Below are 133,348 nucleotides of genomic sequence, written 5' to 3' on the forward strand. Positions count from 1 at the left end.
CTGAATACCTGGAAAAACTAATGAGCATTTCCCCCAGCCCAGTTCTAATTTGTGTTGTCACAGACGGTGCAGCATGCCAAGCGTTCACCTGGGAGAGGTATTTATTGCCACAACAACCGTTGCTCTTTTCACCGTGATAGCTGCTCGTAGTTTAATATTTACATGTATGCAGGTGACAGTTCATGAGGGTGGCCAGGTATCTTCTGCTCTGTTTGGTTTCTGTATCTTCTAGAAGGCAAGAAAATGCGAGAATGTTTCTGTGTCAGTTAGTAGACTTTTTCTAGCTTTACATTATGAACTCCACACCATCACCCTTCTCTCTTTACTCTCCTACATCTTCTCTTCCTTTCAAATGTCTGTCTCAGGTGGGTCTTTGTGCTGGTGGGACCAGACCAGTATCCGTTACCCTTCAACACAGCACTCTGTTCTTTCTTCCTTTCCCCCCTGCCCTCCCTCTGTGTACTCCTCTTTCATCACTCGGCTGTCTCACCTCCCTTCACCACAGTACTCCTTTATCCTCACCTCATCCTTTCCAGGTAAGCCTCCTGTCACTCTCATCTCTGAATGCTGGAGTCAGTTCAGTCTTCACTGCTGCTATCAATATACTGTAACTATCCAGCGCTCTACATGAAGAACTCTGTGATGTGCTCTGTGAAATAAACTCTGACCCTTCAGAGGGTAACGGATGCAGCCGTTTACAGTTTGGTGTTGGTGAACATGTGAAAAAATAGCTGCATTCAGTTGAAACAGGAATGATTCATTCATTGAAAACTAACAACCACATTAGTCCTGATGTTGATCATGACTCTTGACTTACCTGGACTGCGAAAACAACCACAACACGGCTGGACCTTGACGTTTGGTCCACCGTCCTCTCAGTACAGCGGCCACTTCTCACATTCCGAATGAGGTTAGTTACTCGTGACAAGCAATACTTCTTTAATGTCCAGAGGTGTTTAGAAAAATGTTTCTGCAACATTTTAAGAACCAGCAGCAACTCAGGTTTCCGGATGTCTTAGGGTTATCTTTGCACAGGCAAAGGGAAGTCTGGTTACAACACTGGGAAATGGGTTTCCAAAAAAAAGACGCTATTTGAGAAAAATTTCAGGATGTCTACCACTTCTTCGCCTTTCATTGGACCTGTTTTTTCGTGGGTTTTTTTTTTTGCCTATTGAAAGCCTCCCCACATTACAGAAGTACAAGATTGTACTGTTAACTGCTACCATGCACGCTAGTGCCGCAGAGTGTGTAGGTTTGAGATAAAGTTACTGATGCCACAACAGGGTCAAAGTAGATCATTTACTTGCATGGCAGAGGCTGTGTTGTCCCCTGTCCCTGACATTATGATGTGTTACCAGGCTAACTGAGCATAGACTATGAGAAGCGATAACGAACGAATGCTACATAAAACACTCCCTGATGTGTTTTGTACAAATAAACACAATGCTTAATATCACGACCCCTTCTGAACTCTGGCCCTTTCTTTAGTCTCACTCTATTTTTTACCCTTTCCTCATCATCTCTAGCTCTGAAGTTTCTGCCGCACTAAATCTGTCTCCCTTACACATCTACTGTCTATAGGTCTAGTCCCAGATTCGTACAATGAAACCGCGTTTTTTTCAGGCTGATCCATTTACACTGTGGTTTCAGCGGACCCAAATCCTCGAGGGGACCAGCATGCCTACTCCCATTAAAAGTCTGTCCCTTGAGAGGAAAATGTGCCTGAACATGCACTAAAAAATCAGCCGGAACATGTGTTTTGTTGCGCATTTGAGGCAAAATTGTGGACACATTTTAGTACGATCAAGGTTTTTATATTAAACATGGAATTCAATGACTCATATAACAGTCAAATGGTGTAGTACTTAATGATGAACACACGAGATTACTCACCCAATCTGCAATTTCATTCAGCTTCTGAAGAGCATTTTAGCCTCCTTCAGCTTGTTGTTTTGGTTTTTACAGCCGCCAAATGTGCTGTTTTGTAATGATGTTAAGAGCAATACATTTTTCATAAAGTTATCCGCAGCTACGGCCAGCTACTCTAATGTACTATATGCTAACAACTAAGCATGATGTCACCATGGATGTCGGGGCAACCCTTTGAATTGGCTTATGGTCTCGCTATTTTGTGTTTTTCGGAGCCAGACAGTGCATATCTGGACAAGAGTGTGGCGCTGGTGGCTGACGTCCTGCGGAGTTGAACTGCACTTGATTGTTTTCAGTTTCACGCAGGAAAAAATGTCATCTGCCTGGTCAAAAATGTTCTTATATTCTAGATTAAACCAGACTAACTAACTCTCCTTGTGAACACATTTGAGGAAAGAACTGGTCAATGCAGTAACTGAATTTGATTCCAGATTGATCATCACTGACAGTTTGATCAGTTGACATCTGCGTTTGTGAGCCTGGTGTGTTGAGCTAGATGGACACTCACAAAACGCAGCGACAACCCTAAGCATACTTGCTTTATGGTTTCTTTTACTTAAATAGGCAGCATCAATTTAACAAAACTAGAAAATTTCTAAAGCAAATTTTGAGTGTGCCTGACTATGCCCCGTCGTCCCCATGCTTATTACTGACACTGCTCAGCAAATTTCAGTTTAGCAGTTAGCATGTTAACATTAGCATGTTAACATTAGCATGTTAGCATTGATTGTTATCATTAGCATGTTAACATTAGCATGTACGCTGATGGGCCTACACAGTTAAACATTCGCATGTTCACATTAGCATTGTTAGCCATTAGCCATGTTAGCATTAGCATGTTACATTAGCATGTTAACCAAGCATGTTAGCGTGATGGGCTACAGTTAACATTAGCATGTTAACATTAGCATGTTAGCATTAGCATTTAGCGCTGATGTGCTAACAGTAGCATTAGCATGTTACCATTAGCATGTTAGCGCTGATGTGCTGATAGCTTAACAGTTACATTAGGCATGTTAACTTAACAGTTAGCATTGCATTGTTACTTACGATGTTAGCATAGCATGTTAACATTGCATGTTAACATTAGCGTTAGCGCTGATGCGCTAACGTTAACATTAGCATGTAACATTACATGTTACATTCGCATGTTAACGCTATGTGCTAACAGTTAGCTTTGGCATGTTACCATTCGCATGTTAGCATCTGATGGGCTAACAGTTAACATAGATTTAGCATTGATGTTAACATTAGCATGTTAACATTGCATGGTGGGCATTAGCATGTTAGCGCTGATGCGCTGCATGTTATCATTACTTATTTAGCACTTAGCATGTTAACATTAGCATGTTAGCATTTGCATTTTAACGGTGATGCTAGCAATTCCATTAGCTGATAACATTTAAACTGTAACATTAGCATGTTACGCTGATGCACTAGCAATTACATTACCATGTTGGCATTACCATGTTAATATTAGCATGTATTTAATTCCTAGGGCTAATGGTAATTATCATAGCTGTTACGCAGCTAGCTGCTGTCTGCTGTCTCATTAAGACGCCAAGAAACTAACAATGGCTGCCGCTCGGCTTCTGGTGGCCCCTCCCCCCTCTTCTCCTTCAGCAGGCCTGAGGTTGCCAGCAACCAGACCTAATCAGCAGCAGCTGATCTGCACTCTTTAGATGTCAGTTAGAGACTGAGAGAAAATGCTGAGAACTCCTCTCAAAAGGAAGGACTTTTGGCCAAACCGTAATTCCAATCATTGACCGGCTTAACCTGAGGCACGATGAGACCTTCCTGATCGTTTTACATATTCGTTTTGTGTCGATAAATGAAGAAAGTGCCCTAGGAGCAAGAGAGAGAAACGTTACTTCTGCCTTTCTCCAGAAAATTTCGCTCTTTTTTAACATTGGAGTCTATGAGGCTGTTGGCGGGAGTAGTCGATCAATAGCCATAGGACCAAAACTATATAGGACGCTTCACAATGTGTGATACACAAATTTTGCTACTTCTAGATGAATTGTCTGTAAGTGGGGCATTTGAGGCCAGGTAGTGAAATCCGTTTTATTTTTTCACTGATTTTCTCTCCCCTCTCCACTCTACTGACATCACCACTAGGTCTGGAAAGTTCTCGCAATACACACCCATTCATTTTTTGGCTTGTTTTTCTGGATTTTTGGCAAAACCGTTTGCCGAAACCTTAGAAAAGACATAGCCAAGATTCCCGGCCAGCCGTCGTTTGATACCCGTTTTGTGTATGTGCGAAAAACTCTGGAGGAGATAGCGAACCAAAAAAACACGGAGAACGAAGAGGAAACTAGAAAAATTTCTAAAGAAATTTTGAGTGGCTGACTCTGGCCCGTCGTCCCATACAATTATTCTGACACTGCTCAGCAAATTCAGTACTAGAAAAGAAATTTGAGGTGACGAGTGGCTGTTGCGGGGTCTGTATTCAAAAAGCACACCTCAAAGAGTCATTTTTAACATGTTTATTTAGACACAGGAGCAGCTAGCGCTTACGTGCTAGCAATTAACATTAGCATTTTTAGCTAGCAGTTAGCATGTTAGCATTAGCATGTTAACAATGATGGACTAGCAGTTAACATTAGCATGTTAGCATTAGCATGTTAACATAACATGTTAACATTCGCATTTTAGCATTAGCATGTTAGCGCTGATGGGCTAACAGTTAACATTAGCATGTTAACATTAGCATGTTAGCATTCGCATGTTAGCATTAGCATGTTAGCGCTGATGGGCTAACAGTTAACATTAGCATGTTAGCATTAGCATGTTAGCATTAGCTTGTTAGCGCTGATGTGTTAACAGTTGCATTTGCATGGTAACATTAGCCATGTTTAAACCTTAGCATGTTAGCATTCGCATGTTAGCATTAGCATGTTAGCGCTGATGGGCTAACAGTTAACATTAGCATGTTAACATTAGCATGTTAACATTAGCATGTTAACATTCGCATTTTAGCATGTTAGAGCATTAGCATGTTAACATTAGCATGTTAACGCTGATGGGCTAACAGTTAACATTGGCATGTTAACATTAGCATGTTAACATTAGCATGTTAACACTGATGGGCTAGCAAAACACCATTGGCATTTTAGCATTAGCATGTTAGCGCTGATGCACTAGCAGTACATTAGCAGTTAGCATTAAACATGTTAACATTAGCATTTTAGCATTAGCATGTTACCATTAGCATGTTAGACATAGCATGTTAAATTAGCATGTTAGCGCTGATGGGCTAACAGTTAACATTAGCATGTTAGCATTAGCATGTTAGCATTAGCATGTTAGCGCTGATGTGCTAACAGTTAACATTGGCATGTTACCATTAGCATGTTAGCGCTGATGGGCTAACAGTTAACATTAGCATGTTGCATTGGCATGTTAGCTTTAAGCATGTTAACATTAACATGTTGGCATGGCATTGACGATTCGCATGACTCATCCGCAGCAAAGCATTAGCATGTTCTAACATACGTGAGAACAAATGTTAACATTAGCTTTAACATAGCTTTGAACGGTGATGCGTGAACTAACATAGCATGATAAATTAACATGTTAACATTAGCAGTTAACGCTGATGGGCTAGCGTTCACATTAGCATGTTACATTAGCATGTTAACATTCGCATGTATGCATTCGCTGTTAGCATTAGCATGTTAGCGCTGATGGGCTAACAGTTAACATTAGCATGTTAGCATTAGCATGTTAACATTAGCATGTTAGCGCTGATGTGCGAACAATTAGCATTGGGCATTGTTCCATTAGCATGTTAACGCTGATGGCTAACGTAACATAACTGTTAGCATTGTCTGTTACATTAGCTGTTAGCTTGCCATGTTAGCATTTAGCATGTTAGCATTAGCATGTTAACGCTGAAGCAACTAGCTACATTAACTGGCTTACCATGTTGGCATTACGTGCTATAGCCCCTTTTATAGTATATTCTGGGACATTTGTACTTCAGGCACACTCAATAATAATAAGAATAAGCCCGAGAGGTTTTAAAGAGTGTGCTCTTTCAGGCACACTCAATAATAATAAGAATAAGCCCGAGAGGTTTTAAAGAGTGTGCTCTTTCAGGCACACTCAATAAACATCATGGTCTGTGTAAGAAGACTTTAAACTGGAGATTAAGGCCATAAACTCATGAGAAAACTGTTTACTGAGGTCATAAATGAAGTGAAAAGTAGGCTAATTTCTCCATTAGACTCAATACAATGAGACCTTATTGTTTCAGCCAGATGATCTGCCCCTGCTGGCCATTAGAAAGACACTTCCTGGTTGGCTTCACTTAACAAACCAAGCAGCTCCATCTAAAGTCTAAAACCGAGCAGAGCTCATTGTATCACTCTTACCTTCTGTACTTGTATCTGTAGGTCCCATAGTTTTTCTGAGTTGGCAGTGGAAGTGAGAGTCACTGGAAGGCGGCCCGAACAGTCCGGTCACTGAGCGGCTGGGTGGGACGGAAGTTGTCCCCCAACAACCCATCATTCCCTTCTAGCAGCTCCGCTCCTTTCACATGTGACCTCAGCCTACGAAACTCTTCAATCTGCACGCACAGAGGAGGAACGGTTTAATTTTAGAGGCTGAACTAGGTCACAGCTTCATATTTTAAGGCTCCACACATAAAACAGTTAAATACTGACAACCCTGAACAAATGACCACAGATAGATACATAGACACAGAGGTAGATAGTGTTGGTTGCATAACACAGTTTGCTTAAACTCATGGCTTTTGCCCTTTGGCTAGATACACAGCATAATTCAAGCACCCATTTAACTTTAAATATTTGCTGTACACTCAGGGCTTCATCTGTCGGACACTCTGATGATAAACCTTTCAGTGCTCGGGGAAATATTAGAAGAGCAGGACCCATGCGGAGTCCCTGATGACAAACAAAGACCCTGTAATGATATAATGATAGTGTGGGAATGAAACATGATCATCTCAAGACAGCTGGCAGGTTTCATAGCTGTGAAAACTCTGAAACACAGCATTTGTATAAAGAACGCCTGGCAGATGGGTGAACAAACACCCTTGTACTGTATTTGCCCAGCACTGTGCGGTTTCTGACTTATCTGGTCATCTACAAGATGGCAACATTGTTGTTTTCTTGCTCACTCCAAAAAGTTAACATCCAAAATCTGACATCCTGTTCATGTGTTAAAGTGGCCAGTGCAGATATTATCATTTTTACACACACACATGTAGTGCACATCGAGCTGGTTACAGCATCCAAAACAAACATGTAAGACGGTTCCTGTGCTGTCGGTCTATTGGCTTACAGAAGGAGGACTTACAGCCATGTCAAAGTGCAAAATGCGTAGGCATAGCAACTGTGCATATGTGTGTGTGTGCACAGTCTTGGTGTTTAAGCTGCCAATAGCCAGATGTTGGAGGTGTGTGTGTTCTGGGTAAGCAGACCTGCTGCTGCTTTAAAAACACTTTTGCCGTTGTTGGTGTTCATTCAGCAGTGGGAACTCCCCCACAGTATATGACACTGATGGTCAGCAGAGTGTATCGAGGAAGAGATAAGACCATAACCTTTAGGGGTTGAGACCAGTTCAAGACTAAGACCAGACAGCATATAGCCAACTTAGGTTACCCTTTCAAATATAAAATAGTATGTATACTTTGGCTTGGCTGAATACTTGTTGGTTAATATATAAAGGCCGATCACTGATCGTTGGCAGCTTTATCAGCCATAGGTTTCACAGTCCAAAAACTAGAACTAGTTCATATTTAATTCTCTTTTTTAATGACCCTAATAAAATCCTGAGTTTGTTGGAAGAACTTTGCAGCTGTTGGCTCATGGTCTTGTGGTTAAACCTTGACCTGAACTATCCTGTCCTCTCTTAAGTTTTCTGTGCCACACAGATGTTTGTTCTATAAAACAGACTGTAGAACAACTCTGAACTGTTTCTCAGCCGCTTTCACCCCCATTTCTTTTACTCTCTTCAGCGGTGCGCCAATGTCACTTCACCATAAAGTAAAGGTGAAACTTATGTTCCGTCTAAAGTGTAAAAATATCAGTTAATTATGAAAGTGTGGTGGGACAAGTTAGACATTATTAGGTGATTAATGGGAAACACTGCTGATATCCCAACAGCTGTGGTCTTGACCGGTATTGAAATAAAATCGAGAGTCCTCGTTGTGCCAGACAAGTGGTCTTGGACTAATCTCGAGACCAAGACCAGTCTCGAGTACTACAACACTGACTGCCTGTAATATTCAAGACAATGTAGTTATTTCTTTTTATGAAAGTAATGCCACTCTCCCAAAATTTCCCAGAAAGTCTTTAAACATCCTGAAGAAGTACAGCTGTGTGGACTATAATTCAGAGATTTTCACTGTGAAACATGCAAGTTCAATTTATATACTGTATATGGCTCCAGAGTGTACTCATTATAATAGTATATTAGAGACCAACAATTCCCACCATGAGCAAGCACGTGGTGACAGTGACAAGGAAACACTTCCTTAAAGGCAGGGCTGCTGAAAGGCACACATGAGGTATAGATATACAGTATTTAGAGCCAGTGTCACGGTGTGCACTTATTCTGTTCCTTTTCAGCATTCTATCCACATTAAAGCGGTGTTTTCACAAACCACAAAACCAACCTGACTTCTTAGAACCTCTGTTGTCTTTAAGTTCACATACTGTGTGTATTACTATAGCCCATCAGATAATGTGGTTGTCAGTGACATTTGTTTCCATTTCTGTACCACACAAGTACCAAAAATATATTTGATTTCAATGCAGCAGCAGGATTAGCTTTAGCTGATTAGCATTTAGGATGATCAAAGTATAATCCAGTGGAATCATATGTCAGTTCATTATACTGTATTTTCTGTTTGGTCAAAACTCAAGTAAAGACCTTCTTTCATTTCTTTTTTTAAAAGATAGTTTTTTTTTTTTTGGCCTTTTCAAGTTTATTGTATAGAGACAGCTGAAGAGTGACAGATTGGGAATGACATGCAGCAAAGGGCCGCAGGTCGGATCCGAACTCTGTACATGGCGTGGATGCTCTACCAACTGAGCTAAACAACACCCGCCTTCTTTCATTTCAATTTTAGCTTCTTGTCCTCTGTTCATCTGCTTCATGTTTCATCTTCTTTTTTCTGTTTTTATCATTTTTCTGGTCTAACATCGGGCCAAGGGACAAAATTACCCTTTTGACTAGCCCTGGCATCTTTACAGTGATGTTGACTAATGTGCGTGTCCCCATTGTGGCTGGAATGGTAGAATGATGCACATTGGTTTGGATGTAGTCTGAGGCGGGATGACAGCCAGAAGTCATTCTTTCTGTTAGCATTTCAAACGGTCAGCAGGCCAGAGGGCAGTGAGGATAAATGTCAGAGGATTACCTCGACAACCTGCTTGAAAAGAGCTACGAGTTAGGCAAAGGCTGAATTAAAGTTTAAATCTATTAAAAGCAATGTGACTCATTGATTGGCAGTGGGTGTAGAGGCTTCCTGTGCTGCAGTGAATGCCACAGAGCCTTGGGTTAGTGATCCAGGCTGGCATGAAAGCCACAAAAGATCCTGACATTGATTATATGTTGGATGGGATGAAGAAAAAGAGAGAGTGGAACTTAAACGATGACAATACAGCTGTCGACAGCCATAGCTATATTTTCCAGCGTAACTGACTGTATGAGTAAAAAAAAGAAGTTATTTGATTACTGACTTACTGTTGCTGTGGTTAGTATGAGCATCTATGCAGGTTTTGTTACATACATGTGCTTTACCTGTAACTGTGAGATGGTGAGAGGGTAGCGGTACAGGATCCAGGTCACACTTTCACTACAAGGTGGCGTGGTCAGAGATCCTTCATACACCCAGTAGTCTCTCAGTAAAGGATCTGAGGGCAGATTAAACATTTCATGTGAGATTCTCTGAAGTCAGAGAAGCAGCTTTTATTCCCTGACTGTACATCAAATCATAAATAATCCACTTTTCTGAAATAGTGAGACTGATCTTCATATTCACAGTGTGTAGAGTGGTCCAGGAATGTATCATTTTGTAGTATTGTCTTACAGGAGTTGGGTGTTTAAGGCACCCATGTTCTTGAAATAAGCCCCCTAACTAAGAATGGGTTCCTCTAGCAAGTTCTATTTGAAATCTGGTTCTAAGTTGTTAAAATATCTAGATTTTTTGAGCTCAGGAGCCAACAAAGACTGAACCTTTTTATTCAAGATCTCTCTTAGAAGAGAATGTCTCTTTCTTTCAGGCATCTGCAGTGAAAAAGTAACTGGTGACACATACAAACACGCATTAACTCAGTGACTGACTGAACATGGTGGACCACATTAAATGTTCAAAAGTGTAGATCCACTTCAGCAAAGTCAACCAAACAAATGCCAGATGCAAAAAGATAAAGTCTATATTTTTCTAGAGACCATCATGTTAAAGGAAGAACTTCTAATGAGTTGAGGAGGACTACCAAAGGTGTTACACAGTGACTAAGAGTTATAAAAGGCTTAATTCCCCACCATACAACAATTAACTGATTTAATAAACCCAACCATAACTTTTAACTCTATGACTAGTGATCGACATGAGAATGAATGGATTGATGGGAGGATGATAGTGACCCAGCAGGCTACCATCTTGAGTTAGCTATGGCAGGTTAACTCAGTCTGCAGTCCTTCTTCACAAGGATTCATGGATTGATTATGAATTTGTAATCAAACCTGCTCACCAGGTAACAGAGTGTTGGGGTTGAAGCAAGGGATTATCTTGTTCTTCCCCTGATGGAAAAAGCAGGACACAACAATAATTATTAATGTATTCAATTTGACAATGTGATTATTCATCTGACAGTCTGATCTCTTACTCTGACCTTGTACTGCAGGTCCTGTAGAACTTCAGTGATGGCCTTTAGACCCAGATGCTCCTTCCCGATCTGGTAAAAAAAAAACACACACACATTACAGGTTTCAGTGTGCATCAGTCAGTGTATCTTCTAAAGACGTCCAAATTGCTTTAAAAAGATTAGTTTAGAATTGCCATGTCCTTACAGGAAGTGCAAATTTAGCTGTCAAAAGCAGGACGTGTGAGGTTGACTGTGTTTAGACTGTGCCTTCAGGGGTTCAGGGCTATCTGGGGTGAGACCAGGAGAACGTGAACTTTTTTCACTGGGTGTGATTTCCTCAGCTGGTGTGACTCAGATCTCTCTCAAGTGAGGTTAGAAACCATTCCAGGATTTTAAGGGTTTTCCCAGCAGGGAAACCAAGGTCCGATTTAGTCTGAAAGTCATTTCATAGGAATGTAGCAAAAGGTTGTTTCCAACTTTTATCAAACACATGTTGGTTCAAGCTAACCAGGAATGAATCTGCTTACTGATTTAGGAAAAAACAGCACAGGAAAAACACCTTGAGGCAGCTGACGTGCTGAAGAGATCCGCACATGCAGATACTTTCAAATGTTTTACAATCACTTTATTAATTATGTTGTCAATCACACAATGTTAGTTCTGCTCCAAAATATTACAGCTTATTAGGTACACCTAGATAAAACTAATGAATAGAATAGAGTAGAGTAGATACTTTATTGATCCCTCAAGGGGGAAATTATTTTTTCACTCAAGTTTTTTCATGCATTTTTCCCAAAATACACACACACACACACACACACACACACACACACACACACACACACACACACACACACACCTCTCTCTCTCTCTCTCTCTCTCTCTCTCTCTCTCTCTCTCTCCATGTGGTCAAAATAATAGGAATATTGGAATAAGTGTCAAAAGAAGCCAGTTTGTTTTTTTGTTCACTACAGACATATTTCAGCATTGAAAACTGAACTGAAATATGATTGCATGCTCTTAGACTTTACACATACAGTATATTTGTATGGTATATTTTGAAAAAAGGTCCCTAGACAGTGATAGGTGGCAAAACATTTTTTTACATTTTTACATTTAAGTTTTATTTCTTCCATTGTCCACAATGCAACTTGTCAGAGATTATTAGGTGTGTTTTGTTAGTAGCAGACAATGATGAAGTCTGAGTTTTGTTTTTAAGCTCTCTCTGGAGCCACAAAAGACTTCATAACATTTCATAGAGACAAATCTATTACTGGAAAAACAATGCAGATTAAATTATATTAAAAATAATTGTTAGCTGTGAGCTGACAGCAAAATATATCCAATCAAAACCAGCTGATGCAGAAACTGTAGCACTGTACCTTTAATATGAGTCTTTCTGTTCTCCTACTAATCAGTTAAATCACAGACTCAATATAAAAGAGTCCTCCACCCTACCTCTGTCACCTTGAACCCATGTGATCCAATTTATGTTTGATGATTTTTTCATGGACATGCAAATATGAAGAGATGCTGCAGTCTAATACAACAGGCCTGCAATAAATCCTCCCTTCATGAAGGTAATAGAAGATGCTGGTGTTAAAATGACAGGTTATATATTCTAACTTTTTTCCTGTCAAACTAAATGAATTTGACATACAAATTCAACAAGTATTAAAGTAGTTTAATTTTAACCATATATATATATAGTCATGTCAGAAATTTGTTTTTATTTTTTTTTATTTCAGTTTTTTTTTCTGTCACTGTATCTCCATAACAGTGGAGTATGATGTGCTGGTTGCTAAGGAGGGGTCGCTGAGAAGCACTGTATGGTTTATTTAGTGGCTCAGGTAATGATTAGCTTAGCATATGATTTGCGTGCTAGTAAACTCAACATTCTTGTTAGCTTAACACATTCTCAGCTGGTTGGCTCAGGTGTTGTTAGCTGATGGTGTTACCTGGTGTTTACAGTCGTGCAATGCTGTATTGTTTGCAGTCGAGGATCATTTGTGAGCGTGAGTGAGTTTGTTTTTGTCGGTGTGCTGATCTGCATGCCCCCGGGCAAAACAATATGCTAGGGAGTTTGACATAGTTGCTAGGTGGTTGTTATGTGCTCAAGAGGGTTGTGTTGAGTGTGGGTGCAGGTAGAGATGGTGTGGTACTGGGCTGCAGGGATACACTGCTGAGCCTTGTGGGCTCATGCCACCTAAACACCATGAGAGAGAGCCCGCCTGATCACCTCTTACACACTGTGTGTGTGTAAGAGTGCAGGTCTACAGGATCTCTCACGTGCTTTTTTTTAGGTCAAGGGATGATGAATAAACTCATAGAAGATGGGGTTGCTAATTAGTGGCTATTAGTGAGACTGACTAGTACAGCTAGTTACACACTGATGGTTGGCAGTCAGATGAAGTTATCTATCAAGCCAGTTGGGCCAGCTGTTGAAGTGTTGGGCTGAAACACTCAGTGAAGGTTGTGCACCACCTGACGATATCTGCTCCTGGACAAAGGTTACAGTTACCACAAGGTATCTGAAGAATTGGCACCCTAACAGATGTATATCACGAGTAGATACAAGGTCAAGGTCGAGCTGCAGATGCTCTTTGACTGGCAGGATTTAGAGACAGCTTCAAGGTGCACTGCATAAGGGCTGGAAGTGACAAAAATAAATTGATTAAGATGAAAAGAAATCATGGAAATGGACATGAATTCAAAAGTGGAGTGATAAATTATCAAGTGATTTGACAAGTTTAAAGCCAATTTGGTTAAAACAGTCATGATATGATGATTTTCCCATCTTACATACAGCATTCACAACATGGAATTGTCATTTATCATTTAAGGAAAGTGGCGTCAAGGATAAAAGTAACAAAAAATGACTAATAATAATAAAAATGGACATGATTGATGAATGAATTTGTTTCATCGTACAGAAGAGAGTGTGGTTTCATCTAAACTGGGTGGTTGTTGGTCTTTTTAATGACATTTGGGCTGAAGCTACATAAATGTTTTGACGGTAAATGATGAAGCTGGAGGTAGATGTTGTAAATGATATATGGTCAACCCAAAGTCCAGATGATCAGAGCAACATTGTTTCAAATAAAATATCAATAAAGTTAATCAAATTGCTCATTTGACAATTGATAACTCTGTTGTTCAGTTCACATGCTGTACATACATTTCATCACTTCAAATCTTTGTTATCTCAAAATGACAAATTGCAATTTGTGTTTTGAAATGATGAATGTGAGTTGGGGAGTGTCACCTCACAGGAGTTTTACATGTTATGCTGCATAAACTTTCCAGATTTTCCTGTCTCCTTAGCGATAACATCATGGCCTGTGTTTTTGCCTGTGCTTCAGGAAAAGCCTGTTTGTCTCACGTCTGCACTTCCTGTCACCACCACCCACCACTGACTCCCCCACCTCCACTGCACGTTCCCTTCGTGTTTTTACAATAAGAGATTCAGTCTCCAGTTGGTGTTTGCACATGAGTCCACGACCATTCTTTGGTATGCCAGCCTGCTGGTTCATGATGTGGATGTTTTACCTGCACAAAAAGAGCTATGATGAGGACTCCATTCCTCTTCCCGAGAGCGTCCTCCAAAGTGTTGAACAGTGTGCTGTTCCAGTGAATCAGATGGAGCTACAGACAGACAAAGAGACAACAGAACACAACCTGTGTTTGAGAGGCCATTGTTGTAAACAGGTGTATTGAACAGTGGTAAGTAAGGGAGTTAGAAAGCATCAGCTGGGGCTGACTGTGGGCTCTTAAGTCAAGTGAATGTACAAGAGTGTACGACTTTGACCCCGAAACAGACCAGATCACAGATCTGTACATGATAAGACTGAAAGCTATAAATATTATAAAATCTCTGTGATGTCAGCCTTGTTATTAATAGTTTCATCTGAGACTTCCCATTGAGCATTTATTGTGTGATTTACAAAAGGCCTTCAAATTGAAATACTCTTGAAATATGTAACCTTGACCCATAAAACATTCACTTTGTATGCCAGTTTTAAAGAATGAGGCTGGCTATTTTTTATTTTGGTCAACAAGTTCCATGAAAAGATGAAAACCAACAATCTAGCACTCAGTTTTAAACAACATGTGTTGTGTCTACTGAACTATAGAATTAAATATAAGTGGTTCACATAGTTACATTAAAAAAAAAAGACAAAATAATAATTATTTTTTTATTTATAGAATATGTGCTAATATTAGCTGGCATTAGACTCTATGAGCCTACTTTCATACCACACTGTAGTTAACTGATTAATGCGTCCTTTTCCTTTGAGAGGAAATAGTTCAATATTAGTCTTTTACACACTGACCCCATGAGTGAAGTGATGGAAAATGAAACAATGAGCAGATGCATGAGTTATCAGGTGGAGCAGCTCTGACATTTCTATTGTTTCAGTTTTGATCTTAAATTTCCATTAAATGTCAAACGCTATGTGTCAGAACGCAGAAGTCTGAGAGCGTGCTCCTGGGTTCACCATCAGGACCTTTCAAAAGATCAGTTCAACGTTCACTTCTGACAAAGAGTTAGATGAGAAGATTGATAGCATTGTCACGCGTGTGCTTTAGGTACAGAGCTGGATGCAGGCAGGCAGTGATTAGCCGGGCTTAGCATTAAGACTGGAGGTGAGGTGAAGAGACAGTCTTTTGTCAAATGTTACGAGGTCCTCCAGGAAGCCCTGACCAGGAGGTGGTCATGTCTCTTCAGCTGGGGCTAATCAGAGCAGGGTGACCGCACACCTAATCTTTATACACCAAAAACACTTCACACGCAGTCATACCCAAGGTGCGTCAGGCGCAGCAGTGACACCAAAGTTCAAAAGTACGCCTACAAGCTCCTCTATATATAGCCAGGAACAGTGACTTTTTGTTGACGGGTACCTCATCATCTTTTCAGATCCTCTTTCAGCCCATTGTTCTGAAGTTTACAGACAGACACACAGACTCATACAAACACAAAGATTTCAGTCCACCACTTCAGATGTCTGAGATAAAACCAACAAGCTGCAGTATTACTGCCAGGAGTCTAAACACATGAACAGTGTGTTTGGTTATCTCACAGAGGCTGTTGTTATGCTCTGAGAGTACACCCAACTCCATGGTCATGGCCTTATTTCAGAGTGTGTATGTGTATGTGTGTGTGTGTGTGTGTGTGTGTGTGTGTGTGTGTGTGTGTGTGTGTGTGTGTGTGTGTGTGTGTGTATGTGTAATTTGTATTATACCTCCATAGGGAAAGCCTTGAAGTTGACGGTGTGCTCTGATCCCCTCTGGTTCTCTTTGCCCCAGTGGAATCGAACCTCATGAAGCTCGTACTCGTGATCACTAGGCAACGGGCCCCCGGTAACCACTGGAAACAGCACAGGAAACCCGGAGCACACAGGAAGTATGTGACAGATTAAAGCGGTCAGAGAAAGTGAAAGTCCCACTTCTAGTGGGACAAATTGATTTCACAAATAACAATGAAATGTCTCACTCATTCCCAGATTGTTAAATATGTCTCTAGTATGGCTGACCCCACCTTGAGTAGAGAGTACTGACTGTGTCCACGTCTCCAGGTACTCACCTGACTTGGACTTGAGGATTATGCGGACAGTGTGTCCATCGTTGATGACCTCGCAGTCTCGACACACCACGTAGTTTGGTGATAAGCCGACATCCAGGAGGGACGGGTCGTACTGAGCCTCCCTGGAGTTTAAGTTAATGGGAGACTGGTACTCCCCGTTGGCTGCTGGGAAATGGAGTCCCCATTCTACACCTGAGTGAACAGAGGCACACACACACACACACACACACAAAACACATTACATGTAACACACTGTACATGGTGTCATGTAGCTGCTCTACAATCTGTGTGTATAAAATTCATACCCTACCCTTAACCAAAATGATCTAACATAACCGTACAGTAACTACGAGACACTGACCTTTATATTCATGTTTGTACAGATAAAATATGGAAAACATAGTCTACTAATAATCACAGTCCAAAATATCCCATTTAGTCATCTTGTAAGCCATGCAAGCTGTTGTGGAGGAAATAATGGTAAATGGACTGTAGCACTCTTCTGACCACTCAAGTTGCTTTTATATCTCATTCACCCATTTACACACTGACAGCAACTGCTCATCAGCTTTTAGGAGCTAATCATTCATACATATTAACACGCTGATGGTGCAGCATTGGATCAATTTGCGGATCAGTATCTGGCCCAAGGACACTTCGACATGGAGGAGCCGGGGATCACGCCACCAGTCATATTCAGGTTCTTTCCCTAAATGGAGTAAAAATACTCTGTGACAAATAAAACTCTGCGTTGACAACATTACATAAGCGAAGGTACATGAGTATTATCAGAAAAATGTCAACAGTAAAAATGGTCAATGTTGAGTGTTTACGAGCATATATGTAGAATATCTACTTATATAATGTACATTTACTATTATATCATTAGATTATATATTTATGCAGTAATGTTTAAGCAGCAAGTGAGTCAAACTCATTTGTACAGCGCTTTTCACAGACAAAATCACAAATTGCTTTAAGGGCAACATAGTGTATACAAGAAAGAATATATTACAATATATAATCATATGATTATAAAACACAATAAAAATGGATGATGAATGTTGAGATGTAGACCTAGTGCATGTTAAACATGTTTGTCTCTGTCTGCCCTGTAAGGATCTGGGCAGATTATTATTATTAAGTTTTAGTGCTCATCATGATCACCACAGGTCTTGAGGTACAGACAGCAACTTTACCTGAACCGAGAGAGCTGGTGTGGAAGTGGAGCTGGTTTTAAACTAATACAGAGCTACAACTATGTTCATAGGAAAATATGGAGAAATACCAAGCTGACACCATTAAATAATTAGGATATTTGCATGAAAAACGAGAGATAACAGATCAAAGATAATCACATTCACTGCAGTAGACGGTAAAGTCTCCAATATAAGTTCCAGCAGGTTAAAACAGGTGTAATGCAGGTGCTAAGCGCTCTTAAACAAACAGACACACCTCAGTGGAAAACAATAACACAGGAAGACAGACACAACAGGACAGTCTACCACACCCGTAAACTGACGTTAATGTAGAATCCAAAAAGCCGGGCCAGGGTCCACCTCAGAGGAATCCAGCTCGTGTATGGAGGGTTCTGTCTGTCACAGCATATCATCGCTGTGTGCTGAGTCTGTATTTACTTTAGGTGTGAAAATCTTTTCAATATTATGATCTCTTAATATGACCTTTGAATAATTCTTTCTGACTTTATATCCTAATATAGGCAGGTTAGTAAGTTTAATAACTGTGCATGCTGCATGAGCTGTATTCAGGGTTTTAAATTCTAATAGACCAAGTGTGTCCATGTTCAACTGTCCCGTGATTAAATAAAACTTTTTAATAGAAGACATTTGGACTAAAACGGGAAATGCACATGTATGATGATGACACTAAATTATTACTGTATAGCCAGAATTACCAATAGTATGTCCATGGACCTGTCTTCCATTACAGAAACAGTGACGGAGTTACACGGACATGCAAGATGTCTGTGTGTTGAACAGAGAAAGTTCGACTTTTTGGTGTTTTATGTCACGAGAGGAGAGAGCAGGTTGAACCAGTTAGCTTCAGTCAAACTAAACTAATAAAAAAAAGCTTCCAAAGTAAACTAACTAAGTCTCTCTGAAACTGCCTCAATTACTAACGTGTCACGTCAGCATGAAATTTTGTCACTAACACTTTCAAGAGGCAAGATAAGCGTGAAAAGCCGCTAACCTCACACTGAGTGTGAGACTGTGACACTTTGGTTACAGCTCGATAAACCACGATGTATTACTTTTTTATTTTATTTTGACATAAATGTTAAACACTCACATATGGTCTAAATTCAGTCAGACGTTTCGCAGTCGCTAACAAAGCTCGGCTAGATATTTCCACCAGCGTCCGGACTGTATAAGATAGTCTAAACATATCGCATGCACTACTATACTACTGTATTAAACACACACAGATGGAACTGATGTGGTTCCTCTAGTGTCTCTCTAAATAAGACATCAAATAAATGAAGTTTATTATCAGTGCTGCTAGTACTATAATTAACGTGTAGATCTGTGCCTTTCCTCCACTGTTCCACCTCTACTCTGCACTTAAGATGAACTGAAATGTAAAGTACACCTCTGTCTGTGCAGCTTGCATTAACAAAATATAGCTGGAATCAATAGCAAATCAAATTTTTGCTTGAATTTAGTGTGACACTGCTGAAAGCTGCTGAAAAAGTGGACTTTAAGGTTGTTTTTAAAAAGAAAAACAGTCAGTGCATTACCCTCAACCTCATTGCTATTTTCATCATCCTGTCAAGAAACACATTTATATCGAGGCCAGTTCCTGTGTGTGTGTGTGTGCGTGTGTGTGTGTGTGTGTATTACACATATTATGTTTCTAATATTATTATATACGGTGTTATATGATTTGCTGTTGTGTTATTCGATTTGCTATTGTGTTATTCGATTTGCTGTTGTGTTATATGATTTGCTGTTCTGTTATTTGATTTTCTGTTGTGTTATATGATTTGCTATTGTGTTTTTGAATTTTCTGTTGTGTTTTGCACTTCAGGGCCACCGTAATTATATCATTACACTACCTCTGCAATATTATTTATATCTTGCCACTTATCTTTGCATTATTATCTATATCATGCCACTTATTTTTGCAATATTATTTATATCATGCCACTTTTACCGTTAGTACTCATTCTTGCACATCTATACACTCTGTTGTTTGTCTGTTTGTTTATTGGTTTCTTATTTTACTGTACAGGCTGAAGATACTTTGGTCTGTTGTTGTTTTGCCTTTTCTATTTTTATTTTTATCCTCTTTTGTACACTGCTGTAACAAGAGAATTTTCCCACCGTGGTATAAATAAAGTATAATCTAATCTAGGAGACTTTTCTTTTAAAGAAACTTTAACCTTTTGTCTCTTTAGTTAAAATGAGGCTGCTATCCCCCTTTGCCTTTTCGTCTGCACCCCTCTATTCATCCCCTCCCTGCTCAGTGTCCAGTCTGTGAACAGGGTTTCTGCTGTGATTGTGACAATGAGAGGAGAGAGAGAGAGAGAGAGAGAGAGAGAGAGAGAGAGAGAGAGAGGAGGATAAAGTCTTAAGTGCTGAAAAACAAATTGAGGTTGCAGGTTGTGGTTGCAGAAAGGGGGTCAGCCTAACTAGGACAGATCTTACGCATGTATATCTGTATAGAAGAAGACATTGTGATATTGTATTATCTGAATTTCTGACCATAAACCATGAGGTGAAACTGTCTTTAGCAGAGTCACACTGTTGCTATCAGCTTACCCTCTCTCACCCTGGCAGAGTGAAGAGACACAGTGTAGAGAAAGTGATACTAGGTGACACCAAGGGAACACGCTGGTCTGGAGTCACTTCAGCTTTTTCGCTGACCACAATCACTGCAGCAGCAACAATGAGAACATTGTAAGATGTGCGGAGCCCAAAGAGATTTTAAAAGGAGGAAACGAACACATTTGGAGAGTATCGGGTTCAGGAAAGCCCAGCGTCCCTTCAGAAAGTGAGCAGAAAAGCTCTGCACACTCATTCAGTGCTCACCCCATAGCAATGAGGGGTGAGGAGGGGGGGACTCGTCACATTCCCTCTTTCCTCAGCAACTAAAGCCATGACAACAGTTCAGTGAGAGTAGTCAGGTTTTCACTGCAGCTACGACTCTCATGAAAGAGCTGTGTGTGTGCCTGTAGGCCTATAGAATGAGTTTTGCTTTGTGCTGGCTGACTACCTGACTCTCTGGTTGACTGACAGACTGTCAGCTCATCATTTGTCACCATGCTGTTAACATAACTGCATCACAGATTTAACCATGCGTGACCCAGCAAGCTTGTTTAGCCCGTTTAGAGTTATTTTTGTGACTCTAAAGCTGAAACATGATACATACTCCTACTACATAAAAATCTGTACAGCTTGTCATTTTACCCAAGTTAGAACTAAAATCTTTGACACCTCATTGGACCTCGTGTTTTCTCTTTTTTTGTATTGTGAAGGGATTACTGAAGAGATAAACATTAAACAGAATCTGCTCTTTTTGTGTCACTTTATACCTGGGAAAAACTCCCAGATGGCTCAGGATGAATATCTCTTTAAATCCTTTTGAGACATCAACCTGCAAAGGATAACTGAACTGTGTGGAGCTGATGACAACAACATGAACAATATCTGTCCTGTTGACTTGTCGGAGGTAACTACAGCCCCTCGACTAACGAGTGGACTAGTCTCTTCGGTCGTCCTGTATTGACTTAGTTGTGTTCAGGCACATGATTTTGTACAAAGTGCTTTTGTTTTGGTCACTCCAGAGATGCAAAACAAAGAAGAAGAAAGCAGCCAAGAGCTGCAGCATCTGCCTCTCACAGCTGTTTAATTATTCATCTGCACATCTTTGAGTAAAGCGCTACGGGAAGTGTTATGGAAGTGTGATATGGAAAACATTTTCTGTATTCTGCCAAAGATATTTGAAACATGTGTGCACAGGTTCAAGTTCAGGGTTAGGTTACTATGTCGCCTGTTGACTCGATGTTCATTTTGGGAAGTAATCCATTACAGTTGAATTGATATTTAAAAAATGAACAAAGAGAAGATTTAAAATCAGTGGCAGATTAAGGGAAAGGAAACAACTCAAACTCATGCAGATGACAGATTTACCTCGTCACCTGTTTATTGCCCGGCAGTGTATCTCAAAGATTTGACCTCATACACAACACATTTTATTTATTAATGCATTCATAGTTTTGCTCATAACCTTTGTTGGGCATGAAAGTAAAGTTCTTGTTTTTCCTGTAGTCCTTCAGTCAGATCCAGATCCAGATCCAGATCCATGTACAGATTGCAGCAAACACAAATGTGTTGTTGCTTGTTCATAGCAGATTGACTTCTGACTTCTGAGGATCTGTTTCCTGTTGCTGCAGGCTTGTTATTTTCTTCATAGATCATCTTTTGGAATAATGCTTAATTATTCTTTGCATTGCAGTTAATGCTTTTACCAGTAGAGTTCATCCTAATGAAGACCTTATATAGATATAACAACAGATGTGTCCTGCAGAAAGTCTTCAAATGTCTTAAAATGTTAACTATTCTGTCTGTCATGTCCATTCTCCATACATCCATACAGAATCCATACATGGATTCTAAAAACTTTCCACAGGACACAGCTCATATCTGCATGCCATACATTAGAGTCTGATTCATGCGTCCAAAGCGTCACATATCATTCAGTATACTCACAGAAAGAATTACAGTTCAGCATCACAGTGCATCCCTCCATGCTCAGAGAAGGCAGCAGCAGAAAGAAGACAGAGTGAAACGACACAAACTAAATGAAGTCAGTGCATCATAACTTCATGACAGTATGCTATATGAAGTTTACATGCTGTGTCTGTGTGTCAGTGAAAATCTTGGACAATCTGAAGTTTCTGCAAAGAAACCAGCTGCCTCTCCCTCTTTGCACTTCTAGAAAAGACTATACACAGTGGTGTTATGGGATTTGTAGGATCCAGGAAGATTTAAACCTCTGCTGCATCCATTTTCTTTTCTAATGACTTTAATTACTTTGTAGCTTTAAAAGTTTTCATGAGTAAAAATATTGATGCATTAGAGTCATCTGCAAGAGGGGACAGTAAAATTATAGTTTGAAAAAAACAACATGTGTCTCCACTCCACTTATAGAATTAAATAAAGTTTTGGATTCAGACTCTGGACCCTCAACATTTCTCAGCATCCCTCCACACTGTGATGACTTTACCTTCCTCATAGCCCCAGTCCAGCTCATCTTTCCCCGGGTTATAATCCGACTCCTCGTTGATGTTGTCAGCCATGGTATTTGTCAGTCAGCTCACTGTGGTGGAAACCAGTCTGTCCTCCCAGTAGACTCCCAGTCACACTGGTTTTGTATGTTGGACTTCAGTCAAACAAACTGAAGTCTCTCTGCAGTCTGTTGGACTGACTCCCAGCCGACAATCAACAACAACTCCCTCAGCTTCTCTTTCTTCTTAAAGTTTTTGTTCTTTTTTCTTTTCTTTAGGTTCTTCTTGTCTTTCTATCTTCCTGCCTGTTTCTATTCTCTCCGTCTTTCTCTCTCTTTCTCTCTTATGTCTTCTCACAGCTGCTAACTGATGTGTGTGGATCTCTCTGCCTCTCTGTATTTCTCTTTTCTTACTGTTGCTCCTCCTCTTCCCTCCTCTCTGTCTCTCTTTCTTTCTCTCTCTCTCTCTCTCTCTCTCTCTCTCTCTCTCTCTCTCTCACACACACACACACACACACACACACACACACACACACACACACACACACACACACACACACACACACACACTTTCTCTCTCTTTCTCTCTCTCTTTGCAGACTGCAGGTGTGCTCGCTCACCCTGGCATTCTCCCAGATAATCACGGATCAGTATCTCTTTCTCATCCACCATCCTCTCTTCATTCATTCTGTTGACTTGAAAATAAACTTTTAAAAAGTGTTTTATCTTTACTAAAGTTTTTTTTTTCCATTAAATTTTTCATGTTTCTCAGTTGCTCTCAGACTCGTATGCTATTTTCTGTCGACCTTTCTGCTGTTGTGGGTACCCTGGTGGTATTGTGTATGTGTGTGTGTCTGTGTGTGTGTTGGAATGCTGGCAGGAAGGTCATGCTGGTGTTTCTGTTGGAGGCCAGAGATATCCGCCCCTGGGTGAAGGAAACAGCAGTGGTTGAGAAAACATGCATGAAGGAGACAGTGAAAGGCCAAACTGTTCTCCAGCCTTGATGACTTCAAGATGGACAGAGTAAGAATAAAACACACCCACACTCAGGTTTGGCACAGGTTCTATTTCAGGGGTCAGATCCTGATGCACAAAGATGACTACATATCGTACTTTAGAGTTCTTTGAGTTTTTGAAGAATGTCCTTTGTTTAAAGTCTGTGTAACATAAGAATGAATATCTGTTCTGAGTTTGTCGGGCCAAAGAAGAAAGTGTTGTTAACCACCCAGCCAAATTTGAATGATTACAAATATCGACAAGTTTATGAAATTAGGTGTCAGTATCAGGTAAAACTAAGTATTCTCAGCTCCAGGACAGGACTGGAGGCTTGTCCGCTGAAGGTGCTGAAGCCACGCCCACTTGACAGAGCAGTCAAACAGCCATTTTGAAGCGACTGAAACGTGTCAGATTTCAGAAAAATGTCATGACTAACTTTGAAACACTCTGAGCGAGATGAATTCATCGCTTTCTCTCTGCTCAGGGTGGTCTCAGCGTGTCATCGAGCCACCCTAGATCTACATTTCAGTAATATGTCTTTTCACATGTTTTCAGCAGCTATTTTCCTACATATTTAATGTATTTTGAAAGGAATCTCAGAACTGACTTTACCCGGACTTTAAGGAACATTTATTGTACTTTAGCCAATCTTTAGTGTGATTACTGTATATCCTGTTTGTGCTTCATGTGATCCTGAGTCACATAAACACATTAATGAATTTAAAAGATGTCTAGACAAGATGTGTTCTCTTATTTGGGTTATTTGTGCAAAAAGTCATGAGCGATTAATACTTCATGGTCCCTATTGTCCCTCCTGTCTTAGTTTCTTTTTCTTAATCCATGTCCTCCAGGCTGTTGATGTTAATTGCCCCACATTCCTTATCAGGAAATTGTCATCAGAGCCATCTAAATGCAGACGAGCTCCCCTGTTTCCACACTGTGGATCTAAAAACAGTTCACACGTACAGGGACAGGAGGGCCTAATTTGAAAGATGGATGGTTTAATACAACGGATGGAGAAAGTTTGAGCTCAGGGGGTGCCAGCAGAGGGCAGACTCAGCCAACAGGTGACTACAAGACTCCTCAAGTCAAACAATTCAAAGTAAACTGACTGTGGGGAAAAAAGCTAAGTTATGTAAATGCAAAAAGTCCTCAAGCTCCCTGCAAGCATTTGAGGAAAGTTTGTTTTTCCAACGTGACTCTACTCAGCTCTAAGTGATGATGTGATGAGAGTGACAGAGTTACTTAAAAACTGAAATAAATGACAAAATGAATGCATTGCATCACTTGTTTCTGTACTTTTATTATTCAGCCTCACAGGTGTCTGTAAAAAAAAGCTTCCAAAGCAACACACCTCATCCTCACACATGTAGAAACAGAAAACTGGTTTAACACAGACAGTTGTACTCTCTGTCCAGCAGCAAACGTTAGTAACCTTAGTGATTACACTCAGCGGAACCAGTTCCACACGTCAAAACAAAACCAGGTGACTCCTCCATGTTTACCTGTGGCTAACGTTAGCAAGCCAGCTAACACTTCCCAGAGTGCTTTGTCCACCAGAGGCCGAGAGAGCAGACTGATCTGACTCTCTGACTCTCAGAGGTTACTTCAACTATTTGTGACTGTAAAAAGTCATCACATTACTGTGAATAGCTAATGTGTTATGAGCTGACGAGGCAAAATCATTTTCTATTTGAAATCAAGCTCACCACAAAAACACAATGTAGAGGTTAATACAAGGTCTGATCCTAGTTATGAGCACATGTCCGTCTGTACATTGAAAGAGTCACTTTAGTTTCCTTCTGTCTTTCTTGGCCATGAGGACTTTGTGCAGATCCTAATTCTGTATTAAAATGTATTTTCAGGTTCAGCTGATGTTGACATGACACAGAGTTGAACAAAGAGGACGATTAAATATGAGTTTTCTTTTTAGTGAGAACACATCCTCCACATCAAACATATGAGAAGACCCTGTTACTTTTACACAGATACAGAACAGATAGATCAGTCTTGTCCATCGAGAAGTTCTATGACACCACACCACACTTAAAAATGTCCTTTATGAAAGTCTTACCTAAATTAACTGTTAATAAGACAATCAGTCTTAAAGTCATAAATATACAATCTTTACTACTTTGTACTTCAACTGCCACATGACAATTCCCCTTAAAAGTAATATAGCTCCATCTTATCTTAAAAAAACCCACACAAGGGTGATCAATGATCAGTCAGTTATTCTTTAAATACTACTTTCTTAAACTCACCTTTACAGACAGCAGACTTTTCTATGAGCTACAACTTGTCTCTGGATATGAATTCTGCTTTTTCGACTTTTTGTCACCTTTAAACTCCTTGTAGGTCTGGTGTGTGTGCTGCAGGGTGTAGGTAAAGTTTTAGAGGGACTTGGGGAACCGATTTCTTCAACAATACTGTAAACATAATGAACACACACACACACACACACACACACACACACACACACACACACACACACACACACACACACACACACACAATCACACAGGATACCTATGTGCTGTATTTAGTGAATTCTTATTTAACATAGTTCCTCTTTCATTTGTTTTGTAGTCTGTGTTTTCTGTTGCACTGACAGTCAGTGTTGTATAATGGAGTCAACATTCATATTTTTTTTAATTGTTCTTATTATTGAGAAATAATTTCAATAACTTTGAGCATTTTAATTTAATATGGTACCAAATGTCCAGAGAGTGAAGATGAAAACTAACTCACTCATTTACACATTCACAGCACTGTCCATGTTAAACAAACCAATAAAAATAAAAACATGGCATTTCGTTTCAGTTTAGTTATGGCTGTTTTCTTCTGTCTGTTCATAAATGACTCACTTGACTTGGTTATATTGTTTTTCTTTGTTTATTTTTTCTTTTACTACCTACATTGTAATAACTCATAGTTGTACATTTGCTGCCATCAAGTGGCTGTTTGAGTTAAAGTCACTACAACAGTGACGTGGAAACAGGCAGCAGACACATGAGAACACGCCTGCTTCCTGCAAAACACCAATGATGCTTTGTTATAGATGATAGACTATGTATCCAGAAGTATACACACAAGTGGAATCAAACAGTCTGTCAGTTAATCATGCAGAAAACATTTATTTACTACTATTTTGATAATCAGGTTAATATTTGTGCAAATAGATCATGCTTTTCTTTTAATAATTAATGCATTTGTTAATGTTAGAGGTAATGAGGTTTGGACTATGGGTTGGACAAAACAAAGGTGAGGGTGTCACTTTGGCCTTCTGGGTAATTGTGAACACATTTCTCCCTATTTTCATCATTTTTACAAACCAAACAATTATTCATGGAGAAAATAATCAGCAGATGAATCCAAAATTTAAATGATCATTAGTCACAGTCTGATACAACACAGATCAAAATAAGCAGCAACAGTTGGATCCTGCTTTTATATTCGTGCATGAGTCAGAATCATCTATATATCTATATTATTCTGTATACATTTGGTATAATATATAATAGGAGAAGAGTCACAGGAGACATTTTACTTTAATACTTTAACAACATTTGACTGATTATACTCCCATGCGTTTACTGAAGTAACATTTTGAATGCAGGACTTTTACTTGTTTTTTTGGAACTTTTATTTAAGTGTAGGATCGGTTTACTTCCTCTTCTTCTATTGTCTGTCTCTGCTGATCCTTTGTTTTTCCTCTGTTAAAGGTTTTCTGGGAATTTTTCCTTATTTGAATTGAAGGTCTAAGAACAGGCAACAATAAGATATTTAAATGTGTGTCGTGCTTGGTATGGTCCTGTGCCATTTTGGTGTCTCCTGTCAGGGATGAGCAAGAAATACTTGTTGTATTGAGCGTCATAATAAACATCATTGTGTACAATGAAGTCACGTTTGTGCTCCAGGCCAAAGAGGACATAAGTCATTAGATTAGTCATTTAGAGACACTAGTTATAGTCATATGTCATAAAATAGAGTATGTTCATTACTGAAGCAGTTTAGATGCAGGATCAATACTGTACATGCAATGGCTGTAACCATGACAACTCGCCAGAAAGGAAGAAGGTCCACCATGGAAATGTCAGCAGGAGACGCCAGTCCTGCTTTCTACGCTCGACCTATGAAGGAACAATGATGTGTTAGCAGGATAAATTTATCATCTCCTCAGATAGGATTATGTTTCATCAAGTTTTACACTGAAGGCTGATACGATCATATGATACAGGACACATTTGGCAGTGAAGGAACAATTAAACAGGCTATCTCCCTTTCTCAGATATCTCTGATGTCTGTGACAATGAAGCTGTCAAGATATTATGAGCTACAACTCCTCTGTGGATATGATTCCTGAGTTTTTCATACTTTCTGTACTCTGTCAGCTTGTTGTTGTAGCCTGTAGTCTGCTGCTTTGAAAATCAAAATGTATGAGTTAAGGGTTTTGATGTATGGATCTGGTTACTACTGCCTGTATGTTTGTAGATCTGCCAGAGGAGACTCACAGGAGCTGCATGCTGACAGAGGCAGCCTCGGGATACAGATATGTTTTTTATGAGCCCTGTCTCATACATACATGTCTCATTAATGCATGTTACTAACTAAACTTCCCCAGAATTTCTGTGCTCTGTCATCCAGCAGGTTCTTGTGGATCGTGGCTGCTGCTGTGGTCCTGCATGACGTCCACTACATATATTACCACTGTCAATATTGCTACCATATCTGCTACTATAATCATTTTATCATTCATTGTAATTGTACAATATGTTTATGTTAATTTGTCCTGTACACGTGACATCTATTGCATGTCTGTCCGTCCTGGGAGAGGGATCCCTCCTCTGTGGCTCTTCCTGAGGTTTCTTCCACATTTTTTCCCTGTTAAAGGTTTTTTGTGGGCAAGTTTTTCCTCACTGGAACCGAGGGTCTAAGGACAGAGGGTGTCACTCCCTGTACAGATTGTAAAGCCCTCAGAGGGAAACGTACTTTGTGACTTTGGGCTATACAAATAAAATTTGATTTGATTTTGATTCGATTTGTCTGACAGATTCTCCTCATCTGTATGCCTGTCACTGCACGCAACAACACATGATGCCAAGACTAAATGATTTATGGGACTTTACATGTGTGTGTGTTTGTGTGTAAGCTGCTGCTCATGACTAGGGTCACCTTTTTAAAAGTCCAGTGTGCAGGATTTAGTGGCATCTAGTGGTGCGGTCGCTGATTGCAACCCCCTCCACTCGCCATCTTATTCCAAGCACAAAGGAGAACTACTAGCTACTGTAGAAACATTGCAGTTCAACATGGCGTCTGTATATATAAAAGTAACTTTTTAGGTAGTTATACACCAATGAAAACAGAGTTATGAATATTATATCCTGTAAATACAGCCCCTAAATCTGACACACTGGACCTTTAAATAAAAATGAATTTGATGTTTTTCTGCTACTTCAGGAAACATCTAAAAAAATGTGTTTCATTACAAAGGGCTGAAATGGCCATGAAATCTGAGTTGGTGGCGTGATTTTAGACTTACTTTGTGACAGTTTCCCAATTCTTCACTGAGAATACATGTTTGAAGTTCCTTGTCTCTTACATTAATAAGAGTTATGTTAACATAATATGAGCATAGTTGTTTGGTTTACGCATTAAACAAGTGACTCCAGTTTATGTACGTCATTACAGAGCTAATGGTGAAATTTCCGAGGGTACCCTGAACGCATCATACTGTAGCGTGGCGAGGGCGGGCCGTGTGACGTAGAGCCGAGGCTCTGGCTGTTTATTGTTCCTTCCTCAGCACCGACAGAGAAAACCAGGCTAACAAGCTGTCAGCTACCATTTTTTTTCCTCCACACGGTTCACGGTTGGTTTAACGAAGGTGTAACGGTCCAGACAGCTGACTCTTGCACAAACCAAGGGGCCATGGCGTACGCGTACCTCTTCAAATACATCATCATCGGAGACACGGGTAAGCTGCGGGCGGGCCAGTGCCACCTCAGAGCGCTGCTTAGCATCCAGCTAGCTCGCTAGCCTTTAGCTTAGCGCCGTATTTCCGCAGTGTTGGACGGTCCAATGACGTGGTAAAAGCGGAGACGCGAGGGGTGGGATGACAGCTCCTATTTTACAGCGTTTATATGTTTGGATATTATTTCTAACACACTGACAGTAGCAGACACGTATACACAAACACCACGACACCGGCCTCCCCTGTAGTGCGTTTGGCGGAGCGGTTGTTGGAAGGTGGTGTCGGGCCTTTTGTCCGTTTGCGTCGAGGGTGGGGGTGTTAGCCACAGGCTGCTAACTAAGCTAATCGCACATCTGGCATTATCTGTTGCATTAAGTGTGAGGCAAACAGCTGCCGCGAGCGGTTTGTTAGATTTTGTAACATTAAAACAAATTATGACAATATCCACGAATGGTTTCGAGGACGTCAAATAACACGTTAGCTTAGCTTCTCCTCCTCACACAAGGCCAGGACGTCAGACTGTAGCCTAATGTTTCTAAAATGGCGTAGAGCTCTTGTTATTTCTCATCAAATATCCGATGCACGAATCTCACTCGATTGTTTTTCCGACCTTTTCTTTAAAAAAAACAAAAAAATAGACGGTGTGTTTTCCATCGTCTGGCCTCCTGTGTGTGAAAGCAGCCGAGCAGTCGTTAATGTTGTCATCTGTTTACTGTTAGCTGACTGTCGTGATGATGATGATGATGATGATGAGGGGGGCTGCACAGTTAGCTTGCAGTATGACAGCAGGTGCTTTTGCAATATTGCTATAGTATAATGATGGAGCGACAGACAGGCAGACAGGCAGGGTTAACAGCCACCATCTGAAGTAAAGTAAGAAATGTGTTTATTCAGTACACTAAAGCCAAACATTCAGTAAAGACCCTAACAGGTGTCTCCAGTCACCGCATTTATTTGTTTACATTGTCAGTATATTGGTATGTATAGTATATAGTATATTATAAACACAAGTATTGATTATGTGTCAGTCTATTTTAGATGGTCACAGCATTGGGCTGCAGGTCTACGACAGTGTTATTGCGAAACAGCTTCATGTTGTTGTTGTTTGTCTCTCGTAGCAGGTGATGAACAGAGCTGCAGCCAAAGTCCTAGTTTGATTACATGTGTACCTACGCCAGAATTACTCTGCACGCCCCCCTCCCCGTCCATCCCCAGTGAACATGTCTAAAGCAGTTTATTTTTCTCACTTGGTCATGTGTGTGTGTGTGTGTGTGTGTGTGTGGTCAGGGCTCAGTACAAATGATCGTACTTGAACTACTAAAACATCTTTTGCTAATATAACCTGGTAGAAAACATTCTGAAATGTCACCATCGACACACGTTTTACGTTACATATAGAGTGACGTGGTGGAAGAATGCAGTGTTTGATTTGATCTCAAAGCTGATGTGTTAGTGTGTACATTATTGTGTGCACCTTCAATAAATGACGCACTGTGACACGTTGAGGTGGTCAGTGTGTGACCAGCAGAATTACATCTGCTCCCAAATGTTAGAACCTTTCTCCCTTGTACTGAAGCCTCTCCACCAGCAACAACACCACATAGGTCCTCTACACGGTACAGATATAAACACATACGTCTACAGGATAGGTTGAATGCAAAGAATAGAATTCACAGAGATGTGCACCTTTGACAGAACACAGTACAGGTGACAGTGATCTTCAATGTTTTTCCTGGGAAAAGGATGAAGTTGAATTAGCCGAACACAAAGCGGCTCTCTCGTTCGTTGTTCCCGATGTAAATCTATCTTGAAAGGTTTGTTTTTAAGTTTGGAGGTGACAGATATAAATCTGTACAAACATGGTTTCACAATCAGAATCACTTTAATTTGCCAGGTGTGTGTACACATACGAGGAATATGACACCGGTTCATGTCGCTCTGCATGTACATACACAGTAATAGACGTAGGCGCAGATAAAAAACTTGCTCTGAATGTGTTTTGTTGTGCACAGAGGAGGCCATTTTTGATATCACCTTGCTGAATCCTACACTGCGTCGTCTGACTGTTCCCTGACTCACATTGGGCCATCAGTGTACACTGAGATATAACCCAAGAGTCATTTTTCAGCAGTAACTGAGTCCTTCCAGTTAGATTCGGGATCAGCGTGTCTTTTCTTCTCCGTGGGCAATAAACAGTCCACGTCTCAGCAAATTAAAAGACCTTCCATGTTGTATTAATAGAAACATAACTTCCTGTGTCCACATTTCGATGAAGGTTACCTCGTCTGACTTTCAGTTCCCGAAGCTGTGGACCTGCAGATGTCTGAAGCAACAGTCACTTTTGTTGGAGGATGTTTGCCGATAGTTGATCATGTGATTTCTGTCAACACAGAGATCAACAGTCGTCCGGTTGCACATGTATAGAAAGACACAGATAAATATTAGGGCAGGAAACTGGCCTATGGAGTTTACATATGTCTGTTATTATATCATAATATAACTGTGTATGGAGCGAGCTGCCGTTGATTAATTGTGCTCGGGGATATTAGATGTGTAATCGTTTGCTGAGGGTAATTGAATCCTGAATGAGCAGTCGGTCCGGTCCTGTTAAAGGTGCAGGATGTGAGAGTTTTCGGTTCAGACATTCAAAAATCGACTAAAACTATCTGTTCTATATGTGTCGTACGTATTTACTAAAGTTAGCGTCCAATAGGAAGTCAGCTCGAATTCAGCAAGCTTTAAGTACAAGCATGTGTTGCAACAATCGCCAACTCTGATTAGGTTGAACGTCAGACCTCTCCTTACTGGTCTTCTGACCCTGCCTGAACACACACAAGTCTTCGGAGTCAGAGTCTTGGTTGGAGCCGTGGTAAATCACCTCAGTGCTGTATTCCCTGTCATCAAACTGGCCTCCATCGATCTCTGAGGGGCAGCATTTAGACCCCGTCCGTCCGTGTTCACTGGGATTATCTGTGATCAGGATACGATGTAGTCCGGCCATTGTCGCCTCACACCGAACTCTATTCACAAATCTTTGAAATGAGTTCCCTCACTCCTCAGCACACATTTTTCTGTCACAGTCCCAGTCAGAACAAATGATGATCTCTGACCAGGAGTTTATTAATACTAATATCGACCTGCCATCCACTTTTACGAGGACAAGAGCAACAAATGAAATAGACCTGGTTAATGTAACCAGGTCTATTTCAGTCAGCCTCTTCCCACCTCTTGCTTTAGAGGTGTGACTGTACGTATTCTAACATTTTCTACATAATCTCACCTGTCAGGTCTTATCTCGATCTCCTGCAGGCTGCTGGAGATTCACCTTGTTACTTTGTACAGCCAGGTGTTATCAATCCTCATTCATGCCTACAGTAGACTAACATGTCTCAGCTGGGTGTGTCTATTTGAACCCTTTTAACTGCCGTGCTGAGCTCTGATACACCAAAGCAAATAATAGTCTATCCCCAATTTATGAGAGCAGGAAAACCTCAGGTCTCCATGCCGGTGTAGCTGCATGGCACCATGTTCAGCACAAATATGATTTGTTTTCATGTCTCTCTTTTAAAGGCTTTCCTTTCAGGTCACAGTCCAACTCAGACCTGCAAAATACCAGCTGTCAGACACACACTGGGCTCATCTGTGATTGGCTGTACACAACAGACCATGTGATTTTTGTTAGTTAGTTGTCAAACAGGACTAAATTCCATCATCCTCGTTAGATGAGTGCAAAGTATCACGACTGCACTCAGAGAATGAGGAAGATGCTCTGTTTAATTTGCTGTAGATTAATTTCCAGGTTTGTTTTTGTGTCATTTTTTTTAATGTGGATTGATCCTTATTTAGATGTGAAATGTGTTAAAAATCAGACTGACTGAGGCCTCCTGGTGGTTCAAGACCATATAATCAAAATATCATCAAATTAAGTAGGAACATTTTGTTGCGTGTCATTCCTTCTCTCCCTCCTCATTTCCTGTCAGCTCTCTACTGTCGACTGCCGAATAAAAAAAGTCAAATCATTTTTCTAAAGATCAAATTCAAGCTATTTTGTTGGAGCTGTGCGATGGCTTGAGGAGAGACTTTCCCCTGATGATGAGGCATTAGCTGTCAGTGCGTTGATCAAACCACCCAGGTCAATAGAAAAAAGTATGCAAGTTCTGTTTTAGGTTGGATTTCGGCCCGTGGCCTCCAGCCAGCCCGTCCACGGATCTGGTTGGCAGAAAGACAGCCCAACTCTGAAAGAAAATTATAGTGCATGTTCAAACCTCCAAAAATAGACTCTGTTCTGTGGAACACAGGCTGCAGGTCTGCACATTTCCAAGCACTTTTTAAAGGGGTCTGACCCCCTTCTCTAAATTTTGAGGTGCATTGTGGACCAGGAACTAGGAGAAGCACAGACATATCTGAGTTTAGATGAATTCAATGATGAAAGCAATACTTAATTGCAACACTTAAACTGAGCAGACCACCCTCCACACAGTCACTGAACCCTTTATGAAGATGATCCTGGGTCAGTTGTACAGTGCCTCAAATCCAGTGGTGGTGATGGTGGTCAGTGGTGCTTCTTATATCTTTGGCTACTCTCTGCTTATATAGCGTTACACCTCCACCAACCACAGACTGTTGTCAAGATGAACATGTGGAAGAGCTGCAACGACTGATTATTCACATTTTTAATTCCTCTGTAGATCATCAAACGTGAAAATGTGGTCCTGCCCAGCTGGTATTCTGACTAATGTTTTAAAGAATAGTTTGCGAGTGAGACAGGAGGAAGAAATGCCACAAATGTCTCATTGGACTAATACCGGGAACACTGAGTACATGGTGAATGACGTAGACCACAGGAAGCCTCAGATTAATGTATTTTAGGTCCCTACTGTCGACTTCAGGGACGGATGTCATTTGGCAGCTCCGGCGTAGAGGCTGGAGATCGATGGCCATGCTTGGAGGCGCCTCGGTAGTAGTTACCGTAGGAGGACGGTTCATCTGGGCAGACTTCCTGTCAGATTCCTCAGCAGGGATTGCGGTACGATCTGCTGACCTTGCTCAGCTTCCTGTTACTGCTGTAAGTGAGCAGAGCTGCATCTCACTGGGACTTCTGAACACATCTGCAGCACCAGCCATTAGTTGATGAACGTCAGTGGAACACCTGCAACACCCGCCAAAATTAGGCTTTTATTGATGCCTCAGTCCTGTCTGACTCTCCACCCTGAAAAGCTCATTTAGCTTTGTGTCCGACTTCATTGTAGAGGCACCATCTGATGCAATCGGGACTGGTTCTTCTGTTGATTGTGTTGTTACTCATCTATTTATTTATAGAGATGGCAGTGTTGGGCTGTCGGTTGGTCAATCCACCATTTCAGACTCGACAGATATTCAAGCTCCCAGAGGGTGAATCCATCATGACTAAACCGGTGACAGTCCCGTTAGGCGTTCAGGCAGTATTGAGTGTAGGTCACCTGCCAAAAATCTCAACACAGGAGCGCTGCAGTTCCTCACATGAACAGAAGAAACAGCACGTAGCATGTTTCATCAAACGTGGTTATAGCGCGTCATGTGTAGACAAGGCTTAGTCTTTAGCATTGCTGCTTGTCTCTTTAGTGCTACATTGTGATAATACTTGAGAACCATCTTTCAAAGATCAGCCTGCATGTTGTCTGAAAACCAACACCTCTGACATTGTCGAAGCTTCTTTATAGTTAGCGTGTAGATATCTTTTTCTTGTGGTAGACTGGAAGGAGGCCGAATGTTTGCCAGAGCTTATCTCACATCCAGTGAATCAGACCGCTGTTTGCCTAGCACGACCAGCTAAATGAACCCAGCTGTCAATCATCCGGTCAAACTGTTCTCTAACCAGCCGCTCAGTCACCTGGCTGGCTTCTAGTTTTCTGATAGCCCAGCAGAATTACCTGTGCGTGCGTGATAAGAGCTCCTGGTAGAAGTTGAAGGAAAGTCTTGACGTGTGACATATTTTATAGTACTTCCCTCATTATGTGATCGTAGCCACTGTCACCATTTGAAGACACGGCAGGGTTTGATTGTCATGCCGCGCCCTCTTAGCTAGAAACAGGAAGCTAGAATGGTCTGTTCATTGTACTAATCATACAAATGAGAGAAATCTACTAAACGGAAGCTTGCTTGCTTAATGTGTTCGCCGTAGAGGAGTGTGTTTGTGTGTTTGACGGAGGTGACATGATTGCTACATCTCCGTATAGCTGCCCTCCTCGTGATCCCTCCATCTCTTATCATCACCATCATCACACACTCCCTGCCCAGCAACGCAGCTGCCTGGTAATGGTTACCCTTGGAAACCACAAAGGAGAGAGAGACCACGTCTCTCCATCACCTCCTTGAATATCCGTCAGTTTCTCTTTCTGGCTACCTCATTAGCAGCATTCCCTTCTCTTTTCTTCTCATTTCACCCAACCCCTGCTCCTCCTCCTCCTCCTCCTCCCATCCATGGCTCACTGACACCAGGACTTCTCTCTCCCACACAAGCCTACTTAAACACACTCCCTAACCTCAACCCTCTGAATGCTCATCCTAGCATAAAGCCAAGTCTGCATCACTTTCATAACCTTTCTTAATAGCTGCATGTTTACTATTATAAAGACACTTTTATGTTAGCACGAGGTGAAGATGATTCATTTCACCTTCTTGTTTCAAATCGACATTGAAACATTATTTCTAAAGCAACCTCAGTCGGGTCCATTACAGGTGAAGTCGGAGCAGTCAGCGTTGGGTGATAAATACGCCTGGACTGGACCAAAGTAATATAAAGCTTCAGATGTCAGAGTTATATCAGAAGTCACAGTCATATTGGTACAAACAGTCCTCTTTTGTTGATATCTCCCTATTAGGCCTGCGACTAATTATTGATTTAATATATCAGCTGTTTTTTAATTGAACCATTCCGTCTATAAAATGTCCGGAGCACAAAACAGCCGCTTGATAAATGACAAAAAAAACAATCAATCAGAGATCATGACAGCTGCAGATTCATTTTCTGTTTAAAGGCCAGAGACTCAGTAATTCTCTCTCTCTGACACACACACACAAACACAGTTATTTGTTATAAAACAGGGGTCTCCAACCAGTGGTCCACGACCCCTAGGGGGTCGGCAAAGGTACTGCAGAGGGTCTGCCAATTGACTGTGAGGGTGCAGATGATTAAGAGGCATTTTCACTCTTTTTTTCATCATAAACACATAGGTTAATAACCTAGTATATAAATATGTTAATAAAGTGAAATAAAAGTCAAACAAAATTATTATATGCCAGGCTTAAAAGGTGAAAGCTTTTTTTAAAAATGAAATCCATCCCTGTTCTGTTTGTCTCCTGTCCAAGGGGTCCTTGGGCTGAAAAAGGTTGAAGACCCCTGACATAAAATGATTTTGGATGATATCCACTTAATCTGGCTTCAATGTAAACTGCTCAGTCCTCATATTGTCTTTGATCAGGGATTTATTTATTTATTCAATATATTTCTGTAAGCTCTAAACAGTTTGTGCAATCAGAAGTGTACCGTCGGATAGTAATTAAAATAGGAAGGGATCTTCTCACAGTCAATACAAACGGGAAAAATAATTACACAAACTAATCAGCATCAGCTTCAATCCAAATATGTAGTATTTCCTGAAGATGGAGTTAAAGGATGAACACTGAGGGTGAAGCAGGTCATGGTGGAGCTGCTGCTCTGCCTAACCTGGCCTAACGTGACTTATCGTCATGTCATCATCATGTGACTTTGTCATCCAATGATCCGCTGCACTGTGTTTTCGACTCAAACTAGTGAAAGTTAAAGAAATGATTGACACCTCTGTGACATGACTAGTCCGTGTGATCTGAGTGTTTGCGCAGCACCCAAGCGACACAGTATGTGGACAGTGTTAATGATGAGCAGATTCACGGGAGAAACAACGGCGGCGTCACACACATAAAGAAGCCAGCTGGTCATCTCGCTCGCTAACAGTTGGCTCAGGTTAACTGCAGTGCGTTTGGAAAAAGAGTGTGTGAGCGCCCCGCTGGTGTTGTTTGACCTGCGTGATGACTCTAACATTCCCATATTAAATTTGAATGAATTCTGTGTATTAGACATTAATTACCATTGTACGTTTGTAGCTTCCTGCAGAGCGTTGTCACCGGCAAACAGCAGAGTGTGTGTGCGCTGTGTGGGAGTTCAGAGCGAGGAAAAGATTTTCTAACGATGTCTGTGTGTGTGTGTGTGATGTTTTATTCTGAGCACATGAGCCTTTGAATATGAATCTGGAGTGTGTTCATGCTCTTTAATGTTGTGTGTGTTTCATTTTCAGGTGTGGGCAAATCATGTCTATTACTACAGTTCACAGACAAGAGGTTTCAGCCAGTTCATGACCTCACTATCGGTAAGAGTGCCTGCCCTCTACACACTCAGCACTAAATCAACTTCACCACTAGAAATCTATTCATTTATATGGATGAAATCGTAATTTATCATTTTCTAATAGAAAGATGGAGATGATTAGAAGAAATCAGCTGCTGTGGGTTGTCTATGTTCTAGCTATGAGTTTCTCATCATGAACCTTGAGTTGAGCAGAATTGAGCTCAGCACAGCAGATCAGATAGATTGAATCATTTAACTCTTCTCGAAAATACAAGTATCACCACGCCTGATCTTAAACTAGGAAGGCCAGACTGATCTTAAAAAGCTTTTCTGATCACAGCTCTATCCGTAGTGGTATCTAAATAAAAAAACACCAAAGATATATTTGAGGTGATTTATTTAGGAGCTTTAACACCTTTCACACACACATCTGAAACAAACTTTGGCTTGTGTGAAAGCTGTCAAACAACTGGACTGAGACCAACCGGTAAGGAGGGCTCTCAGTCCACCTCCAAGCCGACTCTGGTGCACTTCATTTGTGGTGTGAAAGTGAAATAGACCAACCACAGTCCTCACGGTTCAATAGCAAAGATAAGATAAACTTTAATGATCCCACAGAGGGGAAATTCACTTGTCACAGCAGCTCATGTACACAAGGTGGATAAGAAATGACTCATAGATAAGAAATATATAGAAAACAAATTTCAACAAGGAAACAAGAAAGTCAACAGGTCATGCTGGGGTTTAAGAGCTCCTGTTAAAGTCGCCTACTGATCAGTGTCCGTGACGTGGTGTCCACATTCATCATTTTGAAAACATGCAAACATGTCACTAGTCTAAAAATTCTCTTTTTCATCCTGTCGGTTCTTCACAGTTTATGATGTACAGATCTCATAATCAGTTTATTTATGAGCTCTTCATGACACCTGAGAAAATCATTTCACTTGTGTGCTTCACTAATAAGCAGCATGACTTTTTGATGGAGTCATTATCTAATTGTACCTTATCACGTTCCTGTGTCTGTGTGTGTCTGTGTGTCTAGGTGTGGAGTTCGGAGCAAGGATGATCACTATAGATGGCAAACAGATCAAACTGCAGATCTGGGATACGGTAATATATTTATTGTATATATTCTTTTAAAGGATTCTTTGCTCATCGTGCAGCATGTCCGTGACTCACCTGAACAAATGGAAGTATGGAAGACCTGTACTGATCCTTTGTTTAAAAAAAAAAAAAAAAAAAAACACTCATTATGATGAGTAAATGTTAATAGAAATATTTCAGCTTGAATATTAACAATATATATCAACATACTCGTATATAAGCCCTGTAGAGCAGAAGGCTTACTCATAAATGTAATATTTATTAATGTAATAATTACATATTTCATGCTGTTTTTCAGCGTTACACAAAAAAAATTAAATCCAGTTGAAAAGAGGAAAATATCTTTATTCCTATTATACATTTCAGTTATATTATGTTTTTATTTAATTTTCTTTGATAATAACATGATTGTGATTTTTTTTTATTATTATTTTATTAGTATAGTAGTAGTATTATTATACTATAAAATATAGTAATAAATAATATAAATTAAAAAAAAAATTCTCCCTGGGTCAGCCTCTTTTATGAAGCCTGTATGACCCTCTCCCCTTGGCCTCCTTTCTATACAGTTCAAAAAAAGCAGCTATGATATATCATGAGGAATATGAGCAGTAACATTCAGGCTGAGTTCAGCATGTCATAAAACCAGGGTTCGGCAACAACAGTTTGGACGCGGGCCAATTTTTTTCATCGGACAATCCATCGCGTACCATGACCATGCCGGGGGGGGGGGGGGGGGGGGGGGGGTCTGCGTCCTGATTGGCTGAGTGAGAACCGCACGTGTGTTCTGCGTCCTGATTAATTAAGGGAGTACTGTACAAAATGCGTGTAATAAGGTGTATAAAAGTGTGTGGTTAGGGGTTTTACGGCCTTAAAACATAATTGTTAAACTTAAAAGATATATATATATATATATATATATTAAAATAAATCAACGTCATCTAGCGGGCCAGATATAATTGATGCCGGGCCAGTTTTGTCGTCGTACAGAGACTCACTCGTAGCACCTCGCTCTGAATTCAAGGTGGCGATTTCATTGGCTAGATAGAATCACATGGGTAGTATGACTCTCACACGATTGGTTGGTACCTTCCAATGCTTGCACAGTGCAGTGCTTGGATAGGTTACGGCATGAAATAGACGCGCCTGTCAAAAAAAAAAAAAAATTCTACAATTAATCTCGGGTCCGGATGATATGGCGATCCGGTCCGGGGGTTGGGAACCCCGGTCATAAACTTTAACTTGTCTGTTGATCATCAGTCCTAAAAGCAGCTTGTTGGACTGCTGTGGTACAGTGAACTGTAGTACCTGCCGACACTTGAACGCACCTCATTGCTCAAGACCTCAAGCGTGTGTGTGTTTGGACAGACCCGGACAAAGCATGTAGTATTGTGACTGCTGGGTTATTATGGTTTCCCGTGCATGCAGTTGAGCAGTTGACCAGCAGGTGGCGTTAGCGCTCCATGTAAAGACATGACCACGAGCGGAGACTCACAGCGGTCACAGCCGTGCCTCTCAGAACTCACGCTGCAGGTTTTCCATCCGTTAATCATCCTCACCTGCTGCTCCAGGTGCTCCACGCTCCAAGACAGTCTAAATGAAAACCAGCAGGGCTCACTGGTCCTTACTGGACTTGTAACAACACACCACCATCACCAAGTGACTGGAGCCACCAGTCGGATCATTGTGTAGGCTGCACATATGAGTAAGTGTGTGTTTCTGCACACAAGAATGTAGGCCAGATGGCAGACAGACACAGCCTTCCCTCTCCTTCACCCTTATTTATCATTTATTCACTAATAGCATTACTGACTGGCTGACTGCTCCCTGAATGACTGACCGACTGTTCTAGAGGCCATCTAAGTGGCTGTTTGGCGGACTGACCATCCGAACAGGTTTCTAGCTGACCAACTCAGCGGTTGGCTAGCTTGGTGACTGCCTGATTCTCTGACTCAGTGGGCAACCTCTTCATTGACCAGGCAGCCTGAGTTCCTGGGTGACAAACTGGCTGCCTGGTCCTCTGACTTGCTGAATGATTCACCGACTGACTGTCTGGTTTCTCAGATGAGGTCAGAGCTGGGCTGCAGCTGCCGGGATAGAGTGCTGTTTTGTTTTCTCCTCTGGCCTGGACGAAACACAGACAACATTGTTACTGTACATGGGACGGAGACAGAGGATGAATAGACGTGGCAGGGGGGGTTGTAAGAGCGCTGGATGGTGAAAGGAGTGATGGAAAGAGGGGCGGCTCAGAGATTCATAGAGAAAGAATGAAAAGATGAGTGATGCAAGGAGGAGACGGTGGAGATGAGACGATGAGGGCTAATGATTGACAAAGGTGGACTAAAGTGACTGTTTATATGACATTCTGATGATGAGGTGACCTTCCGTGTTGTCCATAAACGGGGAGGTTTGACACACAAGCAGAGACAGAAAGGGATTGTGACAGATAGATGGAGGAAGAAAGAGAGAACTCCATTGTATCCAGTTACAGGCTCTGCTCTGTCCTGTTCTTACCCTCGCTGACTGAAAACCGGGAGCCAGACTCGATGAGAGAATCAGGAACAGCACAGGGCTAGACTACAGAAATGAGACTCGTAGATAACGAGGAGTGGCTGGGAGGATGACCTGAAGGACTGAAAGATGAGGCCTGTAAGGCCCGAGTCAAAGTCCAGCAGGATCAGGATCAGCAGTCGTTGTCCGTAGTCACTTCAATTATTCACATTTCAATTTCTGTTTATTAATATATGTATGTGTTTCTGTAGGCTGGCCAGGAATCGTTCCGGTCCATCACCAGGTCTTACTACAGAGGAGCAGCAGGAGCTCTGCTAGTCTATGACATCACAAGGTAACCGCCAATCAGACGGACCTCTACACACATTGTGGGCCAACTGCCTCCAGGAACTCTGTGGAGTGATCAACTGTGTCCTGAGTAAAACTTAAAATTCCCACTAGTTAGTGTGAAGTTTGTAAGAGTTGGAATCAGTGCTGTAGTCAAGACTATCTTTGTCGAGTCTAAGATGATTCCAAGACCAGGTTGAGACTGAGTTAAGACCAAGCCCAAACAGGTTCGAGACAGTATATCATCTGTTTCAAGATGAACTATTTGCAGGGATCACTAAGTAAGTGCAGTGTAACATCACTGTAGGGTCTAATTAGGCCGTGTTATTTACTTTAAGTATAACAGTTTCACTTGATATCATCTCAAACACTCTCCGAAGATAAAACCGTATGTAAACTGTATCTGTGATGATCAGAGAGCGATGTTGTGCAGTGTAACCACACAGCAGGATCACATCCGTTTACATTAAGTTCAGCCTTTTGACTTGAAATTCACGTCGAGCTGAAGTGCAGCTTCACATTTCACACGTGTTCACTTTTATGTGCATTTCCTGTCATTACACAGACTTACTCACCGAGCTATTTAAACTCTCACACACACCCATCTCTCCACTGTCTAATGTGTGAACAGCTGAAATAAAAATAAAGTCTGCTTCCAAGCTTCTCCTCAACCACCAATACAACGCGTGAGAACTAACGGGCTTCTGTAAACAGATGTCACTGTTTCCTCTCGAGTTGGGACTTGAGTCCGAGACTCGAGGACTGGAGTAAAGCGCTGTTTGGAGCACAGTGACTGTAGTTCAGTTATCACAGAGGACAGAGGAGATGGACCATGAAGGATTCACAAAATCAGACAGTGAGCGGCTAACTGATGTAGTCACACTGTAGGAGGAGTAAAGATTCCTTGTGCGTCTTGTTGAAAAGGTGTAAATCCACCTCTGGAGGTGGACTGCATCCTGGATGCGATTACACTTTGACACTGGATAACTGTCTGATGCATGAAATGACTGCATGTAAATGAGCTCTTAGCAGCTTCTCTTCTCTTCCCAGCTGGACAGCCTCCATCCTCTCAACACAAAATTTATTGACTACTACCGGCCAGATTGACATGAAATTTGTTATTGATCTTCACGGTCCCCAGAGGTTGATGGTTAATGATTTTCATGACCGTGTGACCTTTTATCCAGCGATGCTATGAGGTCAAAGTTTCACCCTGCACCAACCTCCTCTACATCAAAAGACGAATGCCCTGATGACTATTTTCTGTGGGGGGGTTCTCAGTTTACTTATATTGTGGATATTATAATTCATGTTTGAATACTTTAACTAGAACCAAAGGCCAGCGCTAGTAAGTTTTTCTACTGTAATGTTTGTCCATGGTGCTTTGTATCTGATTCATGAGACTGAAACTGGATCCTGTGCTCGTTCTAACAGAAGGGACACCTTCAACCACTTGACGACCTGGTTAGAGGACGCTCGCCAACATTCCAACTCCAATATGGTCATCATGCTCATTGGCAACAAGAGGTACGATGCCTTTCTGTGGCAAGATACATCACACATCCTGTCCTCCAATGGTCTTAGACCATCTGTCTTTCAAGATGGTCCAAGACTGAACCATCGGCAGCGTTAGCTTGTGTTCATTTAGGCCGATTCGAAAGAGGAAGCCAAAGCTGCAACAAAGCTGCGTTACTGGTTACGTAATGTAGCATTGTGTAAGGTAAAGTTATGTAAAACGAATGCTGGTCATAGTGTTGCAGGCGCCTTGGAACAGATTCTTCTATGGTAAATACTCTTTGAAATCTGAATGAGGAAGTTCAGTCTGTAACAAACCTCAGCTTGTTAGTGACAACACTGATGCCGCTTGCCGCGCCTGAGCTTACATAACAGCATTACGTAAGACAAATAAGACATGTTTTTGTTGGTAAAGTTACAAAAACCTTGAAACTAATTTGACTTTATATGAAACCTATCTATTAAATCCAGCGGATGGACTCCCATTGACCAATGTGTAAGATGAACTTTAAGGTATACTGTTTGTTCCTGATTAAAAAGACATTATGTCTGGGCGGTGTTTAGCTCAGTTGGTAGAGTAGCTGCCCCATGTGCGAAGGCTCAGTCCTTGCTGCGGAAGCCCAGGGTTCAAATCCGACCTGTGGCTCTTTCCTGCATGTCGTTCCCCATCTCTCTCCTCACATTCTTGTCACTCTTCAGCTGTCTTTGACCAATAAAGCTTGAAAAGGCCAAAAAATCATTTAGAAAAAAAAAAGACATGTTCATTAACGTGTGTTTGTGTGTGTTTGTTTTAGTGACCTGGAGTCGAGGAGAGAGGTAAAGAAAGAGGAAGGTGAAGCATTTGCCAGAGAACACGGCCTCATATTCATGGAGACCTCAGCCAAGACTGCCTCTAATGTAGAGGAGGTAATAACACACACACACTGTACATCAGATAAACTCGTGCGCACACTCGTTTCAACCTTGATGCCTCGATCATGGCTCCACATGAAAGTTGACATTGAAGAAGCTAACAGCCGTTTCCTCACATATAAATCTTTTCTTGTAAGAGAGCCACACCAGAATTTCACACGTCAGCTGCTGTTTTACAGATATCGGCGCTGCCTGTCGACGTCTGCAGCTGAAGTTTGGAACAGAGTAAAAGCAGGATGTGTTAGACCTATATATCAGCTTCTATCAGCTGTGTATTACTGATTGACTTTTGTTGACTAAATGTAGTAACAGGAAGACCAGGCAATTTTATTCATAGCATTAATGTGCTTTACAATTAAATGCACGTAGCATCAAGTAACGTATACATACATCAATAAAGGAAATGCAACAGTAACGTGATGAGAAATGACGATAACCGTAACGCTGCGGCTGTCACAGCTGAGAGCAGAGTCCAGCAGCAAACCTGAGCTCTCTATACATTTTTGACTAGCCAACCAAAAAAAGTATGCAATTACATGATTCATCACATTTTTAATTTAAACATTTAATTATTCATTAAACCATTCAGTCATATTTTCTATAAATGTCCTTACATGCTTTCCTAAATGCTGTGTGAGGTCTCAGCACCCTGCTGGTTGAGAAATCCTTTTTTTTTTTTTTTTTTATTTATTTTTATTTGAAATAAAGTGTCTCTTTATGGATGGAAATCAGTTGGTCCATCACTTTGTTCCAGTCTGAAACTATAAAATGGATTACAATGAAATATGGACAGACATTTATTTATTATGGTACTGAGCTGGTGAATCCTACTGGGTCACTCAGTTTTCTCTGGTGCCACCATCAGGTGGATTTCAAAGCATCCAGTACTGATTAGCAAAGGCTAACGCACTAAATCAAAGGACCAATGTGTGGAACAGGGCCATGAAGCGAGGCGAACAATGCAAAAGTCCCTATCTAGAGAGATAGTTTAGTTTGACTGTTTGAAACCTGACAGCAGTTACATCTGACACACTCTGTAGAAGAAGAGTCGTCTGTAGATATAAAGTCTCATTAAGGTAACAAAAACATCAAGATTTTTAATTACAGGTGATTGTACACTAATGAAAACATTTGCATATTAGTTTCCATTTCTGCCATATTGTGTGAAAAGAGCCCCTAAATCTGACACACTGGATTTTTTGATATAGTGCACGTTATGCTTAGTAACATCAGTGTGTTAGCATTCACTTTCAAAGCACTCGTCGAAAATTACATCAGGCTTTAAGAAATCTTCATTTGTAAAGTTCTTTAAGATTTTAATAAAGTTTTTAAATATTTATCCAAGGCAAATTCTGCAATAGTCATTCAATGTCAGTACATTAAGTAATCTCCTCTCTATATATAGTGGTTTCTGTTGCTTGTGGCAGGGTACGCCATTCCCACGCTGGATTCACAGGAAAGCAATTTAAAAAAACAAACATGCTGTGTAATCGTAGATGGGAAACTGCAACTGCTAAACCTCAAATTCCCAGAAACAATACTGAGGACATGAACCTGACGTCCTCAATTTTTTAACAGCAACAGCAGCACACACCACGATAACATCAGCCCGTAAATCTGATGAGTGTTTCTGGATGTGTAGTAGGAGTGATGAAGGATGATCAGTCTTCTTTGTGCTCGTGCTCATGACGTCCAACCGCTCCCCTCCACCCACCCACCCACAGTGTCCGATCACACTCAAGCCTCCGGTTGACTCGGCCGTTTATCTGCAGCGCCGTGCAGTCGAACCATCCTGCCTCAAATTAGCGTCATGTAGCACAGTTAGCACAGTGAGCTCAGAGCCCCGCCCTTCGCGCAGACACACCCCGTAGTGTTGTTGAGTGTAATGAATGCATGCCGTTGTCCTCGGGGACCCCTTTCTCACTTATCCAATCACATAAATAATCCCATCCTACACTGCACAGCATGCCAGCCAGGGGCACTGCAGAGAGTGTGTGTGTGCGTGCGCGTGTGTGTTTGTTTACATTGATTTTTTTTCTCCCCTCCCTTGCCTGGCCTATATCATGCAAACACACACACCCACACCACTGTCGAGTAGAGCTCTCTGTGGGGTTAAGATGAGGGGGGAGGTGTGTGTGTGTGTGTGTGTGTGTGTGTGTGTGTGGCATGATTAATTTGTCTCATTAGTGTCCTCTGAATCCTCCTGATACTGCTCCTCTCCTCCCTTCCCCTCATCTCTCCTCGCCTCTTCCCTCCTCATCCCTTGACGTCCATCATTTGCTCTTTACCTCCCCCCATCCTCCTTCACCTCCACCCCCTCCTCCCACTCTCTATCTATTTCTTCCTCCCCCTCCTCCACTCCTCCTCCACGTCTTCCTGCCCTGTTCCATTCATTTCTTCCTCTTCCCCTCCTCCTCCCTCGGTTCCTTCCTCTTCCCCCCTCCTCCCTCCTCTCCATCATCTCCCTTTCTCTCTCCAGCAGTATATCAACCAGTTATAGTTCATACATATTCATAACCTCCACCCTGCCTCCCCTCAGCGACATCCAGCAGCCAATCAGTGCGCTGGGTTTGTCGTCAGGGTCTGTGGGTGGACACCGGGTTGATGGGATGGTCCTTAGAGAGGGAGAGAGAGAGATTCCTGTAAGCATCTTCTCATCTCTTCTTTCTGTATCCTTCCTTCCTTCCTTGACATCCTTTCCTCAGCCTCTACTCATCTCTGTTCTTGTATCATTATTTTTAGTCTCTTCTGTCATTTTTTTTTTTACTTTTTACTAATTTCTTTCCATTTTTTTCTGCTCTCGTCCTCTATTCTCCTCCTCAGTGTCCTCTCTACCTCTCACTATTTTTCTGTCTTTCCTGGACTCAGAGCGAGTAGGATTTACCGGGTTCAAAGTTGGCCACTCTTCCTCAGCTCAAACGAAACCAGAAGTTCCTTTTGGATGTGTGCTTACGATCTGGCACCTGGTTGCTACGTTTCTGTAGCCCTGTGTGTTTTTATTAGCTGCTGGCTGCACACCCAGAAATGTCCCAAACACACACACACAATACCTCTGCACCGTCACACACACTTTCAGCGGGTCATAACATACAGTATGTGATGACTCACAGGGATTATACATGGTGATTCAGGGAAGTCCGACTCACTCTGCCTTTAAACTTTTTTACCTCCTCAGTTTTCCATTTCCTCATTTTATCTTCCATTTTTACAATCTACACAAATCTGAGCTCAATATTTCCAACAAATTCAAGAAAATGATGTGCAGAGAGACGTGAAGAACAAGGGATAAAGTTATGTGTTGAGGGAAGGAAAGAGGATAGGGGTGAACAGGACGGAGCACCCCTGGGCTCCTCAGTCTATTTCAGACCGGGTGTCACATAAAAGTTCAGGACATATTTTCACTTCTTTAACGACTCAGCTGAAGGAACACTTCTTTTTTGGCCCTCACAAAGAGAGTGTGTGTGTGTGTGTGTGTGTGTGTGTGTGTGTGTGTGTGTTTCAGATCTCTACTTTATCCCACTTTTAGACCCTTGAGACAGAAACACTGAGAGACTGTCCCCAGAGAACAGTGCAGCCATAGGCTGAGGTCGCTCAGGGAGCTTAATTCCACTTTATTCTAGCATCTTTGATCCCTGCAGTGCTGTCAGTAAGCTCTGTGTGTGTTTTCTGCTCAGATCTTGTTGTTGTAGCAACCGTTGACTAGAAGAAGGTTTGTGCTTCTTCCAACAAGTCTTCAGTCACATCAGCTAAACGTATGAAAGCAAAGGGCTCAGAATACAGGGACGGGACAAATAATCTAGTGTGCTAGCACTGAGTTTGAAGTGAGAGCATTTTGTTTTGCATTTATTTTGAAAAGATCTAGATGAATACATGAAATAATAAAGATATTGCTCAACATTTCAGTGCTATAGCAAAAAAAAAAAAGTGTTCGGCATCTGTCTATTGTTATTAGATTTTTAAAATTCCAATTATCGGTATTACTACGAGCCTCAAAAATCCAGTATCGGTCAGCTTATAACACTTCTGTTTTCTTTCTGGAGTGAGATAAGAAGATTGATATCGGCACCACATGGAAGCAGGAGGAACCAGCTAGCCAAGTTGTGGTTTTGAGACGGATGTTCTTATTGAACAATAGTTCATTCATCCGCGGAGCACCTCCGTGCAGCATCTGTGGCTGCTGCTTAGATTCCTTTGGTGATCGCAGGTTCTGGCTTTGGTCTCTGTACAGGCGTGATCGTGCCAAAATCTGGCAAAACTGGCTGCAACAACAAGACTCTGGGAAGCTGCACGCGGTCGCTGGCCCGGCTGCGGTTCACCAAGAATTAGTTCCAGCACATAAAGTCACAACCCGTTTTTTATTTTTCTGTTCGTTTGCAGATTAAACAACCAAGATACAATGTGGTCATTTGTGAGCTTTAGGTGAGACTTTGGACAGAGCTAGGCTAACTGTTTTCACCTGCTCCCAGTCTTTATGCTAAGCTAAGCTAACTACATCCTGTCCAGCTAGAGATTCATAGCATTCTTCAAATGTTATTCTCTGTAGAATAGTGTATATTTATATGTATTTGTAAAAATGTTTCTATTCCTCTAAAGGTTTGGCTCCTGTTAGCTTTGTTAGCATGCGGTTAGCATTTGTTCCAGTGCAGGTTGCTTCTTTGTGGACGATACCTTCTTGTTCAGGTGTTCTGTTTTAGCCCTTTTGCTAAAATCACATGTACTCAGCACATTTTCTAAAGTCTCAGAAATATCTCTGTGCTTTCTATTTATTTCAACACGCAATGGTAGGAAGCTTTAGACATTCATTTTTATTTCTGTCACAGTGACACGATTATTTTGTGGCCTCACTCTCTCTCACATATATACACACACACACGTGTTTCATAATGTCTGCGTTTGGCTCTTGTTTGTCTGCAGGGTGTGTGTATTTCCACTCACAAATTGTGAATGTAATGTTGTTCAGCTGCCAACTCTTAAACGAGGAATGTCTAAAGCTTCCTACCAGCGGTCGACACACCTATATGGAATATTTAACAAATCAGTTCACACTTTGAGATGTAACTGTTTGAAGATGCGGCAACATTATTTTCACAGCACTTTTACACGACTCCAACTCATTAGTCGCATGGAAGACAGACGGATCATTTAAAAATCTTAGAAATGATGGTTTGTGTAGGTTTGTTCTTCAACATGTGAAACACAAATATAAATCCCCTCTCCTCTGTGTGTCTTTCTCACTTCCTGTGTCTCAGGCTTTCATCAACACAGCCAAGGAGATCTATGAGAAGATCCAGGAGGGAGTGTTTGATATCAACAATGAGGTGAGACACACTGTTCCCTCTCTTTCCTTCCTCCTTGAACTTTTTTTTTGTTTTTTAACTGTCCTCCCCTCTCTGCCAGTATTTGTTCTCCTCTTTTCCTCTCCTCCTTCTCCTCAGTGTGGTTTTCCAGCAGTGTGTGTGGTTTGCCACGCTCCCTCTCCCCTCAAAAATAGGGGGGAAAAAAACCCTCTTCCCTGCTTCCTTTGACTCCAGCCAAGCAAAACTCCCTGCGTTCCTCCTCTCTCCTGCTTTATTTTCCACTCAGCCCTCTCTCTCTCTCCTTCTCCCTCTCTCTCACCCTGTCTCTCTCACCCTGTCTTTCTCACTCTCGGCATCTTGCCAGCTCATAAATTCCTCACATCCCACAAGGTCTCAGTCATTCGGCAAGAAAACAAACACTCAGCCAGCCAGCCAGTCTGTAAGCTGTCTATCCAGCCAGTCAGTAAGTTTGCTATCCAGTCAACCAGATGGTTATCTTCTCAGTGGAACAGTTATCCAGGCAGGAAAGATACCAAGCCTGTCAGCAAGTATGCACTTGTCAGCAAGTTTGCTTCCATGTTAAAACTGACAACGCCGTCCACAGAGCCGCTCTCTGGTCGCTAGGACACAAAGTCCTCGACAACAGGAAGACGACTGAATCTGTTCTGTGTCAGATGGCAAACAACAAAACTCTATATCCCAGTTTACAGTACAAGTTAGTGATTTGATTCTGAATCACTGCACCGTCCATAGACTGTATAAACCATGGACGCAGTCTCCCTGACGTCACTCACAGGTCTCTGCTGTTGTAAAGCTCAGTGTGGTAATCCAAATATGGCCATGGGTGGAGCTAAGGTGGGCTGAATGAAGCCTGGGTGCTTGAACAAGCTACCTTCAACAGCACCCACCTGTCAATCAAAGCGTCCACATGGCGTACAGTCGTCCCACCATAAGTCAGCGTTTAGCTTAATATCTTTGTTTGTTCAGTCGGTGGTCCCTAAGCACCTGTTTGAATCACTGACCAATGTGAGATGCAGGCTTCATCTTCTTAAGAACACTGTCATTGAGTCATAAACGGAGAGAGAAATCATATCGTCCACACAGACCATCCTCATGCAGCCCAGAATTACAGCCTGTACCCGCCACCAAACGTGTGTGAACATGTCCGTTAATGCAGACAGCCAGCAGAGTGTATTCACAGAGGTGTGTGTGTGTGTTCACGTCTGTTTTGGAGTGTTTCTGGCTTGACTTTATCCAACCAGCAAGTCTGAATGTTAGTCAGACAGGACTGGAGTTAGCCTGCCAGCGACTGTTTTTGTTATTAGTAACAGTAAGACAGAGTGAAGGCAGGCCAGCCGGCCAAACCGCATCAGCTGACTGACTGGCTGAGAGAGAGAGAGAGAGAGGGGGAAGCCCCACCAGAAATGTTGGCAGCTACTATGAGAAAACACACACACACACACACACATGGCCTTAGCTCAATAAATGTGATTTAAAGGCATACAGTGTTTCCCAGAGGCTCTGCTGCTACTGAGTGTAGGAGGGGGAGTTACACTGAGAGGGAGAGAGATAAATATATTCAGAGGGAGAGAGAGAGAGAGAGAGATGAAAGCTGTGTCTACCACCCACCTGCCTCTCTCCCTCTCTCTCTCTCTCTCTCCCTTCTTTTCTACATGCCTCTCTTTTTTTCTCCCGTCCCGTCCTTCACTGCTGCCGGTGTTTCCTTTGCCTTTGTGCAGCGCAGCAGCACCTGTTGCTTCCTCTATGATGTGATCTAACAGGAGCCCCTACAGGCGCCGCGCAATGCTAAGCTCACCATGAAAGCACAGACACACGCCGTCTTCAGTGTTTTTTCATTTAGTGTGTGATTAGAATTCTTTTGTTGCTTTGCATAGACCTATAAATACCCCCCCTACCTCGCCATGATAAATGCACTCTACTACTACTTGTGTGGTTAGTTTGTGAGAGCTGGCTACACAAGAGTCCAGCTAGCCACAATAGCCCGCGGGGAGGCTCTTGACATACCTCTATAACCTGCAAGGCCAGGGTCATGTGACCAAGGGTGACAGCCAGGCTCGCCTGATGACTGCTAACGGCTGTCCGCTGTGCACACACGAATGTTTTTGGACTTTGACAGACAGTTTTGTGTCGATAATCAGTCTCGTGAACCGTACCTGTAGGTCCATAGCCCTGAAGGCTAACTGTCTGGAGACACATCAGCATGGACTCCACGTCTCTCATGACTGTGAAGTACAGTGCTAACGTGATAGCTTCATCTATTTTGGACTCCCTCATGCTGTCTGACATCAGCATCTGTCAGGATGATTTGTTCTTCTGATTCTACTGGTCAGCACGGCCCGACCGGGTAAACACTCGTAAACACTCCGCCTGTCTGGGGTTTACAAAAGTTTGTAGGAATATTAATGATGGGAGCACGTGTGAATTTAAATGATTAAATGATTTTTTTTTTTTTTAACTTGTGTTGTAGGTCAGAAAGTAACTGACAAAGAGTTTCAGAAGTCAGGTCAGCGTGAATCTGTGAATGAGTTTAAAAATAGAAAATAAGATAATGTGATACAAGTTTTTCCTCTTCCTCTCAGATCAAATCTAACCAGTTGTGATAGTTGAAATATTGTACAAAGAATCATAGAAAATTAATTTTCCTGGATAAATTAAGGTCACTCAATAATAAATAGTCATGTGATCAGTGTTTTCTTAATGAGTGAATACTGGAGAACATTGTTGGTTGGTCCACAAATGTTTCCCAAACATTTGGGTCCTCAGTTTTCACCCGAGCAGGCTGAGGTTTGACTTGAAGTTGTTTCTTCTTCTCACCATGTTGTCTTCTCTGTTGGTCTCCTCACAGGCTAATGGTATTAAGATTGGACCCCAGCATCCCACCACCAACTCCACACTGCCCGGTAGCCAGGGAGGCCAACAGGCTGGAGGGGGCTGCTGCTGAAGCCCCAAAACACAACTCCTCTCCCTCCTCCTCCTCTCCCTCCCCCTCCTCCTCCTCCTCAATTCAACCCCGACCCTCTCCCTCCTCCCTCTCCTCCTCCTTCTCATCCACCTCGCCCTCTCCGACCCTCCCCTGCGTTTCTACAGAACTGTCCAGGCTCACTAACAGTTTGTTAACCTCTGTCTGTCTCTCTCTCTCTCTACCACTCCATTCTTTCATCCATCCATCCCTCGCTCTCTCTGTGTCTCTCTCTCCGTCTTTCAGCCATGTCTTTCCTGAGTCTCTCGACCATACTGAAGGGTCTAAGGGGCGACGTCCCCATGAGTCAACCTGATTTCCTACAGACTTAGGAGGATAGAGTCAGCTTCACCTGCGCATTTAGCCACCAAACTGAAGTTTTGCAGTTCACCTTATTTTTGGTTCTATAAACTGATTTTAATGGTTTTATTTAATAAAAAAACAAACAGCTGGCATATGAAGAATTCTCTTCCAGCTGTTTAATTTTCCTGCTCCTCTCACTTCATGAGGACGCTGCTGGGATATTACAGCAGCACATAATCATAAATATACCATATGTTTGCTAACGGTGAGTTGACTTTGTCCAGATAGAGGCAGGACTGCGGGTAGGGATTAAACACACCCTTCACGACTGACTGTATGGAATAATCCCCGCTCTGTATTGTGTCTATACACACATCTATACATGTTTTTAAAGACGCAGCACGGCGTTAGCAGGACGTGTTTCTACATGTTGACTTCATGCTGTGCCTGTGTGTGTGTGTGTGTGTGTGTGCGTGCGTGCGCACGTGTGTGTGTGTGTGTGTGTGTGTGTGTATAGGGATGATCTAGATATTCCAGTATGTCACTTTGTAAAGGTGTAGGAGGCGTTCAAGTCACTCTGTATTTTCTGTCCATAAAAACAAAAAAGTGCAAATGATGTTCTCTTGTCCTCTCCCTGATTCTGCTCATGCTGTTTTGTTCTCTCTGTCTCCGTGTCCTTTTTTTGTTGACTTGCAGATGATTTGTATTTAATGAACACTACAAACTGGTTGTGGTTCTGGTTGTGGCTTATATATTAAAAAAAAAAAAAAAAGTGTTTTAAATTGTGTGGGGAGAGAATAAAAGACCAAACTGTTGAGTGTGAACAATGGATCGTTTTTGGGACGACAGAGAGCGTTAAAGAAACGTTTCAGGGGATGTCGAGAGCAGCGGCCGCCATTATGAAGTTAAGAAGTGAAAAGAGGAAAATAGATGGAGACTTTTTTTTTGTCGACTATATTTATCAGCACATTTCTGTGTATATATGGCTCTTTAGGTTTCTGTAGCTTTTTTTTAGGCTGTTAAAGGTGAAGCTTGGCATGTTATCGTTGCGGTCCACTTCTTTCTTCACCGGTGGGCTGGACACCATTCTGGACTTTTAAACAGCCTTTTAGCATTTTTAACTGTTCTCATTTAAACCCAAAGGTACAGAGCCGCTCTGTTGCGTCAGGGTTGGTGGTGCCCTTTTCTTTTTAAATGACGAGTATGAATGATAACAGGCTGTTAACAAGACTGCGTAGAGGCATTCAAAGTCCCCGGTGGAGAACCAGACTCCAACTGAAAATGTCAAGGCGTCTCCCCTTTTCAAGCAAGCTAATATTTTCACCATGAATTAGCTGGCAGATATATAATGTATACAGTTTAGAGCTTGATCGATGACTGCTGCAATGTTTTTTTTGTTGTTTCTTTTGCTTTGAGATCCCCCCTCCTGATGTAACAGGCACCGTTTTACTGTTCTGATCATATTTTACTACTTGACTTACATATTGTTCAGCCTCTCCTCCTCCTCTCTCCTTTCTTGGATTGTGCGATAACATTAGCTCTGTATCTATTTTTAATGCCAAATTATTGTGTTTACCTGTGTTTGTCGAAGGAAAAATAAGAAAATAATCTCCTGTAATCTGTCCTGAAATCAGCTGTCTGCCTTAACTCCACCCGCCCCCCCCTCCTCCTCTCTGAGAGATTTGGACAGCTGCTAAAATAAATCAAACATCTCCCTTATTTATCTGCAGATTGGCATTTTGACCACTAACCAGCCGGTTGACGACGCATTACTCATGCATAGACGCACACTTAGATATGTAGAATGCTAGAAAAAAAAAAGAGGCCTGGTTTGAATTTGGTGTATGGATCGTGGCATTTGAAATGAATCCAAACCCACATTTCTATTTTTTTTTTCTTCCCCTTCTTCCCGTCCCCTCCATGTGCACACACACCCAACCTGCATACAGTATATGCATGCATACACAGATGATGCATACATATACGTGTGTTTATCTAACCTAGCTGTTTCCTGTATAACTGTGTAGGGAGTTTTTGGGTTTCACGGCAGTGCGAGTGAATCTGTGTTCTCTCTCTTTTCTCTTCTGTTTTTTTATTCCTAGATATATTCAGACAGTTATTAATCCTATTCTTGATGATGATTATTCTTTGTAAAGCAAAATGTAGTGTGTGCGTGTGTGTGTGTGTGTGTGTGTGCGTGCGTGTGTGTGCGCGTGTGTGTGTGTGGACCCAGAGGGGGGAGGATCAAGCCAAACCTGACGCATCTTATCTATCTATGAATTGATCTATCTTATCTATGTGGTGCTCCTCTCTCGCTCTTCCTGCCTCCTCCTCCACCTCCTCCTCCGCCGCCTCCTTCTCCTCCTCCTCCTCAACGTTATTTGCTGTGTTTGTTCTTTGGAAAAAATAAAACTTAAAAAAAAGAAAAAATTAAAATGCTATCACAATAAACTATAATAAAACATTCTAAACTCTAAACATGTCATTTTGATGGTTATGTGGAGATGGAAAAATACAGTGTTTGAAAACAAACCCAAACCAAATTTTGCATCTTCTGTCTTGTTTTGCCGCGCTGACTCCTCACTGTGTGTGTGAATGAATCAATCATGGAGGCTCCACGTGCTGCTTCACTCTGATTCCTCTGTTAAAATGAGCGTGGAGGGACTCTTCCCGCTCGACCTTCAGCAGTCATGGAGATTGTATTCCCCCGATGAAGGTCAGCGAGACTGAGAGCCCGCTTAATGAATGAAACATTTTTCAACTCATATGCAGTCAGGGAAGGTTTGCATGTTCAGTGTATGTGCATGAGCTTTTTGGGAATTCTTCCACCAGCAGAAATACCCAGGTTCTGTGTGTGTGTGTTAGCTCAGAGACTACTATAAGTTCATTTGGCACAAACAGATGGTTTATAAATTGCAACTGAATGCTTAGCTTTCTTAATCAATAAATAATTTAACAATGCCTTAAAGATCGATAATAAGCCAAGGCGCCCTGGAAGCTCACCTGTTGGCGCACATGCACGCTGCATAAAGGCTGAGGGTTTGATTCCAACCACAGGCCCTCTGCCACCGAACTTGGTGTCTCCTCCAGCATGACGTCTTAGTTCATCAGGGAAACAAACTTGAACCACTGTAGTTATGGAAATCAGAGTCAGCCATGCTTGCACCTCTCCTGTGCTACGTGCTAACATGTTGGCTGAGTGGGTTCATGGGTTTTGCAGGTGTTATGTATCATAAACAAAGGCATGGATTATTAAATAGATGCTGTGTTTTCACCTGATGATAATGCTAAATGACACGTTAGAGTCACCAAAGGGGGGAACGGATGTGTCATGACACTATCCAACAGTTAGACTCACAGAGCGACATTAGCATCCATGCAACGACACAACCTGAACCACAATTCATTTACTAACAGCATAGTAACATTTATAACTTCGGACCTGATGGATTATTATAAGAACCTTCAATAACAATGTTTGAGTGTTTATAACTGCAGATGATTCACTGACTTTTGCTGGAGGGTACGGAAGCCCATTTTATTTTCTCCTTTGATAACAAGTTCAATTTGTTTTCTTAAAATCTCCAGATATTTATGTTGTTATGTCGAAATAATAAATGTTCGTGTGATAATTATGTCGTTATCTTGGAGGGGAGGGGTTATCTTGAGATCTGGAGAAAAATAACCTATCTCAGGATAACAACAGTTGTTATTTTGACATAAATAAATATAACATACATAACTTCTCAAGAAAACAAATAAAATGAACTCGTTATCATGAGAAAACCGAGGAAATAAAATGTATGAATACATGACTGCTTAGGGCTTCCATAGGCGAATAATAAATGGCGGCCTTCATTTTCAAAACCTGGCAACTCAAAAGTTTCTCTTATTATGGCTTATAACTGATGGGATTTATGTTATAAAATATAAGTACATCATTTATTAATTGTTAACAGACAACATCAGCTGCATGTAATAAATCCTTGGTGCCTCATTAGAATTATTTTGGCTAAATTGACCAATGGGACGCGTCAGCGGCTCCTCTGCACTATTCCTTCACAATAATAACACTTCAAGCTTTTCTTTAATAAAAGTATTTCTATCACCTGGAAAGAACCGAAACGTTTGGATTTAAAGGGCCGGTTCATACAAATTGCAAAAAGAAAGAAAGCAAATTGTTTCCACACGTTCCTCCAGTGGTTTCTAAGCATGCAGATCATTTTAGTTTGACGTGTCCAGGTTTTGAGGTGAGCTCTCTGAAACTGTCCACAGTTACCCCAGTCATTAAACTGCAGACGTCACTGTCTACAGGATTTATAGGGACACCTCTTCTGGAAAACAAAGTTTTAATTTGGGTGAACTGACCCTTTATTTGCAGTCTTTATTGTTGTACGTGACAATTTTACCATTACATGAGTTCAGTGTTTACCTCCTTGTGAAGCTCTATTTCTTTTTCACACTGATCTATACCTATAAAAAAGTATCTCAGCTGTCATGTCACACAGTCTTTACAATGTGTTTACTTTCAATGTTATCAGATGAAATACCGCCATATGCAAAGTGTTACAACCACCAACAATTTACACTAATGTAAAACTGACTGACACACCCTAAAAGAAATAAAGGAAGGAATCCATCACTGCCAGCCTGGACGCTGAAAAGATGAGAAAATTGAAGCTAGGAACTTGGAAGGAAAGTTTTGAAACTTGGTGCAAAGTGGGAAACAAATCTCCAAAAGAACAGGTGTGTGTGTGTGTGTGTGTGTGTGTGTGAGAGAGAGAGAGAGAGAGAGAGACACACACACACACACACACGTGTTCATCAGCTCAGATGTACATTTGTCACAGGCTACAGTGGAGGGATATTTAGCCATGCTAGCTACGTGACTCCCACTCCTCTGTCCTGTGAGCCTCACCTCAGCACTTAGATTATCTGGATTAATTACCTGACCGCCCAGAGGAGGTAGACTTAAAGAAAGTCACATGACTCAAAAAAATGTTCCACTGCTAGTAAACATCCTGTATTTAGGTATACATATGATCAAAAACTTGCACTATAAGTGTCAAAAATGAAAGGACCAATTGTGCAGTGTTATATTTCTATACATTATTCATGTATTCACTTGTAAGTGTTGTTTAAACTAGATATTTATTGAGTGTGCCTGAAAGAGCACACTATAACAGCGCTTAATTATTATTATTATTAGTCTTATTTATTATTATTATTAATTACGCCCTTTTTTTGGCACGCTACTCCTGTCGCACTTACACAAAAAAGGTATCAAAACGTGCGGCTTGGCTGCTATGGCTTTTTTTAAGCGTTTCGCCAAAAGTCTTTCAAAATAAGAGTCACTTCAAAATAAAAGACTTTGTAAAACTCTCTCATTAACAGACACAAGCACGCACAAACACGCCCAAACACACACACACACAAGACAAAAGTCTTTCAAAATAAGAGTCCCTTCAAAATAAGAGCCCATTAAAAAAGCAATGATGACACAGCTTGTTGCATTAGTACTGAATTTGCTGAGCAGTGTCAGTAATAATGTATGTGGGCGACGGGGCCAGAGTCAGGCACCCTCAAAATTTCTTTAGAAATGTTTCTAGTTTTATATATAACTACTAACTACTACAGTTTATATATATATATATTTCTCACTGGAATGTAATGTAGTGGGACTCATGTAAAGTACAAGTACCTGTTGAGTAAAAGTACTTAGTTACTTTCCATCAATTTGAACCAAACATGTATCAAACATGTGGTATTTCCTCCACATGTTTGATGGGTAGCGACAAATCAGAATCATTATCAGCTCCTCTCCTGGAAAAGTTTCATTTCTCCTCAGAGATGAGCTTTTTATCAACTTAAACAGGACAGTTGGTGTACATTAATAAATACATGAACACAAGACTAAATTGTTTCATAAATAAACATCAAAATTCTGCAACACTGCATTTAAAAGTGGAAGAAAAATGTTTTCTGCCTTGACAAACTATCCTCCCACTGTGCTAGCACAGCATATCAAAGGTTATAATATGTCACACATATATAAAAATGTATGACGGGGAATAATAAGTTATCTGTCTGCGAGTAGATTTGCGGTAATCTGAACATTCAACTTCATAATCACTCTATGAAAACATAACTTTGACTTTAATAAAAGCAGGCAGAATGTTCACGGTGATGGATTACCTGACGCAAAGACGCTTCAAGTCTCTGCATGTTGATACTCAAAACATGGTGAAATTAGCTGAAAGCAGAGGCCGTCTGAAAGGAGGGAAATCTCTGGCAGGCAGCAGAAATGTAAAATATAGATCATTGTGGTAAAAGCAGAAACAGTGGTGATGACTTCCATACAGAAGCTATAGAGTACACAGTAAATCCTATAGATATAGATATGTATTCATGCACATTAGGAAGTTAATGTGAAAAGTGTTATTTTTTTTCAAAGAAAGGAGGAAGTCAGTAGATAGGCAGTGTTTACTGTGTGTATGTGGTGTGTGTGTGTGTGTGTTTAAAGGCCTCTCTCCTGAGGGCCAGATCCTTTTGATAAGCAAATAGCTGGTTGTGTCAGGGACATCCGCATTACTGCCGGTCCCTCATGTGCATCATCATTTCATCACGTTAGGTCAGTCCACCACACTGATAAAACACAGAGTCTGTACTTTTATACGTGCGGTGACTTTTAGGATGCTGTTTTAAACTCCTGTGGTTCTCTACCAACTTTAAATTACGGTGGAGGCTACGGCGTATCCCATGTGGTTATCGCCATAAAATTCCTGTTATGGAATATACAACATAATGATTTCCAAGTCTGTCTTAAATTTGAGGATAAACACTTGATTTGTCTCAGACTGAAGGAGTTGAACTGCACTAATTAAGCTTTATACTCCTTCAACCCTCACATGGACATGGTTTATTCCACACATTTTTATTCCCTGTCAAAACCTGCCACCTACATTACCCATGATGCTACTCAACTTTCTTCATGTGAGACAGATTTTGGTGTGTTGTGCTAATGTTGTGCTAGCAGGGGCTAATTTAGCATTATGCCACTAACCTCAAACTCAAACTCCACAACCCCAGATTTTTTTTTTCCAGCAACCTCTGTGGCTGTGAAATAAGCCCCAAAAAAAAAGCAATTCCTCAAACATCCACATGAGGCTGGCTCCAGAAGTGAGTCCGTCTCCATAAGTCCCCATGTTCAAATGTCCAACTTCACAGCAGAAATAAACATGTTTACAGCCTGGTCTTTATAGCTAATTTCCCCGTTCATGACAACTGTACTGAGGGTGAATTTATATACAACTCACCTGTTCAAATGGTATTAAGACTTAAAGTTATGCAGAATTAAGAGCCTTTATTACTTAGCCAGGAACCGCAGAGACAGGACTGTGACGATGGTGACGACCAGAGCTTCACCGCGACTCTTAAGGAACCTGTTTGGGTCACATCATGGTTACTATGTCCATTTTTATTTATAGAGTGTGGCCCCAGTCAATGCTGACTCAAATGACATCACTTGAGGCAATTTCTCAGACTTTGCGGCACTTATGTTAGAACCACAAAAAGTTTAACTTCTTTTTTCTACACGTGATAGTACTAGTTCCACTTTAAAACAAGACTTACACAAAAAGTGCAAATGCAAAACGTTCAAGTATGACAGATGTTTCTGTTTTTTGTTTTTTTGGTGTAATCAAAATATAAAATAAAGTTAGTCCTTTCTTCTAAATGTTACACTAATCATAGTGTGTACCAGGTTCAGGTTCAGTACTAGATGGTTTCTATACACCGGACAATTTAGAGAGGGAGTCAACACTATGTATTCATGATGTTAAGGTAGAAGAACGTTTCCATTTCCTTTTTGCCTGTTTGCACAATCCTGACAATGAAGACTCTTATGTCTCAGTGTGTGGGAGCTCCCCAGAATAATAATTCAAAATATTCCTGATATTTCATCATGAATGTTGGTCTTGCTGCAGTTTTTCCACTCACAGCATACATTTGAACAAACTCTCTCACAGTGGATGAGTACATTAGTTTGAGGTCATGAATGGGAATTTTCCCCCAACCACACAAACACAATCACAGGTATTAAAATCCTCCCTCAATATGAGAAATAGAAACTTAAAATTTAAGTTTCTATTTATCATGGGTACAAAGATTAGACGCGTCAGACATTTATTGATTAATTTATGCATTTTCTAAATACGATATATAAACAAATAGGACGATTTATAACTTGCTCATCGTGATAAATCAGCAGGCAAAGAGCAGTGTTCCAAACAGCTTTCTGTCTTATATCATATCTTTACATTGCAACTATTCTAAATAAACCTCGGGTCTCTCGTTAGGACTCAGTTTTAAACACTCCGACTGTCGGCCTTGTATAATGTTTTTTTTAATTTTATAACCGTCCCTACAAGAGAACTCACAGAGAGCGTCACACGGGCACGACGGGGTCAGTGACCGCGCACGCCGCCTGTTTATCTGTATGAGAGGTCCTCGGGAGCGCGCCCCCCCTGGCCGAGGAAGGTGAGCGAGTGTCTGGAGGGGAGGACTCGGGAGCGCGACCAGCCGAGGGATCGATCGGATTAAACTCGATTTGAGTGAAATTAACACAAAGGAGAGAAGAGCAACGCACACTAGTCGGCGAGGTCGCGGATGCGAGACACGCCGGAGAAATATTTGATGATAAACAAACTTGAACTTTTTTTTCTTCTGGTTATTTATATTTCAAACGAAAAAAGGACCACGGTGGATTTTTTTTTTTCAAGCAAGCGGAGATACTAACCCCACTAACGAGGAGTTGATTTGATAAAAAGCCCGAAGTGACCGAGCTTGTTGGGTAAGCTAACAAATGCCCCTTTTGAATGAGTGCATTTTAAATTTCAGCACGAGTGCGATGCTTTCACACTGAGCACTGATTCTCAATTAAAACCGTTTGACTTATATTCTTAATAGCAAGTTTTCCATACTTTTTTTTTTGTTGAACGCAATCGGACTCTAATCCGAGTAGTACGAGTTGAGGTTTCAGTCCCGATGGGTTATTTCATTCAGGGCTTAACTCGGTGGAAAGCTCGTGTTCAGCACTGCTGCTTCATCGGGCTTGTGTTTTTATTTTCTCATTTCAACAGAAAGTCATTGAAGGTCCATGGAGCTGCCATGCCGACATGCTAACAATAGCAAGTTTAGCTTTGCCATCCGCTGCATCGCTCACACACACACACACGCACAACAGTCCCATTAGTTAGTTGAAAAGTGGAAAGAAAAATTTCCAGCACCGCACGGAGAGCCTCTCTTTTTTCCCCCGAGCCCGTTCTCCTCGACAACTTGTTGAATTTGGCAAAAATGAATTATTGACTTAATTCAGTTTTAAAGTGTGAGTGTTAGCCCAGTTAGCTAATTGTGTTGAAGCTTGTAGGAGACACGAGGTGGCTCGAGCGTAGAGGTGAGTCACTGGCCGACTGAATGAGCGGAGCTCTCTCAGGGAGATTCCCAGCGGAGAATACTTGGCATATATCGCCAGAAAACGCTTCGCCCGGCTTGAATTAAAGTCTTTCTACGCAGAAGTACAAACAACAGTTGTGTTTTCACTGAATACTTGTGTTTTTGCTGGACGGGGATAGTGCGAAGTGTCCGTAGTAGTCGCCAGTTTTATTGGACTGAAGGGACAGAGCAGCGGAGGAGAGGAGGAGGGGGGAGCTGTGAGGCCAGGCGGTCATTCCGTACAACCGGGTGTTTTTTACGTTGTTTCCACCTCGTTTTTCACTGCGAAAACACCTTTCAAATGTAGGAAAATGTCTCCTGCCCTCACGTACAGCTTTGGAGGAGAGAGGAAAGTGTTTTGCTGAGATAAAAACCGAGATGAGCGAGTGGTTCCCCGGTCCGGAACGACGTGCGAAATACCGCTGATAGGCTAATTAGCCGTGCTAGCCGCTGGAGGTTAGCCCAGCGCTAGGACACAGAAGTTCAGCTAGCCTGTTAGCCGACCCTCATCCCCATTGTGTACAACGGAGACCACTCCACCACCCCCACCCTGCCCGCTCCGAGCTCCGAGCTAGCTAGTAACCTGCTCGGGGCGGTTATCAGTCGGTGCGTGGCTCTCTGGCAAAGAAAAAACAACTTTCCGCGTCTTTCTCCTCACTTTTTGTCGAGGTTAAAAAGCAGAGAGACGCTCGGTCTTTCCGTGTTTTGGCTTTTGTTGTGAGAGCTTGTCGTGTGTGAAAGAGTATCCGGCGACCGAAGTTTGGTCACCGCTGCGGCTACACTTGTTACTCGACGCGGACGGGAGAAAACGCAGCTCCAAACACCTGCCGGTGTGCTCGTACTTCTCTCAAATAGTTACAACAACACATCTCTACAGGACACGCACACGGTTGCGTTGTTTCTCTCTTTACAGTCTATCTTTATTGCGTGTGTTACCGGTGCTGTCCTGCCCTCTTACCCCATTATGTGTTCTGTAATCGGTCAACTTGCATAATGGTCACCCTGTTGTCGCTCTCACGCAACTTTGTCTGCGCTATTTATGAAAAAGAAAACCTCACGTATAACACACACGCACATCACTATTCATTCTCACACGGTGCTTTTATTCACAGGCTGACACATTGAGCGTACATGTGCTGGTTCGTTATTTTTCCTCCTCCTGTCTGCCATGGAGTCAGGAGCTGCTGCTGCTGCTGCTGCTACCCCCACCACCACCTTGTTTGTGAGCCAAGATGGCAGCTAGTCATGTTTAGCGGGCCACAGAGGGAGAGATAAGAGGCCCCGACAGCGCACACACACACACACACACACACACACACACACACACACAACAGATGTTCAGCACTAGTTGGTCTCTCAGTCTTTTCTTGTGGTTAAAGTCGAGGCACCCCCTCCACCCTCTCTCCAGCCACAAGGCTGCCCTGGTTTGCTAGAGAGGCAGTTAGTCTGGACTAGAAGCTGGAGCTCGGACACAAAGTTTGAATTACACGTAGTGGTAACTCTGATCGAGTCTGGATTTATGTATTTGAAATTGATTCATTCAGGCAGATTGGTGACTTTTTTCTTTTTTTATTTTCTCTTTTTTTGAGTATGCTCTTCTGCAAGTTGTTGCTGACCTTGAAGATATTTTTCTTAACTTTGACTTTCAGGATCGAAGTTAAAGCCGTGCCCTTGGATACGGAGGGAAGTAGATACAAACTAATAGAGATTTTAATGTTGTGAACCACAGAAAGCAAAGAAGTCAGGAGCAGTCGCTCTACCTCAGATTACTGCTTGAGCCAATTTAACCGGCTAAAACACAATCTGGTCACTTGTTCCTCTTTTGAAGATATTACAACATTTTGTCTATCCTGCGAGCTCTTCACCACAAAACCTAGAAGATATATCAGAGCTTAGAAGTTTCTTATTTCCCATTTTTGTTTGTCCCCAACGCGGACTCGCACACAGCCAGGGAAACCCCTGCCTCCCACGCTGTGTGTGTGTGTGGGGTGGGGGTTAAGATATGGGGGATACACCACATGCAGCAAAGTGACTCATACCCTAAAAAACCAACATCAAGATCCGCCAGTTAATTGAGATTTCACAGAGTGATTCAATTCACTTTCCAGTGTAACAGCCATTCACTGATGCTCCATGTGCACACGCATGCCTCCATTATGTTATCAGCGTGTCAGCCTCCTTCATTCACTCATTTTAGCTTTCAGATGACTGAAAGAGACACTTTGTCTAGAACAGGTGTCCATCAGTGTGTCACGTTTCCTGTTATCTTGACCTATGAATCATTAGCGCGATCGGACCGAACATTTCAAAGCGCTACCGTCTACTGACCTTTTTAACCAACACACACATGGATGGGTCAGAGCTAGCGTGGACAAACCGTCCAAACGAGGAGGGGACAAACAGAGGTGTACGTGCACACACGAGATGGAGGACAAGAAGTAAGCAGTGCGCCTAACGGCATCCAGAGAGCACCGGCACACGGGCGCTGCTGTGCGCCGCTTGTGAAAATGGCCTTTGTTAACGTCTTTGTCCGTCCCATCTGATTTGACTCTTTACTGGGTGTTATCCACCAGTGTCCATCACTGGTTATCTTTTGTAAACACACGTGCTCCTTCCGTCGAAGTCCCCATCAGTCCCGCCTGCTCACTAGTGTCAGCTCGAATGGAAGTATTCCACTTGAGATGAGTGTGACTCTTGTTTAGTTTTGACGGTTCTCTCCTGATGGACCTACCCTTTCACTCAGTCTGAGCTGAACACGTACATGTGGATTTATCTGGAGGAGGACTGTGGGCCTGTGACGGGGATGATCGGAAGTTTATATCAAAAGCACACGACTTATTTCACTGCTCCAGTTTCATGTCAGACTCGATGATTAGTACCCACTCATGCTCTGAGCTGACAAATTCATTTTCAACATTTGGCATCAAAATTTAGTTTTTCACACATGGTTTAAGGTAAAATGACTTGAATAGATGTATTAACACTCATGTTCAGATGGACTGTGGTTTCATGAACAGTGCAGATGCTAGGACGGAACTTCTGCCGTGGATGTGAGGAAGTGTCCCGAAACTTGTTAAAATCTGTTTTTTTTTTTTTTATGTCAGTTTCTAAAAGCTCTTAACCTTGTCCCCGTTTTAAACCGGTGACTGTGCTCACAGTGAAAGCTGAACAGCAGCTCGTCACTCTGGGACTTTTTTTGCGAATAGCTCTTCTTCTTTGGCAGTGCTTTTCTCTCACGCCGTGTTGCCCATAGAGCTCTTCTTCTGCTGCTGTTAGATTTCTGTCTTCATGCGTGACATTATCTCTATCGTCTCTTCTGTACTTAAAGTTGGAGGGATGTTTGTGCCTGCTGGAGAATGGGTGTTACATCTTTCTAATGTGCTGCAGGGATTGTCTCGTATTTCTGAGGCCGGTGCAGATTTTCCCAGCTGGACTTTCCTGGTTGCGCATCTGATTTTCAAACTCAAACATTCCCTCACTGTCACCAGGGAGAGTCGTTGTGTTTTCCAGGTTGAATGACAGACTGCTCGAAGGCCAGCACTGAGCTGACTTCTTGCACCCCCCCCCCCTTCCACATACGACCCGCAGCACCTGATGCTGTGACGCTCCCGGCGGACAGCAGAGCGCTGAGAGCCCGGTGTTGGGTGTCTGAGCCAGAGTACTGGTGTTTGTCAGGGTGGCCATTTTGTCTCCCTGTCATCATGTGTCGTGGATGGCAGAGACGAGGAGCGCTGCTGTTGTTTGTCTCCGTCTCTTTCATCTAGCCATCTATCGCTCCACCTCCACCCCTCACCCACACACTCACCCACCCACCTCCATCTCTGCCTCCTTTCTACTCTTCATTCTCACCCTTTCCATCTCTCTCTCTCCCCCTCCGTCCCTCCCTCTCTCTCCCATCTTTGCCTGCCTGTCTGCCTCCCCTCCCCTCCCCTCCCCTCCTCTCATTTCCAGCCAAAAGGTTAGCGGGGGTCTTTAGCACCGTGGTGACATTCAAAACTGAGTGTCATCACTGTCTCTCTCTCTCTCTCTCCTCTCATCCCTCTCCTCCTCTTCTGCTCTCTCTCACCCCTGTTCTCTCTCCCCCCTGCCCACACCCCCCCACCCCCCCCCCGCCCCTCCACACTCATCCACTCCCACCATCCCCGCTCCTCCCCCGCATACCCAATCCCCCCATCCTCCTCCTGCAGCGAGGGCCTTCTGGACCAAGTGCTGTGCCTAGAAGAGAGGCTGGCGTTAATACAGCTCTCAAGTGTTTGTGTGTGGGCTGTATGTGTTTTCTGTGTGTGTGTGTGATGGAGGAGACGGCCTGTCAAGTACATCTCTGACCCATATGTGCGCATGCCTTTTAATCTATCCTTGACCTCCTCCGGGTGTGTCGATGTGCCACGTTTCCTGTTTCCCCCTCTTTCATCCTTTAACTCTCGCACGCCATCAAACCTTTGCCACCGCCGCTGCTGCTGGGAAACAAACGGGCAAAGCCGCAAAACCCAGGACGCCCTGCTGGAAATATGTGGGAGTTTCATGTCATCGGCTGCTGATGAATCCCCATCGCTGAAAAGTGGTGGTGCCACGAAAATCTCATCAGTTTCCCAGAGCGCGGCGTGGTGTAATGGTACTGTTGTGGCATCCGCGCGTCCTTCCACCTCTCATTTTCTATCCCCATCTCTCTCCCCTCCGACTGATTCACGCGGCTGATGAAAGGTTAAGTGCTGCTTGCTTGTGGAATCAACATCCAGTTAGGAAGATGGAGATGGATGCAAGGTCAATGAACGAATAAGAAGAGAAGGAATAAATGTTAACCACATGCAGCAGGGGATGTATGTGTAGAGATGTCCAGTAAAGCCGCTCCCATCACTCCTCCTGCAGCTCGTTGTGTGCATTATGGATAGCTAATGCTGGTCATTATTTATGGCTTTCAGATGACCCAAAACGCCAGCAGCTGGATTTTCATGCTGCTGAAAAATGTTTCTCAGCTATGGTTGTAAAAAAAAAAAGTGCTTATGAGATACTGAGCTGGATTCAAACCCACAACGGAAGCACTTTTGATCCCGTGGAGCACACTGGCTCTGGAAAAAAAGGGGTGTGTGAGCGCATGTGTCCCAGGGGAGACGTTACCCCACAGCTTCACAGGAAGGACTCTGGAAGTTAATTGGTTGTTAGCAGGCAGGCAGGCGGGGCAGGGAAGGGAACCGGCCAATCTCTGGGGACACGGTCCAGACCTGCCTGTCCCATTGGTCTAAAAGGGCATGTCAATAGCAGTGATTGATTAGGGAGGTGTGGGGGTAGCCTGTGTGTGTGTGTGTGTGTGTGTGTGTGTGTGTGTGTGTGGGGCTTCTTGTTTTGTCTCATAATGGGATAGTTGAGTGTTCTCAGTATTGTAGGAAAATGAGCATGAAAGCCCCGTGTTCTGTGGAAGTGCTTTCATATTTGCTATAAAATGAGAATCTAGACTGTGAATCAGAGCGCAGCCTGTGATGTTCTCGCTGTTTCCAAAGTTCTGTCTCACTTTTCTCTGCACAGGGACGACAGATCGTTTTTTGGACTCTCCGCTCATACCAAATCCTGTAGCTTCTGCGCAGTCTACTCCTTTGAACGTTCAACTGGAGTTGCAGGGGGTTTCCCCCCAAAAGCCAGTAACAGTGGTAGTGTGCCACCGTGAAAAACTCATTTGCATGACTGAGCAACAATTTCCCCCTCACCTGCAGCCGTCTGATTTCTGATTTTCATTTCAGCCTTACGCCCACCAATAAACAAAATTCAAACCACTGCCATTAAGAATATGCACGGAAAAGAGGCGAGGAAGAAATCGAGAGAGATGCGAGCTTTTTAAATGAACCGGACACGCGGATCAGATGATGCCAGCAAACCGCTCAGTCTGAGGGAGGGGGGTGTCACTGTGAACTGTAGTCCAGTCATAATACTCCAGCCAGTCAGACACACACACACACACACACACACACACACACACACACACACCGACACTGACAAGGGTTCAATTTCATTGGTCGTCATTCTCTGGGGTCAGTCATCAGAATGATCTCGTGTGAATGGAGTTGAAAATCTGGATATTGTATAACTCGGATCAAAAAACAGCAAAAGTACAGATGGGTATCAAGTACAGGTACTGAATAGCTTCTGTTTCCTGATTGGTCAGCACAGAAATATTGAGAAGCTCCAGGACAAACAATGCCGCTGCCAGTGTTTATGTAACGTGAGGTCATGCTAACATTTTCCCCTCATGATGAAGTTAAATACAAGATTTGTATAAAGGTAGCAACCTCATGAAGTTGTAAAGTCAGGAGTTTATACACTAATCATTTGTTCCTAATCATCCCACACACAACGTCAGTCAGACATCAGCCGGTTTGAAGAAAAAGCTCCTCAGTGATCATGGTTAGGATGACAGGATCACTGCAGCTGAGAGAGGAGGAGTTCTCAGAGCAGTCCAGTTCACTCGTTCACATGTTTTATTCTTTTGCACCAAATTCTGGAGATCATCTGCACAGTAAACAGTGTCATTATCCATAAAGTTCTGATGATATCCAGCCCTAAAAGTCTCTGCACTTTATGAAATTCAGACATTGTGTCTTAAAAAATGAGTGTTGTCTGAGCCGGTGATGAAATCAGATAGCGGCAGTAAATACTTGGAACCAAAGTGCGGCTAAAAATGTGTGTGCGCAGATCTGTGCGAGGCGTCACCGTGGCTCGAGTTATAGAAGACCTCTGCTCATCATTATAGGAGTTCTCTTACATGAACCCTGGATGAGGTCTGGGGCAGCCTGCATCCTTCTGGTTACTCTTTGGCACACGTAGCACACAGACGTGGCCTGCTTCATGTCCTAAGCGTGAGGAAAGGACTTCACTCTTGGTGATCGGTCGTGATTTGTATCGGCTCTTTCCAAGTGATCGGAAATTAGTTTTGAGGCTTTGGGGAACGGTGTTTTCACAAAGCGCCTCACAGCTCATTTGAACGACAGTTAATCCTCTCTATGCATCGGACACTGCGGTTCACAGGTCGGTCACTGTTTGAGTGACCAGAACGTGAACCGGAGTCTCTTTCACCTTGAATCTGAAAGGTTCGGGGCCGATGTAGAATTAAAAATAACCGATCGAGTCTCTTTTCCGTGTTCGTACTTCCCTTTTCTATCCTCTCTCTCTGCTGCCATCACACACACCTGCAGCCCTCACCTTTTAACACACACACAGATGCAATGGTTGTTAAAAGCGGGCCGGTTTTGAACAGGTTCTTTAGCTCAGTGAGCACGCACACACACACACTAGCAGGTTCCTCGCCCCCCCTGTGGCCTACTTCTCTCTCTCTCTCTCTCTCTCTCTCCCCTCTCTCGCCTGTCTCTCGGCCGTCCTCTGGGATCAGACTGGGAGCCGGCCAGTGGTTTTTCCTACCACATGGTAAAGGCAGGGAACAGATTGGATAAACACAGCCCTTTCCTGCTGACCCACCCCCGCCGCCCGCACCCCTCCCCGAAACACACGCACACACCCCGGCATGCACGCTGCGCACACACACACTGTCCATTAACGAAGCAGCCGTGCGTAAAATAACCAGATTTTCTCGAGCTTCACTGCTTCTCTCTTTCTTCTCTCGCTTTCTTTCTCACCCCCCCCCCCTGTCCCCCCCCTTCTACCATCCCCGCCTCCATCCTCCTCTATCTTCCTCAGGGCCTCCAAATCCCAGCCCCAAACACACGGCCCTGCATCCCCTCACTTGAGCGTAATTACACACACAGCTAGCCAGCTCCTGCGCGCTGTCCTCCATTTGGGAACAAAGGTATAAATTATAGCGGCTTAGATCCTCGTGGTAATGGGAGGTGGGTGGGTGCACACGTGTTCTCCAGAGGAAGAGGGGGGGATCACTCACTTCTTCAGGTGTCTGGTTAGCCTGTGTCCTGTGAAGCTTTTCGGCGTGGTTAGTTTCTCTGGCTGTGTTTTGTCTGTGTGTCTCGGTGGAGAGCCGGTGTTGTTGACAGGGCAGAGATTTCCTGTAGTAAAGCCTGCAGGCTACAGACAGTTTAGCTGGCAAACTTTCAGCAGCACAGACAGGACGGCGTTGAACCGCTGTTGGCTAATCTCTCTTCCTCCTTGGTTCGTTCACCACACACACACACACACACACACACACACACACACACACACACACACTCTCTCTCTCTCTCTCTCTCTCTCTCTCTCTCTCTCTCTCTCTCTCTCTCTCTCTCTCTCTCTGATTTGGAGCAGTTTGGTCAAGTGTGATGTGACAAATTAGCACAAATAAAATCTTTTTTTTTTTTGTTTGTTTTAATATGCAAAAGTTTTTGTTGTTAAACTCAGAATAAACAGTGTGTGTGTGTGCGCACGCCTGCAGACGTCACTAACCGACACACCTTCAACTCTCGGGAGAAGTTATCAGGCAGGTTACCAGCTGATCCGTGCACACTCACCTGCAGCTGTTCACAGGCACCACATCTGACTGATGTGATGAACACTGATGTCCACCTTAAACTGAGTCTGAGTTTCAGTGTCTTGTTCCTTTTTGATGGTTTGGACGCTGGTGAGTGTTTTTCCATCAGAGTTCCTGTTTGGGTTCAGTCAAACGAAGGCAGGCCCCTCTCTCCGACACTCTCCACTGACTGGCCGTGTGACGCTGCTGGCTGCCCGAGAGGCCGTTCAGCAGCACTGCCTTGGCAGCGAGTCTCTGTGGTTTGGGCTTGGCTCGAGCGGATGGCCTCGATAATTGCGGTTTGACAGAGCTGCACAGTCAGTGTGAATTCTTGGGCCTGGCTGGCGATCGCCAGTTCATTTATCAAGTCTGCTTTAAAAAAAAAAACTCTACATGTTGGAGCCACTCGGCGATCGCTGACGCTTTCAGGTGAGGCGGAACACGCCGAGCTGTTAATTATGTCGTCGGACTCCAGCCGTGACAGAGCCAAACCCTTTTTTTTATATTTTATCTCCCTTTGTTTAAACTGGATAATAAAAGTGTCAGCTGCTTCAAGGTCAAAGTCCTCACACACTGTCTCAGGCTTTATTTTGGGCTTCACGGCACACAAGAAGAGCAGAGGAAAGACCTCGTCCCTCCCATCCTGAAACCAAGTCTGCCGTCCGCTGAAGAAGTGCTAAGTGGAATATTTGGCTGTTTTTCAGCCAGACAAAACAAGTTGCGTGATTGTACAGTTTCCTGATGTTTTATAGACCAGAGTGTTTATGGATCTATCCAGTGACGTGACATTTCATTCAGGCTTTTGACAGCTAAACATGCTCCAGTTCACAACTCTGATGTTTTTCTCGGTCTTGAAACAGTTCAGATAAAGTTTTTAAATATACAGTTACATGTGCTGTACTGTTATTCCTCTGAGCAGATTGAATGACTAATGTGTACTTGCATCATGACTCAGCGCTGGCCACTTAATGACCTCCTTCTGTAAAGGTGGTGTCGGTGCACCGCTAATAACGGAGAGAAGGGACGCCGATTTTTCTTGAATCGAGTCATCATGTCTTCGGACTGACCCCGCGTTTGGAAGGCTGGTGGCTGGCAGGCTCTGAGCGCGCTGATAGACATCAGTGTGGTCTGTGAAACCACACATGTGAACACAACTTCTCACTTATTACGATGTCTGTCCTGTCTCTGTCAAAGCTCACTGATGGACTAATAGCACTGCTAATGACAGTGAAGGTGGAGCAGTAGTGGTGCAGCTTTGATTTAATCTCTAGATTTTTTTTCCTAATGAAGTGATTACGAACATCAGAATAAATAGAAGAGGTTAGTTGACTTATTCAAATGTTTTCAAAGCAGACATATAAAGAGGAGTTGAGCAGCTGGAGCCAGACATATTTTTAGCGGTAGTTAATCAGTGATCAGAATAGCTGCAGGTGAACTTTGTGTAATCGATTAACTGATCGTTTCAGCTGCTCTGACATGTTAGCCGAAATGAGCAGCGTCTTCTGTCCGTGCTGCTGTCAGTCAAAACAATATCTGCTGTCTGACAGCAACATAGAAAACGAGACGGAGTGTGACACATTCATTTTGGCTTTTTAACATTTCTCTTGATTGTGAGTGGATACCAAATGGCTCACGCTGGTGTGTGTGCGCGTGTGCGCTGCAGGAAGAGCGAGAAATATGATCCATGAAATCCAGAGTGAAGGATTATCACATGCAAAGCTCGGCTCGTTGTGTCTTGGAGGCTTCTCTAACTCAGGAAGTCAGAAAGACATAGTTTGAACAGGACCAATGAGTGCACTCTGATTGGACGGAGCTTTATGCTCCCAGCTGATGTCAGAATCAGTGTGTGTGTGTGTGTGTGTGTGTGTGATGGCAGGTCGAGGAGAGGGAGGTGTGGGGGTCTGAACGTCTCATCCTTTGATGAGATTTGGCATCTAAAGCGGCACACTGACCGTTCACCTAATTCCTTCTGCAGTGACAGCTGGGCCTCAATGCCAAACCGTGACTGTGTGTTTGCTGTGAGAAAGAAGCTGGAGCTCTGCTCTGAAACGGCAGAGGAAGTGGTACAGAGAGTTCAAGAAAACAAAGCCGGGGGGAGCAGAAGGCTCGTCTTTCCATGACTGTTAAGACCGAGGGATGTTTCAGGAAGAGGGGGATGAACAACAACACTGCAGGGAGAGAAAGAAAGGGAGCGGATGAAATGAGAGGACGGAGGTGAAGTGCAGAGATGTGTCCAGCTGTCCGCGGTGCACGCAGGAGTGTTATCTTTGAGAGGGCGAGCTTCTCAAGGCCAAACAAAATAGAAGGATGAGAGCGGAGGAAAGGATCTGTTGCCTTCCTACTTTAAACTCGAGCTGTGATCTTATGAAAGCACACACACACACACACACACACACACACACACACACACACACACACACACACACACACACACACACACACACAGAGTAAGTGCTTCTACAGCTCCAGTTGTTCTGTATTGTAGAACTTGCGCTCTGATGTAGTGTGCATCTGAGCGAGTTGACAGGAAATCAGTTGCCTTCGTAGTAGCTCGCTGCAAAGGATGTGAAATTACACTCGATTACTCTCACCTGCCACGCACGCACAAACACGCACACACACAGGCTTCCTGTAGTGACTGAAATGCACAGGAAGTGATGTAACACACCAGTGCTGCTGTCATGTAAGAGACTGAACACGAGTTGGTGTGATGGCATCAGCTGAAGCTCTGCTGTGTTCTGAGGCAGAGCTGCTGAACACACTCCTGTGTTGTTTATTAGATGTTGTTTAATGAATGCAGCGAGTGAAAGAATAGATTCACATTTCAGAATGTTGACATTTCTTCACAAATGTTGAAGAACAGTTCATCAGTTCTCAGAACTGTTGGTAACTGATCGACAGAATAATCTGCACCTCACGTTAAACCATGGCAGCTGATTATTATTATTATTATTATTATTATTATTATTATTATTATTATTTCATTAAAAGTGTGTGTTCTCAGGACTACTTGAACGTTTCAGCTTGCATCTGTAATCCAGAGTGTTGCTCTCTCACACACACACACACACACACACACAGGCTCTGCCTCTCTCTCTGCTCAGTCATGTGGTCTAACCGTCCTATATGTTCTGATGTGATGCAGCACATCTCTCAGAACTAGTTTCACTAGTAAAATTGTGCAAAGACCAAACCGTCCGTGGAAACAATTCGATGGTGTTTTTGACCTGAAGTGAGTCCAGATGTTGTCTGCTGTGCTCCACGAGCGATCAGTGACGATGGAACCAGTTCTTGATGTGACTACATGTTGTTCCCTGTGAGTGTGGCTGCAGCAGCCACCGTGGAGGATACAGGGATGCATCCACAGATTCACTGCAAGTGCAGAGGTGTGTGTGTGTGTGTGTGTGTGTGTGTGTGTGTGTGTGTGCACTCCTTTGCTGTAACGCAGTGAGGAGCTGAGCAGCACCTGTCTTCCTGTCTCTGTGCTGGCAGCTTGTTTATGGTTCACGGAGGAAAGGGCTCGTTAACTGCTATTTACACAACAAGAGAGGATGCTCCCATCAGGCATTGTTGAGGCCTACAGGCAGAAGGCCCCGAGGCCTGAAGGAAAGGCTGTCGCACTGTAGTCCTGTGTCATGCTAATGGTGGCCGTTGGCCTCCTACAGACCTGACTGGCTCTTCATTGTCACCAAGAAGCTCCTCGTCGATTGGAGGTGGCGGTCTTTGTCATTTTAAAAAGGTTCAGTCAGAGTACGCAGCAGTGTGTTTTCTGGCTAACTTTAGAGAGGCAGGTATATTTGAAAGAGCTCCTGACTCGTAGCAGATGGTGGAAAGAATGAAGTGGACAGATCAGCTCCAACATTTTGAAAAAACATCTGCCGTGCGACACCAGGCATGTGTGTCTTCACGTGAGATCCAGTCAGAATCTGACAAACAGCAGCAGTCATGGTGCTGCCATAAATGATGTCATTTCAAAACAGGGTGTACCACCTCTAGCCCGGTGCATGCTGGGATTGGTCCCAGTAGCCTGCTGCTGAGGGACCTGTAGCTTCACTGCACTTCACTTTTGTGATTGTCATTTTAATTGTAGAAATCATTTTATCCATAAGTAAGAGAAGTACTATGTGCACGCTGTTTGCAGTGAAGAAGGCCCTCGTGCTCTCCGTGCTCTGTCATGAACCAATAAGTGGATGAGGAAAATTAGTGGGAGGGAAAAGTGGAGTGTGGAGGAGGTAAGAAATGAGGTGAAGAGGGGAGGAGGTGAACTCCGTAGCGGTAGGCTCGGGTGTTTTTTTTTTCTGCCGTGCATAGAAGCAACAAGCCCCCCACCCACACACAACCCACACCCACACACACACACACACACACACTTGTTTGTGCTCGCTTCCATCCACCTACCTTCACCCTCTGACTCATGCTGCGTCGCATCGGCCTCCACACCTCCAGAGTTTCTGATTTCTTCCACACACACACACACATACACAAACACACACACACACACAGCGAATTCATAATAAAGCAGCTCTTGTATGTTTAGCAGAGGCTAAAAAGGTAGCAGGTGGCTAACCTGGTCGTCCTCACACATCTGCCAGACTGATTAACTGGTTAGTTAGTCAGCTGAAGGGCTCGCTGACCCAGCAGCTAACCACTGACTGACTGGTCCACTAAAGAGAAGAGGAAAAAAAAAAGCTCTCCGGCCTGTTGGCTGGATGGCAGCTGTTGCTGTTCAAACAAAGTTGCATCTGCTGAGCCCTTTGTTCTAACACACTCACACACACTCACACACACACACACACACACACACACTCTCAATGACTCTGAGTGTGTGTTAGGAAAGAAAGAAGTTCTTTTGTTTGGTAGTAAAATGGAGGTGGGGGAGGATTTGGGGGCATTGCTAACGTGAAGGGTCTTTCTTTTTTTTTTTTTTTTTCCTTCAGAGGTTTCATGGTTTTTTTTTGTTTTTTTTGTTTTTGATTAACTCGCTAAACATCCCAGTTAATCCACTGCACCTCTGCTCAGCAGGTAATAGGCCTGTTTGTGTGGTGCAGCTCCTGAAGAGCGCTCAGTGGTCTCCATCTGCGTTATGACACCAACGATGCAGTCGCATGTTTCTCAGACTTTTCCAAGGGTCTCACTCCATTTAGGAGCCGACAAAGGAGCGAGGTGCTCGTAGCGCACGCGTCGGCATCCATCATGTTTGCACCCAAACAATACGGCGAACTTGGCGTGTTGCTGTAATTTGAGCAGTTAAATTGCTGCAGTGCAATTATGTTATCAAGCCTTTATTCACAGGAGAACGCTCCGAGACAAAATGCTGCCTGTCACAGGCTGCAGGTTGCAGCAGACCTGCACCATTACACAAAGTCACATTCAGATGCAGTAACTGTGGTCACGGAGCGTTCAACACACTGTAGCAGCTTCTCATGTGTACCTGCACTAATTCCAGTGTTTGTCTTCCTCCTCTCTCTCTCTCTCTCTCTCTCTCTCTCTCTCTCTCTCTCTCTCTCTCTCTCTCATCCTCCCCCTCCTCCCTCTGTCTGTCTCTCCAGGAACCTTAATGAGGACCATGAAGTAGCAAGCTTCAAATTAGCAGCTAGCTGATTAGCTCCTCACTGCACAACACACCTCCCTCCCAGCCAGTCCCCTCCATCTGCGGGCCCCCCACTCAGCCATGGCGGACCCCGGGATGTTGAGTTTATTCGGGGATGATGCAGGGCTCTTCTCAGATGGATTAGATGGTTTAGGAGACTGCTTTCCTCAGCAGCCTACCCCTGGCCAGTCCAACCCTCTAGCCCAGCAGACTAATCCCTCTTTGAACCACGAGCACCAGGGAAACAGGGGTTACCACCAGGGGATGATCCACGGCGCTGGGCCCGGCCCAGGGCAGCCTAAATTGGGGCAGATGTACGACCACGGCCCATACACGGGCTACGACCAGCCTGGTGCCCCCACAGGACGAATGATAGCCCAGAACGGTCCCAGCCAGGGGCCACCAAACGTGAATACGGCCATGAACGGCATGGCTTCCCACTACCATAACACCCCAGCTAACTCTAGCAACCCCCACCATGGGTACCCGGGTGATGCTGGGGGAGCAGGAGGTGGGGGTGGAGTTTGGGCCCAGCAACAGCAGCAGCAGAACAGATCCGCTTATCAGCAGCCTCCAACACAACCAGGAGGCGGCCCCAACCAGATGGGGGGCTACCAGATGTCTCAAGGCAACTACGGTGGGATGCAAGGCCCACCGACACCCAGTGCAGCTCGCATAAACCAACACTACCCTCCGCAGAGCATGGCGCCCCCTCCTGCTCAGGACCCCTCTCACTACCTGGGACATGTTGGAATGGGGGGAGCCCAGATGAGACACCCCCAACCGCAGCCCCAGCCACAACCCCAGGGCTATCCCAACATGGGCCACACACCCAGATACCCACACTCCCCCTCCCGACAGCCTCCACTCCCCCACCAGCATCAGCAGGGCATGGGGGGGTTTGGGGGTGGCCAGTACCCTGGATATCAGGCCCAGTATGGAACCATGGGACCTGGGATGGGCCAGGGTGCTAATGCTAACGTCAATGCTAACACCAGCCAGGCAATGGGACCAGGGCAGCTTGGCCAGAGGTTTAACCAGGGATCAGGCCCAGCAGCTGGGCAACAGGGGCAACGATACCCCCCTGGACCACCACACCAAGCCCAGCCCCATCAGGCCCATTCTGCCCCGATGCAGCAGCAGGCAGGGCAGCAGGGCCAGCCTATGCATCCCCTAAACCACCCCCAGAACCTGCCCCAGGCCCAAAACCAGCCCCAGACCCACCTAGCCCCCCCAGCTCAGGGATCTTACCCCTCCCCCTCATCGATGTCCCCCATGCGGGTTTTGGGAACCCCGACACCTCCTCCCCAACAAGGCAGACCCCCTAGCGCAGGACTAGCCGGACCCCCGGAGGTTGCAGGGTACACAGGCCTGCAGTCTCCATCCAACGCTATGACCCATCCACAGAGAACTCCCCAAACACCCCTATCTGCCCCACACCAGCAGCCCCACAACATGCCCCCCAATGCAGGGCAGATGTATCCCGGCATGGGGCCGCAGCGCGGTCCACAAATGGGTCCAAACAGGCCTCAGCTCCAGCAACAGCAAGGTACACACACATACGGTTTGTCACTGGTCCTACTGGTTTTATTGGTACCATTCAAACACTTGACATTTGTTGTCTTCATACGCCGCATGCAGTGTGTAAACACACAGAGCTCTTTGTGGCTATAGATTAGACAGATGGTTGTGAACTGACATGTTGCATCCGGTGTGTCTTTTTTTCCACTGCTATGAAAAAACAGGATCTGGAAATATTACACATATTCAAAGTGGAAAAGTTTCACTTGTCTCGTACATCTCTCAAAAAAATGCACACAACCCCAAGGTGTGCGGTCAGATCACAGCGTGATGCAGAGGCAAAGATGATGCACATTGTAGCTGTGGTAGCAGTAACTGTCCAGTTAACTGGAATACAGTTCAGCGCATGTAGATGCATCATAATCGTCGTGCTTTGAGCAGAAACTGACTTAGTGCAGCCAGAGAGCGTGTCTATGAGCACAGAAGAAGAAAAGCGTTGTGAGGTTCAGTGTCTTGGTGACGAACATGATTTGAAAACATGATGATGATGTTGTTGTTGGCATCATGCATCCATCAGGCCATCATGCTGTATTCCTCTCCCCGTCTCCACTCTCAGGGCCTCACGAAGCACCAGGCAGCCAGGGTGGAGACCAGCGTCTTCTCCAGAGCCAGCAGCAGGCCTCTCGAAATGGGCAGCCCCTGCAGCCCGCTCCCATGGGCTTCCAGGGTCCGCCCGTCGGCCAGCACGGCATTCCGGCCCCGAGCCAGGGCTTAGGGCCGCCCTCCCAGAACGCTCCGGCGCAGCACACACACCTGCCCCCCCACCCCCAGCATCCGCAGAGCACGCCCCCTCCGCCCAACCAGGCCTCCCACCCATGGGCACCTCCGCCTGCCGCCTCCCACCCGCTCTCCTCACCCCCTCTCACCCCACAGAAAGTGCCTCACGTACAGGTGAGTCTCCGTCGAGCAGACGCTTTGATGTGGTCGCAGAGAGATCAGCACTGTGTGCGTTTGTTTTCATGGTGGGTGTATTTCATGTGAAATGTTTATTTTTCATGTGGGTGGGGGAATGTGTGTGTTTGCAATGTAAGGGAAGTGTGTGTGTGCATAAGTGTGTGTGTGTACATGACATTTGAGAACACAGCGGTGTGCATTGGGCACCGGTTCAGTGGGGTTTGTTTGTGTGTGTGTGTGTTTTGCTTTTTGTGTGTGTGCTGGGGGGTGGATTTTTGCAGCTGTTTGTTTCCTGTGAGCTGCATATCCTGAGACATGTGTGCAACACACACACACACACAAAAACACACAGGCGCCACCAGCATAATCTCTCCTCCCTCTTGCTCCCACATCTCCCCCTCCTCTGTAGAGGAAACCTCCCTTCCTGCCCCCCCCCCCCCCCGTCTCCTCTCTTTCCGCTCTCTCGATCTCTCTGTCCGTCCATCCGCTGTCCCTGTCTCCTGGTTGTCTTCTCCATTTCAGAGGTGTCATCTCTAAGTTAGTTGTGTAGCCGGATGTGCAGAGAGACAGTTTTGGGAAAGAGGAGGAAGAGAAGGGGGGGGGGGGGGGGGGAGGGAGAGAGGGAGAGAGAGAGAGAGAGAGAGAGAGAGAGAGAGAGAGAACCAGGAGGAGGGGTGCTGGTGGGAAGAGGTTAGCACTTCTCAATGGCAGCCTCCGTGTGTGCAGTGTTGCCGCTGCCTGCGTCACGTGCCCTCAGCTTCCATTAGCTTGTTTTGTTGCTCAAAGCCCCCTTTCTCCACTGACCCATTCACACAATAGCAGCCTTGTGGCCCCACACACACGCTCTTTTTTTTTTTTTTTTTTTGTTTTTTTTTTTTTTTTTTTTTTTTTTTTTTTTTTTTTTTTTCCGTCTTTTTTTTTTTTTTTTTTTTTTTTTTTTTTTTTTTTTTTTTTTTTTTTTTTTTTTGCCTCTCGTTCACACTACTCCCCTCTCCTCTCTCACTAGTCGCGCGCCCCACCTCCGAGGCTGCGTCGCCGCATTTTGTGGTTGACATTTCAGCCGTCACACTTAATTTATCCAGCACTCCTGACCTAGATGCCAGGTTGACTGGTGAGCCCCGCTTCTCGCCTGGGTGAGCCGCGCGCTCCATCCTGACTCTAGCTGCAGGCCCGGCAGCCCCCTTCATCACACACACACACACACACACACCGACAGTGCGGCTTGGGATGGTGGAATGGTGGTCTGGAATGGGATGGCAAATGTGCCTGGGGAAATAGGATAGCCCGGCTAGAGGACTACTCAGAGTGGTGTGTGTGTGTGTCTGCGGCACAGGAAGGGAGTTCTCCCTGTGCCTCATGATGCACTTGTTAGAAAGACACACACACACCGAGCTGGTCAGTCAGTCATGATGACTGTATGTCTGGTACTCTAAGCTCCATCTGTTCGCTAAGCATGGTTATTACACATGCACGCACACGCGCTCGCCTTCGTCAGCAGCTCAAGGTCACAGCTCTGGCAGAGTGCTGTGCTGTGACCTTTATTCTACATCTCACACACACACAGAGCATTGCGTGCAGCACTCTAGTTGACATATAACATGCCTATCTCGCCCCTCCCCCACTCGAGCATGCTGTCAGCGAGCTGCTGTACCATCCAGCTCACCGTGGCTCTGCAGCTTCGAGGAAACGCTCCTCTAACGTTCAGGCGCCTCTCCGAGTTTGTCTGCTCAACAGAATTCTCGGTTTCATCACAAATCTGCGTTGGTGTGCAGTAATCGTGTTTGTGTGAGAGTCTGTAAACATTCAACACACAAGTGCAGCTTGTTTTTTGCCCGTTCTCTGCTCCGTGAAGTTCAAGTGTAGCCCACTCAGTGTGCAGACACGCTGAGATGGCCGTGTCATCAGTCCTGTCAGAACAATGGAGCCCTGATTGCAAATGAAGTGAAAATCACCTCTGGAGAGCCGCAGCTGATCAGTTGGGCTGCATCCTCGTCCTGAAGGATGACGTTTTTAATCATCCTTCGAGGGCAGATAACGTGAGCAGTTGCGTGGTCACCTTGCCAACACGGTTTTTCCTGTAAGATGATTCATCTCGAAGGTTTTTTTTTTCGGTGAGCTGGCCTGCACTAGAAACCCACCTCACCTCTGAAGATGCCGGGACACAAAAAGTGCTGCTGCAGCGCCCGGATGGGGAGGATGTGCTTCCTTTTGCGCGTGCTGTCAATGATTCTTTGACGTTTGATCATAGAAAGATGAGATGTTAACTCTCGCCATCACACAGCTGAGTGAACTTCACATGTGAGCTGTGTTCACGTTTTCCAAATGAAGAAAGAGACAATGGAAAAACAGAGTTTTTCCAAAAGATGGAGAAAGATGGAGGTGGACATCTGTTGAACCACCTGAAATCTTGACTTCACATCAAGTATTTCCTTATAACATTGAATATCTAAAACATCATGTATTTCAAAGTTAAACACTCATAATCTCATGTTTAACTCTATTTGGTTGTGGTTTGATCAGTTTGATTGACAGTGACTAATATAACCAAATGTAAGCTTCTGTTTTTTTTTTTTTTTTTTTTTTTTTTTTTTTTTTTTGCTGAGTTCTGGCTGATGTATGGAAGTACAGTGACCCAGCTGAGCATTGCTGGTTCATTTCTCATTATCACTATAATTACAGGCCCAGGTGGAGGTTCTTCACATATTCTCACTCTAACCTGGAGCTGGATATAAAGCAGGCTCAGCTTGAACCACTTCTAGTTTTCTAAGAATCCGACATTTGTTGAGAAATATTCTTTTTAAATTGAAGCTCATCGAGTTTTGCCTACGTCGTCAGTTCAGTACCTGTCGACCGACGACTGATCAAAGCTGCGTGTTCTAAAGTGCAGCCGAGCGTGACAAAGAACAGCAGAATGTAAACACTGTGCAAATCTGATTTCATGCAGGCAGGAAGTCCGTCTAGCGCTTGTGAGGCGTTCACTGTCAGCGTGGTCGTGAGTGAAGCCTCTGACTGCTGCACAGAAGAAGAAAAGTCACATGTTTACCAAGACGATCAGAAAATCTCAAACTGAAAAATGTTTTCTGTCGTCACATCGCAGACGTGATCCTGTCGGATAAGCATCATCTCACAGCGTGCACGGGATGGATGAGGGCAGGCTGTCTGGGTGCTTTGCCCCTCATAGTTCCACCATCATGCAGACGGGTGTAGACGGGTGCTTGTTTTCACCCAAAAAGGGGGCGTGGTCATCCTGACCAGGAAGTGATGTGACAGACCTAAGTTTGTGCTTTTGTCGACTGGATGACGCGGCGACCACGCAGTAACCTGCTGAATGCTGGGAGACGGAGGTGCAGGGTGAAGTGGATGAGTGGGGGGTAAGAGGAGAGGCACAGCGATGAGCACAGGATTTCCTTTCACTCCATCCTTAGGGAGTCTTAAGTGTTTCTCCCTGCTAGATTTAACCCTTCATCTCACTCTTCCTCCAGTTGTCAACCCCCCACCTTCCACCTCATGCTCTCCCCCTCCGCCCTTCTGAGCTCCTGCCCTCTGAGAGATGAAACTCAACCCTGCTCATCTCTCCCGAGTGCGTCACATTAGCCGCGCAGTCGTTCTGTTGCTGCGAGGGCTTTGGTTCTTTGTGGATATTTTTAATAAACTCTGTTCTCGTGCGATCGCGTTACGACTCCGACACAGTGCTTCAGCACAGAGCTGGATAGAGACCAGTACAGCTCTGTGCACCAGCAAGCTGAATTCACCTTGCAGAAACCTGATGCAGGACTCAAGCACACACGTGTGTGTGTGTGTGTGTGTGTGTGTGTGTGTGTACACACTGTGTGTGTCTCCATTGTCATTCGTGTGATTGATTATCTGAGAAGCTTGGCAGGAGGACAGATTTATCTCTTGGCACTGAATCTCTCCTCTCTCCATCTCTCGCTCTTTCTCTCTGATTGTCTCTCTCTCTCTCCTCCTCCCCCCTTCCCTAGCTATCCCCCCCTCTCCTCCTCTGTTTGTGTGTCTAAATGGCTCAGTTTACGTGTGTGTCAGCAGGTGTTTGTGTGCAGAGGTTTGTGCGATGCGTGACCTTGCAGTATTTTGGTGTGAAATTGTGTGTGTGTGTGTACATTAGCATTCTCCTGATGGAAGTGGACTTTCAGTGATGGCAAGTGGACTTTCAGTGATGCTGTGTGTGTGTGCACGCAGAGGGGAGCTGCTGCCGTGGCATTTTGCTATAAACTTGCTGATGCCTACACACACACACACACACACACACCTCACTGACACACTTTGAGACACGCCAAAGTGCACATGTGCATTACACATGCACATACACACACTCTCAAAGGCATACTCTCTCTTGCTCTCGTATGACACACACACACACACACACACACACACACACTCCCTCGCTGCGCCTTTTTGAAGTATGGAGATAATTTATTCGTGTCATGATGCCTGATTTCCCATCTGCTACTGGGACCCTGAGCAGCTGGAGAGAGAGAATGAGGGAGGGATGGAAGAGAGAGAGAGGGAGGAGAGGCAGCTGGAGAGGCTCCCAACAGCTGGTAACCAGTTGCCTGTCACAGAAAGCTTACTTGGGAGCAAGCAGGAGGAGGAGGAGGTGAAGGAAGGAGAAAGGGGAGAGGATTTAGTCTGCAGGAGAGCAAAGTATGAGGAAAAATGAGGTGTCAGCCGGTTTGTTTACTAAGGTTAGCCGGCTGGAGGGGGGGATGTAGCAACAGGGAGTTGAAAAAGGAGAAAGGAGATGGAGGAGGTGGAAGAGGTGTGCATGGATGGATGGATCCCCCCCCGCTCTGTAGTCTGCCATTACTGATACATTGAATCCCCACCCTGCAGAGAACATACCAGCACTGAGTGACGGGCTAAAGCACACACCCCTCGTGGCACATGTGCTCGCACTGATCCTGTGTGTGAGAGTTGAAATGATCAATTCATTCATCAGTCAACAGAACCTTTCAGCCAGTCTCTGTCTTTAGTCTGAAATCCAGTTGGTTTTTCAGTGGCAGTAAAGTGAGAAGACATTTCACAATGAAAATATCATCACCAGGTTCACTGACGATGAAAATCATTTAGATTATAATTTGTAAAAATTATTTTTATTAATTCATCTTGATTTTGATTTTTTCAATTAATTACATAAAAAAAATTAAGTCAGGGTTCTTAGTTTTGGTTGCGGCGGTGTGCGCCACAGGTGTCGGCCAAAAAAACACACGACCGTGCATCGGAGAAGTTGAGCCAAAACCAACTCAGCCTGATGTCACGCTGCAGCCAGTGTGGACCGTCCAGGTGGACCCCCAGCAGCCCCCCACACCGCCACACAACATCTGTGTGTCCAACAGAGCTTCACTTTTACTGAAAGAAGCTAAAAACTCTCGGTGGATATTTTACTTTTTATTGCCAGAAATGTGACTAAATATATTTGATTACAAAAACAAACTCTTCTGTCAACGTTCTGTAATTGTTTCAGCGCTACAAGTATGAAACCAATTTGTTGTATTTTCATACTTTCTGTGCTGCGACTTTTGGCCAACCCTGGCCACATCTGGACGACAACACTGTGGATGTGGTTTCCAGCTTTTGTTCCCAAATCTTTTGAAAAGTTTCCTTCCTGAGAGCCAACTGACTACTGTGTTTATTTATGGGGAGGACGGTTATTTAAATCATATGTTCTATATTCTGTGTGAGCTTGTTCTATGTTCAAAAGCTGACAAACTCAAATTAACATGTTTCTCTCTCCTCCCCTACACCTCCAGCATTCCCCCACCGACCCGTCAGGCGATGCCTCAATGATGGTTCCTGACAGGCCGACAGTCGGCGCTGGTGCCCCCGGCCAGCCCATCAGCACAGAGCAGCCCAGCGACCAGGAGACCAAGCCAAAAAAGAAGAGGAAGAAGAAAGCAAAAGTATCGGACAGAGAGCAAGAAGAGGGTGGGAAGAAGGCCGGAGGAGAGGACGACAAGTCCGAATTTCCCGGGACAGGAAGTGACACGGGCGAACAGGTTACTGGCACAGGAATTGTAGAGGGAAGTTCGCCGCCGGCGGAGAAGAAGAAGCGGAAAAAGAAACCAAAGGAGAAGGCAGAGGGCAAGGAGCCCAAAGAGCCCAAGACCCCGAAGACACCCAAAACACCCAAGACCCCCAAAGAGCCCAAGGAGAAGAAAACAAAGAGCTCCACGCCCAAGACCAAGACCCCCAAGAAAACCAGGTAGGAACAGGTGTGTGTGTGTGTGTGTGTGTCTGTCTGTGTGTCTGTGTGTGTGGAAAACTTACACGTCAAATCAGTAAAACGCCTCTTAACATCTATTTGGCTCCTTTTAACCAGCAGGTGGAAGGTTTCAGCTCCACAGCCATCTTCCTAAATATACCAAACTCTTTGCTTCACCAGATAAATGACTGAAAGCTCTGGATGTCAGAGACACTGTAAAAAAAAAAAAAAACACAAGCACACACACTCTTTCTCTCTAGATCCATCACTCATGTGACCAACTAGGGGGAACTGAAGGGGTCACAACCCCTGAGCTGTGAAACACCAGACTGCCTCAGACTCTGTGTGTATATGTATGTATGTGTGTGTGAGTGAGTGTGATCACAGGGCTCAGTGGAGCATGGACAGGCAGATCTGAGGATCAATCACATTTACTCCTATAGATACTGATCAACAGGGTTAAAACTACTGTCAGCTTTAGTTTTACAGCTCAGGTGGAAAGAAACAGAATTCAGCAGCTCGTCCGTTCACACACATGAAACGTACATGTAATCAATTTTCAGAAGGAACAATGGCTGCTTTTCCATTAGTTAACCTTTGTTTTTCAGCTGTTATGACGGAACATGGTTCTTTAACTGTTAGTACTCCAGTTCTGACCTGGAGTTTTGTCCCTCTTTACTGCTGAAGTTTTTTTCCCGTTGATTTTAATCACTATTTTCTTGATTAGTTAATTTGTTGTTTGGTCTAAAAAAAATGTGAGAAATGTTGCTCCAGAGCTCGAGCTGACGTCCTCAAATGTCACAGAGGGGCAAAGAAAGCAGAAAATATTCACACCTGAGGAGCTGAAATCAGAATTGAGACAGTTTTCTTAATAAATGACTCAAAGATGATTGAACTAATCACTGCAGCTCTGCGTTACATATGTGCGTCAGTGTGTCGGAGCTGTTTCTGTGGATGGCGCTTTTTTTTTTTTTTTTTTTCCTCTTTTAAATTGATTCATTTCAAGCAGCAGTCACTGTGGAAGACACCGCCTCCATTTAGTCTGCACTCATCCTCCACAGCGTGCACGTAACTGTGGCCCGGGGCGTGAATTTGAACTTCCTGAGGGACGAGCCGGATCGAACTCGTAGCACTTGACGCGTTTGTGGATATCCGCTCTGTTCACTTTATTCTCTCTCCGCTCTCGCGGCTCGTTCTCCTGCCGGGTCACTTTTCTCATGCAGCACTTGTCTCTGTTAACTGGTCCTGCGTGCAGCGTCTCCTGATGTTCTCACCTGGCCTCTAACACACAGTCAGATGAGAGAGGTGTGTGTGTGTGTGTGTGTGTGTGTGTGTGTGTGTGTGTGTGTGTGTGTGTGTGTGTCAGAGGTGGTTTCATTGTGAAGGTGGAAATTTGATCGGACTGAGGAATGTGTCAGGACGGCCCCCATCCCTGTCCCAGCCCTCAGCCCCCCCCCTCTTTCTCTCTCTCTTTCCTCTCGGCCCCTTTTATCCCAAGGAAGAGGGAGGGCCAAAGCAGCAGGCAGGGGTCAGCGCTGGGGGAGGTGTGTGTGTGTGTGTGTGTGTGTGTCTGTTTGCATGCATCGGCCACTGGAAAAGAGTCGGGGGCGGGGAACTGTGGGGGGACCCTGGAGTGTGTATGTGTGTGAGGGGCAGGCATTTTGTGTGTGTGTGTGTGTGTGTTGGGGGAGGGGTCGTTGGTAATCTTTGTGGCAGAAAATGGCGTCTAATGATAATGAAGGCCATGCTGCTGACCACTCCACAGCCACAACTCTGTGTGTGTGTGTGTGGAGTCCATTCTCACCCCCCTGTTATGTGTGTGTGTGTGTGTGTGTGTGTGTGTGTGTGTGTGTGTTGGTAAACTAGCTCTTATCTGTTGTCAGGCTTTCCTCCATCTTGAGTGGCGGCCTGCAGCTCGCAGGTTAATTTAGCATAATAATGGCTGCTGGCCATTCAGCGCTCCTCTAAAATGGTGGACCGCCGCAATCACCCAAATATCTTCTCTTTCATTCTCTCTCCTCCTCTCCCCTCCCTCCGATCCCACCTCTTCCTGCTGAAGAGGAGTGTATCCTTTCATCTTTTTCCTCTCCTCCTCCTCCCTCCCTCCCCCTCCACCCCCTCCTCCCCCATCTCCCCTCTTCCTCTCTGTCTTTCTGATTTACACCAACGCTTGACGATTGATGTTTCCCTTTTTTTTTTCTCCCACCCCCCCTCTCTCTGCTGTTCTCCCATGCACACATTAAGTTTCCATATTTTGAAATGAAGTTTGGCACAGCGCTCGTAAAGTTTAAGCTCACAGTGTGTCTGCAGGCCTTTCAGAAAGCCTCGTAATGACGCATGATGTCTTGACTTTAGAAGTTCTTCATGTGTTAAAAACTAGTTTTTCTGTGTGCTGCTCTCCTTGTGGCAAAACTTTCTGCCCATGTCTGAATTTTTTTTTTTTTTCATGCTTGATTCTTGAATTAAACTTGGAAAATGTCGAGAAATTTCTCCTCACGGGCCACCTCGTTATGTTCCGTTGCATTTTTTTGGGGGGGGGATTTGTGAGATTTCCCCTGGTGGGTGGAGAAATAAGCCCCAGAACACACACACAATTTCTCTGTGCTCGCTGTTATTTGCATGTGTGTGAAGCAATAACCACCACAGAGCAGACTGACGGCGTCGCTTAATTGATGTAACCAGGATGTTGGGCTTGTTGTGTTAACCCTTTGAGCGTGGGGCTGCTCTTCAGTCTTCACTGCTGTTTACAGACAGGTCATGCGATCACGTGGTGCTGCACGCTTTCTCTCCTGTTGCTATGAAAACTTTTTTTTTTTTTTTTTTTTTTGCAGCCTGCACGTCTACAGGGCTTCAACACATCACAATTTCCATGCACGAGCGGCTGGAGCGGCGCGCTTTAGCACGATCGTAAAAATCTGAGCAGATTTTCACGATTGCCCCCGCTGCGTTCCGTCATCATGTCCACATTCGCGATAAATATAAAGACATTTTTGCCCCCATGGTTCCCATCACGCTTCGGGCGGCGTAAACACCAAGTAACCCTTAAGTGAGCTCACGCGGGTTTTTTTGGTAATTTTCTCGCCTTGCAGGTTGTTAAATCTGTGCCAGAAGAAGTCGAGCTGCATTAGCTAACAGTTCCTGTTGGCATTGATTCTGATGATTACACAGCAACGTGATTTCAACACATGATTTCCTCTAAACTGGTGCAGATCGGTGATTGTGCCTAGGCCAACTTTCTTAATGAAAGCAGCGAGACCTGCAGATGCATTCACTGCTGTTGGCTTTAGGCGTGTGTGTGTGTGTGTGTGTGTGTGTGTGTGTGTGTGTGTGTGTGTGTGTGTGTGTGTGTGTGTGTGTGTGTGTGTGTGTGTTTTAACTTGTCCACTCAGCTCACTCCTCTCCTTTGACCTTGCTTTCTTTCTCTCTCTCTCCTTAGCTCTCGCTCACACTCCCTCTCTCTGTCTACCTCTCTCAGAGGAAGTACATCTATAAATAACCCAGCTCTCAGCTGCCACACCCTTCCCTGTGTGTGTGCGTGTACATATGGACGGACGGGTGATTTGTTTGCAGTACACACAAAGAAGTCAGACATGCATGCAGGCACCTTGCTTTGTCTGCAGACGTGTGTGTGCAAATACAGCACTTTTTGGACACACACAGAAGGTGTGTGTGTCTGTGTGTGTGTTGGTTTTTGTTGCCATGGGTCGAGTGTGTATGTTTGCGTGTGTACGTGGGGGTTCGGTGGTATGACTCATCATGACAGCAGGTGTCCCGTACACCCCACCCCTCTCCTGGTTTTGTCTTCCTCCTCACTTCTCCTCTCCCTCCCCGCATTTTACTCCACCGCTCTGCTTCCTGTCCTTTATGCTCCCTCCACCCATCTGAAAGGAGTATCTCCACTCATTTACACACACACACACACACACACACACACACACACACACACACAGCTGGCCAGCATGTGTGAATGCGTGCTGCAGAGTGAATGATGTGTTCACCTGGACAGGACTCGTTTTACACGGAGACCGTCCTGATTGGCTGGTCAGCTTCTTCCAACATTGAACTGCAACCAACAACTGTCAATCATTTTCTAAATTATGGGATCAGTTTTTTTTCTTACATAAAATGTAGTTCAGTGCTCTGACGTCCTCAAATGTCTTCATTCGTCCACAAGTCCAAAATATTCAGTTTAGTGTCCTGCTTTTTTTCTTTAAAGGTCCAGTGTGTAAGATTTAGTGGCACCAAGTGAATCCTCTTGCACCCCTCGCCCTCTCCTTCCAAACATGTAGGAAAAAAAGCAAACTGTCTAGAACAAACTCATTTTTAGGCAACAATGACAGTTCTTCTTTTCATGTGATCATACACATGACGAAAACATAGTTATGAATATTACTTTTATTCTGCCAGTAGATGCTTCTAAATCGTCCACACCTCAGACACACCTCATGGATAACCGTCATCCTCTGACCTACATTACAGCCGCCACAGAAGTGTTTGGTAGATGACCATCAACAACTTTATTCTTCTTTTTAATTTTTTCCATTTTTTGTTTTCGGTCTTCATGACTTTGATAAAGTAAAGTCAGAAGAAATGTACGATCTGTTCAGGAGCACGCTGTCAGCCGGTGAGTCAGCATGTATTCCGAGCAGTTTGACTTATTCTGACCAGTGATGAGGATCCAGTTAGTTGTTCGTGAAATTTAGAGCGATTGCAGAAGACTGCACGAAGCAGCCATGTTGATGACGGTGACAAACCACAGTGTACGAAGCACGAGCTGTTTGATTCATAAGGTGTTGTTCCTTCACGAGCTCCACTGGACTAAAGGCCGGTGACGTTACGCTTTATGAACAGTGTGTCTGATGGACCGTAACCTGAGAGCTAATCAACACACTCGCAGCAAGTCAGTCATCTAATTAAAAGCTAAATGAATGTTAAAGCTGCTGTGTGACTGCAGCTTTAACATTCATTGTGTGTGTGTGTGTGTGTGTGTGTGTGTGTGTGTGTGTGTGGACCTGACCCTGAAGTCCAATATTCACAAATGAGAGAGGAAAAGCGGAGAGATGGACGGAGCAGGAGGAGTTGTGGAGGTGATGAAGGGAAGAGATGTGAGGCCATGAAGAAGCTCGGAGGAAGAGAGGGGAGTCAGCCAAGTGGAGAAGTGTGTATGTGTGTGTGTCTGTGCGCGTGTGTGTGGCCAGATGGCTCCAGCGTGTGGCGACCAGCCAGAGGAACAGGTGCAGGTCACATGACCAGCCGTTACCACGGAGATGGTGATTGCTCTTGGCGTGAGGATGAAAGGAGAAGGGCCCCAGGGACAGAGAGGGGGCGAGAGACACAGAGAGAGAGAGAGCGAGCGAGCAGGAGGGAGACAGGCCGAGCGACATAGACACAGAGCAGCAGAGAGAGATACAGTACTACAGAGGGCAACATGGGGGAGAGGCAGCACACATGAGAACACAGCGAGCTGTGCTGTAGCGTCAGTCAGTGCAGCACATTGTCTCCTCGTAGTCTGAATGTATAATCATGAATATGTTTTAATGCATGTAAAGTGAACACTGTGGCTGTGTTGGGTCGGGATAGTGTGTGTCATTCTGGATCCAGCTCCAGGTTTACAGAACACCCGGGAGTCTCTTATGAAACGTTGAAGTAAAACACACATGCGCAAATTCACCATTTTCATCACGTAGAGTTCAGCTGAACTTCAGCCAACAGCAAAGACGAAGACGTGCGTCCCCCTCAACAGGCCATGGGTGTCTCTCTGTGACAGACAGCGACCGCACTACGCTACTAAAACATTCTTTTTTTTTTTTAGTGGCTTTAGCCACGCCACGTTTCCTGGTGGAACTTTGAACCGCTGAACCGGCAAGCGCACCAATTCCGTCGTGTCTGAAAAGTCCATGGATCTCTCTGCGCTCTTTGATTATTAGCGACCTTCAGAGCACAAACACTAACTGCTGGCAGTGTTCAGCGGTAGCTAATCAGCGTTAGCTCCCATAGGAATTTGTTTTCATGTGAAGCTGTCGGTCAGACAGTGTGAGAAGAAATTCTGTCACTTTAATGTGAAAACTCAAAGGGCTGTCAGAGTGCACACCTCCACCAAGGCCAACAAACACAACCACTGTCTGTATCACAGCTGATCTGTGTCACAGTGTTAGAAAAGTGAGACTTTGTCTTTCTGCCCTGTTGTTCATATCCACTCTCAAACTGAATGGCTTCTGCAGCTGGCCCAGACTACATCCATCCACCCAAGTTTCATGAAAACGGGAGCAGTAGTTTCTCTGTAGACCTGCTGACAGACAAATGGCACAGAAAACACAGCGCGCGGAAGTAATAACACGCCAGCAAAGAGGCAGCAGCAGTGCTTAAGTGCAGATCCAGGACTTGTTCCCTAAAGCGGGCAGAGAGCAGCGGAAACGACGGCTCCACGTCGAGTCGAACCAACAACACCAACAGAAGCTGGTCACGTGGTCTTAGTTTCAGAATGTTAAGTTAAACTTCGACGCGCCTCAAACGATCTTTAATGTCCCTCAGTGTGATATTTCCCTCAGTGTCACGCACCGTGGATCAGCACTTCATATTTTGTGAATCCACGCTCTGGTCAGCGTGAGGCTGGAGCTGCAGGTTCGGTTACTCACAAAGCTAACCCTAAGCAGGTTTAATCAGTGGATTTGGAAGGCCTCAGGTTTGATAAGCAGATTCCGCACTGGATTTTGATGCAGCACTGTCAGGTCTCAGCCCTAATTATGGCTGGAGTACACAAGCAGTCCTGTGTGGAGCGGCCTCGCCATCCTCTCTGTGACTGTAAAGTAACCGAGTGCTGAGAGAGACAGAAGAGGGCTGCTGAGAGTCCTCCTGTCTTCCTCTGTGGTGTGTACGCACACACACTCACACACAGAGCCAGCTCCTCTTTCTTTCCATGCCAGAGATTAGAGGAAGCCTGGGGGCCTTTCAACCCCTCCCCCTCCCCTCTCTCTCTCTCTCTGGGGCCTCTCTCTTTCTGTCCCTCTCTCTCTCTCTGTCTGCCTGTCTCTCTCTCACTCACTCCCTCCCTCTGCCTGTATCTCTCTATCCCCCCCTCCTCCTCCTCGCAGTCTTTCATCATATTAACCCCCTGTGTGCCAGAGCCTGAGGCACACTAATGATTTCTAAATGGATAAATCAAACATGGCGACCGCCCTGGGACACCACACACACACACACACACACACACACACTCACACTCACACGAATGCTGCCGTATAGTGTGTAAACTGTAATAGAGGTGGTGCTCTGAGGAGTGGTCTTTTGTTGCTGTTTTTTTTCCTGAATATTAAGTTGTTGTTTTTTTTTGTTTTTTCTTCTCTTTCCCGCAGCAGTAAGAAGGTGGAGGCAGAGGGCGGGGCTAGTGCTGCTAAGAAGGATTCCAAGAGGAAGAGGGAGTCGTCAGTCAGCGACGACGTGGAGGTGAAGTCTCCACCCCCCTCCCCTCCTGAAGATGACGACGACGATGGTGTGCAGGTACGAGCTGAAAGTTTTTTTTTGGAGAAACTTTTTCCAGGCATCAGAAAAAACCCGACAAAGTCATGGCTCACGTTGCGTCGCAGCGCCGCTCCACCAAAAAAGCCATGAATCTTTGCAGATCCCTCTGCGTCACAGCCTGCCGAGAGCCGGGAGGCGTCTACTGTTTGTGTTGTAAACCAGTTTGTTGACAGAACAAGCAGACTGGTCTCTCTGCCAAGTGCGCACCATCAGCAACTTTTCACCTGCTGCACGCTCCTTTTCTTAAACACAGCTGAACCCCCCTCTGAGTATTTAGTGTGGACATACTTTTGGAGAGCTGGTTCTGTGTAGATGCTGTTTGCAGGAACAAGCTGAACTTGGACCAGATTTTCCATGCAAATGTAATTTGTGCGAGCATGTGAAGAGTAGCATCTGGCTATTAGCTGCGTAAAGAGCCGTGGCTCTCATTCAAACAGGGCAGCACCTCAGCAGCAGCGTGTCCTCTTTAGCCCGTCCGCTGCAGCAGGTTTTTCCCACTCTTTGGCAACAATTTTGAGCCAAAACAAATTGGCCGATGTTTCCTTCAAAGTCAATATGGAGAACACGTCGCACCATATGGAAGAGAATAATGAATAGCGAACGTATTTTCTTGGAAGAGGGCGGCCTGGTGAAGGATCAGAACACACAGTGCTGCTGTTTCCTCTCCATCTTGTTTAATGTGGCGTAATGTAGCGCAGACGTGTAGAGTGTCACTACACATTCAGATGTGTTTCTTTGTCCGTGTGTTTGTCGTGTGCGTTTACACCTTCCGGCCTCTCCTCCGTCCAACAGAAGCGTCGCTCCAGCCGTCAAGTGAAGAGGAAGAGGTACACCGAGGATCTGGAGTTTAAGATCTCAGAGGACGATGACAGCGGCGACGACTCGCCAGCACCCAAGTCCCCGTCGTCATCATCACATCAACAGGTACAGCCGAGGCTCCTGTCATAGATATGAATGGAAAGAGTTTATTATCAGAGCTTAGGCATGATTATGATTATGAATACAGAAAGAAAAGAGTATTTGCAGACATTCCCACCTGTAGTGTATCTGTGATGTCAACAATATGTACTGCATCATCACATACTCAGAGGCAGAGGAGGGCCGGTGATCCTCAGTTTGAAATAAAGTGCACATTGTAGAGCGGCACCACACCGGTCAGGTGATGGATTGTCATGGCGCTAACATAGACATTGAACATAATTAGAGAGAAATAAACCTTTGTGTGCAGAGAAGAAAGAAGTGTTTATATTTTTTATAACATAAAATTTTACATTTGATCTGTTACGCCCTGTCAAAAACACAGTGCATTGTAGGAATGTGTAACTAAAAGCTTTTAACGATTTCTCATATTTTCTCAAATATTAACTCTGTCCATATCAGATTGGATCAGTACTCTGACACTCCTTGAAACGCATCCGCTGCACCGTTTATCAAAAATGGTTCAGTACTGAAAGCTGGCATCCAATGTCTGCTCAGATTCAGATCAAAGATGAAGTCAGTATTTAAGTTAGGAAACAATCTTGCATGGCTGCTCATGTCAAGGCCAAAGTTAGCTCGGGAAGTTTGGCTCTGGATTCATGAAAAATGATTATAAGATGCAAAAAAAAGAGTGTCACACAGCTTTTATAAATGCAGAAATAGTTGCTCGCTCTTAACACACTGTGAACTTGAACTTGTTTAGAGAGAGTGTGTATCACAGCCAGATGAGGCCGGACGACGCTCCAACTCTTTGTTTGTTCTGTGTGTTTCCAGGATGTAGTCGAGGCCGAGGGGCCCGTCGTGGAGAAGATCATGGGCCTGCGCACTGGCAAGAAACAGGTGAGACACATAGACACACACACACACACACACGGACACGCTGGCCCGAGTCATGGTTTACGTCATCTGATTAGCCACTCCACAGCTGGCCTAAGCAGATTACACACACACACACACACACACACACACACACACACACACACACACACACACACACACACACACACACACACACAAGCTCAGACAGCGTGTATTCGCTTGGTAAGTGGAGACAAGAGTTCTTATATTTCAGTACGCGTGTGTGCTTGGAGCTCAGTGTGTGTGTGTGTGCGTGCTTTGTTTTAGACGGCTTGTCTAAAGAAAGCTCATCCCTGAGCCAACACATGCACGCACACGTGCACACAGAGTCACCAGCCAACTTTCCTTTGCTCGCCAGCTGCCAATGGGTTACCCCCCCACCACCTACACACACATACACATACACACACGCACACACCCTCGCAGCTCCATTCAGAGTTGACCCCGGGCTTGGCACATAGCCAAAACCACAACGCTAGCTACGCCAGACTCCAAGCTAGCATTTCCTCAGGCAGGGTGTGTGTGTGATTGATGATTCATGGCATTACAGTAGTAGTAGCATGGTTGGTGTGTGTGTGTGTTGCAGTAGTAATGGTGAATGGAAGTGGACGGCTGTGCTTGAAGGAGCCACTGTTTGGGTATTTCCCCTTTCACACGCTGTGACCGTGAATCTGTTTCTACGTCTGAAGTCACACTCCTTCATATTTTCCTCCAAAAATCCTCTGAAATGTTTCCAAATGTTCCGACCTTCCTTCACGTCGCTCTTTTGTTTTTGTGACCGGCGAGCTTGAAATGAAACAATCCTTCCCCGCAGCGCAAGGATGTCAAGCAGAGCGAGCTTCAGTGTTGACTGACACGTCAGTGTGAAACTGGTGTACAGGCTCCTTCTGCGCCACTTCACTAATTCAACCACATGTTGTATAACAATGACGAGCCGCTCGTGCTCTTTCACCATGCAGCTGCTATATTTACTCTGATTATTAACCTTTTTTTTTTCTCTCTTCTTCTTTTCAGCTGGAGTCGGGGGATGAAGTGGAGGTGGAGGAGTTCTATGTCAAGTTCAAGGGCTTGTGAGTAACTCGCCATTTTATTCTTTTTTTTTTCTCACTCTCCACCTCTTTTGTCTTTCACCGCAGGGCTTCCTCCTTTTTTTAGATTTATTCTCAACACACACCCATAGTGTCCATGGGTCCATAAGTATGAAAGCTCAGTGTATTGAACGTGAAAGCCTCGAGGTGACTCGTGCGTCAGTAACACAGTGGTAATAGTACAGACAGACATAAACACGTGCTGTTTTTGTTTGGCATAGTGGTCATCGGAGCTGTCCACACTCATCAGATTGCAGTTTGGACAGCAAAAAAAATGGTGATTTAAGCTCCCTCTCTTCATGGTCCAGTGTTCTCCTCTGTTGGCGACAGTTCAAATAATCACGACCACGCTTTTGTTACATTCAACAGTCAGCTGCTGCTTTTTGATCAAGTCCAAGAAACTCTGAAATCGAAACTATCTATCAAGCTATAAAACTAAAATTTTCAAATCTTCACATTTGAGAACATAGAGCTGGGTTCCAGTTATGTCAGCCCCTCTCTGCCTCTTTACTGTCAGACACCCCCATAAAAAATGACTCGAACCTTTCAGTGAATCTCAAAATAGTCTGATGAATTTTCTGTGAATGGAGTAATTATTTCAGTCAAGTGACGGCACACAAAATACATGTTGAGGACCCACAGAGGTTTATTCCCTTTGACAGCAGGTAGATTGTTTCCATACATTAAACATACGTTAACATGTGAACACTTTGGGTTCTTGGGCTGCAGCTCCTCACTTTGATTTTCTTTGATCACTTTTGCAGCAGCACCCTTTGTGGCACACTTTTTAGACGACTGACCTACAAATTACAGCTGTTCATTCACCCATCCACCAGCCTCTGTAAACCTTAACTTCACTCATCATGACCAGTCTATATAGTACATCCTACAAACTCTCCAGAGCTCCCTGGCTTCGATGCGACTCGCTCAGTGTCTCTGTGTCTCTTCTGTCTCAGTTCGTACCTCCACTGTCGCTGGGCAGATCTGGAGGAGCTGGAGAAAGACAAGAGAATCCACCAGAAGGTCAAGCGGTTCAAGGCCAAGCAACAGCTCAACAGCTTCATAACTGAGGTGAGCCTGCCACTCCACACTACAATCAGCACCATTATCTTGGTCCTCAACCTCACACTGATCTGAGGACTCGAACCAAGTGACAATGATGAGATCGTTTATCTCCAGCATCCATAGATCCACAGTCGTGGGAGACGCTTCAAACCACATCAGGTTTCTTTGTAAACATGACATTGCGTGGCCTCGCCCTGATCATGCTCTCTAACAGTAAAACTCTCCTCGCTCTCTTTCTCTCTCTCTCTTCCAGATGGATGATGAGCCTTTTAACCCGGACTATGTTGAGGTGGACCGCGTCCTGGATGTTTCAGAGAGCACAGATGAAAACGGAGAGGTGCTTTGATCTCTTCCTGTCATCTTTCATGGGTTTGAGCCTCTCCCTCTCTCTCACCACACACACACTCACCAAACCTCCCTGTTGTCGCTCTGTGTGTGTGTGTGTGTGTGTGTGCGCGTGTGTTCATTCAGACGGTGACCTTATATCTGGTGAAATGGTGCAGCCTGCCTTACGAAGACTCCACCTGGGAGCTGAAGGCCGACATCGACCAGTCCAAGATTGAGGAATATGAACGCATCACAGCACGCACACCCAACACTAAGAGAGTGGTAAGTGTGTGTGTGTGTGTGTGTGTGAATGCTCATTGGTTTCCATCGGTCTCCCAGCCTCCTCCCTGTAGGCGTGTGTGTTTGTGTGTGTTGGCCTGCTGCCGGCTCCTTCCTCCTCCAGATTTACAGCTCCCTTAACTGCTCTCCACAGGGCCACGTTCTTGTGGTCTTACACACTCGCTCACACACACACACATGCACACACACACACGCCCTACTCTTGTGGCCAGGCCAAACCACTAACAGTGTGTTTAATGCTGAACAGAAGCAGCTGACTGGCTGTGGTCTTTTCCATCCATCACTCCTTTCTCTCCCTGTGTCCATCTATTTAACTACTGCCTACTGTTTCTCCTCAAGGGCCGTAGCAATGCTTCTTCATGCAGAGGCAATATTTGGAATATTTATATATTCATATGTGTATCAGCATGGCTGATAACACAGAAACGTCTCCACAGATGTCAGGCGTTTGTGGCAGACGTTCAGGATGAATCCCAATGACCAAAACATCAAAATTCAGCTAACCCGCAGTCCTGTGTATAAGACAATAACCTCTCATAATATCACGTGTGTCTAGGATCGGCCTCCTGCAGCCGACTGGAAAAAGCTGGAGGGCTCCAGGGAATACAGGAACGGCAACGCACTCAGGGAATACCAGCTGGAAGGCCTCAACTGGCTAACCTTCAACTGGTACAACTCGTAAGTCACTGTTAACTTTATTCTGACGGAATGAGTCCCCAAACTGCTGCTGCCAGGCCCCGCGCATGTGACAACACCTCATTTAGTATCTAAAGTGGACATTAAGTGGCACTGTAGCATGAAATGTACGCTGACTGTACCATAAGAGACACAAACCTTCATTGAGCAGCTCAAACAGACGCACATGTGCCCGCAGTCTTGCTGTTTGAGGGTGGATATTAGTCATGGATTTTCTGGAATATCATTAAAGTATTAGAGCTGAATTCCAGGCCTGGAAAATGAAGGAATCCAGTCAAAGCTCTCGAGAATGACAGGTCGCTTTTCCAGCAACTTAGAGTGTTTTCCAGCTCGTCTCACACAGTTTTCTGCATCAGATCACTGAGTGGAAAACGGATTTTGGAAAATCAGAGTTAATGAACCAAAAGGGGAAAAGTCTTTCGATCATCCTTTAGATGATGGCGATGATCTGTCACCAGTAGTCTGTGGTACCTGGCATGCGGGCATCGAGGTCTTCGTCGGTTTAGCAACCCTGAAATAGAGAAGCCGATCCTTCGTCAGCCTCACATTCACACATCATCATGTCCTCCGCAGACGTAACTGTATCTTGGCTGACGAGATGGGTCTCGGAAAGACCATCCAGTCCATCACATTCCTCTATGAGATTTACATGAAGGGCATTGAGGGGCCATTCCTGGTCATCGCTCCGCTCTCCACCATCCCCAACTGGGAGAGGGAGTTCAGGACCTGGACCGAGCTCAACGTGGTGGTCTACCACGGCAGCCAGGCCAGCCGCAAGACCATCCAGGCCTACGAGATGTACTACAGAGATGCACAGGTAAACGGGACGAGACAGATCTGTCCTGCAGCCTGAATTAATGCTTGATCAATAATTGTGTACTTTCTGCGCTCTGCTTTTCTTTGCTTCCCGTCAGCTCCACAGTAACTTTTCTTCACCTCCTCCCTCAGCGATCACCTTACAGAGCCTTTTCCACCTTAATTTAGTTACTCTGCGCCTACTAAAATGAATTAAAGTGCCGTGAGGTTTATGAGGAGTGTCAGCCCTACAGACTTTTTGCTCTGTGAGCCTTCACTATATTCACATACAGCTGAACACACACAATTTAAAGCCCTTATCCAGCGACGAGGTCGGGACTTCACCGCTCGCTTTCACGAGCTGGCACCTCTTCAAACAGAGTGTAAAAATAAAGACTCAACTTTAGCTAAGCTGTGAATTACAGGCTAATGTCAGAGCTAACGAAGCTAAATGTGAAAAGAGAAGTAACTAAATTAAGGATGAAGACGCAGTAAGGTGATCAGTGAGGTCGGAGGTGACTAACATGACCTCAAGAGTTGACAGGAAGTGAACAGACGTGCAGTTTGATGATGTTGACCAAGCAGAAAATGCAGGAAGGAAACATGGCAACAGTAAAATATGATTGAAGTTGTGTTTATAAATCATAAAATGTTCATTTTCATGTGACTTAAGATTGCACCGCTATAGGAAAGTCTATTGAACGTGATCATCCATGTTTCATTAGCTCAGTTAGCCGTCTCGATGTCTTCTCCAGGCTGTCTCTCTAAATGTTTCTGCATAAAACTAAGCTGGGTATAGATTTGGAATGGAGTGAAGAAGTCAACAGAATGTGTAACGCGTCCTCTCAGCAGCTCTGTGTGAGAGTGATGAGCTCACGGCTGTGGAATAGATGAAATGAGATGCCGCTGTGCGAGACAGTCAGCAGATCTGAACACCCTCCTAAGTCAGGGGAAAATCTTCAGCCAGCTAGGGATGGACAGTGCTCCTCTGCTGCTGTATAAGCTCTTTACAGCCCTCTAGCCGTAAGCCATATACCGTAAGCTGCCATCGTACAATGCTGCTAACATCTCAGCTAACCCCCCTACCCCACCCCCACCCCGCCACAGTGAAGGAAATAAGCTGGGGTAGTGGTGTCCTTGCTTTACCGCTCATTCCCAATTCAGGCTGAGGTAATCCTCAAGGTCACAGTGTGTCCTTCATTCCTGCAACGCTGGATTCACAGCAGACAGAGGACACGCAGCAGCTGCGTGGAGCACTCCCAGCCTACGTTGTGTATTTGTTAGTCTTGGATGGCTGACAGATTTAGATCATAAGTGAGTGAATAAGGAAAAATAAGGAACAAAGAGGACAGGTATGAAACATGGAGGTTTGCCTCTCTGAAGATAATGAAAAGGTGAACACACCAAAGCACTGTAAATGGTCGGAGTGTCCTCCAGTTCAGAGCTTCTCTTCATGTTTTCTCACATAGTTTGGAGTCGTTTAGTTTTTCACTCTTGACCCTTTCTTTCTTTCTGTCCTCATCCCTCCAGGGTAAGGTAATAAAGGGAGCGTATCGGTTCCACGCGTTGATCACAACCTTTGAGATGATTCTGACTGACTGTCCGGAGCTTCGCAGTGTGCCGTGGCGCTGCGTGGTGATCGACGAGGCCCACCGCCTCAAAAACCGAAACTGCAAACTACTGGAAGGACTCAAAATGATGGACATGGTGAGTGGTGAAGAAGAAAGGAGGAGTAAATATTATTCTTAAGGTTTGTCACACAGTCTTAGAGGTAATACTATCTGAGGTGAAGGCCTTAAAAAGTCTACACTTCAGTAGTTTGAGAGATGTGGCAGCACTGAGTCATGTTGATGTAAATAAAACATGTGTTGTCTCTGAGGATTTTTTTTTTCCCGAGGTCTTGTAGAATCTCCCGAGTTGAATTTGGCCCGGTGCCACGCTAATACAATCCCTCCCTGCTCTTCTTTGTGGCTCAAGACATCCTGCTTTCTATTTTGGAAACTCTAAATATTTCTTTCCTGTCCTCCTCCAGGAGCACAAAGTTCTGTTGACAGGAACTCCGCTCCAGAACACTGTGGAGGAGCTCTTTAGCTTACTCAACTTCCTGGAGCCCGAGCGGTTCCCGTCTGAGCCGACGTTCATGACTGAATTTGGAGACCTTAAGACTGAAGAACAGGTAAACGGACGAGTCAGCGCGGCGTCCTTTTCCCCATGATCGCCCACTGAATGAAGAGTTAACATTGCGTCTGCCGTCTGTGTGTGTGTGTGTGTGTGTGTGTGTGTGTCTGTCTTAGGTTCAAAAACTGCAGGGCATTCTGAAGCCCATGATGCTGAGAAGACTGAAGGAGGATGTGGAGAAGAACCTGGCCCCTAAAGAGGAGACCATCATTGAGGTAGGAGCTCTCGTCGTAGATCTCTCAAAACTCTCACCTGTCAGAATCTGTTGATTAACTATTAACCCTGTTATTGTTGTTGTTGTTGTCAGGTGGAGCTGACCAACATCCAGAAGAAATATTATCGGGCCATTCTGGAGAAGAATTTCTCCTTCCTGTCCAAAGGAGGTGCAGGAGGAGGAGGAGGCGGAGGCGGCGGTGGAGGATCCAGTGTCCCCAACCTCCTGAACACAATGATGGAGCTGCGGAAATGCTGCAACCACCCCTACCTCATCAATGGTATACACACGCTTCCAAAATGAAATGATTAACTGTGACTGCAAACCAAACCTCGACATTGGACAGATCATCTTTTTGTGTCCTGAACAAAATGTTCTCCCCCGTGCAGGAGCGGAAGAGAAAATTGCCGAGGAGTTCAGGGACTCCCACGGGACGGACATACCGGACATGGCGCTCCAAGCCATGATCCAGGCCGCTGGCAAGCTGGTGCTCATCGACAAGCTGCTGCCCAAACTGAAGGCTGGCGGACATAGAGTCCTGGTGTTCAGTCAGATGGTCCGCTGTCTGGACATCCTGGAGGACTACCTCATCCAGAAACGGTGAGAGGAGAAGTCGGACATGTAGACATGAATTTATATTTACCTTAAAGACATGGCTGGATTTAAAAAAAAAAAAATAAAAAAAAAAAAGTAATTTAACTATAAAATGAATCATCTTGCATCATTGATACATAAATGAAAACAGCTCTTGTTCATGTTGACTGTCATGATGCTGCCGACACACACTCACCGTCCTCCCGCTCTGTCCAGATATCCCTACGAACGCATCGATGGCAGAGTTCGCGGTAACCTGCGTCAGGCAGCCATCGACCGCTTCTCCAGACCTGACTCGGACCGCTTTGTCTTCCTGCTGTGCACAAGAGCCGGAGGACTCGGCATCAACCTGACTGCGGCAGACACCTGCATCATCTTCGACTCCGACTGGAACCCTCAGAACGACCTGCAGGTACGAACCGCACCGTGCTTTGGCTGCAATAAAGATTCCTGCACATCTCCAGCTGATTGTACTCATGTATACTCGCTGCAGAACAGTTTCTGACTCTCTGACTGCGTCCTCCTCCAGGCACAGGCTAGGTGTCATCGTATCGGCCAGTCCAAGGCGGTCAAGATCTACCGCCTGATCACCAGGAACAGCTACGAGAGGGAGATGTTCGACAAGGCCAGTCTAAAGCTGGGCCTTGATAAGGCCGTCCTCCAGAGCATGAGTGGGCGAGAGAATGCCAACAGCGGGGTGAGACACAACACACGCATACCTTCATATTGATTGTTTAATTTGTCATGGAATAAAATGTTATTGTTTCTGGTCCAGGTCCAACAGTTGTCCAAGAAGGAGATTGAGGACCTTCTAAGAAAAGGGGCGTACGGAGCTTTGATGGACGAGGAAGACGAAGGCTCCAAATTCTGCGAGGAAGACATCGACCAGATCCTCCAGAGGCGAACCCACACCATCACCATAGAGTCCGAGGGCAAGGGCTCCACCTTTGCTAAGGTACAGACAGAACAACACCTTTGTCCTCCTTCACTCAGCCTGTGATGATCTCTGAACATGTGATGACCCGCTTCCTCTCGGCTGCAGGCCAGTTTTGTTGCTACAGGAAACCGGACAGACATTTCTCTGGAGGATCCGGACTTCTGGCAGAAATGGGCCAAGAAGGCCGAGTTGGACCTGGACGCCATCAATGGACGGGTACTACACACACACACACACACACACACACACACACACACACACACACACACACACACACACACACACACACACGTACATACTGTAAACACCTGCAATTTAGAGGCAACAATCACACTGTGCCGGTGCGTGCACACACACACACACACACTTGGTGGTGTCCCCATATGGAAAGGGGACTAGCAGTGGTAATTAGTCAGCACTACAAGCTAGGAGGAGGAAAGTGAGACAGAAAGATCAGGAGGGAAGCAGAGAGAGAGAGAGAGAGAGATTAATATTGACAGTTGGGAATCTCCTCGCTTCCTTAATTACCCATGTTTCCCTGCTCTCGTGTGTGTGTTTGAGCGAGAGAGAGTAAGCTGCTTAGCTCCACTTAACAGAGCGCAGATGCCTGGAGGGTACAGAGATATCACTTAGGCTAGTGCTCACACACACACACACAGACACAGACATACACACAAAGCCAAGCTCGGGCACATTCTCTCACACACACACACACACACAGTGCTCAGCCTAACAGGCATCTTTATGTTCGTCCTTCCCTCCATATTTGTTCACTTTCTTTCTCGTGTGTGTTTGTCCCTCCTGGTCCCTCGCCTCCCTCGCTTGCCTCTCTTGTGGAGGACCCTCCACTGGAACACTTAATCCAGCTCCACGAGCGTGAATGCGGCCCGCTCCCCTGGGATTTCTTATTGTGTGATCTTAAAATGGAAATGACGGTAGCGCTCTGTGATAATTGTGGAACTAACTACTGCCCTGTTTGCGCATATTAATAGGATTTTGAGGGGGGGGAGAAATCAAATTAATTGAACAAAAATTTAATTCATTAGACAACATAATTAATGCCAGTTTATGTTTGAGCCGGGCACCAATTTTCTCAGCATTAGGAGTGAAACACAGAGGGCCAAATATCCAATTAATCAGACTTTGTACAGAAGACGCCACGTATTCACAGGATTCACTCATCATACGATTCAGAATATACAAGAAATGTACAAACAGGCCACTCCACAGCAGTAAAGCAGAAGGCACTTTGCATATTGTTGTTGTTGGATTTCAGGCCATCTGTAAGTGAAACCAAACACTACAAAAACATTCCAGGAGGGAAGAACGTGCAGTCCGCGAAAGTACACCGACTAACATTTCCATTGAATCCGTCCCCAGAACACGCTGGTGATCGACACGCCGAGGGTGAGGAAGCAGACGCGGCACTACAGCAGCGTCAAAGAGGACGAGATGATGGAGTTCTCCGAGCTGGAGAGCGACGACGACGAGCCGAGCAAACCCTCATCCAAACCGCGACGGCCCCAGGACAAAGCCCAGGGGTACCCCCGATCCGAGTGCTTCAGAGTGGAGAAGAACCTGCTAGTCTATGGGTCAGTCACACACTCAAAAACCAGACTAATAACGATGTTTCCTACTGGCTTGTTCATTTATTTCTATATTTAGATCAGACTTCAGTCAATTATTTAACCTAAAGCTCTCCTATTAACACTTTACATTTCATATTTTTACCTAAATTTAGAAACCACAAGTTTTCTTGGCTCACTGAGCAGCGTCACAATGCCAAGAAGGCACTGGATTTAGGACAGGTTAATTAAATGGGATATGTAACATGTTAATTAGTGCTGGTGGGTGGTCTTTGTTACCTTTAGCCAGAGCTACGCTAGCTGTTTCCCCTTATTCCCAGACTTTATGCTAAGCTAAGCTAACCGGCTGCTGGCATTAGCTCCACTTAACCCTCGGTGATGTTTCCCAAAGTGTTGAACATTCCTTTAATTATGCGGACGACTATGCATGTGAAGGAAAGATCAAAGACATATTGAAAAATAATACAAATGCAATTAAAACCTTCACACAACTTAAAAAAAACCTCCCCTGGGAGCAGCTCTGAATGGTTAAAAACATGAAAGGAACAAAACATTAGTGAAGTAGACAATGCAACAGAAGAGAAGTTGAGGTTGTGGTGGATGGGTGGTGTTCATCCCTCAGATAATGTGTGTGCTGTGTGTGAAAGAGCGACACGAGTTCATGGATGCAGTGATGTAGTTGACAAGAAATCTTTGGACTCACGGCCGCCAGTGCTCATTACTTAAATAACTTAGACATATTTTTCTGAATATCTGTTTTCTATTTTTGCTTCTTGACTTTCATATTCCTTCATATTTTTCTACTAATTCATGGCCGTGCATGAAAACAGCGAGGCCAGGTCGTTGCTTGTGAAAACCTGCTTTGCATTAAACCTGATTCTGATCTAGTGCACACAAGTTTGTCATTTACATACACACAATCGACCTTCTGTAAGCGCCCTCCCCCTTTTTGCTCCGTGCTCCAATCACAGTGAAGCTCTGTACAGTGACAGTAGAGCATCTACACACACACACACAGGCAAATTGACACACTTACCACAGATAGTGATTATCGGGCGAGCCCATCCATTTTCACGGCTGACTTGGTGTGTGTGTGTGTGTGTGTGTGTGTGTGTGTGTGTGTGTGTGTGTGTGTAAGAAAGAGTGGTGGTGTGGTGAGATGTCAGCGTTGTTGTTGTTACAGTCTAGTCTCGTGGCCCGAGGCTGTAGGACACAAAAACACACTGTCTGACTGGGTCTGTCCACACTGCTCAGCTCTCTGTTGTCTTTTCCCATCATCCATCTTTCTCTCACTCTCTCCCTTCTTCCTCTCTTCTCTCGCCCTCATCCACCATTTTGCCCTGTCTGAAATCATTCAGACTGAGACTGGCTCACACGGTTCAGTGGAGATTGGGAAGCAGCGGCGGAAATGTCTGAGTTGAGAACAAGACAGTGTAAGAGATGCTGTCCACCACGTCAGCCTAGATGGTCGCTCAGTCTCCAGAGGTGGAGGATGAGGTGGTGGTGGAGGAGGATGGGGGGGGTTGGGCTGTCATCCATGAAACACACACAGAGGGATGCCCGGGTGGCACTAGTTAGCGTGACAGTAATGGTTAAATCAACAGGCTGGTAAAATGCGTAATGAGACCTGTGTGTGTGTTCAATGTTCTGAAACCACCAAAAGAAGATGGACGTTTTCTAGATGTTGCATACTGTTGAACAAATGTTCAGTATTAAATCTTGGATGTGTGGCGCTGACGGGCTTGTCTTCCCGTCTTCAGTTGGGGTCGATGGAGCGACATCCTGGCTCACGGCCGCTTCAAGCGCCCCCTGAAGGAGGCCGACGTGGAGAAGATCTGCCGAGCCCTCCTGGCCTACTGCCTGCTGCATTACCGCGGCGACGAGAACATCAAGAGCTTCATCTGGGACCTGATCACACCGAGCGAAGACGGGACCACCAAGACACTGACCAACCACTCAGGTAACACACACACACCCACCCCTGATTACTCTATAGGCACACTGAGGATACAGTGATGGGCTAATTGTTGAACTTATTTTAAAATCTCAAAATGTAGCGCTGATAGGTGGCTGAAAAATAATTAGAATAATGACTTATACGGATTCTGGCTGAAGTTGTGTGAGCACAGTGGACTGCCTCTTTCATTGCTCATTAGTTAATTCTTGAGTTTTACAGACCATTTCACACCAAATGTCCAAACAAATAAAGCCACACAAATAAAATGGAGGCGAAACTTCTCCAGAAGTACGGACACATTTCGGACACTGAGGTCAGACACCTCATGCCATCCAGAGCGACCTGACCTGATAACTGACCCCAGCAAAATCTTGGCTGAATGGTTTTAAAGATGACAAACTGGAGTTCTGAGCCTGGACATGTCGGAGTTGTAGAAGTCTCTGACCACCTTCTTTCCTCCTACAGGTCTCTCCACCCCGGTCCCTCGAGGCAGGAAGGGCAAGAAGGGGAAGCCCCCGGCCCCGCCTCCACAGACCCCACGAGCTGATTGGCTGGCCAGCTGCAATCCCGACCACTTACTGCAAGAGGATAGCTACAAGAGACACCTGAAACATCACTGTAACAAGTAAGTCTCTCATTCACACAGCAGTTAGAGAAGTGTGCACATGATGGACACAGAACTAATGGGACATGGACACAAGTGGCAGGATGATGGCTTGAGGCTGGCTTGAACCAGACACAGCAGCCTCCCTGTCTCTCTCTCACACACACACACACACACACACACGCTCTGTGGTCAGCTCCCTCTCCTGTTGTCAGGGAGATATGCTTCCTTGCCCTCCAGATTCAATTCCAAGATTTTTTTCTTCTTGAGGGGGGAAGTTTGTTTGCTTGTGTGTGTGTGTCTGGCAACGTGCCAGGCCAGGTGCTAGGCAGGCAGACCTGTTGGAAGTGGGTGAAAGACGCACACTCACACACACATACACACACTTGGGGGTGATTATGTGGTGCCATCTGCTAGGCTGGAGCACAGCGTTGTGTGGCTAATCAGGCCTGGCACATTGATGGATGAGCACACACAGCCTGCCAACAAACACACACACACTGCAAGTTGTGATGCCATCGATGCACACACACACACCGCAGAATGAGTTGCAAATGACTGTCTTTATACCCCCTCCTCCTCCTCTTCACTGCCTCTCCAAACTTTCTGTTCCCTCCCTTCCAGCTCAGCTCTCCGTCCTTTCAATTCTCTCCCTCACTGCTCCTCCCACTCGCCTCCTCCCTCCTCACCACCCCCATCACTCCCCCTCTGTCTTCAGCTCCAAACACTGCTATTGGCATTAAATCCCAGTGACAAATCTGGTGACAAATGTTTACAGTAAAGCAGAACTCCCAGATAGCAGCGTTTCCAATGTCAGGAGATCAAATCTGACCGAAAAAATTCATCATCAGCAGCAGTCGACGGCGCCGAGACGCAGTCATGAATTATAGTCTATGTAGCCAGTATTTCAGCGGAGGAAATCCTCGGGACATTTTCTGTCATTTTTATATCAAAAATCCTGTTCACACTTCATACAGCACATCATCCAGTAGAGTCAGCCCAGCAGTGAACACTGTCCTCCTGCTCATGAAATATTCGATATCATTGAGTATTAGAAGAATACAGCATATCCCCAACTTACTTCAGTTGTCAAATGACTGTAGAAGTGTCATCTTTAGAGCTCAGGCGATGAGTCAGTTTGTCACTCGACAGGGAACCAATCTTCAACAGTGTATGTAAACTGATCAATGGTTTAATATATTTATTCAGCAAAAGTACCAAACATTTCTGTTTCCTGTTTGGGTTTTGGATGCTGGTCAACACGTCAAGATCACATCTGGGAAACAATGACACATCTGTTTTAAAGTCCATTTTAATTAGTTTCTAACCAACATCTTGGTTAAAATCTGTGACGCATAAAGAAAATAATCATGAGATCTTTTGTCTAAGCATTTTCCTGACTTGTTCCTGTAGGGTGTTGCTGAGGGTGAGGATGCTGTACTACCTGCGACAGGAAGTCATAGGCGACCAGGCCGAGCGCATCCTGGAAGGAGCTGACTCGAGGTGAGCAAAACACTGCTGATGTCTTCATTGTGACGTGATCTATAAAAACAAAGCCAGCTTTTGTGTCGACACACTCTTACATGATGAGTAGCTTGTCCAAACCTCCTCGTGTTTAAGTTCAGCAGCCTGATATTCACTCCAGCTTATCCGAGTGTTTTTGAGGTGTTTTACAGTCGAAAGGCTTTCATGTGTTGGATGCATCCTGAAAGTGAGTCGATGGATGTTTATATGAATATGTGATGAATTATTACTAGGGTGTATTTCCGTCTGTTCTAGTGGCCTCTTTGGCAGCGTTGTTCCTATTCTGACAGATACAACAGTTACTTCATCAGGGGAGATGAGCTTTTTCTCATCGTTTCGACCCATTTAGAATTTTTCTTCCACACTCCGACGAGCTCCAGCTCCTTCCTGAACTCCACTGTCCAGCTCACCTGGACAGTTTTTTTTTTTTTTTTTTTTTTTTTCCTCCTTCTCTTTCTGTCTCACCACACACACACACACACACACACACACACACACACACACACACACACACACACACACACTTCTTGCCATCTGTCCATCTCTCTCTCTGCAGTGCACTTTAGTCTCTCATCATGTCCCATCCCCCCTCACCCCCCGCTCATCACCCTTTCACCCAGATGTGAATGCATTTATAATGTGGAGCACGTGCACTTCATGTTGATCTCTCCTGCCCCCCCTCCCCTCCCCTCTCCCCTCTCAATGGCTACTGTGACAGACCCGTGTGTGTGTGCGTGCGTGCGTGCATTTGTGTATGTGTGCCAGACGTGAGCATACGGGGTGCTACCGTGCCAACATATGCCAGGGGGATTTAGCATGCCAGTCTTGGCGCGCACGCGTGTGTGTGTGTGTGTGTTGCCAAGGCCGGGCATGCTGCTGTTTGCAGAGATAAGGGACTGTTTCCCCGGTTTCTTCTCTCCTCCTGTCACCCTCTGTGTTTCTGCTTCCATTGTGTATTGTACCCTTTCTCTCCATAACTAGCTGGAAACACCATTTTCTACCTCCTTCTTTCCATAATGGAGGATTTGTTTTTGTTTTTTTGGTGCCACAACATAAAATCTGTCCTGCAAAAAGCTTGAAATTATTCTCATTCAGACGCACGAAGAGTTCTGCTGTTGACCAGATAAGTGGTTCTGGTTGGACTGGTAGTGTTATGAAGTCATGTGTATATTGTTTGTAAGTTACTGTCAGTTTAATTGAGATACCTCGACGTAATTTAAATCAGCAAATGAGAGCACGGGGGCGATGAGTGATGTCATGTGTCAGTCTGCAGATTTAGCATTACTCTGCTGTTCCATTCTTCAGTCGTGATGGACAGTTTAAAACAGATAAATCTGCCTTTTATTGACATTACTTGCCAAAAGAAGGCCTACATTACCCACAATGCTACTCGACTGCTGATAGCTTTGTTGGAGATTTAAGGGCGTTATGCTAGTAAACAGCTGGAAACACTCGGATTGTTGAATTTCCTTTTTTTTTGTCATTACTTCATGGACTCCTAAGTTCTAAAATAATTCATAAACGTTGACAAACTCCTGGTGGGTTTGATAGAAACAGTCAACAGTAAGATTCATCATGTTTTAGTCCTACAAACTGACATGATCATAAAATACAGTGAGATCTGATCAAACTGTCTGTGCTCGTGGAGATGAACCACATTCATACCAGTATAAACCAGTCTATGCCGGATATCCACTCTGATGATCTGTCAACACTTGAGTTTGCTGGTGCAACAGTGCCCTGCTTTCTACCTAATGAACTCCCACATGGTGCCGAGGATGCTCATTGGTGCTTTGTTTACTCTCCGTGTGAGCGTAGTCCTGCATGTGTCGCCTCTCAAACAGGTTCTTTTCGTGGGGCTGCATGTTGTTCAGACTCGAGCAGGTCTGCTGATCAGTTTGGGCTGTTCTTATTTCAGTTCACTTTGTATTCAAATAACATATAGTTGGTTTGATTCTCAAATTCAATCAACACTAATGAGTCTTGATCATTTGTAAGAAGACAAACAAAATCTATCTAACTGAAATGATTTGGTCGTCGCTGCTCTTGATCTTCTTTGAAGCATCACAGCTCCGGTCCACTGGATTGTAAACACTGCCTGTGTCACATCCTTCTCACTTTCAGTTTTCACGTTAACATGCCAACAAAACAGACACTAGCAAGCAGAACATCCTGTTTAGATCCTTCTTCCTGTAGTTTTAAAGAGGGAAAGGCAGAAATATTTAGATGTATTCACGTCAGCTGACAGCTCTTCCAGTCCGATTACAACACCATGATCTGGCTCATGATCTGATTCCCTCTCTTGGTTTTTCTTGTTCCTCTGTTCGGAGTGAAACACAAGACCGAAGCGAGCTGAGCACGAACAGTTTAGTTTGATTATCAGTGATCTGATCTGTTTATCTCTGCCACAGCGAGCTGGATATCTGGATTCCTCAGCCGTTCCACGCCGAGGTCCCAGCTGACTGGTGGGACAGCGAGGCCGACAAAGCTCTGCTCATTGGAGTCTTCAAACACGGTAACACACACACACACACACACACACACTGTACATACAGATCCACATCTTCCAACATAGCAGCCAAAACACAGTGAATACAAAATGAACATCACACACACACACACACACACACACACACACATACGGATAACATGTCAGCACCTTCAGACACACTCGCAGACACACTCCAGTGGCTTCCAACCCAGTAAGCATCATGCACACACACATCATTAAACTGGGTGAGGGCTCACACACACACACACACACACACACACACACACACACACACACACACACACACACACACATCCCACCCACTTCTGCTGCCACCGGTTGATTGGTGTTGCCATGGCGATAGCGGTACGCAGCTGGCAGGCTCAGTGTGCTATCGAAGTGTGATTGATGGCTGGTTTCACTACTGGATACGAGTGTGTGTGTGTGTGTTCTAGGTGTTAATGTCGTAAACAAAGCTAATGTCAAAGTTTAAAATCTTTTCTCTCTCTGTTAGCCGTTAGCTCTTAGCCATTAGCTAATTGTTTGGAGAAGTCCCCCCCCCCCCCCGGGTGCTGACTGGGTGACTGAATGTGACTCCCACTGTCAGACTGACAGGGCCAAGTGTGTGTGTGAGTGTGTAGACATAAACCCTCATTCATATTAATTTGACATAATTGTCGTCATTTTTCCATCATTGCCACCCTCTATGATTCAATTAGGACACACACACACGCATACACACACACAGGAATACAAAAGGGCTCACCCATAGTTAATCATAATCCTCATTCACCAGGGAGGCCCTTGGGGGGGACTGACTAACACACACACACACACACACACACACACACACACACACACAGTGAGCTTTGTAGACTTGCACGCAGGCACACAACAATGCGTGTCTCTCACACACACACCCACACACACACACACACACAAGTGATGGCCTATAAAGGCTCTGATGATTAACGTTTGGCTGCGGGCAGAGTGTGTGTGTGTGGTTAGGAACAATACGTCACATCTTTCGTAATTGAAATGTGACGAAGAGGAAGAAGGAAGGAAGGAGGGATGAAGAAGAGGTGGTGTGGTCCTGTCCTCTCCTCCTCCTCACCCACTCCTCTCCTTCCTTCCCTCTCTCCTCCCCCTCTCTCCTCCCCCATGTGTCTCAGTAGGATCTGCACATTCTAATCTGTTCTGCCTGAATGCTCCTAACGGACAAACACACACTCACTCACTCACACACACACACACTCACTCACACACACACACACACACACACACACACACACACACACACACACACGCACACAAAAACACAGTTTCTCAGACCCACTAGCTCACTTTCATAGACGCCATGACACACACTTCTCTCTCTCCCTCTCTCTCATAAATGAGCACCTGCAGGCTGACTTGGATCAACTCACACACACACACACTCTCTCACACACACACACACACAGGCTGTCTGTCTTGTCAGCAGCTGGCTCCTGGGGTCTGCCCTTCTGCTGCTGTTTTTGTCTACTCCTTCATTTAATATTGGATGCTGTGTGTGTGGTGGACTGTGTAGCTTCATGTCTCCAAGACAGACAACTTTTTTCACTCTTCTTCCTTGGAGTTTGCCTTTAGCCGTGTGTGTGTTGACCAGTAACTAAAGCCACGTCAGATTTCGGTCAAGATATTGATAGTCTGATATGTTTTTGATACCACGTGTTTAAAATGATACCATGTGTTATTTATGCATTCGATAGTATATAACGTTATTAAAAACAGTTTGTTTTGATCGCCTACATCATCGTCGTGTTCCTGTTTGACACACAGTTTGAGTAAACCCTAATATAAAGTGGAGAATTAAGATGGAAACCTGCAAAGTGACTTCTACACCTCCAGACGTCTCAGTTTCTCACGTACTCTTCTTCTCTTCCTCTTCAGGCTATGAGAAGTACAACTCGATGCGAGCTGACCCCGCCCTGTGTTTCTTGGAGAGGGTGGGCATGCCGGACGCCAAGGCCATTGCCGCAGAGCAGAGGGGCTCCGACATGATGGCAGATGGCGTCGAGGGGTAAGGGAGCAGGCTCCACTCCACCAGTAACAAAAAAAAAAAAAAAAAAAAAAAAAATCAGATAGCTCCTCACTTCAGCCCGTTCCCTCCAGTGTCATTCTCTCCATCTGTGATTCATCACGTTTTAACACCTTTAATCCAATCTTCCCCTTTCATGTTGCACTCTCTGCTGTCAACACAAAAAGGGCTCAGAAATGATTTAAAGCTAAAAGACAAACACTATGAACTGTCCAGTCCTTCCAAATCATGTGAATGGTAGCAGGTGTAGACCCACAGGCTCTCTTCTTCTTTGTCCTTGTTAGTTCTTCAAATATTAAAACAGAAAATGATTGCTTTGTGTATGTGTAGCAGTGTCTCTCCATGAAATTCAAATCTTCCCTCCAACCTGCAGTGAGGACGAGGATCCAGAGTACAAACCACTGCGGATGCCTTTTAAAGATGAACTGGACGACTTTACCAACTCTCCACTGGATGACAAAGACGACGCTGTGGAAGGTGAAGCTGAAGGTAAAATTCTAAGTTGTGTAAGAGTTTTGTGAAAATGTGAACTCTCTGCAGGGTCAGGAAGAAGTCAAACTCTTTAAACACCACCCAGAACTTGTTTCCTGTTACAGAAATGTGGACATTTCAATAAGATGCTAAATGTGGAGCTCTGTCGTATGAACAGACTGCTGACTGCTCCTCTCTGCTCCCCCGTAGCTAAATCAGGTGAAAACGGTCAAAGCATGCCCGCCGTGGGTGGAGCTTCAGGCTCCAACGAGCGACTGTATTGGCCAGCAGCCTCAGCTCTGACCGCCCGCCTGCGTCGCCTCATCACGGCCTACCAGCGCTCCAACCGCAGAGAGCAGCTCCGCCAGGAGGCCCTCAACCGACCCGACGGTCGCAGGAGGAGACGCAGGGACTTCCTGCCTTCAATCGGCATGGTTACCGATACAGGAGGAGGGGCGGCTTACATCCAAGACGGGGCGGGTGTGTTCATGGCAGAAGGAAGCCCCTATCTGGCTAAAGGAAGCGCTTACTTTGCCAAAGGTGGACAGTTCATGCCAGAGGCGTCGCCGGTGATGACCGCCAGCTCACTGATGGCTGACGGAGCGATGTACTACAAGGAGAGGAGACAAAGGTAGTGTAGCACTTAATGTGACACTATTAAAACAAAGCCTGCAGCCTTTTGGTGTCTGAATCTGTTCTCACATTGTTGTTGGGTCCTCTGTCAGGTGGACTCGTCGTGAGGAGGCTGACTTCTACCGCGTAGTGTCCACCTTCGGAGTCGTCTTCGACACCCAGCGACAGAAATTTGATTGGGCACAGTTCAGGGCCTTCGCTCGACTGGACAAGAAAACAGACGAGAGCTTGGAGAAATATTACTACTCGTTCATCGCCATGTGTAAACGAGTGTGCAGGATGCAGGTCAAGACTGAAACAGGTAAAGGTGTCCTTTCATCGTCTTGTTCACGAACATAACTTTCAAATAAAAGTTAAAAAATGGTCTGACATATTTTTTGTATTTTGTTATCTGCCTTTTACCTCATCAGAACTCCCAGATCCAACTCTGATCATCGACCCCATTACGGAGGAGCGTGCCTCCCGCACACTGTACCGCATCGAGCTGCTCCGCCGCATCCGAGAGCAGGTCCTCCCCCACCCGCTGCTCTCTGAGCGCCTTAAGCTCTGCCAGCCCTCCCCAGACCTCCCAGAGTGGTGGGAGTGTGGCCGCCATGACCGGGACCTCCTCCTGGGGGCCTCGAAGCACGGCGTAAGCCGGACAGATTATCACATCTTAAACGACCCCACCTTGGCCTTCCTGGAGGCCCACCAGCGTTTCACCAGTCACAGAGGGGCTGGCATCTGCACGGGAGCCCAGGCAGAGATCCCCAAAGCTGGGATGGGAGCAGCGGAAAGCATCCCTGCGCCCCTCCTCACCACTGCAGAGCTGGCGAGTGCCGCAGCTGCTGCCAAAGTTGCAGCTAAAGAGGAGGGAGAAGGGAAGGAGGTGAAGACGGAGGAAGGCAAGGCAGAGCTGGAGGTGAAAATGGAAACGGAAGGAGACGCCAACGACATTCCATGTACCAAGACTGAAACTCCTGAGGAACAGAAGGAAAATGAAGGAGAGGACAGTGAAGGGAAGGATGAAACTGCTGTTTCACCGAAGAAGGAGGTGAAGGAGGAGGAGGAGGCGCAGCCAAAGGTAGAAAAAGAGGAGAAGGAAGAGCATAAAGAGGAGCACAGCAGAGACGCAGAGAAGACTTCCAAGCCAGCAGAAGACCAAGATAAAGACTTAACAGAAGAGGACAAGACTACCGTTGACTCTCTTGGGGACCAGAAGGAGAGGACCACTGAGCTCCCAGAACATCTGGACTCGTCTCATAAAGCACAACCGGACCACAAGACCGCAGAGGAGGAAGACGGAGAGGAGAGGGAGAACCCAGAGTCTCTGAAATCTCCAAAGTCAGCCGACACAGAGAAAAGCCCAGAGGAGGAAGACGAGGAGAGGATGGATGAAGACGACAAATCAGAGAAATCCTCTCAGGCTGAAGGTGAGGAGGCGAGGGGGGTCAACGTCATTCTCACTGGGGGCAGTTTTTAAACTTTGTATTTAGTAGATTTTATCAGAGATGATGACGTGACGTTCTAAATGCAGCTTCCACACAACACTGCTGACAGCGCGCTCGGTCACAGGCTTATTTCTGGTGTTTCCCCTCATGACTTGGCAGAGTTTTAATGAGTCCAGTTCCAAAGTCGGGAGAGTAAAATGAGTTTGGATCCCTTGATAATGAAACCCTTTTTTTAAATGAAGAGTGGCAACATGACTCTCTCCTCTCTCCACACAGCGAGTGCGGCGTCCGAGCAGAAGAACTTTGACGAGGAGAGCATCGCATCCGTCAGCACGTCAGCCCAAAACGAAACCAGAGATGGGTTCTGCCCCGACGACCTGCCCGAAACCTCTGCACTTCAGGCCTTACAGGACCGTGCCTATGGCTTCTCTTTCTGGCCTAAGGTGAGTCTCAAACAGCAGCTACATCGACGAATAAAGGCCAGTCTCTAGTAAGAGCGGTGTGATGATAGTGCAGACAGTGATCCTCACCTCTCTCCCCCCGTCCTCTCAGGATCGAGTGATGATCAACAGGATGGATAACATCTGCGAGGCCGTCCTAAAGGGCAAGTGGCCCGTGAACAGACGCCACATCTTTGACTTCCCCAGCAACCTGTTGCCAGGGCATGGCTCCACGGTAACCACAGCGGCCGTAGCCACGGTGACGGAGAGCTCGCTGCAGAGGCGGAGCCTGGCCGAGCTGACGATGGCCGGCATCCACACGCCTTACAGCGGGAGCGAAGACAAAACACTATCCCCACAGGTTCATGTGAGTGTTTGTGAACTGACCACCACTAGAAGCCTTAGCATTAGCCTGTTAGCATTCTGTTTTTGTAAACAAACAGACTCATGACACATGCTGACCTGATGTTACAGGAGGATGCTCTGAGCCTGACGGCGCCTCGACAGAGGAGGAGAAGGAGGAGGAAGATCGAGATCGAGGCGGAGAGGGCAGCCAAGAGACGTAACCTGATGGAGATGGTGGCTCAGCTAAGAGAGAGCCACGCTGCTACAGAGTCCCAGAGTCAGGCCATAGACCTCACCAAGGTGCGCACACTAACACCCTGTCCATTATCTGTGTCGCCAAATCCGAAAAGAAGCGTTGAAACTGAAGCTGCTCCGTCTGTCATTCAGGGAGTGCATCATCACCACAAGGCCTCCACTTCATTGGCCGGCTTCCCCAGTGCCCTGGTGACAAGCCCCTCGCTCAAAGCCCAGATGGAGCTGCTGCAGCAAGCCCCGCCCTCCGCACACAGAGCCAATGGTTCACTGGAGGCCGACCTGCCTATCATGAGGAGGAGGCGGGGCCGCAGGAAAAATGTGGAGGGCCTGGAGCTACTGTTCATGGGCAACAAGAGAGCAGGAGGGGTATGTGTGAACTGTGTGTTTTCTGCTGCACCAACACTTAACACAGTACGAGTATCAGCATCAAATAATTTTACTTCTCCCTCCTCCGTGGACTTTCAGGATGATGCTGAGGAGACAAAGGTTTCAGCTGTGGAGGCTGTTCAGGGTGCTGCCCGTGCCCACAGACCGCACACCGTCCCTGAGCAGAGCCCAAGCGCCAGATCTCTGGCATCCGGCAGTCTGGAGGACGATGAGGCAGCAGTTTCCAACAAAGAGCTGGGAGAGTGGCTGAGGCAGCATCCGACGTACACCATGGACATGGCTGGATTCACACCAGTACGTCATCGTCTCACTGTATTCACTTATCTCCAGTCTTTATTCTTCAGTCTGTAAACTGGATGTTTTCTCATTCAGCAGCCTTCTCTCTAATCCAGTCATGACTCATCTAGTCATTCACACCTGCCTCTGTTTTTGTCTTGCCACAACAGAAGAGCGAGGAGTTGCTGCTGTCTCAGTTTTCGAAGCCCAAGCAGAAGCGCCATCGCTGTCGAAACCCCAACAAGATTGACATCAACACGCTGACTGGAGAAGAGCGAGTGCCCGTGGTCAACAGACGCAACGGACGCAAGGTGAGCTCACGTACAATCAGAGCGCGATTGTCACGGTTACACTGCAGAAAGACAGAAACTCACTTCCAGCTTCCTGTTTCTCAGATGGGTGGGGCCATGGCTCCACCAATGAAAGAGCTTCCCAGATGGTTGCTGGAGAATCCAGAGTTTTCTATCGCCCCTGATTGGACAGACATCGTCAAACAGTCGGTTAGTAACAGCACGGAACATGCAGTCTGTGACAGCTCGTCTGTTAGTTTCCCTCTGAGAGATTAACTTGTTTTCTGACCTCCACACAGGGTTTCCTCCCAGAAGCCATGTTTGACCGCCTCCTGACCGGCCCTGTAGTCAGAGAGGAGGGCGTCCGTCGACGGGGACGACGACCCAAATCAGAGATCGCCAAGGCGGCAGCCGCCGCTCAGGCAGCCGCTGCAGCTCAGGCTGCCCAGGTGTCACTGGCAACCGCTGCTTCATCTGCAGGTACAGACATCACACAGAGTCTGCTGAGGAGACGACAGCCACCTCATGTCTTAGCATTAACTTTATCTGGTGTGTGTGCTGAAAGAGCTTCATGTTAACCCTTTGTATGTATGTATATGTGTGTGTGTGTGTGTGTGTGTGTCTGCAGGAGGCATCAACCCTCTGCTGTTGAACAGTCTGTTTGGAGGGATGGACCTGTCGTCCCTCCAGAGCCTCCAGTCTCTCCAGTTGGCTGCTGGTCTGATGGCCTTCCCTCCACCCACCGACCCCAAGCAGGCTGCCGCTAGCGCCGCCGCTGCCTCCATGCTGCCCCTCATGCTGCCCGGCATGGGAGGCCTGCCCAACATGGCCACCCTCCCCAACATGTTCAGTCTAAGCGGGCTGTTTGGTGGCAACCTGGCAGCAGCTGCCACCGCCACGTCCAACTCTGCGGTTGCCTCCGCCGCATCAGGGAACACCAACGGAACGATGGAGGGAGAGGGCGACCAGGCGGGGGCGAAGAGGAAGCGAGAGGGAGAGGAAAAAGATGAAGGAGATGATTATGAAGAGGGGGGAGACGAGGAGGAGGAGGCGGAGGCTGATGGGAATGAGGGAGGAGTGAAGAAGGGGAAGAAGAAGAAGATGCAGAAAGAGGGCGAGGAGAAATCAGCTAATGATGTCACTGCAGCTCCTCAGATCCCGGCTGCTGATTCGCCAGCTGAGACATCCATCAACGGTGACGCAGCAGCTCTGTTAGCAGCAGCCGGCATGTCCGCCAATTCTCTGGCGTTCAACCCCTTCCTGCTCTCCACCATGGCCCCCGGCCTCCTCTACCCCTCCATGTTCCTACCTCCAGGCCTTGCAGGGCTCAGCCTGCCTGGCTTCCCCACCGCCTCCACCCTGGCTGAGCTGCAGAGCGCCATGGCCGGAGCGCTGGGCGGCAACGTCGTGACCACAAACCCCCCAAGAGAAGCGGAGGAGGGGAAGAAGGCGGGGCCGAAAGCTACAGAAGGGGAGGAGGATGACGATGACGAGGAGGAGGAGGAGGAGGAAGGAGAGAGTGACTTGGCCGAGGAGAAGGAGGGCGGAGCGGAGGAGGAGACGAGAGGCGAGGACTCAGCCCTGGAGGACGGAGGGATGGGAGGCGAGGAGGAGGAGGAGGCGGCAGCGGCGTCTCCGCAGAAGGACAAGAGTGACTGAATAAAAACACAACAGCGACTGGCCTTGGACATTTCCTCACCCCTGACCTCCCCCCTTCCTCCTCCTTCCCCTCACCACGTTTACACGCCTCCACCAGAAATATCCAAACTATTATGATCCTGTTTTTTTTTTTTGTTTTTTTTTTCTTTACATTGTTGTTGATGATTTCTCTCTCACTCTTTGTTCATTTTTTTTTGCCAGGTATATTTACTATGCGTCAGAGAGGACGAGGTGTGTGTGTGTGTTAAGTTAAATCTCTCTGATCGATAGTGTAGTCAGGGAAAATCCTCACAGCCGAGCTCGGCTCCTCTTCAAAGACTGTTTCTTTCTCTCTGGTCGACCTGTGCGCCCACACCTTTTTCCCACAATCCCTCAAATAGGATTTCACGAGGTTCCAATAGTACTATTATTATTATTATTATTATAATTATTATTGCTGCTTTCAGCTCTCAGATCTTTATTTTTTATTTCCGCTTCCTTCTTCCTCTGGACTGTTTTGTTGTTGTTGGTTCTTGGCAGCATCTCATGTAAAAGAGGAGAGACGTCGCACCGGCGGGCGGCGCTTTTTCTACCATCAGTTCTCGTTTAAAAAAACAAACAAACAGCATTACAGCTGGCCCGGCTGTCTGTCTGACAAAAAAGCTGCTGCAAAAAGGAATTGTGGGTAATGGAGTTGATGGAGCTGCTCTGTTTCAGAGCAGATGTTTTTAAGTTCTCACATATCAGATACCAGGTAGACTCTGCGGAGGAGACGAAACCAGACTGGCCTAAGACGCAGTCTCACACACTGATGACCACAACACACACAGACATCCCAACACATACTTGATCTTTAGCTGCGCACATGCACACACACACATTCAGAAGTCCACCACTACACACCCCTAAACCCCCCCCTCGTCCCTCTTTTGAGTGTATGTGTGTGCGCTTGTGCGTGCATGCTGAACCAATACTGTTAAACCAGTCCCACACTGTTTGAATGCCAGTCTTGAATCTTTCCACTGCCACCTCTGAACCCCGTCTCTCGCTCTCTCGTCGAGGCAGCAGGTTTTTGGCTCGGGGGACGGGCTGGGTCTTTTACCAATCAGGCCTGCTGATTGGTCCGTTTCACACCACCAAAAACCGGCCGTCCCCGTCTGGAGGTTTCTGTGAATGGGTTTGGGTCGGTGGTCCACACACAGGGATGTGTTGTTTCAGGTTTATTCTTTAAAGGGGGGCACATGAGATGGTTGACTTTTCCCGGTCGCTGCCACATTAAAAAATCCTCAGTTTCATTATTTTTTTTTTTTTTTCATGTCCCGGTAGTTCCAGACCAAGTGCTGCCTCCCTAGTGACCTTCTCTTTAAAGACTGTTTCTCTAGTCACACACACTGACACCAGGCCTGGCCAAGACAGGACTGAGACACATTTTCAACAGAGTTGGAAATTCACAAGTTTCTCAATGAAGTTCAACTCTGGTCGCTGAGTAACTTTTTAAAATGCTTGAAAAGCGCTCGCGGCGCTTGATTTTTTTCCATTTCTGAGGCCAGTTCAAGTATCCGAGGAAATCAAGCACCACGAGCGGTTCAAATATTTGAAAGTGCATTCAAACACACACTGTGGCCAGGTCTTATTAACGTTTGCTATCACAGCCAGCCCAGCAGATGCAGAGATGGAACTGGGACGGAAGGGGGAGAGATCGCTTTTGGCTCCACGGATGACGCCCCCCCCCCCCCCCCCCCCCCCCCCCCCCCCCCCCCCCCCCCCCCCCCCCCCCCCCCCCCCCCCCCCCCCCCCCCCCCCCCCCCCCCCCCCCCCCCCCCCCCCCCCCCCCCCCCCCCCCCCCCCCCCCCCCCCCCCCCCCCCGTCAAAGACCCTTGTTCTCCTCTCTAATGCTGAGACAGCAATAACCAAGGCAGCTTTTGAATGTTCCAACATCACTCTCCCGACACACATACACAGACACACACACACACTATATGAATAACCACAAGTGTCGTATGAATAGAAAACAAAACTAAAACTGTAAATGATGACAAATAAGTACTGCAATCAATTTTGTCTCACTCTGTTCCTGTTGATGCACTGGTGTTAAAGAGTTAAAATAATCAGGTACCTTTATTACTTAGCTACTTTTCTTGAAAAAAATGGACTTTTTGTTACTTTTAGCCAGCAAGCTGAAGAGCATTACCTCAAAATTCTTATCTAGCCTTGAAGTTTACAGACATACCATGTAAATGTTTTTTTTTCTTCTTTTTTTGGTGTTTGTCGTTTTGTTTTGTTTTTTGGAGACATCATGTATGATGAATTGTAGCTATGATGCTTTTAATAAAAGTGAATCATGATATTCGCCTAGGAAACCAAAAATCCGCCTGCATCTCATTTGTTTCACTCGTGTTCATGTGTACTCTGGAACTTATTCAGAGGCGTTCAGCAGAACATGCATCTTAACCTCGAGAGCTCGAGTGAGCAAATGCTGCTGGTGAACAAGAGGTTAAAAGTCAATGTTAAAGGTAACCTGAGCAGGGTTCAGTTCAGTGTTTCTAACCCAGGAGGTTAGAAACACTGAAGCTTAAAATTAGTTTCATTCAGTTATTTCAGCCAAAATCCAATTTGTTTGTCAAATTATAAAAAATAAAGTGATTCATTATCACATTAGTTGGTTAATTTTATGTGGATTGACAAATTTGCGTCGTTATAGCCCTTATAGAAAATCTGTCAGCTCATGTACAAAAGAGATGCTAAGTTTTATTGATGATTGTTATTCATCTACTTGTTGTTTTCCTGTTGTGATCCAGAGCAGTGAAGCTGCTGCTCATCTCTGCCATCACTCCATCTGAAACTAAACTGTCCTTGAACTGAGAGGGTTTTTTTTTATGCAGGACCTGAGAGGAGGGAAGATGATTCGGTAGACTGAATGTTTCCACTCAAACACTGACTCTACTTTGATATATTGTTCAGAATGATGAGTGTAAAATTTGATTATTTTAGATGACATTGAAAACTGTACAGAGCAGACACAGAGGACATGTTTTAATATTCATATTTATATTTTCAGAGTGTTCTTGTTACCCATGGAGTCAGGTGTTAGAGGGATATACTCACAGCAAAGTGTTGCATGGAGTCTTGAAGGCCTGTTAGCGGCCCCTAGAGGCCTCATGGGTCATTATAAACTATAACATAAACTGGATCAGGCAGTGAGAACAGACTGCTGTGAATAATGCAAACTGTTCGGTCAGACGTGGATGTCGTGTGTCAGCATTAAAGAGGAAAAGTTGAACCTTACGGTCAAATGGGGGTGAAATAAGAAAACAGGAAGAAATTGTCAGCCTGTGTGTGTCTCATGCCAGCCAGCCGTCAGAAATGGCCTCTCTCCCACTGGAGCTGCTGACAAAACACAAACTGACAGCCGACCCGTGTGTGTGTGTGTGTGTAACATAGTTGAGATTCTGGCTGTTCTTTTCTTGCATCGCAAACCTCATGTACGCTGCATTCAAAGACATTGTGGTGTGTTGTACAGCAGATGTTTCTAATGTGTGAAAGAGCTCACAAGCAAGTATCACATTGCTCGTCTCAAAAAGTTAACTAGTCCTTCTCGTCAATCTCCAAACCAACAATCCTAAAATGGAAACTGTCTGTCCATGCTGCTGTTTGACAAGAGAAACATTTTGCTGCTGGATCCAGAGGAACCAGTTCCAGCTCGGTTCCATAAAGTGTCACAGTGACCGTGACAGTGAACCAGCATGCGCAATAGCAGGACCTCCACTGAGTGGAATGGAATGCAGCCATCATTGATACACCTGTGAGTGTGCTGCCAATGAAATGTCTGCTGCTTCTGTACATTACCACGGCGGTGCTTTGAGCAACGTTTGAGTCATAGCATGCTAACATACATTTTAATGCCATGTTCATATCTGCATGCTAACATTTGCTAATTAGCATAAAACACAGCGGAGGCTGGTCGGACTGTCATGTTTTTCAGATCATAAACCAAAGTTGTGGGCAAATCTAAATTTTGTTGTGATGGTGGTGCGAAAAGAAAGTCTGGGCACAGCCAAAGTTGTTAGGATACATCGTTTGTGAACAGTTCATGTGTGCGCCGACTTCTCTACCAATCCATCCAGTGTTTGTTGATCTATGGGCCCTTTTTACGGCGGCCATTTTGACATGTAATAGCAGTGTAAACACAGGTGTTACCAGTGATACTAATTAAGGCTCCATTCCATTCAGGTCAGACAGAGTCAGGGTGCTGCTGTTAGTCTCTGCTGCTATAAATGGAACTGAACCTTAATTAATATCATTGGAAACACCTGTGTTGTCTCTGTTGATAAGGACAAGGCCAGTCTCTGTTTATATCCACTTTATTCACTCACTGTCCATTATCCATCAACCTGCAACGTACTGAGTGTTACTTTGAGTCATTAATATGCTCAGACACATGAGAACATGTCCGAAATGCTTCAGTGATGCTACATTAACATGAGAACAAAATGTCTTTCTGTTTGCTCTTTGTCACTTTCAGTTAACACTTTGTGTTTCTGCTCGGGACAAAATGATCATTTCTGAATTCAATTACAATTTACAGTCACCAATTAACCTGCATGTGTTTGGACTGTGGGAGGAAGCCGGAGTACCCATGCAGACACCGGGACAACATGCAAACTCCACACAGAAAGGCCCGGCCCAGGTTCAAACCAGGGCTGCTGTCAACAACAGTGCTGCCCGCTGCAGCACATACCACATTCGATAGCTAGTTTCTGCTACTTATACACGAAGTCTTTAGGTGTGTTCATCGTGTTAATGAGGTATGATGTACCGTGTTTTATGACATTACTTTGTCATTCTCTCTTTTTTTTAGTCCCTAAAAAAATAAATAAATCTACCAGCCATTTACTTTTATTATCAGCCACCCAGCAGCAGTGTGTGCTGGACTTACCTAGATGAAAACATGAGTTTTACTCAGTGGTACTATTATAACAACCTCATTATTTTTCATGTGTGATCCAGTGACATTCATTGTAAAGTACAGTGATGGTGACAGTCATTATACGTCTCAGCGTTGGACTGATCTCACAACAGCACCTTTAAAAAAGCAGCAGAATGTCCCCACTTTAACAGTAATACAAACACTACTGTGTGTGTGAGCAAGGGTGTGTTTACTCTAGCAGACAGTAGAGAGGTGGAGTGTGTGTGTGTGTGTATGTGTGTGTGTGACAGACGTCTGGCCTAATCGCCTTGCTGGAGGAAGTGGGACGTGAAATCCACCAGCCGCTCCACACACACACACACACACACACACACCGACACAGCATGTAGTCTTGTCTTCTACCCTCATTTCTCCTTCCAGGAATTCAGAAAAAAAAACCTCGAGCTGAACAGATTTCTGGTCGTGGATTGAAGGTCTTTGCAAAGATGTATATACAAGTTACACATGATACAATATACATACCATATGTAATTATAATATCACTTTATATAGGATATGTGAAGCGCTGATGAAAATAGAATAAAACAGTTCAATTTCTTTGCTGCATATCAGTGTGTGGCACTCTGGGTTGTTAACACTGTTTCATCAGTTATCTTAATATGCAGAGCAGCTGAGTATAACTGCGTGTTGAGCAGTGATATATCGGGACAAAGCCTGCCTTTGTTTCTGAAGGCTCTTCAGTCAGAAGCCGCTCTCCTGGCATCATGGCTCTGTCTGTATCCGTATCACAGCTCTCTGTGCTGCCAGGCTGCGCTCTGCCAGATAACTTGTAATGAATTTGCCCAGATTAGTTGAATATGCGGCCTTATTGTCCAACATACTGCATGTAATGTTCATGATAATCCACATCTTCAAACCCAGATATCATATCTGAAAAATCCACATTAAAGGGGCAGTCCACCAATTTATTTTTCAGTTTGACAGTCATGAGGAGTAATTCATGAAGTGTCATGTTCTGTGGCTGTGGAGGAAGAAGCGCTAGTGTTACAACAGTGTGGAAAATGATGTGGGCATTTATGAGAGAGCAGGACGGGTCTAATGATGCTATCGAGTAGCATTATGGTAAATGTAAGTTTGAAATGCTTCGGAGCTTCATCCATACTAGGTGCTGCATAATGCTGCATTCATATGGACTCAGACAGACGTTAGACGGCAGACGGACAGCACCTTCTGGTCATCACAGGAAGAACAAACAAACAGCCTGACGGAACGGCAGGACGGCAAAATGAAACACACATGATGACATGTTGCCATGGTGACTTTGTATTGTTTACAAAGAGTGGGATAAAGTACAGTAAATACATTTCATGCCTATTACTTTATGGAATAAATGAATTCCATCTTCACTCATCTGTCCATCCTTGTTTCCTCTGTGTGAGGGAGCTGTGTAACATCTGAGTGTAAATTCCATCCCATAAAGTTAGAACATTTTAACTTTGGATGGCAAAAGACATCTACTTTTATTGCTTGGTGTTCTTCTCACCTAATTTTACATGACACATTAACATGATATCCAGTTTGCTGGCTACAATCTGTCCACGTGAATAAAGCATAAAAGTCAGAATATCTCTGCCTCTTCTGCTTCGCTGCAGAACCCCTTCAACCATATTTTTTAAAGGGTGTAGTAATGTGTGTGTATCCAAAGGCTGTGCCATCATGGAGTGCCATTGTTGTCAAAAAAAAAAAAAAAACTCAGTGAGTGTGTGTCTGAGTGGGAGAGTGAGAGGACAATTGTACAGCATTTTATGGGTTAAGATGGATGGAAAAGTGCTGAATAAATGCAGTCCATTTATTGTATTAAAAACTGTATTAAAAACACATCAATGAAACATACTGTTGCTCTCTTTATAGGACACTCATTGAAATACTAAAAAGTTCAACCATGGAGTGTTATTGGTGGATATAAGAAGATTGTTTTTTTCCGACTGTTTTAGGTTGCAAATGAAAGTCAAAGAAGTTACCGTATACTGTCACTAACCAACCTAGGGTAATATATATATATATTATATATATATATATAATATATATAGATATTAATAATATATATAATATATATATATAAATATATATATATATATATATATATATATATAGATATATATATTATATATATATATATATATATACACACACACAGTGGTATGAAAAAGTTTGGGCACCCCTGATCGTTTCAGGATTTTCCTTTAAAATCATGGTTGTTCGGATCAGCAATTTCAGTTAAATATATCATATAGCAGACAAACACAGTGATATTTGAGAAGTGAAATGAAGTTTATAGAATTAACAGAAAGTGTGCAAATAATTACTTAAACAAAAGTGGACAGGTGCATAAATTTGGGCACCCCAACAGAAAAATTACATCAATATTTCGTAGATCCTCCTTTTGCAGAAATAACAGCCTCTAAACGCTTCCTATAGCTTCCAATGAGGGTCTGGAGTGTGGTTGAAGGTATTTTTGACCATTCTTCTTTACAAAACATCTCCAGTTCAGTCAGGTTTGATGGCTTTCGAGCATGGACAGCCGCTTTAAATCACACCACAGATTTTCAATAATGTTCAGGTCTGGGGACGGAGATGGCCATTCCAGAACGTTGTAGTTGTTCCTCTGCATGAATGCCTTTGTAGAGTTTGAGCAGTGTTTTGGGGTCGTTGTCTTGTTGAAGTATCCAGCCCCGGCGCAACTTCAACTTTGTCACTGATCTTGAACATTGTTGGCAAGAATCTGCTGATACTGACTGGAATCCATGCGACCTCAACTCTTACAAGATTGCCAGTACCTGCACGGGCCACACAGCCCCACAGCATGATGGAACCGCCACCAAATTTACTGTGGGTGGCAAGTGTTTGTCTTGGAATGCTGTGTTCTTCTTCCCGCCATGCATACCGCCACTTGTTATGTCCAAATAACTCATTTTACATTCATCAGTCCACAGGACCTTATTCCAAAGGAAGCTGGCTTGTCCAAATGTGCTTTAGCATACCTAAAGCGACTCTGTTTGTGGCATGTGCGTAGAAAAGGCTTCCGCCGCATTACTCCCATACAGCAACTCTCTTGTGCAAAGTGCGCTGAATAGTTGAACGATGCACAGTGACACCTCTGCAGCAAGATCATGTTGTTGGTCTTTGGAGCTGGTCTGTGGGTTGAGTTTGACCGTTCTCACCATCCTTCGCCTCTGCTTCTCTGAGATTTTTCTTGGCCTGCCACTCCGGGCCTTAACTAGGACTGTGCCTGTGGTCTTCCATTTCCTCACTATGTTCCTCACAGTGGAAACTGACAGCTTAAATCTCTGAGCCAGCTTTTTGTATCCTTCCCCTAAACCATGATGTTGGACAATCTTTGTTTTCAGGTCATTTGAGAGTTGTTTTGAGGCTCCCATGGTGCCACTCCTCAGAGAAGATGCAAAAGGGAGAACAACTTGCTACTGGCCACCTGAAATACCCTTTCTCATGATTGGCTTCACCTGTGTATGTAGGTCAAGGGTCAGTGAGCTTACCAAACAAACTTTGTGTTCCAATAATTAGTGCTAAAGGTACTCAAATCAATAAAACAACAAGGGTGCCCAAATTTATGCACCTGTCCACTTTTGTTTAAGTAATTATTGCACACTTTCTGTTAAGCCTATAAACTTCATTTCACTTCTCAAATATCACTGTGTTTGTCTGCTATATGATATATTTAACTGAAATTGCTGATCCGAACAACCAATGATTTATAAAGGAAAATCCTGAAAACGATCAGGGGTGCCCAAACTTTTTCATACCACTGTATATATATGTGGAGCATTCATTTTAAAAGTAACAGACACATTACAGAACTTATGACACTTATTTCAAAATATCTAAGACTAAGATCCACTAGAGGCCATAGCAACACTACCTGTGACATAGCCTGACATTCGCTAATTGGCTGGAGAAAGTCCCGTGATTCTGCTCCTTCATCAATGGACGTGGGGGACCATTTTTAAAGTGGAAGTGACCATATATTGTTCCCACGCCTGATAAAGGGTTAAACAGCTCCTTCGGTAACAGACTGTTACTCCCAACATGTAAGAAGAAGCAGTACTGCAGGTCCTTCATTCCAACTCCAACTCACATCGTATTGTATCGTATTGTGATGTATCATATTGTATCGTATCGTATCGTGATGTGACGTGACGTGATGTACCATATTGCATCTACTATTGTACTATTGTGGTAAGAAACTGATGTTTTTTCTACTCAGCCCAATACACGTCATCCAGCTCGCACAAATTCTCAACAGAGAAGTGTCTATTAATCCACTGATGAAAAAAAAAAACTACAGTGAGCCGCTGTTTTAGGAAAGTGTCACTGTCAGAGTAGAAAGGTTCTAAAGTTCTCAGAGGCCGACTGTCAGTATAGGTTTTGGTCTTTATGACATTTGGTGACAACATCCAAACATATAGAGTATCACCAGCCTTAGCCATCAAAGCTGCACTAATCAATAATTTTGTACAAACAATGGCTCAGATTACTGCGTGTAGCCAGAGTGAATACTGGACTTAAATTCATTAGGTGGACTGCTGGATCTAGATATCAGGCGCATCAGCACTGAGGTTTGATGGCAGATGACAGGTTTGTTGTGAGTTCCTCGGAAACAAAGAACAAGACTTTCTCTCTACAGTTCAACATTCAACAATCATTCAGGGAGAGATCCATCAGTGAGGCGGTGCAGAGACCGATCCGTACATCTACAGCAGCAGGCAGCAGATCATAAGTCACTGCAGGAGCATGAGTAGTGTTGAGTGATGAGGACGTTACAGAACCCAATGCTGCTGACTGACGAGATCATCTGTCAATCATACATAAGGATGTGAATATAGTCGTGGATATGTGGAAGATTTCTATTGTAAACTGGAATCTAAGATAATATTTGAAAGCAGTCAAGCATCAGAGGTGTAGATCCTGACTCTGACTCTGGTCTGGTCTGAAAGTGGATGAGCAGCACAAAGAGACCTGTTATTAGACACTGACAAAGAATGTGTGTAATAACTGCATTTAAGACAGTTGATGCTTTTAAAGGCTTTATTTCAGATGAATGTAGGAATCTTCTGTGGGTGCCGTGCTCTCTTTCTCTGTCATTGTATGATAAGAAGATGTAATGCCTGATATATCAAAGAAAGGTAAGGTCAGTGGGAGCACATGGTTTGTGTGTCCATTTCATGGTGGTATGTTTCTGATGGTGACTGAAGACAAGACGCAATTATAGTCAAGAAAAAAGATTTTAAAGAAATATGAATAAAAGTCCATTCCATAGATCAGTGTGTATGGATTAACACTTCATTGTTTTAATGTTTTAATAAAATAAAATTAGTAACCAGGGGACCGTTGGCACATGTTAAACTCTGCTGTTGGGTTCGGATAGCACCACATTTACCATAGGTAGATAGATAGACAGAAGAGTTGAGTAAATAGTGAATAGAAAATCTTGAGAAATCCACAGTTGAATGATTGTGAAGCATACATGGAGCAAGAGCAGGCAAAGAGGGGTGGCCAGAGGTGCCCCTAACCTTACCACAGTCAGAAGGTGATAGATGGTTGGTTTGTTAATATCAGTGATGATTACTAAACAAAATGACTGGGTGTAGGCACAGAGACCTGACCAGAACAGCTGTATGAGGCATAGACTGTAAAAAAAAAAAAAGGATGTAGTATCTGTGACATCACCCATGGGTTTCTGAAGAACTGTGAAGCTCTGAGTGTGGTGGCTTATTTTGATGGTGACTCACTCACTTCTGGAGCCAGCCTCAAGTGGATGTTTGATGAACTGGAGTTTTTGCCACTTCTGTCTTGGTTTCACTTCACAGACACGGATGTCTCTGCTTATTCCACTGGCTGACTGTAGTACTGCAACATTTCCCTGCAGTAAAACTGCTCACAGTCCACGTCCAACAGAAAATTACTATTAGTAGTTTTTCTGTTATGATTTCCATTTTAATTATCTTAATATTTCTACTTTGCTGTGAATTTTACCATGATGTTTTCATGGCTGAAAAAACACATTACTGCAGCTTTAAAGGATTTAAAACTGGGTTTAACTTGAGTCTGATTGTAGTAGTATTTCACTCAACAGCTTGATTACAGAGACAGAAATACAGACTTTGCAAGGCGGTGCTGGCCGCCCATTGCTGAACTATAAATATAGTCATATTTGTTTGGAGTTACAGGTGTGATTGAAGAAAAATATGACAATTATTATTATTATTATTTTAGATTTAGAAGACATGAATAAAAACACTGCACCAAAACAAACATAAAACAATGAAGTCAAATATGAAAAATTAGATGAGCTTCAACCGGCATAAACTGGAAGCTCTGTCAGTCTCCCTCTTCTCCTCACCCTTTCATCTCTCCTGTGTGTATGTGTGTCCTGTCCAGATGAATCTCTCTCCACTCGGCTGGATGTGTCACTTCCTGCTCTCTGCGGTTGTCATGGAGAGGCCAGGGCTCCAGCGATAAAGAGCCATCTGCCGTCGGCATGACCACCTACAGCCCGGCCGCCGTCACGGCAACCGTGATTGATAGCCCCCAGAGAGTGACAGAGAGAGACACAGAGAGAATATGATAGAAAAAAAAGGAAGGAGAGAGAAATGAAGAAGGCACAGAGGAGGAGGAGAGAAGAGGAGAGGAGGGAGGGAGGAAGAGAGACAGGTCCAGATGTCCTCCTGTTTGCTCTGGGGTTTTAAGTCTCTCTCTGTTTCCAAGGGAGACAAATGGTAGAAACATGACATTGAGAGCCAGTGCATCAATTGCCCGCACACAAACACACACACACACACACACGCACACGCACACACGCACACGCACATAATGGCGTTCATTCAACCTCACTTCCTCCGGCTGAGGGAAGGATGTATGTTTCTGCCATGATGAGACTTTGGAAGACAAATAAACACTTTCTTCTTCATTTGAGATGTTTCTAGATCTTCTGTTGCTAAAGATCAGACCTGACAAAATTTGGAATCATTTTGATGTCACATACATAGTCCATGTCTGTCCTCACACGATGTAACTCTGTGCTCCAGGTACGATCACCCACGAGAAGTACGTAACGCTTCAATGCACTGAGTCACACACCACCAACTATTTGACTGATTCTGGTGAAACTGGATCATATTTTATAGAGAAAATGTTTTCTGGTTTTCCCTCTGATGTCCTCCAGCTGCTTCACATCAACTTTCTGTGATTTACAGAGTTTCCTGATGGACAGTGAAGTAAACTGCTGCCAACTGTAGCTGCTGTTAGCTCATGTTAGCTAAGTTTGTTAGCCGGGCTGCTGGGACTGTGAGCTCAGAGCACCAAGGGAGTGTTAGTGTTTGTACCAGAGCTGTTTTGGGAAGCCTAGATATGGTAGGCAATTTAACTGGGCTCAGGAGAGGAGGAGGAGAGACCAGAGGGGACGCTGATAAAGGAATCTAAAAAGATTAAATGAAGGAAAGAGCGAGCGGGAGACAAGAGTAAATCATGGACTGACTTTTAGACACTGATGAGAGCTTGGTGAAATCAAAGGCTGAAAGACAGACGCTGAGCTGGGCTGACTGCTGTTGGACTAGTCAGTAATATTAGCTGCTGCTGTGTCTTCACAGGTTTCCTCTGTACTAACAACAACATCCTACATATAAAACAGAATGTTGATTTTAGATTAATCTGAAAAATGAAAAGTATTCACAGTATTTTTGTTACCAACATGTTGAAAATGGATTATTTCTCCAGCTGACAGGCCATGCTGGTTAATGTTACAGTTTCACCACACCATATGAATGTTACGCAACTTTCTTTATCACTAGCTTTGGATGTAAATTGTGTCCTGCAGAACTAGACAAACGCAAAGTGAAGGACAGCTACATGCCTCACACACACACACACACACACACACACACACACACACACACAAGCTAACTGACCAAGCGGGTGGTGTTTAGCCCAGTTGGTAGAGCAGCCGCCCCATGTGTGAAGGCTCAGTCCTTGCTGTGGAAGCCCAGGGTTCAAATCTGACCTGTGGCTCTTTCCTGTGTGTTGTTCCCCATCTCTCTCTCCACACATTTCTGTCACTCTTCAGCTGTCTCTGTCAAATAAAGCTTGAAAAGACCAAAAAAATCATCTTAAAAAAAGATTCACTCTGTGGTCCAGGTTCACTAAATGTCGCTTTAACTGCCTGAACACGGGTGGATCATCTCCACATGTACACATTCATCAGAGCATGTATGGAATGAAATGAAACTGTTGACATCAAGATGATAATCATAAGTACTCATATTTTCTACAGCAGTGATCATCGACTGGCAGCCCACAGGCCACATCCTCTCCCCATCAGAATATTAATGAATTCATTAAAATTATGGTGACTCATAATAACAACCAAAACTTCTCTGTCAAAAAAAAAGAAAAAGAAGAAAATCGGTTTAATTAACTCCTCAGTCGACTTCCTCTTTGGTGGAGAACAGACTAACCCTATTGCACACCTTGTTTATTTTGAGCATTTTATTTCATTTAATATATATATATACTATATATATATATATATCTATATATATATATATATATATATATATTTGATAATAAAAGACTTTCTCATTTTATTTTGTAATTACTTACAGATTACAGATATTTCCTTCCTTTGGAAAAGTTTTTTGCTAGAAAATAATTTTTGAGCACCATGAGTGACTGGATGGAGGTCTGTTATGGTCGATGGAGACGAGACACGCGACTGGGGTTACGGGAGGTCCGAGGGTTGGGTGGACCGTGCACCCTCCTTCCCCTTCCGGAGGGAGAATGTCCCCTTCCCTAACCCCTAACCCTAGTTTAAGTAAACTGTTCACACTGATACAGGTTCATAAAAATAACATACATTTTTGTAAGAAAAGAGAAAATAATAAACAATAATATTCATTAATTAGGCCTAAATAAATAGATTTTTTTGATTTGTTCTTTAGACAGATGTAGTTGACTGCAGCCGTGCTAACAGCTCTGTTCGGCTATAATGCTAATGTTAGCATGCTACTTTTCACAACGACAATGCTAACACGCTGAATGATGTGCAGCAGGCAGTGTTCACCTTGTTCACACTGAATGCAATGTCTCTTAGCATGCTAACAGCTGCTAATGCTGCTAATTAACAGTAAGTACATGCATGATTGGAATGCATGCGTTCTGCAACGTGTATGCAGCCGTGAAATATAAAAGTTTGGATGTTCCAACATCATTTCTAAAGAGTTTATATTGTTAAAATTTTGACAAATTTTGTATCCTTTTGGAAAAATAATCACAGACGTTTACAGTCAGTAAGTCGCA

General features: G+C 44.6%; 3 protein-coding genes across 5 annotated transcripts; 2 read left to right on the top strand and 1 right to left on the bottom strand.

The window, feature by feature from the left end:
• Positions 1-6,302: 6,302 nt before the first annotated feature.
• Positions 6,303-23,037, bottom strand: ca8 (carbonic anhydrase VIII). 2 transcript variants are annotated; one of them, XM_010749231.3, is made up of 8 exons: positions 22,606-23,036; positions 16,357-16,548; positions 16,016-16,140; positions 14,322-14,417; positions 10,800-10,862; positions 10,659-10,707; positions 9,706-9,818; positions 6,303-6,502 (listed from the first exon to the last, which is right to left on the bottom strand). In XM_010749231.3, the coding sequence occupies exons 1-8, from the start codon at positions 22,676-22,678 to the stop codon at positions 6,368-6,370; spliced, it is 846 nt and encodes a 281-aa protein (XP_010747533.1). In that variant the 5' UTR covers positions 22,679-23,036; the 3' UTR covers positions 6,303-6,367. The 2 variants fall into 2 exon arrangements, with proteins under 2 accessions (XP_010747533.1, XP_019122268.1); XM_019266723.1 differs by having other exon boundaries at positions 6,315-6,502; positions 16,357-16,542; positions 22,606-23,037.
• Positions 23,038-29,341: 6,304 nt separating this feature from the next.
• On the top strand, positions 29,342-55,421 carry rab2a (RAB2A, member RAS oncogene family). Its single transcript, XM_010749232.3, has 8 exons — positions 29,342-29,575; positions 37,885-37,956; positions 38,977-39,044; positions 41,801-41,883; positions 43,311-43,403; positions 44,186-44,297; positions 49,553-49,621; positions 52,467-55,421. The coding sequence occupies exons 1-8, from the start codon at positions 29,530-29,532 to the stop codon at positions 52,560-52,562; spliced, it is 639 nt and encodes a 212-aa protein (XP_010747534.1). The 5' UTR covers positions 29,342-29,529; the 3' UTR covers positions 52,563-55,421.
• A 5,967-nt stretch (positions 55,422-61,388) lies between these two features.
• chd7 (chromodomain helicase DNA binding protein 7) lies at positions 61,389-120,319 on the top strand. Of its 2 annotated transcripts, none has more exons than XM_027283499.1 (41): positions 61,389-61,734; positions 76,362-77,951; positions 78,540-78,874; positions 84,646-85,097; positions 92,450-92,594; positions 93,408-93,539; positions 94,368-94,433; positions 95,466-95,521; positions 96,496-96,610; positions 96,858-96,941; positions 97,076-97,213; positions 97,788-97,909; positions 98,501-98,744; positions 100,253-100,429; positions 100,755-100,898; positions 101,017-101,115; positions 101,208-101,394; positions 101,504-101,714; positions 101,925-102,120; positions 102,238-102,405; positions 102,484-102,663; positions 102,751-102,861; positions 104,026-104,237; positions 105,992-106,191; positions 106,654-106,813; positions 108,206-108,295; positions 110,728-110,831; positions 112,740-112,869; positions 113,261-113,376; positions 113,569-113,989; positions 114,084-114,292; positions 114,402-115,403; positions 115,698-115,864; positions 115,974-116,228; positions 116,336-116,506; positions 116,594-116,827; positions 116,927-117,142; positions 117,295-117,435; positions 117,520-117,624; positions 117,714-117,894; positions 118,043-120,319. In XM_027283499.1, the coding sequence occupies exons 2-41, from the start codon at positions 76,484-76,486 to the stop codon at positions 119,071-119,073; spliced, it is 9,975 nt and encodes a 3,324-aa protein (XP_027139300.1). In that variant the 5' UTR covers positions 61,389-61,734; positions 76,362-76,483; the 3' UTR covers positions 119,074-120,319. The 2 variants fall into 2 exon arrangements, with proteins under 2 accessions (XP_027139300.1, XP_027139301.1); XM_027283500.1 differs by having other exon boundaries at positions 92,453-92,594.
• Positions 120,320-133,348: the final 13,029 nt, after the last annotated feature.

The sequence above is a fragment of the Larimichthys crocea genome, chromosome X, assembly GCF_000972845.2.
Source record: "Larimichthys crocea isolate SSNF chromosome X, L_crocea_2.0, whole genome shotgun sequence".
NCBI lineage: Eukaryota > Metazoa > Chordata > Actinopteri > Sciaenidae > Larimichthys > Larimichthys crocea.

Excerpts from the sequence above, each read along its gene's own strand:
- ca8 (XM_010749231.3), bottom strand. The coding sequence starts at position 22,678 with ATGGCTGACAACATCAACGAGGAGTCGGATTATAACCCGGGGAAAGAT. Across the intron at positions 16,141-16,356 it reads AATCCTCAAGTCCAAGTCAG|TGGTTACCGGGGGCCCGTTG; the intron begins GTGAGTACCTGG and ends TGCTGTTTCCAG. Across the intron at positions 10,863-14,321 it reads TCATAGCTCTTTTTGTGCAG|ATCGGGAAGGAGCATCTGGG; the intron begins GTAAAACATCCA and ends TTTTTTTACCAG.
- rab2a (XM_010749232.3), top strand. The coding sequence starts at position 29,530 with ATGGCGTACGCGTACCTCTTCAAATACATCATCATCGGAGACACGG. Across the intron at positions 43,404-44,185 it reads ATGCTCATTGGCAACAAGAG|TGACCTGGAGTCGAGGAGAG; the intron begins GTACGATGCCTT and ends TGTTTGTTTTAG. Across the intron at positions 49,622-52,466 it reads TGTTTGATATCAACAATGAG|GCTAATGGTATTAAGATTGG; the intron begins GTGAGACACACT and ends GTCTCCTCACAG.
- chd7 (XM_027283499.1), top strand. The coding sequence starts at position 76,484 with ATGGCGGACCCCGGGATGTTGAGTTTATTCGGGGATGATGCAGGGCTC. Across the intron at positions 106,814-108,205 it reads CTGAAACATCACTGTAACAA|GGTGTTGCTGAGGGTGAGGA; the intron begins GTAAGTCTCTCA and ends TTGTTCCTGTAG. Across the intron at positions 117,895-118,042 it reads AACCGCTGCTTCATCTGCAG|GAGGCATCAACCCTCTGCTG; the intron begins GTACAGACATCA and ends GTGTGTCTGCAG.